Source organism: Colletotrichum siamense (genome assembly GCF_013390195.1).
Source record: "Colletotrichum siamense strain Cg363 chromosome Unknown KSG_Cg363_contig03, whole genome shotgun sequence".
NCBI lineage: Eukaryota > Fungi > Ascomycota > Sordariomycetes > Glomerellales > Glomerellaceae > Colletotrichum > Colletotrichum siamense.
Window position 1 is genome coordinate 1,847,659 of NW_023501016.1, and position 124,885 is coordinate 1,972,543.

The 124,885-nt window shown below is 48.0% G+C and overlaps 30 protein-coding genes across 30 annotated transcripts; 17 read left to right on the top strand and 13 right to left on the bottom strand.

The window, feature by feature from the left end:
• Nucleotides 1-11,700: 11,700 nt before the first annotated feature.
• Nucleotides 11,701-12,374, bottom strand: CGCS363_v004502 (uncharacterized protein; the record flags this gene model as incomplete). Its single annotated transcript, XM_036636351.1, has 2 exons — nt 11,701-11,713; nt 11,794-12,374. 2 exons carry the CDS (start codon nt 12,372-12,374, stop codon nt 11,701-11,703), a joined length of 594 nt encoding a protein of 197 aa, XP_036497485.1.
• A 2,477-nt stretch (nt 12,375-14,851) lies between these two features.
• On the bottom strand, nt 14,852-15,670 carry TRI6-1 (Trichothecene biosynthesis transcription regulator TRI6; the record flags this gene model as incomplete). The annotated part of the gene is made up of 2 exons (XM_036636352.1): nt 14,852-14,992; nt 15,047-15,670. The coding sequence occupies 2 exons, from the start codon at nt 15,668-15,670 to the stop codon at nt 14,852-14,854; spliced, it is 765 nt and encodes a 254-aa protein (XP_036497484.1).
• Nucleotides 15,671-20,607: 4,937 nt separating this feature from the next.
• Nucleotides 20,608-21,531, top strand: RKI1 (Ribose-5-phosphate isomerase; the record flags this gene model as incomplete). Its single annotated transcript, XM_036636353.1, has 2 exons — nt 20,608-21,013; nt 21,095-21,531. 2 exons carry the CDS (start codon nt 20,608-20,610, stop codon nt 21,529-21,531), a joined length of 843 nt encoding a protein of 280 aa, XP_036497483.1.
• Nucleotides 21,532-21,843: 312 nt separating this feature from the next.
• Nucleotides 21,844-23,447, bottom strand: sol5-8 (Bifunctional solanapyrone synthase; the record flags this gene model as incomplete). Its single annotated transcript, XM_036636354.1, has 2 exons — nt 21,844-22,330; nt 22,432-23,447. 2 exons carry the CDS (start codon nt 23,445-23,447, stop codon nt 21,844-21,846), a joined length of 1,503 nt encoding a protein of 500 aa, XP_036497482.1.
• Nucleotides 23,448-24,196: 749 nt separating this feature from the next.
• CGCS363_v004506 (uncharacterized protein) lies at nt 24,197-25,646 on the top strand (the record flags this gene model as incomplete). The annotated part of the gene is made up of 5 exons (XM_036636355.1): nt 24,197-24,232; nt 24,368-24,683; nt 24,745-24,906; nt 24,968-25,054; nt 25,114-25,646. 5 exons carry the CDS (start codon nt 24,197-24,199, stop codon nt 25,644-25,646), a joined length of 1,134 nt encoding a protein of 377 aa, XP_036497899.1.
• A 456-nt stretch (nt 25,647-26,102) lies between these two features.
• CGCS363_v004507 (uncharacterized protein) lies at nt 26,103-26,659 on the bottom strand (the record flags this gene model as incomplete). Its single annotated transcript, XM_036636356.1, has 2 exons — nt 26,103-26,244; nt 26,307-26,659. The coding sequence occupies 2 exons, from the start codon at nt 26,657-26,659 to the stop codon at nt 26,103-26,105; spliced, it is 495 nt and encodes a 164-aa protein (XP_036497898.1).
• Nucleotides 26,660-27,679: 1,020 nt separating this feature from the next.
• gsfJ (putative efflux pump gsfJ) lies at nt 27,680-29,525 on the bottom strand (the record flags this gene model as incomplete). Its single annotated transcript, XM_036636357.1, has 3 exons — nt 27,680-27,984; nt 28,044-29,075; nt 29,141-29,525. 3 exons carry the CDS (start codon nt 29,523-29,525, stop codon nt 27,680-27,682), a joined length of 1,722 nt encoding a protein of 573 aa, XP_036498913.1.
• Nucleotides 29,526-33,484: 3,959 nt separating this feature from the next.
• On the top strand, nt 33,485-34,864 carry asa1 (ASTRA-associated protein 1; the record flags this gene model as incomplete). Its single annotated transcript, XM_036636358.1, has 3 exons — nt 33,485-33,705; nt 33,760-34,000; nt 34,112-34,864. The coding sequence occupies 3 exons, from the start codon at nt 33,485-33,487 to the stop codon at nt 34,862-34,864; spliced, it is 1,215 nt and encodes a 404-aa protein (XP_036497917.1).
• An 863-nt stretch (nt 34,865-35,727) lies between these two features.
• On the top strand, nt 35,728-36,841 carry hpcH-3 (4-hydroxy-2-oxo-heptane-1,7-dioate aldolase; the record flags this gene model as incomplete). Its single annotated transcript, XM_036636359.1, has 3 exons — nt 35,728-35,982; nt 36,039-36,091; nt 36,175-36,841. The coding sequence occupies 3 exons, from the start codon at nt 35,728-35,730 to the stop codon at nt 36,839-36,841; spliced, it is 975 nt and encodes a 324-aa protein (XP_036498064.1).
• A 2,173-nt stretch (nt 36,842-39,014) lies between these two features.
• NMD3 (60S ribosomal export protein NMD3) lies at nt 39,015-40,514 on the top strand (the record flags this gene model as incomplete). The annotated part of the gene is made up of 1 exon (XM_036636360.1): nt 39,015-40,514. The coding sequence occupies one exon, from the start codon at nt 39,015-39,017 to the stop codon at nt 40,512-40,514; it is 1,500 nt and encodes a 499-aa protein (XP_036497858.1).
• A 2,384-nt stretch (nt 40,515-42,898) lies between these two features.
• Nucleotides 42,899-43,900, bottom strand: ESF2 (Pre-rRNA-processing protein ESF2; the record flags this gene model as incomplete). The annotated part of the gene is made up of 1 exon (XM_036636361.1): nt 42,899-43,900. The coding sequence occupies one exon, from the start codon at nt 43,898-43,900 to the stop codon at nt 42,899-42,901; it is 1,002 nt and encodes a 333-aa protein (XP_036498066.1).
• Nucleotides 43,901-44,369: 469 nt separating this feature from the next.
• On the top strand, nt 44,370-46,298 carry CGCS363_v004513 (Succinate-semialdehyde dehydrogenase; the record flags this gene model as incomplete). Its single annotated transcript, XM_036636362.1, has 3 exons — nt 44,370-44,774; nt 44,894-45,778; nt 46,185-46,298. The coding sequence occupies 3 exons, from the start codon at nt 44,370-44,372 to the stop codon at nt 46,296-46,298; spliced, it is 1,404 nt and encodes a 467-aa protein (XP_036497861.1).
• An 8,450-nt stretch (nt 46,299-54,748) lies between these two features.
• CGCS363_v004514 (uncharacterized protein) lies at nt 54,749-55,122 on the top strand (the record flags this gene model as incomplete). Its single annotated transcript, XM_036636363.1, has 2 exons — nt 54,749-54,915; nt 54,975-55,122. 2 exons carry the CDS (start codon nt 54,749-54,751, stop codon nt 55,120-55,122), a joined length of 315 nt encoding a protein of 104 aa, XP_036497842.1.
• A 4,706-nt stretch (nt 55,123-59,828) lies between these two features.
• On the top strand, nt 59,829-63,308 carry CGCS363_v004515 (Pentatricopeptide repeat-containing protein 5; the record flags this gene model as incomplete). The annotated part of the gene is made up of 1 exon (XM_036636364.1): nt 59,829-63,308. One exon carries the CDS (start codon nt 59,829-59,831, stop codon nt 63,306-63,308), a length of 3,480 nt encoding a protein of 1,159 aa, XP_036497843.1.
• A 1,853-nt stretch (nt 63,309-65,161) lies between these two features.
• On the top strand, nt 65,162-66,747 carry ERG8 (Phosphomevalonate kinase; the record flags this gene model as incomplete). Its single annotated transcript, XM_036636365.1, has 2 exons — nt 65,162-65,436; nt 65,673-66,747. 2 exons carry the CDS (start codon nt 65,162-65,164, stop codon nt 66,745-66,747), a joined length of 1,350 nt encoding a protein of 449 aa, XP_036497844.1.
• Nucleotides 66,748-67,883: 1,136 nt separating this feature from the next.
• CGCS363_v004517 (uncharacterized protein) lies at nt 67,884-68,675 on the top strand (the record flags this gene model as incomplete). The annotated part of the gene is made up of 1 exon (XM_036636366.1): nt 67,884-68,675. The coding sequence occupies one exon, from the start codon at nt 67,884-67,886 to the stop codon at nt 68,673-68,675; it is 792 nt and encodes a 263-aa protein (XP_036497852.1).
• A 1,693-nt stretch (nt 68,676-70,368) lies between these two features.
• Nucleotides 70,369-71,389, bottom strand: CGCS363_v004518 (uncharacterized protein; the record flags this gene model as incomplete). Its single annotated transcript, XM_036636367.1, has 2 exons — nt 70,369-70,551; nt 70,868-71,389. The coding sequence occupies 2 exons, from the start codon at nt 71,387-71,389 to the stop codon at nt 70,369-70,371; spliced, it is 705 nt and encodes a 234-aa protein (XP_036497862.1).
• Nucleotides 71,390-74,420: 3,031 nt separating this feature from the next.
• DBP7 (ATP-dependent RNA helicase DBP7) lies at nt 74,421-76,697 on the top strand (the record flags this gene model as incomplete). Its single annotated transcript, XM_036636368.1, has 1 exon — nt 74,421-76,697. The coding sequence occupies one exon, from the start codon at nt 74,421-74,423 to the stop codon at nt 76,695-76,697; it is 2,277 nt and encodes a 758-aa protein (XP_036497863.1).
• A 427-nt stretch (nt 76,698-77,124) lies between these two features.
• Nucleotides 77,125-78,494, top strand: CGCS363_v004520 (uncharacterized protein; the record flags this gene model as incomplete). The annotated part of the gene is made up of 3 exons (XM_036636369.1): nt 77,125-77,311; nt 77,362-77,407; nt 77,459-78,494. 3 exons carry the CDS (start codon nt 77,125-77,127, stop codon nt 78,492-78,494), a joined length of 1,269 nt encoding a protein of 422 aa, XP_036498800.1.
• Nucleotides 78,495-78,602: 108 nt separating this feature from the next.
• On the bottom strand, nt 78,603-80,296 carry LAP2-0 (putative leucine aminopeptidase 2; the record flags this gene model as incomplete). The annotated part of the gene is made up of 5 exons (XM_036636370.1): nt 78,603-78,752; nt 78,804-79,282; nt 79,341-79,392; nt 79,443-80,115; nt 80,172-80,296. The coding sequence occupies 5 exons, from the start codon at nt 80,294-80,296 to the stop codon at nt 78,603-78,605; spliced, it is 1,479 nt and encodes a 492-aa protein (XP_036498795.1).
• A 1,633-nt stretch (nt 80,297-81,929) lies between these two features.
• On the top strand, nt 81,930-82,676 carry CGCS363_v004522 (uncharacterized protein; the record flags this gene model as incomplete). Its single annotated transcript, XM_036636371.1, has 2 exons — nt 81,930-82,007; nt 82,065-82,676. The coding sequence occupies 2 exons, from the start codon at nt 81,930-81,932 to the stop codon at nt 82,674-82,676; spliced, it is 690 nt and encodes a 229-aa protein (XP_036498255.1).
• A 3,182-nt stretch (nt 82,677-85,858) lies between these two features.
• On the bottom strand, nt 85,859-86,419 carry pcaC-1 (4-carboxymuconolactone decarboxylase; the record flags this gene model as incomplete). Its single annotated transcript, XM_036636372.1, has 3 exons — nt 85,859-86,100; nt 86,148-86,209; nt 86,268-86,419. The coding sequence occupies 3 exons, from the start codon at nt 86,417-86,419 to the stop codon at nt 85,859-85,861; spliced, it is 456 nt and encodes a 151-aa protein (XP_036498254.1).
• Nucleotides 86,420-88,224: 1,805 nt separating this feature from the next.
• axe-2-3 (Acetylxylan esterase 2) lies at nt 88,225-89,272 on the top strand (the record flags this gene model as incomplete). Its single annotated transcript, XM_036636373.1, has 2 exons — nt 88,225-88,684; nt 88,740-89,272. 2 exons carry the CDS (start codon nt 88,225-88,227, stop codon nt 89,270-89,272), a joined length of 993 nt encoding a protein of 330 aa, XP_036498802.1.
• Nucleotides 89,273-90,875: 1,603 nt separating this feature from the next.
• Nucleotides 90,876-92,122, bottom strand: CGCS363_v004525 (putative 1-alkyl-2-acetylglycerophosphocholine esterase; the record flags this gene model as incomplete). The annotated part of the gene is made up of 2 exons (XM_036636374.1): nt 90,876-91,487; nt 91,541-92,122. The coding sequence occupies 2 exons, from the start codon at nt 92,120-92,122 to the stop codon at nt 90,876-90,878; spliced, it is 1,194 nt and encodes a 397-aa protein (XP_036498801.1).
• Nucleotides 92,123-93,782: 1,660 nt separating this feature from the next.
• CGCS363_v004526 (uncharacterized protein) lies at nt 93,783-96,055 on the top strand (the record flags this gene model as incomplete). Its single annotated transcript, XM_036636375.1, has 2 exons — nt 93,783-94,190; nt 94,250-96,055. The coding sequence occupies 2 exons, from the start codon at nt 93,783-93,785 to the stop codon at nt 96,053-96,055; spliced, it is 2,214 nt and encodes a 737-aa protein (XP_036498807.1).
• Nucleotides 96,056-98,203: 2,148 nt separating this feature from the next.
• On the top strand, nt 98,204-98,659 carry CGCS363_v004527 (uncharacterized protein; the record flags this gene model as incomplete). Its single annotated transcript, XM_036636376.1, has 1 exon — nt 98,204-98,659. The coding sequence occupies one exon, from the start codon at nt 98,204-98,206 to the stop codon at nt 98,657-98,659; it is 456 nt and encodes a 151-aa protein (XP_036498260.1).
• A 930-nt stretch (nt 98,660-99,589) lies between these two features.
• Nucleotides 99,590-101,274, bottom strand: SEO1-3 (putative transporter SEO1; the record flags this gene model as incomplete). The annotated part of the gene is made up of 4 exons (XM_036636377.1): nt 99,590-100,527; nt 100,589-100,714; nt 100,763-100,935; nt 100,991-101,274. 4 exons carry the CDS (start codon nt 101,272-101,274, stop codon nt 99,590-99,592), a joined length of 1,521 nt encoding a protein of 506 aa, XP_036498270.1.
• Nucleotides 101,275-102,635: 1,361 nt separating this feature from the next.
• On the bottom strand, nt 102,636-103,736 carry CGCS363_v004529 (uncharacterized protein; the record flags this gene model as incomplete). Its single annotated transcript, XM_036636378.1, has 1 exon — nt 102,636-103,736. One exon carries the CDS (start codon nt 103,734-103,736, stop codon nt 102,636-102,638), a length of 1,101 nt encoding a protein of 366 aa, XP_036498269.1.
• Nucleotides 103,737-104,987: 1,251 nt separating this feature from the next.
• On the top strand, nt 104,988-105,566 carry CGCS363_v004530 (uncharacterized protein; the record flags this gene model as incomplete). Its single annotated transcript, XM_036636379.1, has 2 exons — nt 104,988-105,220; nt 105,278-105,566. 2 exons carry the CDS (start codon nt 104,988-104,990, stop codon nt 105,564-105,566), a joined length of 522 nt encoding a protein of 173 aa, XP_036498520.1.
• Nucleotides 105,567-106,549: 983 nt separating this feature from the next.
• katG (Catalase-peroxidase) lies at nt 106,550-108,894 on the bottom strand (the record flags this gene model as incomplete). Its single annotated transcript, XM_036636380.1, has 2 exons — nt 106,550-108,493; nt 108,595-108,894. 2 exons carry the CDS (start codon nt 108,892-108,894, stop codon nt 106,550-106,552), a joined length of 2,244 nt encoding a protein of 747 aa, XP_036498521.1.
• Between the last annotated feature and the right edge of the window lie 15,991 nt (nt 108,895-124,885).

Here is a 124,885-nt window from a genome sequence, read left to right on the forward strand (position 1 = left end):
TAAACTTCTTTAAAGTTAAAAGCTATAAACTAATTAGTTTTATAGAGGAGTTTCTTTATTTTATTAATAAGTAATAATAAGTAATAATTTTTAACTATTATTTTATTAAATATATAATAATTAATATATAGTTATAATTTTTTATTTTTTTTTAATATAAATAAAATTAAGTTTCTTATTAGTAATATTAAAGGTTTAATATATTTTTTCTTAAGATTTTCTTTAAAATATTTATCTAAAACTTCTATTTTTATTAGATTAAAGCTATAGATTTTATTAAATTATAGTTCTTTTCTTTCTTTAAAAAGGATTTTATAGTTAAAGTTTATATATTTAAATAGTTTAGTTTCTAATTTAGCTATAAAAAGTTTCTTATAAACTCTATATTTTTTTAAAATAGATAGAAATAAATTATTCTTAAGATCTTTTATTATTAATTATTATAATATAGTTTTTTTTATTTTAAAATAGTAGATATACTATTTTACTATTTTTTATTATATTAGTTTATTTAAGGTTTATTTTTTATAAAGTTATTTAGTAACTAAATTATTATAATTTTATTAAAGTTAGTTTTTATTTTAATCTATTTATAAGTTATTTATTTATAGCTAAAGTAATCTTAATATTATATTATATATCTTTATATTAGTAATATTAAATTAGATTTTTTCTTTTTAATCTAAATAACTTATCTTAAGAAGTATAATCTTATTATAGATAGTACTTCTTTTATACTTAAATTCTTCTCTTTTTATTATATATAAGAAGTATAGTTATTTTTTTCTTCTCTATTATACTTCTAGTTTATTAATAGTTTAAAAAGTAATAAATTTTACTTTAGTTTTATTATTAATTAATATAAGTATTATTTATTTATTAATAATAACTTTAAGTTTTAAGTTCTTTTTATATTTTTATAATATTTAATAGATAGATCTTTTCTTTATTATTTATTATAATCTATTATTAATAAGTAAGTTTAGTTTTTTAATTACTCTAATTATTTTAAATAAATAAATTTTTTTTTTTTATACTATTTTAGTAAAGTTATTCTTATAAATTCTAATTTATAGAAGTTTTAATCTATTTTTTATAATTCTCTATATATAAACTTTATCTTAGTAGTAAACTTAGTATTTATTATATTAATATTTATTTTATTTTATATTATTATTATATTAATATTTTATAAAGAATTATAAATTTAGTTAAAAAGTAGTAATTTTTCTATTAAAAATTATTATAATCTATCTAATTATAATATATATAGTATAAATATTCTTAATAAGTTTATTATTAAATCTTTTAAAATAAAATTAATAGTTATACTTATCTCTTATATATTCTTTATACTTATTATAAAAATATTAAAACTAAAAGAAGGTTTAATATTATTAATAATTACTTTATAGAGTAAGATAATTTTTTATATATAGCTAGGAAGTATAATCTTAGTTTTATTAATCTACTAAGGTACTATAGAAATAGCGTTATTATTTATCTTAGAGTATATTAACTTCTTAGTATTTTAAAAATTACTTAATTTTATCTTCTTAGTTATTAGATTCTTCTCTAAAGCTAAAGTTTATACTAAGAGTAAAACTATAAGTAATCTTTACTTAAGTATATTATTAAGTAGTATTATAAAGTTTATCTAAATTATAAAATAAACTTTTATTTTCTCTAAAAATCTAATTACTAATTATACTAAGAAGTTATTATTCTATTAGTAAATTATATTAATATTTTAATTTATCTTTAGATTCCTTTTTAACTTATTTTTTTATTTCTTAGTTAATTTATTTAATTTTAATAAGGTTTCTATATATATATTTATATTATTTTATATATAAGAGTATAGCTTTTAGTTATTTTTTTTATATAGGATTATAAAATTCTTCTTAGATATATTCTAAGTATATAAGTTTTATTAGCTAGAAGTATATTAGTTTTTACTTATTATTATTTTCTAATTCTTAGTTTTAAGCTTATATTACTAAAGTATTAATAGGTTTAAACTATTATATTTTTAGTATTTTATTAAGTTATTTAGCTAATTTCCTAATAATTCTATTATTATTAGAATATATTATAGCTAAAGTTTTAAAGTAAATATTAAAAATAGTTATATTATATCTAAATTATCTAAAGTTATTATTTTTTAAATAGTATCTTAATATTTCTTTATTTTTAAAATAGATTTAATATTTATTATTATAATATTTAGTTTATAATTAAGATATATATAAAGCTTTTATAATTATATTAACTTATTAAAGTTATTTTATTATTAGTTTCTAAGAGAGCTTTTTAAATTATTTATAATTTTTAGTAATATATCTTTATTTATTATAGTTATAATACTTAAGGTTTTAAGGTTTTTTATTATTAAGTTTAGTTATTATATTAAGGTTTATAGGTTTACTATATTATCTATAAATAGTAGGCCTCTGGCCGTTCACTGTGATTTTTACCTGCTTAGAGCGACAGACCTCCTAACTCCGTGCCTCCTGACAATACACACAGCCTTCGGTCACGTGATCCCTGACGACCTCCCAAGTCTCCGACCATCTCTCCCAACCTCAGCCGCACTTACATGTGCACGTCAACAACTTCACCATCTTCAACTTCACTTCGGCAACGATGTAGTTTGTGATTACTCAATTACTCAATTACTGACTACTGAACTGTCGACCTATCCTCTCTCTCGCGCATCACCCGCGCCGCCAACACCGTCCCCATCACTGCTTCGCCGTCCGCCATTCTTCTTGTTCGATCGGGCCGGCTGACGCCTTCGCAGCTGTGCCGTCGTCAGCAACGCTCTCTCTGTGTAACAGTCGGCGCAAGGCGCACTCACCGATCCCTACTGGGTCTGGGCCTAGGCTGCCTCTGCCTTAGCATTGCGGAGGGCTTGCGCGAAGAAGGGCCACTCCTCAGGATGGCTAGAAACGCGCGTAGCCTCTGCGCGGAGGCGTCTAGGGCTGTCGTTTATCGCCTTGATCGCAGTGTAGAGAGGGTCCCCTCTAGGGGTATTCATGAGGGCTCTAGCTATGGCTACCCTGACGATACGCTGCTGATCGGCGAAAGAGTGCTTGCCGAATTCGAGGGCTTCGTTTATCGTATGGATGTTGTTCTGCGTAGCGATGCCCTCAGCCGTTCCCTCGCAGAAGGGCGTGCCTCGCGGGGGATTGGCGTTCTTGTATATCTCTTGTGGTGCGGACATGGTGAAGGATTTGTTGTGGGTTATGATAACAGGTTGTTAACATGGGTTTGAGGATGAGGAAGAGGAAGAGGAAGAGGGATGGGCACAAGGCCCTGCGCCAGAGTTTTTATGCTTCTGGCTGTGAGAACCTCTTCTGACGACCTCTTTGGTTGAGGAGTCATCTCTCGTGTGGTGGCGTTACGACCTCTTTGGTTGAGGAGTCATCTCTCTTGTGGCGGCGTTGCCAGGCCATGAGAGCCTCAGTGACCCCTTCGGCCCCGATATGATCGGCCCCGCTACGTGCGGCGCCGCCGGCCCCGCGCCGCGCGGCCGGCGCCGTTGCTGTTCCGCCGGTCTATTCGGCCAGGGCGCGCGTTCGACTTTGTGACGTTCAGAGGGTTTGCCTGCCAGCAGGAACGTATGGGGTTTCTGTACTGTTTTCCTTAATTGGTAGAGGGCACAGGTCAAGGTGCCCATATAGTGTTTCCAGAATTGTGCCCGCGTATAGGGTGAATTTTGCCGTAGTCTTTTTGCGGGGGGGCTGCGTCGTAACTACAAACTCAATCTATAAATAGTATTTTAATAAATATTATTCTAATAATTATATAATTTATTATTATTCTACAAGTTATTAAACTTATATTAAAGTTACTATTAATATTTATATTTTATATTAAGGTTTAGTTTTCTTTTTCTTTTTTTTTTATAATATTTAAAAAGTTAGTTATTAATTTTAATAATATATTTAATATAATCTTTAAAACTAAAAAATTTATTAACTTTAGCTATTTTATCTTTAATATTATCCTTAAATCCTTAATAAAAAGTAAAAACTTTATTTTTATTAGTTATATTAAATTAAGAAGTAATTCTTTAGAACTTAGCTATATAGAGAGAAATAAATTTAGTTTATTTAAAATAAATTAAGTTATATTTAGCTTATCTTTTTTTATTTAATTCTAAGAAAAATAATTAAAAAGCTTTAATATATCTTATAAAATTAAAAAAAATATTTTTAACTTCTTAGCTATATTTCTTAATAAAATTATTAAACTATTTTTATTAGAGGAGTTTAAATTAAACTAAAGTTTATTTTCTAAAGAAAGTAGCTATATATATTACTTATTTAGTTTTATTCTAAAAAGTATTTATATAAAAAGCTTAATAAATTTATATTTAAACTAAATATCTCTTAAGTTATCTTAAAATCTTATTAAAAATAATAAAAAAGTTAAACTTAAGTTATTCTTATTTTTTAACTAAAACTAAAATAATATTAATAATAGCTTAAAAAATAATAACTTCTTTTTCTAAATCTTAGTTTTTATAAACTTATTCTTAGAGTTTACTAAAAACTATAATATTTTAGTTAAATATTTTATATATTACTTTAAAGTTATTATTAATTTTATTAAGCTAACGTTTAAGTTCTTTAGTATTATCTTTATTATCTAAATTATTTTTTAATTTCTAGTTTCTTAGTTTCTAAGCTAAGTTCTAAATAGTTTATCCTCTAAAAGTAAATAAAAGTTTAGAAATAAATAACTTAATAAAAATATAAGAAAATATTATTATTTATTACTATTAGTAAGAATTAATAGTTAATTTATTAAATAAGAGTAATTAAAATATTATAATTAGCTATTTAATAATAAAGTTTACTAATAAAAGTTAAAGATTAATATATTTTAATAGTATATTAAGTTATAGTTTAGGTTAAAAGTTATAAACTATAATAGATTAAGTTTTTAGAGATTAAAGTAATTAATCTTAAGTTTAATAAGTAATTTATAGTAAAAGTAAGCTAAAAATATCCTAAAAATAAATACTAAATTAATTACTAAAAAGCTATAAGAGTTTAACTTTAAACTAAACTTAAGTTATACTATATATAAATCCTAAATAATATTTTTTATTTATTTAGAAGTAATTATTTAGGTATATAAAGTAATTATAATTAGTTAGTAATACTAACTAATTACTAAACGTTCTATTTTATATTTTACTAATTATTTCTTTATTTTATTATTATATAATTTATACTATAGTTCTTCTATACTAAGTAAGTTCCTATTATTTTTATAATCCTATAGTATAAATATCCTATCCTAGCTACTTAATACTTAAGTAGGTTATTTAGCTATTATCCTTATTTATAGGTTGTAATATGCTGCTATAAGTGTAATTAAGTTAATTTTGCCCTCTATACTTATTAACTTAGTGATCTTTTTCTTAGGCTTTAATTATTAGCTAACTTATAAGTATAGTAAGTTAAATACTATAGTAAATAATATTATTATTACTTCTTAATTAAGTAATAAGTAAATAAAGTTATAATACCCCTAATAGCTTAAAGTAATTTTAAAGTATTATTACTCCCCTTTTTAACTAGTTCTTATTTAGTTAGAAGGTTTTTATAATATTTAGTATTATTAAGAACTTTTATAATAAGAAATTTAACTTAATAATACTAAAAGCTCTCTTATAATTAGCTATTATTATTAATATAATAAAAATATTAATAATAAATTAAATAAGTTTTAAGAAAGTTTCTATATAATCTATTTATTATTATAATAAGTTAAAAATAATCTCTAAAAGCTAATAAAAATAAAGATTAAACTTATCTATTTAAAGTAATATTTAATAATATTAATTATTAACTTATTACTAATAGTAAATATCCTCTATATCTTTAATATTAAGATTAATAAGAAGTATATAAGCTTATTAGCTTAATAATAAGATCTTATTAAACTAATAATATTACTAATTAAAATACTTTATAAAAGTACTTAAAACTTTTTTAATCTATCTTTTTTAATAATTTTTACTTTATATATCTCTTAAGTATAAAATATTATATAATAAGTATAGAATAATTATACTAAAAAATAATAATAACTCTCTAAGAAACTTATAGTAATTAAAAAGCTTCTATTATACTTATTTAATATTACTATAAAAGAAGGTTTATTATTTCTTATTAAAAGTTTTAAATTATAAAATAAATTATAAAATTAATAATATTTAATCTTTTTATATATAAATAAATAGAGCTTAAATATTATATTAATAATATTAAGCTTAACTAATATATTTTTAAAATAGTTATAATACCTAAAAAATATTTTTATTATTATTATTAACCTTAAGATTAATATTAATATTATAATATATCTTTTAGTTAATAAAATATAAGAGAAGGTATAGCTACTAGCCTTATATTATGAAATTTAACTAGTATTAACTGTAAAAGCTAGACTAGTCCCCTTACCTTCTACTAATAACCTTTAGGTTATATAACTTTCAGACTTAGATATTATCTTTACCTCTATGCTCCTCTATTAGACTTTAACTATTATAATAAGCTAAGTTAACTATCTTCTTCTAACTACCTCTATCTCTATTAGTTTCCTCTATCTCTTACGCTATATTTAATTTATACTTATCTTCCTCTTTTCTACTATTTAGACGTCTATGCTATGAATAATATCTTCTGCCCTACTATATAGTCTTAACGTAAAGCCTTACTGCTATTAGCTATACTTTTGCTATTAGATTTACTTTTCCTAACTTACTAAGCTCTTAAGCTATTTTAGCTATCTTAAGGAAGTTTATAAGGTAGTTATAAGTATTAGAATTATTATTAGTAACCTTAACTATCTCTATATTAACCTTAAAGCTATATAACTTTAATATCTTATACTTATTAGCTATCTTAAGTAAGTACTTCTAAGTAAATTTAAATAGAGTTTTCTTATTAGTATAGATAAAGTTACTATACTTAAAGCCTTTAATTTTATTAATTCTAGTTTTATAGATTAAGTTATCTAGTATAGCTTTACTTAGTTTATATGTAGTTATAATAAGGGGGAAAGATATTATATAGGGTTATTATACGTATAGGAGGATATAAGGAATAAGCTTAAGGCCTTATTTAAAGTAGCAGTTAAGTTCTTATACTATAGCTATAAGAACCTTTTTAGCTACGCAAAGAGTTATATTATTAAGTTTACGCCCTTAAGTATAGGTTTAAGCTATCGCTAGGCTCTAGCTACGTTATAAAACGACGCCTTTGCGACGTTATAAATAATGCGTTTATAACGTCGCGAATAACGCTCTCGCTAGTATATTTTGCTACTTTGCTGCTTACTTACTTACGCTCTTCTACTAAGGATATATTAAGCTAAGTATTAACGACTAGTTATATTAAGATTTATTTATTTACTTTATTAAGATTAGGTATAAGTTAAAGTGCTATTATTAGGTTTTAATATTATGAAAAAAAGTATAGAGTGAACTATGATACCTACTTATATAGGTTAACTAGACTGCTAATATAAGAGAAGGTATTTAATATTTATTATAACTTCTTAAAGTTAGTTATATTTATTATTAATATTTTAGTTTTTATATTACTTTTTTTAGTAATAAAAAAGCTTAAAAATTATTAAGATTTTAATAAAAACTTTTTAATTATTAATAGAGAGTAAGTTTAATTTTAGTATATAGTACTTAATATTATTATTATTATTATTAATTAATAAGAAAGTTTAAATCTCTATTTCTTTCTTTATAACTTTTTTAATTATTAGATATATACTATTTTAATAAATATTATTATTTAATATAAGCTAAGCTTTTTAGTATAACTTAGAGAAGATCTAAAAATTAGAACTATTATTAATCTTTATTACTACTTTTTAATATTATTTTATTTATTATAGAGAAACTTATATAAACTTAATAATATTTTAGAGCTAGCTAATAAATTTAAGATATTATTATATTTTTAGATCTTTATCATATTACTCTATAAACTAATAGTAATTTAATTTAGTTTTAAGAGTTTTTTAATCTTTACTAAATAAAAAAGCTTAAACTATAAGATTAAAGATATAGCTATAATATTATATATATTAAACCTAAATATCTATCTTTATTATCTCTAAGTTAATTTATTAATAAAAAGCTTAAAAATAAGTATTATTATTTATAATATTATTAGTAACTATTACTCTAATATAGTTCTAAATCTAATATTAATTAATAATATTAATAAAAGTCTCTATAAAGCTTTTATTATTATAATTTCTATAATATTAAGAGAAAACTAAAAAATATAACTATAAAATACCTTTATTATTAATAAAATAATTAGTAACTATTATAAAAGTATAAATATTAAATAAGGATTATAAATTAAATAATAAATATATTTTTAATATTACTAAATAAAGTTTAGCTATTATAAAAGCTTTATTATATTAAAAAAAGTCTTAAAGTTAGTTTTAAATAGAACTTTAGCTTTATAAAACCTTATTAATAACTTCTATATTATAATATTAAAAGATCTACTAAAAGAAGATATTCTTAAAATAAGTAAATAGTAAATTAATAGAGATAATAGAAGTAATATAGAAGTTTTTAAAAATTATAATCTTAGTTTTTAAGATATTAATATTAATAAAATAAAATCTTTTATATAGAGATAATATTAATATAAGAGATAAAAAAATAAAAATAATATTATTAGAGTTTTTATTTAATAAAAGAGAGATTTTATAGATATTATAATTATTTTAATATTATTAAAATATAATTTATATAGTTTAAAAGTTTAAAATAATATATTAAAATAAGTATTCTTATTTAATAATAATAATAAGAGCGCTAAATAGCTATAAAGCTCTTTTTATATTATATTACTAATAACTTTAGAAAGAGGTATTAGTTTAGCTTTATATAACTTTAATAAAGAAGTAGCTATAATATTAAATCTAGTTTAATTAACTTCTATTTTACTTCTATAATAACTATTTTTTAACTATATACTTCTAATTACTTATAATAATATAAAATAAGTTATTAATTATAAAGTTTAGAGAAATATTAATAATAAGAGTAGTTATAACTTAAGTTAAAATTTAAATATAACAAATATTTAAAACTATATATATATTAGTAATAGATAAAGAGTTAGTAGTAATAATTAATATTATTAGAAATATAAATATATAGGTATAAATAATAAAAAAAATATAAAATAATAAATATTTTTTATAAAAAATAGCTAATTATAATACTTTTTATATTATTTAAACTACTATAATAATTTCTAATTCCTTAAAAAGTTTTAAAAAAATTACTTAGAGTTTAGTATTTTAAGAGTAATTTATAAAGTATTAATTAGATATAGAGATATTATAATATTAATAATAATATTATATTTTAGTAACTATATATATTAGAATAAATAAAGTACTAACTAATCTATAATTTCTTATTAGTTAGATCTATTTATAAATAAGATATTAAGTCTAATAATTTAATTAAAGAGTAATAAATTACTTACTTAGGTAGTAGTAATAGCGTTAACTTAGCTAATTAGCTTATATTACTTGCTAAGTGACTTGTACTTATAGCAGCGCTGCCGGCAACTGCATCTTCAGCAACGCGACACGATCTCGTCTCCAGAAGGCGAAACCAAACCAGCGCCACTGATCCATATTTTGCACTGTCCATCCTCTTTGGCGGGCTGTAAGCTCCTCCTGGCCTGTTGGCAGAACCTCACGGCGTAAATGCACGCCCCATCCCTGGCAGTTGATGCTAGCATGCGCGTCAACCCATCGGAAAGGTGGCCTTGAATCATCGTTCTCGTCATGCACCAAGAGGGGCATAGCATCCTCGCGCCGATATAACTCGTCACGTATGTCCCTGTCTCTTTCTGCCACTTTATTGGAACCGATGCTCACAGGCAACGGTCCTGCTATGAGGAAGTTAAACCGGGCCATAGTCCTCATATCGGCCCCTTTCGGCTGTTTATGTATGCCTGCCAAGGGTCTGTTGCAATTTCCGGATTAGCGACCAGGCGAGCTCGCTCCGAGACGATCTTTCTGTGTAGCACGCCGAGATTGCAACAAGTTGCGGCTCTCGCCTTCTGCAACTCTGTTCGCGGGCTGTCTACTGTAATCCTATCCGGCCTCGCCGTTCCTCTGAAGTAAGAGAATGCATGGTCTATCATGTAGCAGATGAAGCAGTGAGCATCGGACAGCAGGTGTGTCTCCCAAGGTCTCAAGAGACTTAAGAAGTCATGCAGGACATTGGATCCTTCCGGTTGGGGCTCGCCGCCTTTAGTGATGCGGGTCAGGACCTGATGCCGTAGCAGGGCTTGTGCGAAACGCAAACGTTCTGTTTGGGTACATGGATGGGCGGCGTCCGGACGGATCTTCTCGAGCTCCGGGAGCCTTGATGCGGCGAATTCGTCAGTGAGGAACTGCACGCTGTGATTCACGTGGAGCAGTGCTATAGCTACATCGATGGTTGCTGACGCCAAAGCCTCGTCGTCTCTGGTTATTGACTTGCATCGCTGAATAATACTCGTTCTTTCTCCCTCATCTCCTTGGTGTTCGATTTTGGCGGGGGCTAGAGTGGCCACAGCCAGGGCATCCCACAGAGCCGGGCCGAGATCCCGGACCAGAATGCTGAGGAAGACCGTTCGCTTGGCTGAAAGAAAAGCTCTGTAAATCGTGGGTGAGGCACTGACGAGAGTATGGAGATCTATCTGCGACTGAGAGACAAATAAAATCGCCTCGAGCAGCTCCGTCGGTAGTGACTCAAGCCTAGAGGGGAGATACTCGGGCACCGACTGACCTATCGCGTGAATAGTTCTATGCAAGCCGAGGACGTTTTTCGGTGCTATTACGAGGTTGCATGAAAGGATTGGAGCTTTGAAAGAGCAGAGACGTTCGATTAGTGTATTACGGACAGCCGTATTACTCAACGGGAAGGGGGCAGACATGTAAGATGGATAAAAGGGGCAGAGCCCCGCAAATCAGGACAACATCGCGTCCACCATCATTCGCTGGGCCATGTTGCCGGGCTTAGCACTCAGTCGTCCAACCAAAGGATTGAAGAACACAGATGGAATCACTGACGCCTCTATGTTCTGGCCTTCGAAAGGCGCAGCGTGTAAACTGATGTGAACAGAGTGAAGCCTTTATTGTATTGTAGTTGATGAAGAAGGCCTGGGAGAGAATGTATAGAAGACTTTATCTGTCATATTATTAGCTTGAACTATTAGATACATAACCGCAAAGTGATGTGATATGGTATTTCTACACCTATCCATCCCCCGCGGTATTTAAAGGAAGGCAGCGTAAGAAAGTGATTATTATCTGAAATCAGTTGATTTTTAAGCAAAGATGTAAATCCATAGCAAAGCTTGAATCCCATCTCCCGCTCCCTGGTAGCCTCCTGATATTTGTAGACATGAACCCACAGATTTCTTTTGATCCTTAGGCACATCTTAAGGTGCCTCAGCCTGGGCCACTTTTCTGCGTTCAGCTCTATTCAAGTGGTTGTAACGATGGTCTCTCATGTAGTGATATTCTCTCAAATGACGCCGTGTATTTTCGTTATAGCTGGAAACCATATGGCAGTGAACACATACTCTAGTCCACAGCATCTGTCTCCTTCGAGCATTTTGAAGCCTAGAATGCGCCACTTCAGACGCAGTGCGGAGATTCGCGTCAGTAGGCGAGGCTGCTGCCGCTGCAGCTGCAGCCTGTGCTCGCGCAACGTACGTAGCCACAATTCTGGCACACTCTTGAACACCTCGATTCTGGAGATTGGCTGGAATTGTCGCGACCAAGGCTGGAGCATTGGCGCAGAGTTGGTTGGCAGTGAGACGTGGAGGGTTGTTAGCTGGGGCAACAGGGATGGGGGCAGCAGGAGGGGCAGCAGGGGGGGCTGCAGGAGGGGCAGCAGGAGGGGCAGCAGGAGGGGCAGCAGGAGGGGGACCAGCAACGGGAACAGCAGCGGGAACATAATTCGAGTCCGGAGACGCTGATCTGTCTGTCGATTGGGAAGGGCTGTCAGACGGGGAGGAGTCGACAACCATCTCTTCAAGGTTGTTGTGCCCCTCCTCAATATCTTGATGGATGTCGTAGGCAAGCTGCTCGTTTTCGCTGAGCTCTACCGCAATGTCATTCTCGTTGCGCGTAACCCCGCGGTTCAACTCCAATCCTCTCTGTTGCAACAAGAGGGCTCGGCCCGCGGCTGTCCTTACAATGCCAAGCTGTTCCCGCGAACCTGAGATACACTCTCGGAGGTCCGTGATGTTATTCACCCTAGTTTCGAACTCGTTGTCGTTAGGAGAAGACATCGTGACGTCTATGCTACGGTGTTATTTGTGTAATGGATGAAAGTAACGTGAAAAGAGTTTGTTGTTTATTGGTGGAATTCGAGTTACGAGGAGATGGCGTGGATGATGAGATTGCAGTGTGAAATTGAATGAGATAGGCAACGGCTTGTGTGAAGAAATGTTATATTGGAATGACCTGAGAACTGATATGATTTCGGGAATTATTCAGATGGAATATAAGGTCGAGATGCGTGCAGAACCGTCGCCAAACTGTTATTTAGGCCATTCTTTAGCACACAGCAGACTGTGTTTTTGGACAGCTTTCAACTACCTAGCTTCAAAGACTCTCACAGGCCGCTAGTTCCTAATCTTGAGTATCACGTTTATCGTCAGGAAGCAAGGGAGCAACAATTCTTTCTGCTCGGCGAACAAGCCTATTGACCGTCAATAATGAGTAATGCACAAGGGCAGTGGAACCTTTGTTGCCACTGCAAGGGAAAAGTTTCTTACAGTGACAAGTGTATTGTCTTCTCCCTTGATTTCATGTCAAGGTCTTGAACTCGTTCTACTTGCCCAATCCAACGGATTGATTACACATCCTGTTTCCGATTTGTTTGCCTAAGCCCCGGCTGTAACAAGCATCACTAGACCACTACTGTAGATTTCTTGAATCTCGATCTTTCTATTCATTCCAGCAGGTAGGTTCCCATGATAGCTAATCCTGCATTCTCGCCTTTGTCTTGCACCACTCGCTGCATCATTCGGTAAAACAACTCGAGCCCGTCCGCGTTGACCTTCTCCTCTCCTAAGGTTGTCAAGATGGTCTGCAGCCCCTTCAACTGCATCGAGACCGGATTTCCAAAGTTCTCGCCCCAGTCCTCCTTATCCAAAGCTCTTGATAGATTGACTAGATGAGGCAAAAGTGTCGAGAGGAGAGGGAGCACAATCTTCTTCATTGGTACTTCAGTTGATGGTGATTCTGTGGCCGGGTCATCGGGCCGCTGCCGCTTGAGCACATTCAGCGCGACAATCGCCCCGGAATACATGCCATACATGGCTGCGAGGGCCGCAATATCCCAGAGGCTTGCTGCGCCGGAGTCCTGGGCGACGTAGTGAGAACTTCCTAGCGGCCTGAGAATCCCCGCGATACTTTCGAATTCGGCTTCGTTTTCTCCGCTAAAGAACATGGACGAGTGCATCGTGCCAATAAGCTCGGGAGTGACCATGATTGCGCCGTCGAAATATTTAGCAATACCGTTGGATTTAAGACGCGTCTCCATATCCCGGGCCTGCTTAGACGTGCCGGTGGTAATGTTGATGACCGTAATGCTTCTCTCGGTTCCTTTGAGGGGTAAAATGGGCGTTAGGACTTCGTCAATGTCATCGTAAGTTGAGACGCATAAGACAATTTTGTCGCTGCAATGCATTGCTTCGTTGATGTTTGGCTCGAACATTGCACCCCTTTCCACAAGTTTGGCGATTTTTGGTCGATCAATGTTGCGGTTCCACATTGCGACCTTCAACCCCGAGTCAAGCCATGCGCTGACCATGGCGGCTCCGATATTGCCGACTCCAACGATAGTGACATCAGCGTTGTTCATCTTGATTGTCCAGATCGGCTTGTAAGTGAGGTTTTGTTTTGGATGTTTCCCGTATGAATGAGGTTACTTGGAATCTTGATTGGGGGGCATCGGATCATATATATACCACCATCGAAGACTTCCCTTTCTGCTGGCGCCTATGAGAATGATACCTCTACAGCGCTTTTTGCCAGGTTCATCGTCTACTACTTTTCCGAGTTGTGGATAACAGGTCTCGGTCTTCGGTTGTTACGGCCTCCGAGTGCACATGTTGAGCTCGACATTTTCGACATCTTGTTCATCCCACCGTCTAGAAAATTGCCCAAAACCGTCAATTTCCAAGTTCAAACTTTCGGAGTTCTGTTATGGCGCAATTTCGTCTCGTAAATCAACCAATGGCGTCCTTTCCCGTGCGTTTTCGGATTCCGACTTCCGATGAGACCCAGAAGACATCCTCATAGTTCGCCAACTAATTCTTGCGCACATGAGTTTAAAAGTCATTGCTGCGCTGTATCATAGGCGTAGAAAGAAAGTTTAGAAGTTGTTTTACAATATCCTAAGTCTAACGGCTCAATTTTGCATCAGTTGGAAAACTACGTGGCCATCTTCTAAGCTTACATGTAAGGTAATGACGAAGGCGTGGAGTCATGCATGGATGGAGTCAAGGATGGGCTCTCTCGGTTATCCTTCCGTTCATCTAAACAATCACGCCAAGATTTCTAGGACGTCTTTGCAATATATATATATGGAATTAAAAGAGTGGTTCGCCTCTTAGAAGGGGATCCTAGTATCTATGGTCGCTCAAAAAAGACAGGCTTGACGTGAAAATCATCAACATCGCCGCATAACACATTATTTGCAAAAATCGTGCTGCTGCAAAAGTCCACTATCGCCGCTTAAATTCACAGAACAGAAGTTTCAGTTCAAGAATCCATCGTGCAGCTTGAGCAGGTCGATGCCGGAGAAACGGCCTGCTGAGGCTCGCTCTGCGTGGTCTTGCGGCATCGCCGAGGAAACAAGTTGTTTCTTAACCGTTGGTGAATCTTTTTGTAATGTTCCCTCTGTTTCCAAGTTAGTATTTGCTGCAGATAACAGTGCGAGACTAACGCATACCATATTGTCCTTGCGACTGAAGATTCTGTCGCAATCGGGGTGGAGACACCGGACTGCGGGCTTATGAGACCCCATATGTCGCTGGAAGTCCTTGCGAGTCGCGAAGCCGACGCCTGCTTGCTGGCAACGCTTCTCGGTGCAGAAGAAGTACTTTGCGTGGCCCCGGAAATGCTTTCGCAGATCACAGGCTCTAAGAAAGACGCGCGACGAGCAGCACCCGGCGTACCGGCAACGCCAGTTTCCGGCGACATCGAGGTAGCCCATCTGATGGAGATCCGAAGGACCCCAGCTGTCGACCTCTGACTCTTTGGGAGGTGAGCTTGGTGATGTGGTCACGCTGCTGGGTGATGGGGCGAACTCGAATTGCTCGCTGGGGACAGGCGAGAAATCCGGGGGAGGAGAGGGCGTGGCGTAGGCGGTGTTGAACGTGAAGTCCGAAAGCGTTGGGCTGGTGGCCATCATTGGCATTGGTTGCTGGCATGTTTGGAATGAGAAAGGATACAGGAAGCTGTCGAGGCTATCCCCAGAAGGGTAAGGAATGAACTGGGAGTCAAAGGTGTATCCCATGCTGCCGTCGACGCTGGGGAAGAAAGTGTAGGAGGTTTCCTCGAGATAAGACTCCATGGCGCCTGATACCTGCAGACAGAGAATTGAATGATAAGAAATGGTTTGAAGAAAATCAGAAAGCCGCCGAGAAGATTGTGAACCGTGATCTGGAGAGAAGCAGAAGAAGCGATCTTGGCGAGAACCGGATCGACGCTGGCGTTTATGTATCTCACGATCTGGGCTTTCCCACCATCCATCACCCGTCACCCGTCACCGTATGCAAGTCATATAAACAAGGTGGTATAGCTCGTGTCGGAATGCAACGTCGGCGCCTACCCTCCAAAACGCCGGGGGGTTGGTGATGGATGCATGGCATCCGGCGAGAGTGTGAACCGGGCCATAAACGGCCTGACGACGGCGGAATAATGGCAGGGCCCACATGAAAGAGGCGTCGCCCTCTTCCTCTCTCGGCAAATGCGTTAGACTTTTGAGATCTCAGCAGATCTATTCCCTATCTAGGGACAACCGGCCGACCGTTTCAATTGTCAGCCATTTGACATCGGCGTTAGGTGCGTCGATGCCAAGGATCTCGTGGCACGAACAGTTGGGGAAATGGGGGGAGACGGCGGAACAAGTGTGCATCCGCTGAAATGCGATTCGCTAACCAGAACGTCCAGGAGGCCATGTTGCAGCGTCAGATCGCCTGGAGATCACGAAAATTGCACAGCCCGTCGCCCAGGGTCAGATATAGCTGATATAGCCCCCTCCTCAGCTTAATCACGACAGTCATCAATGTCAATGGGGAGAGGAGGTTCGTGCGCAACGCGGGACGGGATGCCACCGTCTTTTCTAAGCGCTGACTGAACTTAACACAGCGTCTTAATGGACATCTTGTGCCCTAAAAATGTAAACATCTAGCTGGGACATGCTGTCTTCTGGCGGCTGTTTGCGGGGAGGTCATGGTGATGGGTATGGATCCCCTTGTTCCCGATGTTGATTGCGATTGGCTCTTGGAAAGCTGTCAAGCCAAACCATAAAGTTAAGGAAGCGCAGAGTTCCGAGATGGCCTTCTCATGAGCCAATCGGTAGCCAAGAACTTTTGACATGTCGAGGCTGTCTGGGATTGATCCATGATGCTGTTCCCGCTTCAGACTTGACAGTCTCTTGGAAAGTAGTTATTCATCCACGGAATAAACACGGCCTCCCAATCACAGCCAAGTCGTGCCCCCTTGGCCTTTCTCTGACACCTGGAAGCCAATTCCGTAAGGCTGGACGACAGGCCCGTCAAGTGTCCCAGACGGATAAAAGTGGTTCTCTTCAGGGGAATGGCGAGATGCGATTCGCTCATGAGAATCGACCTCAGCCACGCTCAGCTGCATGACTCGAGACGTTCGGTGGGGGTTTCTTCCTCCGTGTTCACTGGATCGTCACCCTTCCTTGCCATGATCGGCCGGGCTCGCCAACGTCACTTTGTCAATCTAGGCCTCCTCGAAACTGCCCACCTTGACGGTTGAAGCAATGCCATGATCACGGCGACGACGGCGAGAGCGGCTATGGCGCGTGTCATGTACCCCGCCGATAAACACGTTCCGGTCGATCATCAGCGGAGGAGGCCTCTTCTTCTCCGCCGAACTGAGTTTAATATGTGGTTGATAGAGACACCGGCCGAGAGCAGAGAGTATTCTTCCACAGGCCTAGTCTATCCTATAATTGTTTTGTTTGCAGTGATAGCCAAGCTGATAGCCCTGCCCGGCTGGGTTCTTCCCGTTGGTTCCCCTTGTCGCTTCTGTCTGGCTAGACCGGCGCCGGAGCGCCACACTGCATCAGGTTCATGTTGAAGACCAGAAATGTTCTTGAGTTTATCAAAGTCAAGTGGTCACATCAATTATAGCTGCGGATAAGGACGGCCTACTGTCGTCCCGGTGTCATCATGATGAATATCCCCCACATCGATGATCCGCGCTGGTGCTGTTGATCGATGCTGCATATCTACGCAGACGTAACAGCATCTGGCTTAATCTAGCTGCTGTGGAAACTAGTTTCAGGGAAACAAACATGCAAGATCACCGCTGGGGTGCTGGTACCACGCGCAGGACTAGCAACGCTGTCGCGCCGTTGGCTCTAGACAAGGGTGAAGGAGAGCAGAGTGTCATCCTCAGCAACACCTCCATGGACAAACGTAGAACAGGGTCGCATTTGACCGTGCCTGCCTCATGTGAGATAAGATTCCTGGCATATTGACTGGACAGGGGTGGTGCGACATGGCTGCGCGATGCAGAGTCGCATCTTGAGTTCTGAAGACTGGTTCTTGGGGGATGTGCGACTCGCAGTTCGTCCCTGTGCTCCTGGCCGAAGTCCTGAAGGGTTCATCAGTTTGGGCAGACGATGTCACTGTTGCTCGTCTGCTCTCGAATCCGATTCGAGAAGCGCAGCAGTCGAGTCCGTCAGGCCACCGGTTTAGAAATGGAACGAAAGGATCATGAGATGTATAGATAACCGAAACGACCGTGCATGATGGGAGCGGAGACGTGCCGAATGTTCGGGTGGTCTGTCATCCAGCGTGTTGGAATTTTGACAGATGAAGATGAATCAGTATGGAGTTACGAATCCTGACATTCTACCGATGGTTTAGGCGAGTCGGCGACTGCTACCACGTGCGAGAAGGAATTGTAGCTCAAACTTCCGGGTCTATTGACGTTGAGACCTCATGGCCCCCGAGAACCCGGAAAAAGCAAGCAAAATATGGGGAATCTCGGCAATGTTTAAAGCAGAAACATAGGCAGGAACCCTGAGAAGATCTTTCTGCACGTATGTCCGGTAAAGCCACAGGAGGATATGCTTGTTGACATACCCTGGTGGCTGCTGAAGAACATGTGGCTTGTGTGTGTTCGTAAGACGACAAGGGTGACTAGTCTGCTACTGCTGGGTTTCCTAGTATGTGTCTGCCAGCATGTTCTGCATCATCTCTTGCAACTGAGCCGAGAACCGAATAACGTTGATGGTGTCTCCGTTAAGCTTCGATGGGTACATGGTTACCAGCGCCGCCTTATAGCCATCCACAAACCGAAGCTCATCAAACGTTACCGTTTTGGTGACCGTGCAGACTAGATCAGTTATTATTTTCTGGCGTTAGGGTGATTTCGGACCTAGTACAATCGTGAATAGGAGTCATATGTGAAGCGTGACTCATAACGTCGGGGCTGACTTGCCGTTGTGCCTCATAAAATCCACACATAAAAGTTATTTCCTAAGAACCACTCTTGAGTCGGTGTTACAGTTATCAACCATATTCAGCCATTCGAATCCAGCGTCGAATTTCACAATGGCCCTTCCGTCAAAACCTCGACCAATAGTCCATATCAACGGCTTCCCAGGAACAGGCAAGCTGACTATTGCCAAATTTCTAGACGATACCAGCGACAAAATCAAGCTGGTGCATAACCACCTCCTCATAAACCCTGCCGAAGCCGTGCTGAGTCGGGATCAGCCGGGCTATCAAGACCTGCGTCGTCGTATCCGCTCGGCGATTTTTGAGTCGCTCATTCATGAGCCATCCACCTACTCAACACTTTACATTTTCAAAGACGCCCAAACAGCCAACGAGGCAGGAACGGCTGTCTGTCAAGAATACAAGGACTGTGCTGACAGGCGAGGTTGCGATTTTATCCCCATTACGCTAGATTGCGATGAACAGACCAATTTGGGCAGACTAAGTGAAGGTGGCCGACAAGCGGAAAGGAATTTAATTGACACTGAGGTTTTGAAAATGTTCCGGGCTGGCGAAGACCTGTACGATTTTAGTGGACACTCTCATCGATTACGGATTGACGTGTCTCATTTGACGCCTCAAGTTGCGGCAAGCAAGATTCTAGCCCATGTTGTAAATGTTTGTCCCGATGACACTCGCGGCCTTGTAATTACGGTATAGCAGTCTTATTCGGTGTTGGTCTACTAGAAAGTTATGGGGGAGACGAGAGATATCAGAAACGCACTCTCTATCAAGATAGCATTGATCGGATTGTCGTCTTATTGATAGCCGCCATGCAAGTCGATGCGCGACGAATGTAGTCAAATTGAGCTGCGTCTGAACCTCGCCAAGTCGATGTTTACCTACCCTGTTGATAATTATCGGTCCGTCCATTGGCCAGCTGCATGTACTGAGTAGACTCAACGAGTGACGTCGGTAAATAACCAAGTTTCTTACTTGCCGCGATGCGCGCGAGGGATTTCCCTGATAACATCTCACGTACAGACTTTTTCCTTGATCCACCGGAGGTCCACCGGAAGCACGCCGGTGGCTCCCGGGACGCTCACTGGCCCGCCGAGCTCTCGGTCTGATTCGGCGCTTCCGTCCTGAGACGATCTCGGAAGGTGACGGGCATTACAACGGTGGGTTTTTCGTCCCTGGAAAAGTCGCCAGATACGTCATAGGTGGGGTGAAGAAGTGGTCCTGGCATTTGAGAAGATGCCCCGCGGTCGGTGTAGGCGGGGTGCTCGGTGAAGGAGGGACTGACCGAGGCTTACCGAGGACGCGCTCAATTGGAGGTAGAAACGGCTTCAGCCTTTTCCACAACGCCAAACAGCTGATTTAATGGGTTAATTAACGGTCAATAAACCCAATTGGCTCCCAAATTTCAAAGCATCCAGCCCAGCCATGGCGCAACATCTCACCGTCCTCGTCTCGAGGTACCGGGAGCAGATGCAGCAGCCATCTGTGGCCAGCCGCTGGCACCCGTGTCGGAATCCACTGTCCGTCGCGATTCATGAGTAAGCCCGGCAACCGGAGAAAGCTTTATGGCTCATCCCACTCTAACACCACCACCCCATACCGTCAAAGCCTCTTCTTTCTGGCCGACCCCATGTTCACCTCCTGCAGCAGAGCATCTTTATTAATAAGATCAACCATCTCGTCCCTCCGCCAATCCTCTTCTCGTACAACTTCACCACTCCTCTCACCCTTCTCACCACCCCGCACAAGCACAACCGTCACACCAAAACTCTACTACGCCCGCGCCATGTCCTCCGCAGTATCCCTCGTTGAGTCGGCCAAGAAGGCCGCCGCCTACCGCGCCGTCGATGAGCACCTTGACGCGTCGGCCCGCTTCGTCGGCATCGGCTCCGGCAGCACCGTCGTGTACGTCGTCGACGCCATCGCCGCAAAGGGCCCCTCATTCTGGTCCAACATGACCTTCTTCCCCACTGGCAGCCAGTCCAAGGGCCTCATCCGCGCCGCCGGCCTTCGCCTGTGCAACCTCGACGAGAGGCCACTGGGCCCCGACGGCAAGCTCGTCGCTCTGGATGTTGCGTTCGACGGTGCGGACGAGGTCGACGCGGACCTGAACTGCATCAAGGGCGGCGGTGCCTGCTTGTTGCAGGAGAAGCTTGTCGCCATTGCCGCCAAGAAGTTTGTCGTTGTTGCTGGTGAGTCTTTTACGGGAAACGCCTCTGGTGGAGGTCCGAGCGAAAAAGTGTGAACGCAGACGAGCTGACGAGAACCCGCAGACTACCGCAAGCTCTCTCAGAGGCTACTCACCAACTGGAAGGCCATCCCCATCGAGGTCCTCCCCATGTCCGCCCCGGATGTCCTGGACCGTCTCACGGACCTCGGCTCCATCAAGCCTATCGTCCGTCCGGGTCTGCCCGCCAAGGCCGGCGAGGCCGTCACCGACAACGGCATGTGGATCATCGACGCGCCGTTCCCCCAGCTCCTCCTGCCCTCGGACGTCGAGGCCGGCGCCAGCCGCAACGCCGCCGGCGCGTGGGAGGTCTCGGCGCTGGCCAAGGAGCTGCTGCTGATCCCCGGCATTGTCGAGATCGGCATCTTCCACGGCCTCAACGGGCTGCAGGCGGCCCAGGCCGGCAAGTTTGGTCTTGCCCAGAAGCCGGTCGCGGCGTACTTTGGTATGGAGGATGGCAGTGTTAAGGTTACTGGCGCATAGATGGCATGGCATATTACTGATATTTAGAGCGACTTTGAATAGAATGGAGTTCAAAAGGTCAATTAACAGCGACACAAAATCTCTCTGCAAAGATGTATTGATGCGACGACATGAAGGTGGCTGGGATGTTTTGTGTTTTCGAGCGGATGAGAGGGGCCGCGAACAACTTCCACGAGGTAGATCTCTTCATTACTGATTACGACGACATGTTACGTTAAGCTAGAGATGTACAGGCAACACCGTGAAATATGTACAGGTTAATAACAACTAACGGACGTGTACCTCATTCCACATACACCATGCGCTGGTTCCTCAAGCATCCAGGACCTTCCAGCCGCCAACAAGGAGATTGGTGTAAATCCTTAGTGGGTCATACTTTGTTCGAACGGCTTTGAGTCTCGCGAGGTTCGCAGCTGGATAAGTCTGGAAGATGCGCTGGCCCTTGCCCGCGTCGTTCAGGTACAAATATCCGCCAGCCACGCCCTTGGCCTCGAGAGCAGCTTCAATATCAGCAGTGACAGTCTCCGCGAAACCGCGCGCTGCCGCGTCGTCCTTGGCATCTTGCCAGGACAGGTTCTCGACGACCCAGAAGTACGGCGCCTTGGCAGGGTCCACGCCCTGCGGATTGGGCCCGCCGCGGCTGATGCCCTGCTCGATGAACTCCTTGGTGATGGGCTGGAACGTGATTGATGCTGACAGGCCAACTATGGACGAGAGCTTGGATGTGGCGGCGGCGATGAAAGCGTCGTGGACGAGGTCGACGGCCTCGCGGTTGACGACCAGCGACAAGACGCGGAATCTGCGTAGACGTGTTAGCCTGGTTTGCTTGTCGTTTTCTGAGGGGCAACTTGCTCTTGGCGAAGTCCAGTGGGCTGAAGAGCATCAACCGCGCTGACGTACTCCGCGAGGGGCTGCAAAGCATACGAATCGGCCACGGGCGCAAGGATAGGCGAGGTGAAGTTCTCAAACGCCGTGACAGGCGCAGTCTCAGAGTCGTAGAACCTCGCTGCGGCGTACGCGGTGATGTTATACGACGGATAGGTCAGAATCGTCGGGATGATGGCCGCCTTGCCGTCGGCGGACCCATGCTTGCCAAAGTTGTACACGGCATCGAGGTACTTTGCGCTGTCGTTCTGGGCGTATTGTGAGATGCCGACCCAGACCTTGGGCGACTTGACGGTCTTGAGATCGAAGCGAGTGACGATGGCAAAGGAGTTGCCGCCGCCCTTGAGAGCCCAGTACAGGTCCGAGTACGCATTGGTGGCCGTGGCTTCAATGACGAGACCGCTGGCCAAGACAGCCTGGTAGCGCACGACGTTGTCGGCCGCGAAGCCGTACTGGTTTGAGTAGAACGAGATTCCGCCGCCGAGAAGCAGGCCCGAGACGCCGACACCACCGATGCGGCCCCCGACCACCGCCAGGCCGTAGGGCTGGAGGTATGAGTATACGTCTCTCCACCTGTGTCCGGCGCCCACGGAAACGGTCGCCTTGTCATCAGACACGGCGAGCGTAGTGAGGTTCGAGGTCGACAGCAGAACGCCCGAGGAGCCAATGCTATTGTAGCCCACGACCGGCATGTGTCCGCCGCTGCGGACCGCGAACTTGGTCAAGCTCAACGTCAGAGTCGTGACGGCGAAGGAGACCTGCTGTGCATTCTGAGGGACAAACACGCATGCCGGGCTATTGTAGGCCGTGGCCGACCAATACTGCGTCTGCGTCTCGTAGGTATATCCAGCAGACCCGTTGAAGAATGTCTGGGCGGGGTACTTCTTGCTCAGCACCGAGCAGGCAGCCTTCTCGGAGCCGGGCAGACTAGCGACGATGGCTGAACTTGTGGCAGCCGTCTCAACGGCCGTGGCGCCGTGAAACGAAGCGCAAGCCGCAAAAGCGGCTGCGAAAAATGACACGCGAACCATGGCTGCAGAATCGGCAGGACAGACTTGGCAGGGAGGATTCACGTCGCGAAAGCCTCAGAGATGCAATGGTTGCAGGAGCAGATTTATCTCTCATTCAGGATTTCCCACGTCCTGCCCGTCGTGGCGAACGAAATATATTAAACCTCACCGGGACGATCCAGGGTCCCTCCCCATGAACCTGCAGCAAAATGTCGTTAGCGAAGGAATGTCCATGGTCGGCTGCAACCTGCAGTAGTGGCTTCATCTGGCGACGCTCCCATTGGCACGTTATCTGCATCCCTCGCAGACCCGAGATGAGGTTTCCTGGTGTTGGTGGCGGACGACCCCGGTCAACACCAAGACATCCTTGCATGCCCCCCGTCCCCCACGGCTCGACTTGGGCTAGCATCTTCAACATGGGAAAGTGACAGCTGCCTCGGTTGCGATCCCTTCGATTGCAGCCGGTCTATCCGCCGTTGAAGGATTTTTCTTTTTTCTTTTCTGCTCTCTGGTCCCTGCGAGTCTGCAGGAGACGAAACCAGTGGCGCTCCGGCGCAGATGACTTGATCTAGCAGGTCGGAGCGGGGAGGATTCGAAATGGGAGGACAAAGGGTAGAAACTAGAGAGGCTTTCCTCTGTGTCTATATGTCCGGTTCATCGCACTCTCCCGAGCGTTTTTTCTGCGCCACGTCCCGACATCATTGTGGAACAAGCAACATTTGTCACAAGCTGTGCCGCCGGAGACGGACGGCGCTTGACTGGTTGGCATCATGGCGACACAAGTGCTTGGCTTCACCGAGATGATGGTATGACAACCCGATTGCGACCCCCGCTTCTCCGGAGACCCGCCCGGGTACCACGGTAGCTGATCTCCGGGACCCGTCTTACCCTCCGTTGCGTCGGTCGCTTGGATAGCACGATGCTAACGCGACTCTCTCTAGGTCCTCATCTGGGTCTCGTGGTTCGTCGCCTTTGGCATGACAATCTTCCGCGGCACCTCTCAGTGGATGCTGCAGCGACGGCTTCACGCGGATGACTACTTCATCTTCGCTGGGCTGGCCACCTTGACGGCTTTGAGCGCCGTCATTACCAGCATGCTGCCACATTTCTATCTCTCTGGAGAGTACACCAAGGCCGCGGCCACGGACCCCTTGACTCCTCTGCCGTTGCCGGTGGACGAGTTTATGGCAAGGACCGTTGCGTCGCTCAAGATGATGTTTTCCCAGATGCTGCTCTTCTGGACGACACTGTGGGCAGGTAGGACCTTTCGAGTTCTCTATATCTTCCGCGACATCAAGCTGATCCCGAAATGCTACAGCCAAGTTCTCGATCCTCTTTTTCGTCCGGAGGCTCATCACCGGGTTGCCCAACTACATCCGGGCGTGGTGGGTGTGTTTTACTGTAGTTCTACTACTGTATCTCGCGTGCATGCTGTCCAACTTCTTGACTTGCACGCCCTTGGACAAGTACTGGAGCACAAGTAAGCCACTCATGATTCCTCGATATCACCAGCGAAGCATGCTAAGATTCTGGAAACCCAGCTGGATGCAGTGCCCCAGAAGACCTCGTACGGGCCGATGCCTCCATCAAATTCGCAACCAGCGCCGACATCGCCGCAGATATCTTCAGTCAGTCCACCTCTCACCATCCCTCTCCTCATCAACTAACCCAAGCCCGTGCCAACCAGTTATGGTCCTCCCCCTCAATCTCCTCCGCAAACTCACCACATCCCGAACCCACAAACTCGGTCTCGTCGTGCTCTTCTCCCTCGGCGCAATCATCATCGCCTTCGCCCTCGTCCGCCTCGCGCAAGTCACCAAAGCCACAAGCGACACCGCAAAAGACCCCACGACTGTCGCCAACGGGCCGGTGCTCCTGAGCATGTGGAGCCACGTCGAGTCCACCGTAAGCATCATCGTCGCCACGCTGCCCGCGTTTCGGTTCCTGCTGAGCAAGAACCACAACGCGACGCGTCAGGCGCCGTCTAAGTACGCTGTCCAGACCATCGGCGGGTCGGGCATGTCGTTGAGGTCCAGGAGGTGGCAGAGAGGCGGGGAGCGCTTGAACGGCGGGGATAGCGATGGCTCGGTGCTGGATAGCGAGACGGAGTTGCGGCCGGTGAGAGGTATCCACAAGGAGGTTGAGTATGTAGTCGAGCCGGTGCCGGGGGCGTCTGCTTCCGGGGAGAATAGGCGGACGACGCAGGAGCTTTTCGCATGATCTTTATGGTAAATGTGGTACTGCCGGGCTGTTATCTACAATCTTTGATACGACCGTCGTTCGTCTCGTCTCAAATGTCTCGACTAACAAGCGCAGCCACTACTATTCGTGTGCCCTTACTCCGCGTTGCGAGACCGAGAATCCCCCCATGATTCCTTCGGCAACTCTCTGGAACGTGAAGCGGACTAGTTTTTGTAACACTTCAAGCTACCAGCCGTGTTGTCTATTTTCTGCAGCGAGTACGTCCCCGAGACGTGGATGTCTGCAGTGCTTCCACCGCCGCATGAGCTTCTACTACGGAGCCAATATATTTCCCCGTCAGAGTCATATAGCAGTCAAAAAGGTGCTCATCCAGGCGTTAAATTGCGAAAGAAAAGGTTAGAGAATCACGTTACTATAATTATACGCTGGATCCCTTGAAAGAAAATGCAAGCTAAGTAATTCATCAATTCAGCTCTATGGTGAGCGGAAGGCTACTGTCGGTGCGACCAGGCTGTCGCTGTCTTCTTTGCTGTCATCATCTTCTTGGCTGGTGTCATCTTGACTGCCATCGGGATCTACCTGTTTGTCCTGGAGACTGTCCATTCTGAGTCTCTTTCTGCAGAAAGTGTCAGTATAAGGATATTGTCGAGTAGAAGAGATGATTATTCGATGACTTACAGTGTCATGAGAGTCTGGAGGTCTTCTTCCGCGTGCCTAAGACTCCTTTTATTGAAGAACTTGCTGTGATCCGAGGATGTGAAAGCCCCTTTGCTGTCCTGTATGATCCACCTGTAGCGGTTGACTGCCTTTTGAGCATGCTCGACAGCCTTAGTGATTTCTTGAGACTTGGAGAGGAGCACGTGCAAGACAGCCTTGTGAGTTGCAGGCAGTCCCGGCTCCTCCTGGAGTATGTTTTCGGCCATGTCAAGCGCTTCGTCAAGCTTGTCTTGAGCATAAAGATCCCAGGCTTGGTCACATCTGATGGCAAGTTCTCTGAGTATTTTGTCATATTCGGTCTCGAAATGCGACATGATGGGGAAGTTGTGCTGTAACACTCGAATGGCGAGGACAACGGAGGACAAAGGCAAGGTCGAACGATGATTGAGATGGATGATGGATAGAGGGATTCGATCAATGGTAGACTCCAAAAAGCGCGGTCTGGTTTCAAAAGTAATCGTGAAGTTGACCTTGTAGTCAAAGAGCTGGAAAGCTTTGGTAGTTGAACACGGGCTGAATGTTGCGGAAGAAAAGAAGTTGGTGGGTTAAAGCGGGCGGGGGTGAGTAGAGGCAGCCCGGTGTCATTCGAGATTGGCTGCCTTCAGTGTCGTGCTTTCATGAGGCAAGAGGCATTCGAGCGCGATTGCCTCGTGGTCGTGATGAACACGTCACAGCCGACTGTGTGTCCTGGATTCGGAAGCGACAAAGACTCAGTTTGGATGATGGATTAATGGTCTACGCCTTCTTCGTACGTCGAAATCGAGCAAGATGTGGCAACAAGGAACGGCCCCCCCTCCATTTCCACGCGCGGCTTCCAGCATTGCCCTTTCCTCTTATTTGCTTGTACACGCTCATTCTCACTTTCCTCTACTCACTTGACCTTGCTTCACTGCATCCTGCCTCAGTCGCATGTCCCTGTCGACAACCTTCGTCTCAGGTACCCTTTCTCTCTTTCTCTGACCTTTTCTCTCACGATTGGGCCTCATTGCCAAGTCATCAGTGTTTCCATGCGCGAGGCAGCCTTCAAATTGATGTACTTCATCCTTTCGTATTCTCTACATCTAGATACTATTCTCATAAGCCATCAAGAGTCGAGCTGGTTCCTTCCAAGCGACTTTCATGGGGCATGCCGCTCAGGGCCCCCCTGATTCCAGGAAAATGCAACCAAGTAACGCCGTCGCCTCTTGCAAGAAGCGCCCCCATCATTAGAGTCTATGATTAAGAGAGATATAAAAGTCCTCCGACAATTTGGCACATGGTATCTGTAAACGACAGGAAACACATGCAAGCTATCAAAACACACAAATCGTTTTCTCCCTACTCGTGTCGCTTCTCTAAGCGGCACCAGAGAGGTTCGCGGTGTTGAGCTTGCCCCATCTTGAGCCGAGGGAGATGAGGAATGAGACACCTGCGCCGGCGATGGCAATGGCGAAGGTCACCTTCAGACCGTCCATGTAGGCTTGGATGATGCCGGGGACTGCATCGGCTGGGAAGGCGTTGCGGATCTCGGTGGCACCGGTCAGGGCAACGAGGTTGGGGTCAACGCTGGGGGCGTAGACCGCGACCTTCTTGAGGACGGTGACGAGGAAGCCTGACTGCGCGCCGGCTACGAAGAAGGCTCCGCCGACGGTTTGGAAGACTAGGATGGCTGTTAGATGAAGTCCCATGAACGACTGGGGGATGAAAAGGATCACTTACAAAGCAGAATGGCAGTAGAGGACGCCATGTCGGTCTCGGAGACTGTACCCTGGACCGCGATGATGGGAACCTGGAACGCTGCGCCCCATGCGAGACCAGCGAGAACCTGGTAGCCGATCCACTTGTCACTGCCCGTGCCGATGTCCAAGGTGTACAGGAGGCCGGCACCGACCGTCGCGACGGCGCCGCCAACAACCATGATTGGTGCGTAGATACCCGTGGCAGAGATGGAGATACCAGATGCGATCGTGGCGATGGTAACGGCGATGATGATGGGCAGGTTGCGCACACCGGACTCCGTGGGAGTGGCGTTGTCGACGGACTGGAAGTAGATAGGGAGGTAGTAGACCAGCACGAAGTATGAGCCGGCGAAGAAGAAGGCGTATGCCGAAGAGATGTAGATGGTACGGTCCTTGATGAGGCGAGGAGCAATCATGGAACGCTCACCCTGGTACCATTCCAGGACGATGAACGCGACAATGATCAGCCCGAATCCAACAAAGAGGCCGATGATGGTGGACGAGTTCCACGGGTGAGTGCTTCCACCCCACTGGAGGGCGAGAAGGAAGGCGATGGTGCCGCCCATGATCAGGGAGGTGCCGATCAGGTCCATCTGGAGGAACTTCTCGAGCGCGCTAGCCTTCTGGGGTACGGCCTGGGGTGGCGTGTGGAAGAAGAAGAGGATGATGGCCGCGCCGAGACCTCCGACGGGCAAGTTGATGTAGAAGCACCATCTCCAGCTCACGTGGTCGGTGAATGCGCCGCCGATAAGGGGGCCGATGACTGAAGCCAATCCGTAGGAGGCACCGATGATGCCGGTGAACGTCGGGCGTTTGTCGGGCGGGGCCGAGAAGCCGATGATCGTGTAAGCTCCGGACCCGATACCTGCCGCGCCTACACCTGCGATGGCACGGCCGACGATGAGAGCAACGGAGTTGGGGGCGACGGCGCAGATGAGACTGCCAAGTTCAAAGATGAAGATGGAAAGGAGGAACGACCACTTGAGTGGGAAGTACTTGTAAGCCTTGCCCCCTGTTATATGGTTAGTATCGTGAAACTCAGGAAGAAGGGATGGTGTTGGAGGCAATGGAACTTACATGTTGACTGGAAGGCGGCAACACACATGAAGAAGGCAGCGCCGTACCATGATACTTGGTCGAGACCCTTGAATTCGTCGGTGATCTTCGGGATGGCGGTTGCAACAATGGTCATATCAAGGGCGATGAGGAAAATGCTGAGAACGAGGGCGAAGACGATGAGGCCGAGGGCGAATCCGGAAGGATACTCGGCGTTGGCCGGCTCCTGAGGCTGCACCTCGCCGGCCTCCTCATCGGTGCCGGTGCCGGCTTCCTCCTTCTTCTCAACGGTGCCCTCCCCGGCGAGGACTGATGGTGATGGGCTGGTGGTTTCTCCCTCCTTGTCACTTCCCACCCGCTGTGAGCGGTCCCGAGGGGTTACCAGGGTGCTGGTTGTGGACGTCATTGCGACGGTAGTCTCGATGGATACTCGGCGTGTAATGAAGTTCGATATGAATGGCGATCCGTATTTGTTGGATTCTCGGCCGAGAGAGACGTCGAGCTTGTCGAGGTTAAGGTTGAATGTCTCTGGAGTGCGTGCCACAAGAGGGACCGAGACGGGAATCCGGGGGGGAGACCGGGAGGCTTTATGTATGTGAAAGAAACGCCATGAACAGATAGAGCACCGATTTTAGACCGGACTTTGGGGGGACGTTGAACCCGGCGCCCGGACGAGGGACAGTAGTGGGAAGAGACGGAAGTACCTTGGGATGCTCACTCTCTGGATGCAGACAAAAACGAGCTGACGGCGGGCCAATCCTCCGCTGCGCACATCCCATCTCACACGGCGGAGACATTTTTGACGCGATGGCTCATCGTGTATGGTGCAAGAGACTAAGCCTTGGGTACCGTGTTACAATAGCATAACGGTAATGGGCATGTTAGACCCGGCGCGGTGGATGGTGGGAAACCGATTTACGAAGGATGCGTTAGGCCGGGATGGTACGACAGTACAACACGAATATGGTGTGGGTGCGTGTGTGCGTGTGAGTCTTGGCCGGGTGTGTTGGGACGGCGTCATTGGTAAGCCCTATCGACGGGTATACACCGAAGACCGATGTAGAGAGGTAGAATGAGAGAGAGCCTGATGAGCACCTATCAGCAAGACTTGGGCGTTGCTGCTTGGTAACCACGACATCCAATCTCCGCCCGCGTGCCGCGTGTTGTGAATGTGTGGTTGTGAGTATGAGTCCCCCCCTTGCCTTGCCGCGCAGCACCTCATCTCAGTCTTACACGGCTCACTGGACGTAGATCTGGAATGTTCCGAAAAGTCCGCGTAGCATCCCTTGCCCTTCTTCTGAGGCTCTCCTACCTACCCAAGTACCCAGTCTCGTGCAGCAAGGAATCTTACGGTACCTGCTGGCAGAAACCCCCTGTCTGATAATCCTGATGGGCTCCTGCGTGCAGGGTAGCTGCTGCAGTACCGGTTCCGCCGACTCGGTGGAAGAAAGAAGGGGGAACATAAGGTAATCCATCCTAAATTCCCCCGAGACGCCCAAAGAAAGAACGGTGCTCGGCGGAGTTTGCGTGAAAGGGAGTTAAGCGGCGGAGGGAGTCAGACCCGACGGCACTTTTTGGGGTCGATCCGTGGACTAATTGGAGCGCGCTTGCGAGCGGATTGCGCCTTGGGTTCGTTGACTTTGCGTCCACTTTGGAATAGCTCGATGTTTCACTGGCACTCTCTTTTAGGGGGCGTAAGACTGCAGACGGATAAGGCTGCGCTTGTTGCCCGTCTGATGCGCGCCACATCATCAGAACAAGATACGGCACTGGGCGCCTCGTCGCACTTCGGACGAATAGCTCTCTCGCATGCTGAGGCCTGATTTGATTTGTAAAGGACGGCCGTGTGTCCGCTTCGCCTGCCGGTGACCACTGTCTACCGGCACTGCGGACTTTTGCGGGCCAATATCCGACGACTTGCGGAGGATAAAACTTGTAGTGGAACAACTCAACAACAATGATTTAGGCTGTTTAAGCTTAGGGCTAGAGGAGTAAAAAGATGGTGTCGTTCGCTCATCAACAGGAAATGGAGTCGACCCTGGATCTGACATGAGGGTGGATGAACGTCTCCATCGAGTAAGGTTGTTGGCCATGGAACATCGTTGTTTGTTTGTTCTTGTCTCCGCATGCAAGAAATCTGAGTCTGCCCGCTAGTCATCTCGACTGGCAGGCAGCGGTGATGGCAGTGCTCGGCCGGGATCGTCGCGATGCACGAGAAATAAGGAAAAAGGAGGATTTCGTACAATGGGCGAATAGCAGACGGCGCTGGCACGGGATGCTTGAGTAAGCTGAGGACGCCAGAAGCTGATGGCATGAATCACTCGGCCATCAGGGCACGGGACAAGGGGGGAGGGCTATCACGAGTGGCTTGACGCTGCGGTCTAAGGTCAGAGCGAAGTCAAATTTGAGCCACTGATTCACCATAATGCCTGCTCGACCCGGAAATAGGAGATAGTCGGGGGCCAACGCCATTGGGGGCCTTAACGGCACGGCAGACACAGACGAGGGACCAGGAAAACAAATGGTGCCAGTCCACGGATGTATGCCCGTCTCAAGAGTCCGAGAACCCGCCTGGTCGGGTAAGAGTTAAGGGTTATGTTGATGTGGAGATAGACAGAGAGAGAGAGATAGGATGGGAATGAGGATGTTGCCAAGGGGGCTCTGTCTTTCGGCGACTTTTCTCGTGCCAATGTTGCCGTCGCACGTGTCAGTCAGATTGCCGCGACCAGATTTACGAGAGATGCAGGTGAGAGAGAGATTATGTAAGGAGGATGGCCTTTGGAGGAAGACTAAAGAAGATTAGGACTCACGCTAGAGACCGGGATGGTAAGGATGCTTAGTGAAGCAAGACAAGTTGAGAGAGAAAGTGGAAAGTGCAGGTACCGTAAATCTCGAGTCTTGGGGTTGCACGGGTCGTAAATCTGCCTGGCCTGCCCTACACACCAGGGACACGCCCAATAAGGTTGGCTTCCCGTGGATGGTTGGATGGGAATTGTAAAAGATGCACCCTTGGCGGAAGCCCGCCAACACATACGGATACACCATGCCCGATTCCCATGTGCCTGATTACCAATCCCCGGCCTCCGGCCCCCGTCCCGGACCAGCCAATTCGTGTCCCTGGTTTCTGTGTTTATCAATCTGACATTCCCGTCTCAGCACAAGATTTGCCCGTTCGCATCCAGCGACATGCAACTGGTAGACTGCTGTAACAGGTCTCACTTGGGGGCGTTCTTGTGTACACAACTGCAGATGTCGAGTCACCTCTTTCCGAAGAATCCCATCTGTGCTACCCATTCGAGCTTACGTGGGACCGAGCACGCTCCGTCGCCCCCATGATGGATCCGACCCGGACCGGCTCCTTCGGTGCTTCGTTCGCTCGGCCGCTTCACCCGCTTTTCCCGTCTATTTCTGGGACGAACGGTGCAACTCCAGGTTGCCTTGCAGAAACCGTGTACCTGACTCCATGGAATCAGGCTACCGTCTGATGTTCCGGTAAGTCGTTAGAATAAGATATAAAGCCTCGATTCCTCATCCCCATCCGTGGACGAATCCGGGGCTGCGTGTTTCTTCTTTTTAGTGAGCTCCTTCGTCTTCGTCTGAACCGTGAGTACAGAGTCAAAAAGAGCCGGCATCCCAGTGGATGCCACGATGCCTGCTGTCCAACCCTAAAATGACTTCACTGTCTGGCTTGGCCATTGCTCATCTCGGACCGTTTAGTCCACCCAGGTTACCTCTTTCTTGCCGTCGGAGTCATTCGCAAGAAGCCAAGCTCTGTTGTCCTCCCCCTTCGCTCCTCCCTCGCGGCACGGTATCTCGACAGGCCCCTTATCTGGTACTCGTCAGTTTCACTTATTTTGCAGTCTATTGGTTCCGCGATATCCGGCTGACGCCCGGCGGCTCATTGGACGCTCAAAGTGCCTCCCTCAGTATCTAGCCGCCTCACATCATCCTGTCCAACGTGGCGGATGGAACCAGAGAACCAGACGTCTGACGTGAGACGGAGACATCAGCAAAACGGTGAGGATTTTCCCGGTGCCTGGGATGCGTTTCATTGGGTTAGAATCTCACCTCAGAGCGGGAGTGAGTTGGGCTAGAGACTTGTTTGGGACGAAGGATTGCCTCAATAGACCAGTACCACTGTACGCACTGTGAAAGACATTGAAATTAACGGTGTGATGCTGTAATTGACACCACTGTAAATGCAGCACACTGTGCACCTTTCCGGCTGCACGGTGTTTGATAGGCAGCTGCTGTTTTTTCCACCTTCCGCTATCAAACAAACCCTTTCAGGCTGCAACTGCAACACCACATCAACCGTCGCGACCTCCCCTCCCATCCGACGAGGGTGATCGCACTTCGGAAGCGATGGGAGACGCTGCGCCACACCCAAAGTCCATCCTGCGAGGACACAAGGCCCAGGTACATGCACTTGCCTTTGTCCGCGGCAATGAGCGTATGGCCAGCGGTGATGCTGAGGGCTTCGTGGTCCTTTGGGACCTCACCACCAGGCGGCCGACTGTCGTTTGGAGACCGCACGAGAACGCCATTCTGGGCATCCAGGCGTGGGGACACGATCGTATAATTACGTGAGCGTCTCTTTGAAGAACAACGGAGCGTGCAATTCTCTGACACTCTCCCAGCCACGGTCGCGATCACAGGCTGGTCGTCTGGCAGCTCGGCCGCGACGATGAGGTTCATCTCAGCCAGAAGCTACCTCTCGACGAGGCGCCAGAGTCTAGACCACAGCCACAAATTCTTCACACCATTGACGTCAACACGATGAATTTCTGCTCATTTGCATCCTGTGTGCCACGAACCGGCGACGGGTCCGAGACCACGGGCATGCTGCTAGCGGTGCCCAACACCCTAGCCTCGGAATCGGTGAGTCCCCTCGCCCTCTATCTCCGGCTCTAAAGCCCGGCTCTGCCCTGCCCATCTCGTTGCCCTGCATGAGAATCGTCCCGGACCCTAACCCGACGGCCGCGGGCGCAGGTCGACGTCTACGAGTTACCATCGCATAAGCGACTGCACACGGTGAAAGCCAGTGATAAGAACGGTATGGTCATGGCCCTGGCCCTGCTGTACGTCGACGGAGCCGAGTCTGCAGGCTCATCATCTGCCAATCGTGGTGTCCTTACCCTCGTTGCCGCCCACGAGAACGGCTTGGCAACGGTCCTGCAGCTCGCCGCCGGCGGAACGTGGAACACCGTTTACTTGTCGAGGGTCCACCAGCAACCTGTCCTCTCCCTCGACGTCGCCGCGGATCGATCCTACTTTCTTACCTCCGGTGCGGACGCCGTCGTAGCGAAGCACCCCATCCCGCGCCCTAACTCCGGCGTTGACGACCAGTCCGTCGTACAGCAACCGGTAAAGATCTCAAACACCAAGCATTCAGGCCAACAAGGTTTGCGCGTCCGCGACGACGGTCGCATCTTTGCGACCGCGGGCTGGGATTCCACGGTACGCGTCTATTCATCAAAGACACTGAAGGAGGTGGCGACCCTCAAGTGGCACCAAGTGGGATGCTATGCTGTCGCCCTCGCCAACGTCGGCGCCAGCACTACACACGGTCGGGATGCTCCAAGCGAGCAGCAGCAGCAGCACGAAGAGGAGCCGCCCCGCGACCTCGTGTCCCGTTCAGGGCAGTTAAGCGTCAAGGAAAGGCGCATTCTTCAGGCTCAATCCGCCCACTGGCTGGCTGCCGGGAGTAAGGACGGCAAGATTTCCTTGTGGGATATTTTCTGAGATGGTCGCATACAAACAAAAGAAGAAATTAACTGGCTTTCGCTGTGCCTTGAAGCGTGTCGTCATGGTAAGACCTACCGCTTAGCGCGAAGACTAGGCCATGTCACCTCTGTCATCGCTTCTTGATATTGGTCTCTAGGCCTTACATCCGCGCAAGCAATCCTTTGGCGCCCGTTCAGTCGGCCCGCATTCAATTCCAAGAAGCAATTGCCTTCAAGCTCGGTGCATCGCTGCTGCGCCGCCGACGCGCTACATCCAGGCAGCGGGGGAGAGGACCGCATCGGCAGCTCTCCTTAATGATCCTTTTTTAGTACCTCGCCCTATCAAGCCCATTGGCTTGCCTTACAGCCCGCCGCTTTCGGTATACAATCGAATCAAACAAGAATTACATGGCTCAGAAACACTGCTTGTAAAGCCCGTGCGGCTCTCACCAAGGTCCCTTGTTAGCTGACGTGAGAGTATCGTGAGTGGGACGCTGCATCGTTGCATCCATCGTGCGCTGGACCGACGTCCCCTGTCCACGCAGACCTGTCGATGACTTAGGCCTCATTCAGCAACGACACGCTCCACGGTGAATGAGGACCGGCATGGGCAATCCGTCCGCGTCCGAACCCCGCGGTATTATCGCCATTTGTGGAGGGACCCTGGGCAAATGCGGGAGACCCTGGGACTTTTGGTTTGACGGTCCACAGATGCAATGTGACATCTCAGGCACCAACAGCATATAAAAGATCATCTTCCAGCTGCCCTTTCCTGCTGTTGATGGCCCCCATCTTCCCTCGTCTTCAGTCCGTCTCTCACAAGTTCTGATAAACGCCTATCTAATCATCCAATCTCCAACTTCACCTCAAAATCCAGCCAAAATGTCAGTCATGGGCGAGGAATACAAGAACGTTGCCGCGCAGGGCATGAACGCCTATGCCGCGCCCTCGCTCTTCCAACCTCACAAGGCTCGCCAAGCCATCCGCGATGCCCACGAGAAGAAGATCCCCCCATTGATGTGCTACTACGCTGGCCTCAGCTCTCTTCCCATTACACGTTTCCTCGCCCCCATGGGTTACGATGCCGTATGGATCGACTGGGAGCACACTTCCTGCAACGTTGAGACAATGACATCTGTAAGTTCACACTCATCCCCAAGGGCATATTAATCAACAACACTAACACAACTCAGATGGTCCACGAAGCCATCTTCATGAGCCAGGGCCGTACCATCCCCTTTGTCCGGTAAGTCCACCACTGCCCCTCCCCCGCGCTCGCGGCCCGCCGCGATCTCAAGCATCCCTAGCGCTGACGATCCTTCCTCCCAGCGTCCCCGGCCACGACCACGCCGCCATCGGCTACGCCCTCGACTGCGGCGCCTCCATCGTCGTCCCGCAGGTCGAGACGGTCGAGGAGGCCAAGCACGTCCTCTCCGCCGCCAAGTACGGCACCAAGCAGAACGGCACGCGCTCGGCGCCGCCCTTCCGGCTGATCCCCTTCCTGACCGACACGCCGTACGACCCCAAGTCGGACATCCACAAGTGCGTCAACAACCAGGCCGCCGTCATGATCCAGATCGAGACGGCGCAGGGCGTGCGCAACCTCGACGACATCCTGACGCAGTGTCCGGACATCGACGTCGTCTGGCTCGGCTCGCTCGACGCGCGCGTGAGCATGAACCTGCCGGCCAACATGGGCGGCCCGCAGGACGAGCCCGAGTGGCTCGAGATCCAGAAGCTCTTCTTCGAGACGATGGACAAGCACGACAAGCCGTACGCGGGCTTCGCGTTCGCGACGCCGCCGTACGGCAGCCCCGAGAAGCTGCAGGAGGCGGCAAAGCGCATGAGCCTGATCTCGATGTCGGCGGACGTGCTGCACCTCGGCATGATGGCGATGGACCTGCAGCAGGCGAAGCAGATTGTCGGGCCTGTGGGGCAGAAGAATGGGGAGAACGGCGCGAAGAAGAACGGGGAGAATGGAGAGAATGGCAAGTGAACACAGTTGCTGCCTGAGCCGATGAAGAGTTCTGTTCTAAGATTTGAGCAGCTATACCCCTGAGACTAAACTAAGACGAATGATTTACGAAGATGCCTGGATACGAAGTGTAGACGACTTGGGCTGTGAAGGTTACCACTACATTCTCAAGAGCACAATAGACATGGTCAAGTGAAACGTTCTAGGCCCTCGAAAGTGATATTTTGCAATGTGGATTATTGGGCCATCTGCCAATAACCTGCGAATCCAAGTATCGTACATCTGGGTCTAGTTGGCAACGCGACCTCACCACGAAGCGACGGTGAAAACGATCAACACCTTGCCTTTCAATCTCATGCGAGTCCAACACTCATTTTCTCTGTCGTTTCTACTGATGAGCTTTTACACTAGCCCCGAACGACAATGGCATTTTCTGTCAGCGACGGAAGTCTCGGCCTTTTCACGCAGACAGCAAAGTCGCCGACGGTTCTTCCCTTACCGCTGCCCAAAGTTCCCGTTCCCGGTCAGCACCTGCCACACAGTGTTTCTTCCGGGGCGCATCGGAGACAATCTGGAAGGGGCGGTAGACGGATGCTACTTTCTGTATCCTCGAGTGGAAATAGACAGTCGCGCTGACATGCAGCTCGCCGGGTAAAACCTTGGCTTACACGACTGGCAGGAACCTCCTTCCGATCGGGTCATAACCCATGGGGTAGTCACCCCATTTCCTTCCTGCAAAATGCATTTACCTTAGTACCTACCTTCCGTAAGGTAATCGACGGAAGGCACGTTGTTGGGTTCGGGCAAGTGCAAGGCCTGGCACCTCCTTCACCCGGCCTGCGTCCTTTCCCGACATGCCGGCTGCTTCCTTCACGCCAGGAAAGAAGGTGCTCGATTCCGGCAACACCAGGCCCAGTGACTGCCTTCATGAGAAGACGTCCCTTCCCATAGGACTTCCCAGGGACATGAGGGCTACTGATTGGTGTCCCCCTCCCATGTCTATATAATCCCCCAAACCATCTGCCCCGACCTCCATTTCTTATTCTTTTCCACATCATGGACCGGATTCCCGAACCACGTCCCAAGCCGCGTCGGGCCCCCTCGCTCAATAATGTTGGGGCCCTCGACCAAGTCCCGGCCATTGCACATTGGCTCGAGTGCCTGCAGACACTCGTTCTGTCTCAGGGCGGCACAATCTTTGGCTCCTCGAACTGACCCTTCTCGCAGGACTTTTGTTGGTGTTGGTGTTGGTGTTGTTGGTGCTGCTGTTGTTGTTGTTGCTGTCGTTGGTTGCTGCTGCTTCCTTCTACTTCTTCTACTTCTCAATTTTTGGAACTTGACTCTTTCGAGTCGACATTTGGCGGGCGGAGCTGGCGCGTGGTGGCGCGGCTTTGTTGCTGCGTTGGGGACCTGGCGGCTCTCCAACGCACACTCAATTTTTGGAACCTGACACCTTCGAGTCCTTCATTTTCTCTTCTTTTCTTTACAAGCATTGCTGTGCCGCTGGCGACAGCTTAGGTTTGCGCGAGAAAGGGATCAAGCGTCTGACTTGGAGTGGTATTGGGGGCGGTGACCCGAATCGCTGGGTTTGAGTGGAGGGGTAGTCCTGTTTGCCTGTTTTTGGTGGTTGTGCTGACGCTCACTCGTCGTGGGACCGATCATGGCTTTTTCCCCTGGGTATCACAGCATTCGGTGGCGTCCGATGGGCTTGGGGATAGCATGCTTGGCTGTAGTTAACTTGAGTCACTGTGAGCCCAGCGGTCAGTCACTGAAATCGCAATAAACCGCTTTCTCGATCCAAAAAGACCAAACGATATACGACAATTTGTCATGGTTTCCGCTGTGCATTCTTCGATGACAAACAGCTGCTAAAATGCTGTCAAGTCAGTACTCCAACCCCGGTCCTTCAGGCGCTTCTGCACGCTGTGTGACAGCAATGACGCTACCGGTGGGAGGCCCGATTATTAATGCCGCCACCGTGGATGCAGCAGGGGACGAAGAAAAAAGTCTGCGCACGTGACTGAGACTCCATGATAAGCAACCCCTCCATTGCTTATCGCTGGAAATTTTTGGATTTTGCGATCAACCCCGCCATACGACAGCCCAAAATCCCATCAACCCCGGCTGCCGCCCTCCCATTTTTGCAATATCTTGACAAAACACACAGGGGCATCGAGGGAGAAGCGCAAACAAAATGACGGCCGCCACGATTCTCTGCTGCAACTGCGGCGCCCCCATCGACGGAACCACCGCCGCCAACGCCCTGTGCTTCGACTGCATCAAGTTGACCGTCGACATCTCCAACGGCGTCCAGCGCGAGGCCACCCTCAACTTCTGCCGAGACTGCGACCGCTGGCTTCTGCCGCCCACCAGCTGGATCGTCGCCGCCCCCGAATCCCGCGAGCTGCTCGCGCTCTGCCTGAAGAAGCTCAAGGGCCTGCACAAGGTCCGCATCATCGACGCCTCCTTTGTGTGGACTGAGCCGCACTCGAGACGAGTAAAGGTCAAGATCACCATCCAGGACGAGGTGCAGAGCGGCGTTCTCCTCCAGCAGTCCTTCGAGGCCGTCTTCATCGTCGCATACCAACAATGTCCCGACTGCGCAAAGTCGTACACGGCCAACGTCTGGCGCGCCTGCGTCCAGGTCAGACAAAAGGTTCTGCACAAGAGGACGTTCCTCTACCTCGAGCAGTTGATTATGAAGCACGGAGCGCACAGAGATACCCTGAACATCAAGGAGGCCAAGGACGGCATCGACTTCTTCTTCTCCGCAAGGAATCAGGCCGAGAAGTTTGTTGATTTCCTCAACTCTGTGGCCCCCTGCCGCGTCAAGAAGGCGCAGGAGCTTATTTCTCAGGATATCCACACGTCCACAAAGTCATACAAGTTCACCTTCTCGGCCGAGCTTATCCCCATATGCCGTGACGACCTTGTCGCCATGCCCATCAAGCTGGCCAAGTCCCTGGGCAACATTTCTCCCCTCGTCATCTGCCACAAGATCGGCACCGCAGTATACCTCCTCGACACAAACACCCTCCAGACAGCAAGCATCCCCTCAGACATTTACTGGCGCGCACCATTCAACTCGCTCGCCGACGCGAAGTCCCTCGTCGAGTTCATTGTCATGGACATCGAGCCGACAGGTGCCTCAAGGGGCAAGTGGCAGCTCGGCGAGGTACAAGTCATGCGCGCGGCGGACCTGGGCGTCAACGACAAGACGTACTTCGCGAGGACGCACCTCGGCGGGCTGCTGCATGCGGGCGACTCGGTGATGGGCTACATGCTCACGGGCACCAACTTCAACAACCCAGAGTTCGACGCCATCGAGGAGTCGCACGCGTACGGCTCGACGATACCCGACGTCGTGCTCGTCAAGAAGCACTACGCGCGCAAGAGGAAGACGCGCACCCGCAACTGGAAGCTCAAGCGCATGGCCAAGGACGAGGGCGAGCTGCTCCCCAAAAAGGCCGACCAGGAGCGCATGGACGAGGAGTACGAGCAGTTCCTCCGCGACGTCGAGGAGGACGACGAGTTCCGCTCCACCATGGCCATCTACCGCGCCCAGAAGGCCAACAACCAGCCCGCCGACCCCGATGCGATGTCCATCGCCGAGACGGAGGACGATGACGAGGCGCCGAGGGTCGACATGGATGAGCTCCTCGACGACATGGACGAACTCCAGATTCAGGATTAAGCTTAGTCGGGACGGGAAGGGGGCGAGGGGGGCGTGTGCGTGTCGTACGCGGGATGCGACGGAAATTTGGTTGTGCGGGAGATGCCCCGACTACCTACTTTCACTCACGCGGTCCCGGTGGGGTGTTAAGGTTAAGTGGCCGTCTGCGGGGACGAAGTTCGTTGCTTCCTCTCTCAGCGTTTGTTTCTTAGGGCACAGAGCAACAATACAACGTCCAGGGTTAAAATGTCTTCAAAAACGAGGGATGGGACGGTTAGGGATGGGCAAGGCGTGTATGCATCAGAATCAGATACCTCGCACGCCGGCGCAGCAGCAGCAGGGGTGGGCGTTGCGTCGTCGTTGGGATAGGAAGAATAGACAAGGCCACAATGTGGCTCATGCGCTTCAAAGCCTCGTCCTCTCTGTCTCTTCTCTGTGTCACTGTCGGGCTGTCTCTCGTTGTCGTTATCGCCGTCGAGGGGAGGGTGAAGCACTGGCCACCTCAGTCGGCGATGTGCCTTCTGAGAAACTCTATCACCGCCGCTTGCGAATCCTCATAAGGAGGGGGAGGGGTGTATGTGTGTGTGGCTGATCCCAATTCCCCGTTCAACGGCCGTCGTCGACGAGCGAGGCGGACGTGCGTCCGGCACTCCCGCACGAGCCTCAACGCCAGCCCGTCCGCTGCCGACGTGTGTCCATCGCCATTCCCCGACCTTCCTCGTCTGCCCTCGTCGTCCGTGCTGCACACCTCTTGACGATTGTACGTGCCCTCTGCCTCTGCCTCGCCTTGCCTTAGGGTGCCGACTGCCTGGGCCCTCCACTGGCCCCCATCCTCTTCCCGTCGCCGAACCGTTTCTAATCGCCGATTTTCGTGGTCGGTGCGGTCGGCACCCCGCGGAGGCAGAGGAGGCTCTTCGTTCGTTTCGCGGCAGGGCTCCCCTACCTTGGGACGCAGTACGCCTGACCCCATGCCCTTCGGCGATGTCGTTTCAGAAATCACGAGTCCGATGGCGAGCACGACGGCGGTGGCCCCTGTGTCGTTGCTGTCTTCCCTCCCCGCGGACGACGGACTGCGGCGTCTATGCTTGCCGCCGCCGCCGCCGCCCGCCTCCGCGGGACCCATTGCTCTGTGTTTTGTTTCCTTTGGGCGTGGGATTATGCATAGACGCCGGCGCCGAAACGCCTTTTTACCCCAGGGCATCGACCACCCCTCGGCGCGTGGGCTTGGGGCATGTCTGCTTCCCGCCCTTTCCCGGTGCCGTCCTCCATGCCCTCGTTTGTGTTCTCTTACGCCCTAAGTCCTATTTCCCCAGACTGCTGCGGCAGTTTGCCCAGACGCGCGCGCCCGTACCAAGACCTCCACCTCCCCGCCGCGGCCGTGCCGTCTGCCGGCTGGGGCGGGAAGGAGGATGAGACGGTTTTGGGGGGCGTGAGGAAAGAGAGTCAGGGAGGGGCCTTGGAGAAGCAGAGGGCAGGTTCGGCGGCGTAGGTTTTACCTGGCCGAGACGGACTCTGGTGTCCGACGGCACCCACCCACCCACGCAGGCTGCTGAACGGGCTTTCATGCGGCGGGATGGGGGTGGAGTGCGTCTTGTCCGCGCCGCGCCGGCGGCTGCCATCTGATGGTGATGTGGTAACTGCGGCGGACGAGAGAGCGATGTTGGTGACCGGTTGGTGGTGGTGTTGGACGGGTGGTTGTTGTGATGGTTTACGATGACGAGGGGCATTAGGTTGATGATGTATGTCTTCGGTGTCTTGGCGCTGTGAGTGGTGGTTGCACTGTCGGTAGTGGTGGTGGTGGTGGTGGTGGGAAGGCGGGTGTTGAGGGGACGCGTGTAAGTGAGGCTTCCGGTGAGATGATGAGGTTTTTCGGCAATTGAACAGGAGACAACACCAAATTGCCGAGTACAGAGACAGACCGGTAGTCGTGAATAACTTCACATGTGCACACTTGTTAAAATACATTGATGATTTTATATGTTGTTGATACGAGTGTAGTCTCGTATTGCAAAACGCTGAACAATATTGAGCAAGACCCACTACAATCCGTCAAGACGACAAGAATAGATTTCCATCACAACATTCTCGTTCATCGCCTCATTGCCAAGACGCCAGACGTTTATCATCACCGGGCCCTTGGCAACTTGGTGATCCAACAGCCGTCTCTTGGCGTCCGTACGCCGCAGCAGCAGGCAGTTCACACCCCTCTAGCTGCCTCATCAAGGAGGAGCAACTACCGATCCCAAGGAACCTTTTCGTCCTATAATGGAGATCGATTATGCTTCAATACCAACGGTAGTCTAAACAAGAAAGAGTGGGAGGGTCCCTCCCGCTGCCGCTGCCGCTCCCACTGCCGAGAGGGCATACATACACACACACCATACACCCACGCCCAGCCCAGCCCATCAAAAGATCTTGCCGAGCACCCTCGCAACATCCCCCGCCGGCTTCCCAGCCGCAGCAGCCTCGCCGCTCTTCCTCTCCGCCAGGGGTATCTGCTTGAACACCGTCCGCCTCTTCTTCTCCCCCTCCCCGCCGCCGCCGCCAGCAGACGCCTCTGGCGCTTCCGCCGCGCCAGCCCCCTGCTTCTCCTGCTGCTTCCCGCGCTTCGCCCTCGTAGCCGCAATCCCGTCCAGCACCCTCGCGCGCTCCACATTGCGCACAAACTCCTTGTTCTCTCTGCTCGCCTTGCCAATCTCCGCGCGCATCCTGCTCGTCCGCTCCGCGTTCTCGGCCGCGATCTGCTCCGTGAGGTGTCTCCACTTGAACCCCTTGAGGTACTTGAGCGTCCAGATGTCGTCGTGGTAGTACGACCCCTTCTTGCCGCCGATCGTGCGCGCGTTGAGCAGCTCGCACACGGCCTTGGCGTCGCGCTTGCGCACAAACTCGATCCAGCCCTCCGTGTACGACTTCTTCTTGTTGCCGCCGGCCTTGACGCGCCGCGCGTGCGCCGCCGGGTCCTCGGGCGCGAGGAAGATGCGGTTGATCTTGCCGTACGGCTCGAGCAGCGAGCGCAGCTTCTGCGGCTTCATGAAGGGCGGGATGCGCGAGATGTAGACGACGCCCGACTTCTTGACGGCCTCTTCGGACTGCACGAGGTTCTTGTTCGTGAGGGGCCGGGTGACGTCGGGGAGGAGGTCTGCGGGGGATTTTGTGGTGGGCTTTTTTGAGGTTGATGCGTCTGCGGCTTCATCGTCGTCGTCTGCCTCATCGTCGTCTTCGGCGGCAACGGTGGGAACTTCACGCTCCTCGTCGCTGAAATCGTCTTCTTCGTCCGAGTCGACCTTGCGTCTCTTTGCGCTGCGACCTCCTTTGCGCAGGTCCTCGGCCTCGGAGTCGTAGCCCTGGTCGAGATCGTCTTCACTCTCGTCGGCGTCGAGGAACTTGTTTCGCTTCTCGGGAGCCATGGTGAGCAACCGGAATTAGTGATATTGGCAGTGGTATGCGATTGAGATCCTCGGGGTCGATTGTAAGTCCGCAGCACAACCAATGGCTTCGTCGAATATGGAGTCGTCGTTGATCACACACACATGCAATCGCAGCAGCCGTGGTGTTCTGCAAAAAAGTTTTAGTGGAGCCAACGGTCAACCGCGACTAGCCTGATTACCTCATCATTCTTATCACAGCTATCGGTATCTTATCTGCAACCGCGCTCACAGCGCGCTCCGCGGTCGGCGGGGCAGCTCAGCTCCATCGCCCCTCACCGACGTTCAGTGTTGCCCCTCCATTTGCCCCTCCAAGTGACGATTCATGTGGCCCAGCCAAAGGGGATATCTAAGCCGAGTTGCCAACTGATCAACCATCGTCAACCTCACTCTTCACTTTTCTTCTCTATTCTCATAATTATACCCAAATACCCAGCACAAACCGCCCATCATGTCCGTCGAAGTCCTCACCACAATCTCCCCCACCACCAACGAGCCCATCCTCACCCGCAACGGCATCTCCCAGGCCGACTTAGATGAGCTTCCCAACACCGCCACCAAGGCGTTCGAGTCGTGGAGCAAGACATCTCTCGCAGACCGCCAGAAGATCGTCAAGACCGCACTCAAGCTTCTCCTCAACCTGAAGGATGACCTCGCCCAGGAGCTCACCGTGCAGATGGGACGCCCCATCGCCTACACCGGCGTCGAGGTCGCCACCGCCGTGAAGCGCGCCGAGTACCTCCTCAAGATCAGCGACGAGGTCCTCAAGGACACCGACGGCGAGGCTGAGAAGGGTTTCAAGCGCTTCATTCGCAAGGTTCCCGTTGGCCCGGTTCTCGTCATCTTTGCCTGGAATGTACGTTTTTTATATGTCTTGCCATCTTCGTGGCCGTTGAGTGGCGACTCCACCACTTAGAGACATCACGAGCAACTGCCACCACCCCTGCTCACCTCATCTGACTAACACCACTCCAGTATCCTTACCTCATCCTCGTCAACTCTCTCATTCCCGCCCTGTTGGCAGGCAACACCGTCATCCTCAAGCCTTCCCCGCAGACGCCCACAATCGTCGAGCGCGTCGCCAAGGTCTTTGAGGAGGCCGGCCTCCCGTCCGGCGTCCTCCAGCACTTCCACTGCGGCTCGCCGACGCTCATCGAGTCCATCGTGCGCAACCCCAAGATCAAGCTCGTCGCCTTCACCGGCTCCGTGGCCGGCGGCCTGGCCGTGCAGCAGGCCGCCGCCGACCGCGTCGTCAACGTCGGCCTCGAGCTCGGCGGCAAGGACCCGGCGTACATCCGCGGCGACGTCGACATCGACTGGGCCGCCGCCGAGATCGTCGACGGCGCCGTCTTCAATTCGGGCCAGAGCTGTTGCTCCGTCGAGCGGGTCTACGTCGCCGACGAGATCCACGACGCCTTCGTCGAGGCCGTGCAGAAGGTCCTCAAGGGATACGTCCTCGGCGACCCCTTTGACAAGGGCACCCACGTCGGCCCCGTCATCTCGAAGCGCTCCAAGGAGACCATCGAGGCGCACGTCCAGGACGCCGTCGCCAAGGGCGCAAAGGACGCGACGCCCGAGAACGAGTCGTTCGCCAACCCGCCGCCCAAGGGCAACTTTGTCAAGCCGACGCTGCTCACTGGCGTCGACCACTCGATGACGGTGATGACGGAGGAGACGTTTGGCCCCGTCATCCCCGTCATGCGCGTCAAGAATGACGACGAGGCGGTCAAGCTCATGAACGACAGCGAATTCGGCCTGACGGCCAGCATCTGGACCAAGGACACGGACCGCGGCTACGAGATCGCGGACCAGGTGGAAGCGGGAACTGTCTTCGTCAACCGATGCGATTTCCCTAGCCCGGTAAGTTCTACAATGCTGTCCTTTCTAGAAACTGCATTCTTTCCGATTGATTCCCATCACTGCCTCACTGGTTCTCTTTCAATGCCCTCCCGTTCGCTCCGGATGACACCCCTCCCGGTGCTGCCCCACTCCTTCCATATGTTCGTCCGGCATCCTCCGTGACACCAGCTGCTCGGCCCTTTACCAGGGTTCTTGGTTCCAGCAGCTAGAAAGCAGCTAGAAACCTCAACCGACTGGAGTGGGCTTTGAACGGCTTTTACTTCGCCCTCTTCTTGACGTTGTGTTTGAACTGCCGCCATTACAACCGCTTTCTTTTGTCCTTCCTTATGACGTCGTTTCTTTCTTTGATCCCCTCTCGCAAGCCACCTTCGTCAGGGCTCTTTCACTTTACTAACAACCACCCCAGGACCTAGCGTGGACGGGATGGAAGAACTCGGGCAAGGGACAGACGCTCAGCCGCTTCGGCTACGATCAGTTTGTCAAGCTCAAGAGCTACCACTTGAAGGACTACCCCAAATAAGTGATGGTGAGAGGGGGGGAAAGGGAAGCTTGGGTAGCACACTGAGTGGTTTGAAAGGTTTAGGAAGCGCACGAGCCTCATGATGGTCCCTATTTGTGCTTGTTTGACAGGAGCACCGGTCGAGGGCGGCGGCGGCGCTGGGCAAAATGGCAGTTATGGTTGTTGGGTTTTTGTTTTAGGGTGCTTTGCAAGGCAAGGGAATGGCTTCACAGTAACGCGATCGCGGGCTTGCGATGGAGCCGCGGCACTTGTCAGTCGGGTCTTGGCAAGATGAGGGGAGAGTCAGAGCACAAGAAGGGCCGTGTAGAGTTTTCCTCTTCCCTAGCTCTCTGTCTATCTTAGTCTAAGAGAATGCACGGACAGCAGCGCCGCGCCGCTGGGTTCAGTGGCTTGGCGATGGGCTCTTTTCACGAACGATCACGCACCATGACTTGTGACCCTTCCTTGGTGTTTCGAAGAGAATCTGCCCACCGTGATGTATATGGATGTGGGCCGGGGGGGCATCAAGATCGGTGGATTTCAAGGAGCGATGGGGCCGTGGGAGCACGGGGCACGAACCGGAGGATCGGGGAGAGTGGGGGCCGCGGACTCAAGACCCAAGACCCAAGACCCAGGGGATGCACGATGATGGAAGTGGTGGTTGATTTGGTGGAGGCGCGGAAGGGGGTGGAGGGAGGGAAGGGTAAGGGGAGTGCACGATCACTGTGATTCTCACGACGTACTGCATAGTATGGCCAGTCTGTCTCCTGGGCTGCCGGTATGACACGATTAAACCACGGATGGCATGATTCCTAAACGCCGACAGCGATATGCTGAAGCGGTCGGCACTCTTCTCACAGGCCGCCTCACCTCCAGCTCCTGGGTGAGGTGACAGCCAGACAGCCCACGACACAAGACAAAACAACATGCTTTTTTTTTTTGTTTTTGCGGGATCAGCCCAACGGACAATGATCAGACCGCGTGCGTCGCCGTCCTCGTTGTCAGTTGTGCGCGTGCGTGTCCAGGAACCCGGGACAGGAGACCCCCCTGCTTGCGTCCCCGACGGGAAGGCCAAGCTCGTGGGTTGTGTTTTTTTGCGCGCGTGCGTGGTGTCTCTCCTGCTTGCGTTGTGTCTTGGGGTGGTGGACTGCCCTGTCCTTTCGGCGATCTCTAAAACGGGTAATCAAGTAATGCTGGGCAGGAATGTGTGTGTGTATGCGTCCCTGACACTGCCGAAACCGAGGCTGTCACTGGCTGGCGGCGTTGCTGAAGCGGCACAACAACGCATCTTCAGAAGAGAGTTTGGGGCAAATCTTCAGATTGTCCGAGAGCCGTCAGGTGGTGGTGTGAAGGGCGTGTGTGTTATGTTTGCTGCCGCTGCCGTACGCTGCTACCAACTGCTGCCGGCGCCGTGTGTACGCAGTAGGGTGCTGCGGTATCCTCAAAATAAACTCGTCTCGTTTTCGCGACAGCCATCCTGCTTGCTGCTGGGGATGTCCCCGTCGACGTCATGAGATGAACGCCGCAGCAAGTTTGCAAGGGCGCATGGGCGGCAAAGGAGGGCAAACAACGTTAGAGAAAGCGCAGCTGCGGTGTTAGTCATTTGCCGCACTACCAAAACACGACGAATCCTTGAAACTTGGACACGCAGCGAGAGCGAAAGCGGCGCCGACGATGCGGCCGATATGCGGGAATGGCTTCAAGGGGGGTTTGTGTGATTCATGATACTGTAAGCATGGCATGGCAAAGGTCGAAGGGCGACGACTATGACTGCATCACGGAGGGATTTTGCTGTTAGTTCAGGTTTGGGATCGGATTGACATCGCGGGCCCTCTTCCGAAGGACACGGAAGGATGCTCCCGCGTGCTAGCTTCGTACGAGAGACGATATGCTTCCCACGTCCTCTGCTCCTCCGATACGGGCTAAAGTGGATCTCTCCATCACGGACTATGGGTGATCGACTCGGACAATTGCGGCGGCCTTGAGAGTTAGTTCGGACTTCAAACCTGGAAAAAGGAAGGGGGTCCGAAGTTTCTTTTTTTCCTTAGTCAGAAGCGCGGCAGGTGCACGGCACGGGAAGGGGACGGGTAGAGAATCAGACTTTCAGACTGGCGCAGGAAGAGAATCACGGCTCAACGACCACCGCGGCGACGACACTGCATAGGTTTGAGGCGTTACGGGCGTACATGATGTGTGGCGAACGGGAGACGTGGATGGCATATTCAGGGTCCAGCGTCCCCTTTGATGTGGCTTCCTTTCTCATACACGCATAGACTCTGTGGGCAGACTGGCGAAGAAGCAGAAGACTAGATGAGAAGTGTGAGTGTGTGTGTGTGTCAGAGACGACTGCGCCGCAAACCGTCGAAGGAAAGCGTTGGAGTCGGCCGCTCAGTGTGTTGTAAGAGAATTCTCGGAAAGCCACTTCTCGGCCGCAAGTGCTGGGGCAGACAGGTCGGAGTCAAAGGGTCCGCAACAGTTCTATTGTGAGTTTCGACTCGGGAACGGTTGAGCGTGCAGAGGAGAAACAAAATGCACACAAGGGCAGGTGAGACTGTTGGATGTGATGTCCGCAAACGGAAAACATACCAAGGGTCTATTGTGTGTTTCCGAAGAAGGGGCGGATACTGACGGGATGTGGTGGTGGTGGTGTAGCGTACGATAACATCTACCGATGGGCAGAGCAGGCAGACTGGACCGCGACAACTGCCGCATTCAGCCACAGTCGGGGCGGTGGTGATCGGGGCCTAGTGAGGGTATCGTGATGTTCTCGATCGTGGTGTGCTGCTTCGGTGTGGTGGTTTGGATGCATTTGGACAAGGTTGATGAGTGTGTCGGACGGGGGTGGGGTCCCCTGCTCAAGCACTGCTGGAGACTCTGTCAGGCACTGCTGGGCCACTGGGAAGGTCCAATGCCGTGGGACGCTAAGGCCGTGTGACAGCCGAAGCCGGCGATTTGGGACCGCCCTAGAGACGCCCAAGTCGCTAAGTCGCTAGCGGCCTGCGCTGGAGGAGCGGGAAGGGTGGGGGGGAGGCGTCGAGGCGGCGCCGTGGGTGGGTGCACGCGGCAGCACAGGCTTGTGAGATGCGCTGTAGTGCGCGGCAGCCAGTGGGAGTAGTGGTGCGGCGGGTCAGTCGTCGACCGAGGTTCTCTGTCAGAGATCTCACCTTCACTCTCAGTGCAAGGCAAGCTTCTGGCCGTCTCATCGTGAGGCGTCGACAAACCATCCAACCAGATCACAGGCCTCGTTCAGTCATGGGCGGCTGCGGCAGTCTTGCCTTAGGTAAGGCAGGGCAGCCCTTCCTGACCATGCCCAACGAGGTTCAATCCCGAGGATGGATGGATCTGCTTTCCTCTGCTGCTGCTGGACAGGGCTAATTATCCCCAGCAAAGAGTCCGACCTTTCCCATCTCTGGTAGCGAGACAGGCAGAACGCCTTAGATACACCCCCAAACTCCACTTCCTCGGCCGTAACAGCAATCGCTAGTCCCTGGAGAACTTCACATCCGTGAGCCACGTCGCGTACGACCCAATCCTACGGACGAGATCTCTTGACTCTTTTCTTCTGGGCAGCAGCCTCATTGGGGGATGGGTCGGGTTGGGGGATCGGACGCGGCGTTTAGGTCCATCGTGTCCTACCTCATCTCACCTTGCACGTACGAATATGCACTCTCTCTATCTGTTTCTCCACAGTCTGCAGTGCCGCCTTACCATAGATGGCTATTGCTGAATCCTCGCTCTCCATCTCGTAATCTTGCAGGGTATCATCGGGGCTAGTGGTTTGCTTTTCCCTCTCAGTCAAGTAAGATTGAAGAAAACCTCAAACGGGGTATTCGTATATGTGAGGCGAGCTGAAGGGCATGGGTTTGTTCGTTATTGCTGTGTGAAGATGTGTAATCATGCCTTCACCGACTGCCTGGTTCCCACCGCCCTGCGAGGAAACACAGCAGGCATCACGATCCTTTCCCGCGAGATCGCTCCAGATATGGCAGCCTAGCGCAACACCATCTCGCGATGCGGCTGCCTGGGTTACGGCTGACTACTTTTTTTTTTTTTTTTTTTTTCCCTTGCACAGCATGCAATCTCGCATCTCCCAGCATCCTGGGCCGTGCGCATGCAAGTCCGAGAAAGATACGTGGTTGTGGAGAAGCGAAATACGTGATTGGGGAAGAAGCACGCAAACCTCAGGATGCCCCTGTCGACAGCTCGCCTTCGCCTTCGCTTCGTCAGCCCAACAAGCATGCTGCAGAGTACTGCACGATTAAACCCCCTTCCCATCCCTCCACTTCAGCGCTGGCGTATGCCCACCTTCAACCCCATTAGCCAGGGCAAGCAACTTCGAGGCTGAACGCCCTGGGCTGGCAAGCCTCGTCCAAGCTTCTCAAGCATGTCCAAAAGCGACCATGAAACCTGCAACTTGTCAGCTTGGCAGGGTGGCTGGCGTGGCTGATTATTTTCGTACTGCTTTTCTGCAGGGGGGTGGTGGTGGGGAGGATTTGCAGATGCAAGTCGTTACTCTATTCACGGGAACGAAGAGATCTACGTTGGATGCGTCCAACCCAAATGCATACATGCATACACACAATCTGAAGCTTAGCTCCAATTTGCATTTTCCGACAACGACGACCGTTGTACGGTTTTGCTGTTTGCGCAAAGAGGGAAACGATGCAACGAACGTTCTAGTCCATTACCGGAGAACTCGGATGGTGATGCGTTTCCTGAACGCGGTGATCACGAAATTTCGGGGGGAAAGGATTTGGGCTCGTAGGGATTATGACAGCAATGGCCCGATCTCTCCTTCTCCCCATCGGTGGTCCTTCCCAGGGGTCCATACTGGGCACGTCTGCATTGAGAATAAGCCTTATGGCTCACAAGGGGGTGGGCAGCAGAAGAGATTGTCATCATCGATATCGTCACCAGGGTTAAGGTGGGTGTAGGGCTTCAACTGGATCCTCGGTCTCGGCCATCCCTTTATTTTCTTCCTCCGTGGCATTGTGATTAGTAGATTGCAGGTTGATTACTGACCGACCAACCGCAAGTCCCGAGGAATGCTTGCCCAGACAGAAGTTTACCCCTGCCGCGGCCTGCTGTAATCTGCCAGATCAACGCCAGCGTAACTCTGCTGAAGAAGCAAAAGGAAAACGGCGCTAGTCCACAGTTGGGTTTCCGAGTCACTGGCTAATGGGTATCTATCAGAGTCACAAGAGTGTCTATCAGAGTCATATTGAGACGGCGCAGGGCTGGCTGAGTCGAGTCGGTCCAGTAATCATCGTGAATGCGAGGAATGTTGTAGCTGCCCCCTTCCAATTCACACATTTCGAAAACGTCGCACCCTTCAAAATTCACATTAGTTACACGTCGCGATACAACCTCCGCGCGCCGAAAGCGAAAGTGTGAACCACGCGTAGAGACAGAAAAGTCCGGTGAAGCCCGACAAGATAGTCTCCGGTCAAGATTCCTCGGCTTCGGGTTTGTCCCCCCCTCTGAAGCTTCTCAAAACACACAAAATCGTGATCACCGTCCTTTCTTCCGTTCATGCCGATGACCGCCGCCGCCGCAGCCGGACGGCGGCATCGCACGGCGTCCATCAACACCGCACGCAACCCAAAAGAAAATGTTGCAGCCCAATGCGACCTTTCACAAATCACCCCCAGCCTGGCAACAAATCTTGGGTCCGGCATTGTGACCCCATCGTCATTCCCATGTCCCGCCCCCGCGGCCCCCACCGGCGAGCCCCGGCACTCCGGGCCCAGCTGGGGTTCCACCAGGGGCAGCAAGCAGCACGCCCTTCAGCAGCTGTGCGGCCGGCGTGCGTGCGCGCAGTCGGCCAACTCTCAGGTTCTGCTTGCGCACAGATTATCTGGGGCATTGCGACCAGGCACAGGATGATGAATGACTGAAGAAGCACAGATTTTGGGCAATGCGTGGGCAGCACACCCACCCCCTGCAGCACATCCGACCAGGTCCCCGAAAGGAGTAGGAGCACGGCGGCCACGGCATCGGCGACGGCGACGTGCCATTTTTGCTTGCTCGCAATTCCTTTTGAGTTGGTAGGGCACCCACGTCCACCAGAGTCGGGAAGATGCAGGGGTCGCCCCCTGCTGTTCCTTGGGGCTTATATCTGCAGAGAGTTATTTGTAGACGCCGTACAGCAATTAGTTTACGGCGCAGGCTGCAGCAGGAGGTCGCATTTGGGGACATTGTGACACTATCGAAGAAAGGAGACGGAGAGAGAACACATGTAACCTCAGATCGTCGTCGCCGCGTCCGCTGGGCACATGGCCTCAGAATCGCGTGACCCGTTATCCGACCATGTGTCGTTTCTGTTGTTTAATTCTCCCTTTCTTTGGCACGTCAGCGCGGCAGCGCGTTGTATGTCGCTGAAGAAACAAGACAAGTGATCCCGTAGGCCGCGCCGTGGTTGGTCGGCCGTGATGCACTTCCCCTTGCATCCGGATGTTGATCTCTCCATCTGTACGGTTTAAGTGCGTGCGTCGCGTACCTGTCTGTGTTTCTGTTCCTGCATTTTTCCTTGACCGAGCACAGCGATCACGAAAAAAGAAAAAGCCGTTAAAATGCGTGCAGCGCACGACAATCTCGCGTGTTGCTGTGCTGTACCTTTTGCATTGATGGGCCATTACGGGAAGGCCGTGTGTACTGTTGCCCGCTTGCGCGTGTGCGTGCGTGTAAGTCGCTGGAAACGTTGAAACATCGCCAGGAGACAGTGACAGAGACAGATAGAGACAGCCAAAATTCCAAACAGCGCACACCCCTGCCGAACCGTCATCGCCGAAGTTTCAGAATCTCGCAGTTAAGGAGAGAGAAAAAAGAGTTTTACAGTTTTACATACACACGCACGCATTCCGTCCGCAGTCCGCCCAGTCCGAACTCTGTGTCTGCACGCGTACCTGTCTCTCGTGGAAACAAGGCTCTGCCCAGCACACCGCATTCCTCCCAGAGGCTGCCTGAAGCAGAACCAGCCGCTGCCGTCCGCAGCTCTGCGTGCGTCGTCGCCGTCGCCGTTGGAGGAGTAGGCGGCGGCGGCGGCAGGATCGCGCTCTGATTGGGAGGTTGACGAGCGTGTGTATGTATTCCCCGATCAAACTTTTCTCTGCATTGCTCGTTTTCGTCGTTGGAGGTTGAAGCAGTGTAAGCACCCATCACCATCGCCGACCCCCGGTTCGCGATCAGCCTTGCCCTGCCACGGCCAAGCAAAGTCAAGTCTTCTTTTGGGCAACGACACGGCGAAAGGGTACCTCCATACAGAATTTTGCACGGCTTGCTGCATTACATGCCCAAATACCGTAATCTCATAGCAAATTCCCAATTAAACCCTCTCTGAAAGGGCCTCGTGAAATTGAGAGACAGAGGGCCCATAGGGAAAAGAAAGGCCGACTAGTAGCTACGGATAGGCTCGTCCGTCCCTCTCTACGTCCGTTAACCCAAAAAACCTTGCACCCCACCCAGGAATTCAAAGATCGTACCCCCCTTCAGAGAATGAAGCCTTCACGCCCTGCCACACACCCTCCACCTAACCTTCTTTGCCCAAGAGCGTGGCGCCCGTCGGCCGACGGACGGACACATTTCTTCAATTTTCCCCCCTTCACGCGAATGTTCGAATGGCATGCCGGGGAGCACCAGAGCACGGCACTCCACCCTCTCCTTCCACACGCCCCCCCTCCCCGTCCTTCGGGGAGAAAGAAGCGCTAGGTAGATGATTCTGGCATTGATGAGATGGGACGCAGAAAAAAGGGCACACACTCAGCGCAACTCTCCAAAGGGAAGCAGAAGGATGGGGGTGTGTGTCGTACGTATGCAGCATACGTCCCCGGCACCTCCACACACATACACACCCCCTCCGCACCCCCCGTCTGCCGTAGGGCAGGGCGTGTGGTGTGGTATTGCGCGTGCAGTGCGGCTGTTCCCCCCCCTCCGCCCATCCTGCTGCCAACACCACACCACACACCCGCCGATCTGGGAAATGGAGATATATGATTCTGGCTTCTCCCACCCTCACCTCTGCTTTCTTTTTCGGAATCAGCTCGCAATCTAACTCCACCAACTCAAATCCCAATCTTTACCCAATATCTTCAATCCAAGGGCTGAGCCGCAGGAAGCTACAACACGACACTCAATCACATTGAGACAAGGAGCAAAAGAAAGCATACTCGCACACTATCACTACCCATCAAGAGCGAAGGACTCGAGAAGCTGGAAAGGGAACATCAGAAAAAGAAAGGAACACAAGGAACAATTGGATATAAACCCAACACAGCTACACAACCCGATCGATCTTTCATGTCGGAGATCGTCACCCGGCATCCCTCGGAATCGAGAAACAAAACATTCACTTCTTCATCCCTGTGTACGACCGCGACACCGCACTTACATATACCACCTCGATCCTCGCACCACACTACAAACTTCTCACAACCACCACCACAACCACTACAACCACACACACATCAGCCATAATGCAGACCGACGCAGCCATGGACTCCCACAACGACGGCTTCAAGGTCTTCCTCAACAAGGTCATCCGCCGCAGCAGGAAGGAGGCCAAGCCCAGGGGCGTGGACATCTCCGCCCCCTTCGACTTTAAGAAGTGCAACCTGGAACTCGCGGGCATCAGCGCAGATGAGTAAGTCTACACACCTAAATCACTACTATTAAACGCAATGATACTAACAACCTCTCCAGAATTGCCATGCTCAAGGAACAAGCTGTCGCGAGCCGCATCGGCATCGCCGACTTCGACTCCGACTACCCCGCCAGGCCGATGTTCTCCATCCAGTCCGGCATGTCCAGCGCCTCCATCTCCACCCTCGGCAGCTCCTACAGCAGATGATTGATCTGATCAACCTGCAAAACAACAAAAACATACACAACTTTACATACACTAGCGATGGACGGTAATGGCAACTTGCCACGGGTTGTTACACCCAGGACGGTGATCAGCAACGTCTATTTTATGAGCGTCAACTATTAGCGAGAGCGAGCGTCCGGCACTATGATGCCTTTTGGGAACAATTACTTCAGCGACGGCGTTATTGGAGCGGGGAAAAACTACTGCAGCGACGACGACAGTTGATTCGCTCTTGATTTGCTTTGTCACTATTTTGAGATTCTTAGTACGATACCACTTGGTACGCAGTGTTGACTGCAGAGAAGCTTGCGAGCTGAGGATGATTGTTGTTCAGAGGGAGAGAGAGACTGGCGCCCAAAAAGGCCCAAAGACAAATACAGTAAAATTATCTTTACCCTCACTTCTTCCACTGCCATGCCTGTGACCCTGCAATGCTTCTGACAACTGTGCCTCTGGAGTCTGTGTGACGCATGCACCCTGACTTGGAAGTAGTCACATGCCGCTGAGCTGCCTCAGCAACCATCGTCATTGTCAGCCTCGTGATTTGTGAAACTGCACAGCCATGGGCCATGGCTGCTGCCTTGCAGCCTGCACCCGAAGGTCCCCGATCCCCACCTCGGAGCCGTAGGGCGAAGCCGCCGAGTAAGCAAACATGAGGCGAGGGTAATGCTGCGCAATGATGCGCAGGATCGAGAGGGTCGTCAAAGGGACTTACGCGCTTGCGGGTGTCACGTAAGCTGAGCCCCATGCGAGGTCGCAGGCCAGGGGATGTTGTCGATCCTCCACAGGTTCCAACCAACCCACTCTCACCGAGACCCGAGCCGATGTATCTCGGTGACAGGCGGACCGCTCGCCAGTGTGCCAGTCTTGGCTCTGGGGCGGATGGGCGCAGGTTACAGCGCATTAGTGGCTGAATAATCCGGGAACGAGCCCAGGGCTGGGAATTGTAAAGACGGATACGCAGCAGCAGCATCCAGATCTGGTCGGAGCAGTCAGAGGGCCGGGTAGCGGCATTGGGCCGTCGGCGTCGGGATATTGAGGGCCACTTGGCAAGGCCACGGGGATAAGTTCTCATGTCCGGCGGCCGGATGTAAGACGGCGCAACCAGATGCCCGTCCTCCGAGGCAACGAGAACGTGGCTCTCGCAGTTTGAGCATCCGCATCACCACTCATGGTCATCCATGCCTGCGGCAAAGCGGTGCCTGGACTAGATCCTGTTTTTGGGGAACCGGTGGGCTCCTAGGCTGTGTGTGCCGTGCCGCAACACATGGCGGCTCTTTTTCGTGAATGGATGGCCGCGTGACCTGAAAGTCGTGAACGAGCCCCCACGAATTGCGGGAAATGTTGGCGCGATCTGTCAGAGCTAGGGGAATGCTGGCCGGTGCTCAATTGCGAAATTGTGGAGGAAGCATGTTGGCCAATGTCTCAGCACGTCACGTCTGTTAGGGCACGACGTGCAACCCCTCGAGGATCATTTGTCGTGGGCAGAACTCCCAGGCTCCATCAGCAAGGTGCCAGACTCGCGTGCCAGACGGCTGTAAGCCCTGATTCAATTTGGCTCCCGCTGCCACTTTAACAAGTACCAATCGGTACCAATAGTTGGTCAATGGAGATCGCATCGCCATCTCCGTGCCATGTGTGAGATTCCAGATGGTAATGATTACGGACAGGTCAGGGTCTGTTGGGGCAGATTACACTGGCAATTTTGGGCGCGCTGCCATTCGTCGGCGGACGCAAGGGACAGGGCAGGCGGGTGAGCGTGGGATTGAGTGTTTGCTGTTTTGGCCCGTTTTGGATAGGTGAGCGATGGTATAGATGGGGCCGGCAGGGACGCCGACGAGGGTTGAACTGGCGGTGTTGATGTGTTGTTTCTTTTCTGCGCGTGCTGCTCGCGGGGCGGTGACGGTGACTACCCGGCCTCGATCCTGAAGACGTGCATGCCGATGTGCGGCTGGGCGCGAGGAGGGCACGGCCATGGACGTGTTTGTTTGGTCAACGAGATTGTCTCTCCATCGAGGCGAGATCTCGCAGGTCTCAGAGCCGTGATGCTTGATATCAGCCAGTCATTGACGACATGCGTCCATTCAATATCAGGACTAGATACTGCTAGCAAGGTACTCTGAACCTCACCGTTCTGTCAAGACGGCATCGCTGCTGTGCATGTATCCGTACTGCATACGTAGTATGTGTGGTTGCAGCGGGAGCTGAGCTTGAGGTCCGCTCCCCGTAGGTTCGTTCATGCGCATGAGGTTGAGGGGTTGCTAGAGGTGAAAATTTGCGTCTTGAGTGATTGGTTTCTTGTAGTGAATCACCAATGAGCAGGCGCGACTTGGTCGTTAGCGGAGGCTACCAGCGGGGAAGTAACGGGCCAAGATGCAGTTGCAGCCACTGGTGGAAACGGAGATGGAAGGTGGGGCTGGAGGCTGCTTCCCGACAGGACGGGCTCCCTTTGAGTCCTCAGAGTCCTGCACCTGCCCCTGGTGCACTGTGGCTCCCCAGTCTCCGACCCTCCCGTTCCTTCCGGCTTCTCCCAGTATTGAGGCGCCCGTGATTGGTCATGGACACCGACATCTATTCGTGTCCACGGCCTTCGCCCTTGGTCAGCCAGCCCTCTGAGTCCCTGACTGGCTTCCCCCGCCATTCCAGCACATTGGTGCCGGTTTCTTCTCGCTGGCAGGGGCCACAGGGCAACCGTCAAAGAGTCATCAGGCCCGTTTTGGCAGTCGGCTGGGTTCGTAACTTGTAAGAGTGCTGGGACTTCGCTGGGAGGCAGCCCCCCTTCACACGTTGAACCCCCAAATTTTCCCCGTGTTTTTGAGAGGGTGTTGACGTTCCAGCGGGCTTGGCTTAGCCTGCAGCGATGATCAATCTCGCGTCCTTAGGCGTCACCAGGGAGTCGTCATCTCGCAAAGAGACTTGGAGGAGACCTGTAGGAGTTGTGGGCGAGGTATCTTGTCGCATGTCGAGTACCGCGGAGTACCTCTCTTCCGCCGTTACGGTCTGCGCGCGTGAGTACCGCTAGCCGTGAGCCATTTCGCGTTGGCGGGCGAAAGGCAGCAGTGGATGATGACACGCAGACCAAGGCAGTACCTTCGAGGAGTCGGTGCCGGACGTTGCTGAAGCATCCGTCCGGTCTCTGGGAGGTATTCGTCCGTTCTCTCCACGTCGTCACCTGTCAGCTTGATGCCCTGCGGCCTGCGACAAAGGGTGTCGAGCAAGGCAAATATCGGAACCGCGAGGCGTCAAGGCCACCTGTTGCTTCCTCGAGTTTTGCCTCAGTATTCCGGTGTTTGAGCATCGTTGCCCCCCCATCTCAGGCTTGGAGTCAAGATCCATTCCAATTAATCGTTGCTTTTGGGACACCAAGAACGACAGGGAGCTCGCGGGTGAGAGCCACTGAGGCTAGAGGGACTGAGCCACTCACAAGCCGCGGATCAAGGCCCCAACGGCGTCGGGGTTTGGTGCCTGAGTCATTAAACCCGCTCGCCTTGGTCTGGCAGGCAAGTACCACGCACCAAGTATCGGCGCCAGAGAGGGAATCGGAAAACAGGGACCAAAACGCGCTTCTATTTAGTAATTTTAAAGTTCCCGAATCCACCCTGTTGCCGTCACTGAGCGAGAGAGCTCCGAATCCACGCGAACGGAGCCATACGCAGTAAATCCGTCACGGTATTGAATCTTTCAGTGGAGGTGTTGCTTGAAGTCACTTGCTGTATCTGTATTCGACATAGAACACACAATATTCAAAGTCTACTGCTCAAATACTGATGAAATGATAATGTGAAAATGAGTGTGAACGTCACTTGCAGCAACACCCATGCCCTGCCTCCAAAACCCTCATGCCCCGGTCTAGCGCGCCCGTAGCTGTGCCCTTCTGTCGCATTCCCCATTCCTTCCAGCGGAGAGACTGCAAGAAAAAAAGACGGTCCTGGAAAGGCGCAGATCTCCACTGGAAGAAGACTGCTGAATCAAAGTGAAGAGGCGGGACACTGAGGCGGGCCATATGCATTGCGGTCCATGGATGGCAATGGCAATGGCAGGAGCCGTGGGTCCCCCGTGGCCCGTAGCCCGTAGGTACTCGGCTGTACGTCTCATTGACTCCGTCCGATCTCACAAAGCTCCCGCTCCAGTGTGCCAAATTCCCACCTTTCTAGTCCCTAGCTTAGCTCCGCTGCTCGCCTTTTCCTCCCACTGCCACTGCCACTCACACTCACACTCGGTCACTCTGAAAATCTACCGGCATCTCTAATACTTCTAGTTCGCCCCCCTCGCTCTCACTTCCAGCTTCTGTTCCTCTCTCCTCCCTCCAATCCCAATTATACCCCCTTCTTTAATCAGATTCGCGCGTTTGTTTGACGGCTACAGTGCTGTCAAATGAACCTGCAACGGACTCTTCACATTTTCCCCCGTGTAAGTTGAATTATTCCCACCTGCTGCCCTCTCACGAGATCACCTTCCCGTCGCTGCAAAATTGTGGTGACTCGCCGCCCCTCGTCCGGGATTTTGCCGTGGCGAAACAAACACGGCAGACGAACCTCGGAAATTTCGTCTGAACACTGCAATGCACCGCGCAAATCTTTTTTTTCTCGTTGGCTGCTGCTTCTCAAATTTTTTGTCGATCCTGCATCTCCAGACAATTGCGACTGACAATCCAACCACAGAATCCCCCCCTTCCCCGCGAGTTCTAAATGCCCACCATCTACTCTTCCCTCTACCAGAGTTTCATCCGTCAAGGATTCGCGAAATCTTTCACAAACGGCTACGCCCAGTCCGTCGTAGCTGCCACACATCCCATCCTTAACACCCAGAACCGGCCCTCATTCGCCCGCCGGAACACCAACCGCTTCGGTCGTCTTCAGTCGTTCCAGCTCCAGTCCGCATTCCACCACGAGCGGACAACCACCGGTCTTCCCGAGCATCGCCACGAGAAGCTCACCAGCCAGCATGGAAGCTTAGACGCGTACTTTGAGGCCCTGCAGAAGCAGCAGGAGCAGGCCTCCGAGGAGGATCTCGAGAAGGAATGGAGCCAGTTCCAGTTCCAGAGGCAGATTGAGTGGAAGCCGGAGCCAGAGGCCGTCCTTGCCGCCGAGCCCAAGGCCCTCGATCTCGAGGACGCTGCCGAGGATGCAGAGGCATTATCCGACATCCCACCAGAGGCCCAGGCCGCCCTGGCCGAGATTGACGCAGCATTAGAGAGGGAGATTGAACACAGGAACCGCTTGGAGGCTTTGGAAGAGGCTTCCGAGCACTCCGTCCGATCAGCCTCCCCCGCCGTCCGCTCATACCACTCCCCGGCCATCGACCCCTCGAGGACACCGTTCAGCATCCGCACCGCTACCCCTCCCGTGCACCCGCAATCCCAGGTCTACGCCGACCACTTGCACCACCTGTCTGAGGATGGCCGCTACTCTGAGATCCCGGCCGTCTTCGAGGCCATGCTGGTCGCCGGCGTGCCCCCCATCGCCAGTGCCTACAACGCCCTGTTGATGGCCGCCATTCACCTGCCCAACGCCAAGAATGAGATGGTTTCCAAGGCTCTGGACGTGTACGCTGATATGCTCCGCCGCAAGGTGGTCCCCGACAGCGACACTTACAACATCTTGGTTGGCCTTCTCGCGGCCCGCTCTCTCGAGGTCGCTGCTCTGAAGAAGTCCCTCGACGAGAAGCGCGTTCGCTTTGGTGGCATGGACGAGCCTGGCAAGTTCATGTTCGCATCCCATGAGCTTGAGCATGCCATCCTCTCTGAGGACGACAGACTGGGTCTTGCTATGGAGATGTTTGAGAAGTCCGTCCTCACCCAGAGGGCATCCTACTCGGCTGAGTCTTACCATCAGTTGATCTCTGCCTGTGCTCAGGCCGGACGTGTCGATGACATGCTCCGCCTGTACGAGCACATGGAGCTGAACCGCGTCACTCCTTTTGCTGCCATGTTCCCCGCCATGATCACCGCATTCGCCAATGCCGGTGACCTGGTCAGCGCTGTCGAGTGCTACAATGAGTACAAGGACCTCGCCATTGCTAATGACAAGGGCGAGCCCTCTCTTAACGACAGACTCGACGCCGAGGTTTACGCCGCAGTAATTCACGCCTACATCATTTCCGACAAGGTCGAGGGCGCCATGAAGTTCTACGAGAAGATCATCACGGAGTACGAGGTTCGCGCTGGCGACATCAAGGATGCCATTGTCAGCTCTGGTTTCGTCAAGGCCTTCACTGAGCGTGGCATCTTCAACGAGGCTCTTCGCTGGGCTCAGGTGGTCGAGGCCGAGGTGAGAGCTGAGCCGATGAGCAGTCTGGCAACCCGCGCTGCCGACGTCGGTGACAAGCTCACTGCCATTGCGGCATTTGCCAACCTGCCCATTAACTTCCAGCCTGTCGCCACCCCCGCCATGGCACTTTTGGCTCTCAGCGTTCGTGAGGGCGATGTCGCTTCCGCGGCCCGCTACTGGGGAATACTCTGCAACCCTGAGACCCCTGTCACCGCCGCCCTTATCGAGCCCACCGCCATGTTTGCCATCGCCCTTATTGGCTCCGGCCAGGTCGCTGAGGGTCTGTCTCAATCGGAGATGATGTTCCAGAGAATTCGCGCAGTTAGCCCGGAGCACGCTGACGAGGTCGAGGAGGGTGTTGATTTTATCCACCGATTCATGACCAGCCGCGGTATCGCAGACCCTCGTGAGATCGCTTCCCAGGTCAACTCCGCTTCTCCCTTCGCATCCACCGCCACTGTCTCCAGCTTCGAGGATTCGTTCGACCCGTATGCGCACAACACCGACTTCAAGGGCTCTTCGCTTATCTCTGATGAACTGGAGGGCGCGCACGGTCGCAAGGGTCCCAGGCTCCATGATGCTCTCACCCGGTTCCGCAACATGCGCCGTGCTGGCCGTCACCCCCGCTACATCACCTACGCCAAGCTGATCTCTGCTGCCGCACGTGACAGCAAGATGGAGCTGTGCAACGACATTCTCGCCATGGCCCGCACCGACGTTCCTCTCCTGCCCCAGTACGCCGTCGTTCGCTACGGCTGGTCTTCCATCCTGGACGCCATGGTTGGTGCTTGCTTGACGATGGGCAACCGCCAGATGGCCGAGCAGTACCACCAGGAGCTGCTCGCCATGGGAGCTGCCCCCTCTGCCAACACTTTCGGTCTTTACATCACCACCCTCAAGGAGTCCGCCAAGACTTTCGACGAGGCTTCCGAGGCTGTCAAGATCTTCCACCGTGCCAAGGCTGAGGGCGTCGAGCCCAGCTCCTTCCTGTACAACGCTCTGATTGGCAAGCTGGGCAAGGCTCGTCGCATTGACGACTGTCTGTTCTACTTTGCTGAGATGCGCGCTCTAGGAATCAAGCCCACCTCTGTCACCTACGGAACTATCGTCAACGCCCTCTGCCGTGTCAGCGATGAGAAGTTTGCTGAAGAGCTGTTCGACGAGATGGAGGCCATGCCCAACTACAAGGCTCGCCCCGCTCCCTACAACAGCATGATGCAGTTCTTCCTGACCACCAAGCGCGACAAGTCTAAGGTCCTTGCCTACTACGAGCGCATGAAGACCAAGGGTATTGCGCCCACCGCGCACACCTTCAAGCTTCTCGTTGACACCCACGCTACCCTGGAGCCTATTGATATGGCCGCGGCTGAGGCTGTTCTCGACGCCATCCGCGCCTCCGGTCAGAAGCCGGAGCCCGTCCACTTCGCTGCCTTGATCCACGCCCGCGGCTGCAACCTCCACGACATGGAGGGAGCCCGCAAGGTGTTCGACTCCGTCATGGCCGACCGCTCCGTCTCTGTCAACGCCAGCCTCTTCCAGGCTCTGTTCGAGGCCATGGTTGCCAACCACAAGGTTGCCGACACCGAGGCAATTCTCGGACAGATGCGCCGCCGCGGTGTGGAGATGACCCCGTACATCGCCAACACCCTGATCCACGGCTGGGCTGCTGAGAAGAACATCGACAAGGCTCAGTCCATTTACGACTCCGTCGTCCACGACAAGCGCGAACCCAGCACGTACGAGGCCATGACCCGCGCCTTCCTCGCTGTCGAGGAGCGCGAGAAGGCCAAGGGCGTTGTTGGCGAGATGCTTTGCCGCGGCTACCCCAGCGCCGTTGTCAACAAGGTGCTCGAGCTTCTCGGTGGTGGCGGCGGTGAGGAAGCTGTTACCCAAAACTAAGCTTCGACCGCAACCATCTTTTGTCAATTCATCGAAGCACGCATTGAGCAGCAGCTCTGCGTGTCCTTTCAGATTACCATATTTCCTTTGTAATTGCCCTCAACTACCGTTTTGTTTGATACCCCGTTGTGTGTTTTTACGCCGGTGGACCGAGGGTTCGGGGTGTCTGGGTAGGATGGGCGGCTAGGTTGTGATAATCGGCAGTGCGCCGGAGGCATCTTTTCCATTTTCGTTTCCTATGTCACATTGTGCTTGGTTTTTAGGAGTCTCAATTTGGGTGTGGGAGTCGAATTCATCCCCGACGTGTTTCGGGGCGGGTTACCACGGCGTTGCGGAAGCAAAAGGGTCAAAGGGGCAGAGCCACCCGTTCACAGGGGCTTTTTCGGAAAGCGAGCGATGACGGCCATTGGCCCGCAACAAACGATAGACACTACTCCACTCAGCATATAAAAAAGAGAAGGGCGCGCGCGGGTAGAATGCGCGACGACTGCAGCATAGAGGGATCAGGGACGGGTCGGACGGACGGGAGGACACGGATAACGGTATCTACGAAGGTCAGATTACGACATGCCCATGACAGAAAGGGGCGTGTGATCCTGCTGTATGTATATTATCGGCAGACATTGGCATTCCAAGAAGATTATGTCAAACTGTTCAAAGCTTGATCCTTACTCGAAGTGAAGACGAATGCGTGATTTGACGTTTCGAAGAGGCCGGGCCCCTGTCAAGTAAGAGGCCGCCGCTTCCGTCCGTGCCTACAAAGGCAGCTCTGACGTCCGGCAAGCCGTGCATGTTTCAAGAACACGCGGAAGAGACAGGAAACGGGCCCAAGCTCCTGGACGGAAGCAGGTCTGACAGCTATGGGCATCGGGGAGGCACGTCTGGCAGAAAGGCATAGTGTGTGTTGGTTTGCTGCCATGCTGGAATTCTTCAGTTGATCCAGCAGAAGCTCGACAACGAATCCATCGGGGTTTCGCCCGCTCCAATTGGACGGACGGATGGGGTCACTCCCGTCCTCGGCGTTGGGGGCCGGAGCTTATGGGGCGGGCAAACACAGTCGCGGCAAACACAGGCATGGTAAGGTACCAATCATGCAGCAGCAGCGCAGGCGGCAGAATTGGCGGACTCGGATGCTACTGTATTTTAGCACTGTCTCTTCCCCCCACGATGCGTACCTAAGGTCGTCCGCCTCTTTATTTTCCCTCAACGCTGGCCCAAACTTTCTGCCTTACGGTTCCATCACGACTGCGTCATCAACTCACCCTCCTCTTTGACCTCCTCTGGTTGCAACTTCAGACCGGAGTTTCAAAAAGGTACACACTGCGGTTTTCCCGCTGAGATTGTTCCAATTGGCGATCTTGCCCTCTCTTCTCTCTTATCTACTTTTGAGAAAAGCAACTCGGCAAAGCGGCAGGTTGCAGCACAGCTTAAGCGAGCACGGGAAAGACAATAGACGCTCCTGCCTTATCGTCGCTATCGTCGTTATCATCGTTATCCTCGTCTCTGTTGTCCCTGTCGTTATTCGTCTCCGTCGTCCGTCTCCGTCCTCCGTCGTCTCTGTGGTAGAGTACGGATACCTTAGGTAAGCTAGTTGAGCGCGTCTTAGGTAATCACAAATAAGTAGAGAACAGAGGGGTTCTCTAAGTGATACCTAGCTTATATAAGACGAAGTTCCTCAGTTTGCCCGAGACATTTTGTTCACGTTAAAGTAGGTAACACGAGAAGGCCCGCCCTTCAACATAAGGCTACAGTTCACAGACTACAACCGGTCATCGAGCGACTACCTTGAGTAAGCAGTTGGGGAACAAGAGACGGAAGGTCGCAAGAAAAGGAAAGAAAAAAAAGAAAAAAAAATGACGGCCGGAGCAGACACGACCGCGACCGCCGTCTCGGCGCCCGGGAAGGTGCTCCTCGCGGGCGGGTATCTCGTCCTCGACCGGGCGTACACGGGCCTCGTTTTCGGGCTCAGCGCGAGGGTGAATGTCGTCGCGGCTGAGATCCACACGTCGCCCGGCGTGCACCTGACGGAGATTATCGTCGAGAGCCCGCAGTTCCTCGACGCGACGTGGCGGTACGGGTTCCATCTCGCGCCTGAGGATGGGGGGATCACCGTCACGCAGCTGCAGGTGTAAGTTGCTTCTCATTACGTGCTTCCCTTTCGGCTTGGATCAGGCTTCGTCACGTTTGATATGTTGAAGTGAAGTGGTGATGGTTGTCGGTGAGGTGGGGTCGGTGGTTGCGGTGAGGGGCTGATATCGCTCACTTCGAGATGTGAGATCTCATGTGAGATAATAGCCTCGATGAACCAACCTCACCAGCATCCCACACGTCCAGAGTTGAAAAGTCACTGACACCATCCCCCAGCGGCTCCAAAATCAACCCCAACCCCTTCGTCGAGACCACCCTCTCCTACGCCCTCACCTACATCGCCAGCATCCGCAAGCGCCGCCCAAACCACGCCCTGACATCCACCCGCCTCATCATCCTCGCCGACAACGACTACTACTCCCTCCCGGACACCACCCCCGGCGCCGCCGCCCAGCAGCAGGGCCGCTTCGCGCGGTACCCCCACACCCTCAGCGAGGCGCACAAGACCGGCCTGGGCTCCTCCGCTGCGCTCGTCACCTCCCTCACCGCCGCGCTCCTCACGCACCACCTGCCCTCCAACCTCTTCAACCTGTCCTCCGAGGCCGGCAAGCACACGCTGCACAACCTTGCGCAGGCCGCGCACTGCGCCGCGCAGGGCAAAGTCGGCAGCGGCTTCGACGTCGCGGCCGCGGTCTTCGGCAGCTGCCGGTACCGCCGCTTCTCGCCGTCTCTGCTCGACGGGCTCGGCGCGCCGGGGCAGCCCGGGTTCGCGGAGGCGCTGGTGCGCAAGGTGGACGAGTTCCAGGGGTGGGACGTCGAGGTCGACAAGAGCGTCAGCCTGGCGCCGGGCCTGTGCCTGCGCATGTGCGACGTGGACTGCGGCAGCCAGACGGTGGGCATGGTGAAGAAGGTGCTCGCGTGGCGCAAGGAGGACGCGGCGGGGAGCAAGGCGCTGTGGGACGAGCTGCAGGGCCGGAATGAGGCGCTGGCGGCGGTACTGAAGGATGGACGGACCGAGGAGGTTGGCGAGGCGGTCGGCAAGGTGAGGGGGCTGATTAGGAAGATGGGCGAGGGCAGCGGGGTGCCGATTGAGCCGCCGAGCCAGACGGAGCTGCTGGACGCGGTGAGCGGGGTGGAGGGCGTGCTGGGGGGCGTGGTGCCAGGCGCGGGCGGGTTTGACGCTCTGGCGCTGGTGATGAGGGATGATGAGGAGACGAGGAAGAGGGTTGAGAAGTTTCTGGAGGGGTGGAGCCGGGAGAAGGGGGCGAGGGTGAAGTTGTTGGGCGTTTTGGGGGAGATGGAGGGTGCGAGGAGGGAGGAGCTGGGGGTTTATGCTGGGTGGCTTTCGTGAAGCGATTTTCTTGAAAGAAGGGGAGGCGATGAGCAATCGAAGGGAGTTCAAAAAGAAAACGGCAAGTTTAGAACATAGCAACGACAATTGAGCGTGAAATTTCGAAGATGCAAAACTAGCTTGGGTGATTGAACGGGTGAGGGATGTGGTCGTGAGCTGTCGTCTCTGTGGGTGCTCCACACAAATGCGCTACATAGGCTAGCCTCGACCCTTACTTGTCACCAATCAAATGCGGCGGACATAGCTCAGTTGGGAGAGCGTCAGACTGAAGTCAACTTCAATCACTTAATCTGAAGGTCGTGTGTTCAATCCACACTGGCCGCATTACATTTTGCATTTTTGCTGTTTTCATGATATGTCTCTTGACATAGCGCTGTGTAACAACTTGTGGATTGCTCCTTGTTCAGAAACTATTTGAAGCTGAGACTTTGTTTTTTGCTACCTATTTAGGCTTTCTAGATAAGACTGCGTATTTTTATTGTGCTAGAGCAATTACTTTTCCTATCAGTTTATATGCACTCTATGTTCAAGCACTATCGTCATCGTCTGCTGTCGTTCATTGTTGTCCTTCGTTGGTATTGTCTGTCGTCGTCGTCGTCGTAGCCGTCCCCATCGTAATCTCTGCTACTGTCGTACTCATTCAAGTCTACGCGCTCCTTCCTGGGTGTCAAGTAGATGCTCCTTCCACACGCTTCTGAAGCTCTGTAGAATTTTCTCTTGCAGGCCAGATCACTTCACTTCAACTGTACGCCCAATCATCACCCCCTCTCTCCCTCCTTCCATCTTTTCTCTCTACATCGTCGCGGCCGCCTTTGCAACCCACCTTCCCTTCGCTTTTCGACGATCACTATCGCACCAGCTTTTCCTCCTCTTCAACCTCGATCAATCTTTTTCTATGAAAGGTGAGTTTCAATCTCCGGGGGGTTTATCTGCTCCTCTGCTTCTCTCCATCTCTCTCCCCCTTCTCTCTTCATCCTGGCGCCTTCCTATCTTTCAGGTTTAAAGGGCTTGTTGGAAATGATTTCACCTTCAAGTGCCTTGGCGCAAAACTGACCGTCGTGCAGAAAGCAGCGACGCAACCTTCCAAGATTTCAAGCTCTTCTTCTGGCATACCTTTCTCATCACCAAAAGCCATCATGTCTGCCTTTCTCGATGACATGGACGAAGCGACGCTGCAGCTGATTGTCCAGATGCAACAGGAAGACATCAGAGAACTGCAGGACCAAAGCAAGGGCAAAGCTAAAGAAACCGATCGGTCTGACGCAGACGTGGCTTTCGACACGTACCAAGCCGAGCTTGCGTCCTTCCGGACCTTCGCCGCGGACCGCGCCTTGAGTAGACGTATCGCTCACCGGGAAGGCACCTACCCAAGAGTTACAACCATCACAGCTCCGACAGAGCAGCAGGCAGTACCGGACGCAAGCAACCCAATTACTTCGCAGCCAGCTGAGAGCTCCAGTGCCGAGGAGATCGTCGCGGATGAGATCGTCACCGAGGAGATCCTCGCCGCAGATGCTGTCCATACAGTCTGCAACACCGACATTTCCGACAATGATTCTATCGTTGACATGCCCGAGTCTTCCTCCTGGGGTGCGTCCAGAGAAACTTCGAAGCGCACAAGATCAAGAAGTCCAGACCAGCCAGAGACCCGATCCTGCATTTCTTGCACCAAGGACTATGATGCAAGCACCTTTTACCTCGCTTCATGTAACCACCTTTACTGCGCCACTTGTTTGCAAAAACTGTTCCGTCTGTCTCTGGTAGACGAGAGTCTTTTTCCGCCCCGATGCTGCCGAAAACCCATCCCCACGGATCAGGTACAGCACATCATACCCAAGCACCTCACGCAGGAATTCGTCGCCAAGGAGATTGAATTTTCGACGGTCAACAGAACCTACTGTCATCAGCCTCAGTGCTCAGCATTTTGACCTCCTACCAGCATCGAAGAAGGCATCGCAACCTGCCCTGTATGTGAAGCAAAGACGTGCGTGTTGTGCAAGAGCATGGAGCACAAACACGACGAAGTGTGCAAGGAAGATACAGCGACACAAGCAGTTCTCAAGCTGGCTGCCGAGAAGAAGTGGTCAAGATGCAACAAGTGCCGGGCAATCGTTGAACTGAACGTGGGCTGCTACCACATGAGTGAGTTTATTCCGAAGATACATGCACATCCCAGGTCCCCGCTGATCATACGATCCTCAGCTTGCCGCTGCGGAGGACAGTTTTGTTATCTCTGCGAAGCATCCTGGAAGACCTGCACTTGTCGCCAATGGGACGAGCCGAGGCTTTTTGCTGGCGCCGAACAACGAGTCAACAGAGCGCCGAACGCCCGGAACATGACCCCCCAGCAGCGCGCTGCTGCTTTGACTCGAGCCCGGCGAAATGCCATACGGAACCATGCATGCGAGCATGATGGTCGTTGGACCAAAATTTATGGTGAGCATACTTGTGAGGGGTGCAATGACAGGCTGAGCGAGTTCATCTTTCGATGCGACGACTGTCTTCTGCCGTCCTGTGCGAGATGCAGGTTCAACCGATTTACCTGAATAGAAGGAAGGGAGAGTACTACTGGCATCGTATGAGATTACGGGGATTCAAATATGACTGGCATGGGGTAGGCCGTTGGAGAGCAGTCGTCCATCTTGGACTCTTGAGCAATTCGCAAATACCTCATCTTGGAAGCTTAAGTAGCTAGCAAATGACAAAGTCTCATCTTGAGAGCACTCTCTGAAAGAGAGATCGCGTCATTTACATGAGACCGCCCAACTTCCCTGTGTCTATACGGAAATGTTTCCTGTGTAGTTAATTACTCCTACTAAAGCTGGTGGTAGAAGCAATGATAGTAGTAGTTCGGCGACGATGGTAGCGACGACGACGGCATACGATCTCGCCTATAGTACGGGACGTTCCGTAAATCCCAACGACAAACCGCCTTCTGGCTTGTCCTCCAATCGTTGTGATCGCATTCAAGGTTTTTCTCTCAGTCTACGTGCATGACGGTCCCTTTTGTCCCCAGCTTGGCCAAGTCAGTTTGCTTCCTATCCTTCACCTCGTCACCCTCTGCAGCAGTCTTAGTGTACCCCATTGTGATTCTCCTTCTGGTCTTCCAATTCCAGCAGTGCTGATACCCTTTGCTCCAGAGCAATAATCAATATTAAACCCCACAAGTTTGGCTCTATCGTCGAACTGTTTTACTAGATGATGAACGCTGGGAGGAAGGTGTTCTTGTTAAAAGCGATTGAAACGGCACCTCCGACAAGCACGGATTCGACACCGCTCGCATTCGTAAATGAATCGAGGCAGAGTGTCGTGGCATTCCTCGCAATTGAAGACACCGCTGCGATATCTCCAGGCCTGATGGGTGCATTCATGGTTCTGGACCAGATTCTGTGCCTCCCTTTCAACCAGCCGTGCCCTCCTCTCAGCGTCGAAATGCCGAGCGTCAGCATTTCTGTTGATGATGGCATTAGCGCGAGCGTAAAGTCGCTCCTCGTTCCACTGCTCGCATACACATGTCTTCCACTTCAGGCCGCATGTATAGCAGAACTGGGCACCGCAGTGACAGGCTCAAGAACGGTTCAGCCGAACGCTCGGTAGAGGCAGGTATGATGGGAAGCTCACTCATATGATTGCAACCATGCTCGAGCTCCACAACGCGTCGGCAAGAGAAGCATCGCTGCCATCCGTTCTCGGCGGCGAGTTGTAGCAGAAACTGCGTAGCGGTGTCTTGGCTACAGTCTTCACCCTGGTGGTCTGCGCCTTTGCATATGGCGCATGTTTTATAAACACATCGCGGACACGTCGCTATATCGTTTTTAATAAACTCCACAGGCACGAAAGTTGAACAGGTGGGTTGGTGGCAGTACGTGCGGTTCGGGGTTGAGAACTCGACCTCCTTAGCGCGGAACTGGCCCACGAGTTTGGAGCCGAGGACGGGGCGATGGTCGTCAACGGGAATTTGCTGACCGCAACAACGTGCCGGGAAAAGAGATTCGTCTGCGAGGCATGCTTCAAAGAGACTTCGGAGGCAGTCATGGCAGTAGAGGTGGCTACAAGGACAGCGGGACAATTTCGTGACGGAGAACCTGTCCTGACAGCTGATGCAGGGTTCCTTCGCTACCTTGACGGGCCTCGCGGTGCCATCCATGTCGCTTCGCGAAGCTGCCCAGGAGGAGGACTCTGGCTGGTCTAGAGTCTCGTCGTCGTCGGCGTCTCCAGAAACGTAGAGCTTCTGAAGCTTGCAAAGCATGTCGGCGTCTAAGTCGGACACATCTTCGTCTGGGGAAGTGGTCTTTGAATTAGCAGAAGTCTGAAAGGAGTTCTGGTTGACTGTCTCGCCGCGGCTAAGGCGGAGTGCCATCTCTCTGTCGCGCTCAGCTTGCCTCTCCTGTGCAGCGAATACTGTCACAAGTTTACCATCTGTACGGGTGGCCTTTTGAATGCTCCGGCTCATGGCCCTGTCCGATACTCGTTGCTCACATGTCTTGAGTTCAGACTGGTAGGTTTCGAAGGCGAATTCCGAGTCAGGAAGACTACCTTCTTTCTGCTTGCCCTTTCTGCAATTCTTCATATGTTCTAGATCTTCGAGCTGCATCTGGATGACCAGGTGCAGGGTCTCCTCGTCGATGTCGTGACAAAGCATCTTGGCCCAATTAGATGAGATGAGTAGAGATGATTAGTGAGGGTTCGAGGTGGATAGGAGTAGGATTCATCAAAAGCCGTTCGAGTCCCGAGAGGAGACGGATGAGATGTCGTTTCAGATCGAAATTGTGAAATAGGACTCTACTGCCGGGGAAAGCTCATGGGTCTCAAGAAGAAATGCTGACAAATTACACTTAAGCAAGGAAGTATTGGAGTTGGAAGTTAAGTGCAAGATGGAGATGACTTGTTGCAGCTGGGGAGCCTGCGCCTGTTCAGAAGAATGCAGCCGGGCACAATGGTGCAGATCAGTTGGAAGCGAAGGCAGGGGCAGCTGAAATAAAATAATACGTCCTCCGGGACCGAAATCTGAAGCTCGATGCTTTTCTGTTGGGTTGCCGACGGCTTGGTATTTGACTTCCAGATGTAGACGGCCTCCTGCGTCGGAGTGGACGAATTACATGTGGGAATAGCAGCCAGCCGATGCGCAAGCTTCCAGGCGCACCCCTGGCGAGGGCACGATTGCATCATTCACTCCAACCCAAACCACAGGAACCTTCGGTCTTTGGTTGCTTTCAGATGATGCGACCAAATCGGAACTTTCCTGAGTACGCCGAGGCATACCTGAACAAGGTACATGGCCGGTAAACCCAGACACGCCTTAGGAGAAGAAGTTGTCTTGACGACTGACTGAGCCAGTGAGAATCGCCTGATAAACCTCGTCTGAACTTCACCGGGGCCCAGGGATGAGGGTAACGATAACATTTTGGCTGAACAAACTAATGTTGAATAGGTTGCAATATTATTTTGGCGGAAATGCTACCGTCGTTCTGCGACAGCTACTTGAGCATGTGAGAGTTTGTAGAGACCTTTCGACGAAGGAATCAGGGGTCTCAAATGGCCTGAGTGGAATGGTGCAAGACGGCCGGTTTTGAGGGCAACACACAACTTGCCGACAGCACTGAAGTTCGTCAAGGACAGCCCGAAAATATGACGAAGAGTTTTGGTAGCCGGGCAGTGTCTCTCCCGCTTAAATATATCGTAGTGTACCTATACTCTAATAAGGACTATAGTAGAGGTAGATAGGAATAACGATGGACGACGACGATAGCTATAACAAGAGTGATAACAAAAACGATAACAACCGCAAGGATAGTCGTCTTAGCATAGATATAGGACAGATAGATTTTATACTGCTTATGTAGTGGACAATGCCCGGATGGCCAGCTAACACTGCCCGGCTAGCAGAATTCATGAAGAATACTTCCAATCATAATGATGTTTCTTGATGCGTAAGCTCCGCCGGTGAAGTGAACTGGCCTTTTGAAGAAGACTTTGGTGATTTCTCTGAGATATAGCCTTACTTTTCTAGACCCGTGATACAAATGATTGAATGAAGACAATGCACGAATCCTACACCAGTGTTTTAGGACTTCATTGTATGCCACCATGTGCGGCGTTGTAGTTCTCTTCATAGGCATCGAGCAGGTCCTCTTCATCCCACTGGTCGCAATCGCATGTCTTCCACTCTGCGAGGCATAGATAGCAGAACTCGTTGTGGCAGCGGCAGGCTAGTGAGGTTTTGTTAGCGAATCTTGAGTTGGATATGATCGGATGGTTGCCTTACTGATGTGGTAGCATCCTTGATTCAGCTCGATAATAGCTTGACAGCGGGGACATCTCTGCCAGTTGTTCTCGGCAGCGATACGAAGGACTTCTTGGGTTGACTGGTCTTGCTCGCAGGCGTAGTTGGGGTGCGCTGGGCCTTTGCAGAGAGTACAAGTGCTATGCCAGTATACTGGACAATGACCGACGTCCCCATTGATATTGCTCGAAGGAATGAATGCAGAGCAGGCAGGGACATGGCAGTATGTTCGGTTGGGTGTCGTGTACTCAGCCTCCTTCACGCGCCATCTTTCCACGAGCTCATTGCCGAGGACATGCTCTGTGACAGGAAACGCATTTCCACAGCATTTAGGAGGGAATAGGCTCTCGTCGGTAATGGAAGCTTCGAAGATATTGATGTGACAGCCTGAGCAATACTTGTGGTTTCAGGTGGTCTGGTAAAGGTTGGTCTGCGGGTGCTCATCCATACACATGTCGCATTTCTGTGTTCGGATGGTCCCCCGCCATCTGGCAAATCCCGCGTGCATAAGAGTCTCCCACCACCTACGAGGGGTCGGACATTCCGCGCTTACATCATCATGCCGGTTCTCAGTCTCTCCAATTTGATCCTCTGCTTGGCCAACGTCCTCTTCTTCGTCGTCGTCCTCTTCGTCGTCGTCCTCTTTGAGGTCGGCCTGCTGCAATTGGAGAACCAGCTGCAGCGTAGCATCATCCATATCGTCGGCAGAGAAGTCCACGATGTCGTTGAAGGATTGGCAAGTATTTGACTAGGGAAAGAAATCAGCAGGAAGGGGCAAAAGGTAGAGAAGCTTTGCAACCAGGGCGAGACCTTGAAGGCGCACCTTGCGTATGTCTTTTGAGGGCGGGGCGCGATAAGGAGGCTCAGTGATTCACTTAGATACTCCTCAAAAGCAAGGAAAAAAAACAAGGCGTAAACAACTTTGTGATTTTAAAGAAGACATGGAGAATGACTTTTTCTCAACTATTGTGTGGAAACAAGTGAGCCTGTAAGTCTAACGACGAGAGAGGCCGGCCTTACGGACCACCGGATGAACGTCATTGCAATAGATTGAGTTTGGATGGATTGGAAAATCTCAGCATTCAAGGGGAATTGAAATGATGCTGTTGCGATGTTATTGATGAGCAAACCCAAGGGCCGGCCTCTTATCATGGGATTGAGCGTATCTACCTAGGTAGTAGTTCAGTGTTGTCGATGCACAGCACCGGGCACACGCCACTGTGACAGGAAACCGGGTGTGGATCCAAGCGTCATGCGGGGCGACGCACAAGAGTGGAGCCATTATCTAAACGCCGATCGCGATAAGGCTCTGCTTCTGAAATTTTATTTTTCGGCTTCGCCTCAGTGACCTTTCATCATCGCTGCGACCGACGGCATCTCATCAGCAAAAATGGCGGACGATGGCATGATTATGAACTTTGACCTGGGGACGGGTCCCATCAAGTCCCACGTCAAGATCCAGGGAGGACGATGGCGCGACAGAGTGAAGGCGCAGAGAATTGCGAACAAGGGCGGCGACAAACGTCCTTCATCACCATCTTCAGACGCCCCGCCGACCCAAAGATGGACGCCCGGAAACAGGAAGTCTCACAGAGCCGACAATGACGACGGCTCTCACGAGCGTCCGGCGAAGCGACCAAGAGCCGACCCTCCGATGCCAAGCTCCTACCAGACCGGCAAGCTGCCGCCAGGCAGCATCTCCAGCGGCAGGCCGAGGGACGGCCAGGTTACTTCAAGACTTTTCTCATTCAACCCGACACCGAAGACTGTGTTTGACGACCCGAACGAAGAGAAGGTTGAGGAAGTTGTGAGAGAACCGTCAAACGCGGCGTTGTCCGCCGAAGCTGCCAGTTTCCATGCCCTCGGCATCTCACGACGTCTCGCCCTGACTCTGTCGGACAAGATTCAGCTCAAGGCCCCGACTGCAATCCAGGCCAAGGTCATCCCGCAACTCATCACAGAAGACAGCGATGCGTTTGTGCAGGCGCAAACAGGTTCCGGAAAGACTCTGGCTTACCTGCTTCCCATCCTCCAACGGATCTTATCAGTCGAAGGTCAGATCAAGAGAGACTCCGGCCTCTTTGCCATCGTTTTGGCGCCGACACGCGAACTTTGCCGGCAGATTGATGTTGTCCTCGCCAAGATTCTTCCACCTTATCTAGTCAGCACGACCGTCATCGGTGGTGAAAGCAAGCACTCTGAGAAGAGCCGTCTGAGGAAAGGCGTCAACATTCTCATTGCCACACCCGGTCGTCTGAGCGACCATCTCAACAACACCAAGAGTCTCGATGTCGGTACTGTCAGATGGTTGGTCCTCGATGAAGGCGATCGTCTGATGGAGATGGGTTTCGAGGCGGAGCTGCGTACCATTGTTGGCAAGATTCGTGAGGGCGGTCTCTCAGACACGACGGCAAATGGTGTCTCTCTCGCTGGTCTGCCGAAGCGCCGTATCACCGTTCTGTGTTCCGCTACCATGAAGATGAACGTCCAGAAGCTTGGCGAGATCAGTTTGGAGGATGCCGTACACGTCACGACATCTGAAGAGGACCAGGATGGCGCTGAAGAGGTCAAGTTTGAGGCGCCGGCGCAGCTGAAGCAGAACTACGTTATCGTCCCTGCCAAATTGCGACTCGTTACTCTCATCTCGCTCCTCAAGTCAACATTCTCACGCAAGGGTTCGGTAATGAAGGCCATCGTCTTTTTATCTTGTGCCGACTCCGTCGACTACCACTTCGATCTCCTCCGCAAACCACAATCCGAGGATGAGAAATCCTCGGCCAATCCCTCTGGAACAGCAAACACCGTCGCCCCAGCCGGGTACATCACGTCACCAGCCAACACCAACATCGTCCTTCACAGGCTACACGGCTCCCTTCCCCAACCCGTCCGAACGGCCACGCTCGCGTCCTACAGCAGCTGCAAAGACCCAACAGTCCTTATCACCACCGATATCGCTTCCCGTGGTCTCGATGTGCCCTCCGTCGAACTTGTCGTCGAATACGACCCTGCTTTCGCCGCCGCCGACCACGTTCATCGCATCGGTCGTACCGCTCGTGCCGGTCGCCCCGGAAAGGCCGTCCTGTTCTTGATGCCTGGCTGCGAAGAAGGCTACATTGAGCACCTCAAGGCCAAGAACGCCACCCCTCCTAAGCCCGAGCTTTACGACACTGTTCTGCAGCGCGGCCTTACAACACCGATGGAGTTCCCCGTCGAGACCGATGCTAAGCCCCTGCCCGCAACCGACAAGAGCTTCAATGCTCGTGCCGAGAACCTCCAACTCCACCTCGAGCAGCGCCTTCTCCTGCCGTCGAGCAAGACTCTTCTCGACGAGGCTCGTAAGGCGTTCCGCTCTCACATCAGGGCATACGCTACCCACGTCAAGGAGGAGCGCGTTTTCTTCGACATCACGGAGCTGCATCTGGGTCACATGGCGAAGGCCTACGGTCTGCGTGAGGCGCCGTCTGGTGTCGGTCGCGGCGACCACAGCGGCAAGAAGACTGTTATGAAACAGAAGGCTGCCGGCAGGCGTGGCGAGAGGAAGTCGTCAGGCAACGCCATGGAAGACATCAACACTGGTGGAGGCGAGGAGCCAAGCGAGATGGAGAGAAAGATGAAGGCGAAGATGAGGATGGTCATGAACGCGGCCAGCGAGTTCAACCTCGGTTGAGTTGTCTTTGTGCATGGGTGTATGTTTGGCAGTAAAAGGTTTATAGACAAAAGGTCATGTTTATAGCGATTAAAAGGTCATATACCAGACTGGGTAATTTTATTTGTCGACACAAATGCTCTTGCCTCTGCACCTTCTGTGATGGAAGCTGCTATCGAAAATATGCAGCAATCGAGGCTGGTCATCCCCCGCAAAATTGTTAGTGCTACTTTAGCTCACACAGCACTGGACCACCCGGACGGCTACCTAATCTCACCGAAACCGTTCACGAAGCATCGACCTTGAGACGCTGAATCCATTTCCGCGAAGTCTTCGAGAACCCGCGCGTCGCAAATCGAAAGCTCACCCTCAAAACTCATAACATGTCATTAATAGGGATCAGCGTTGGTCAATCTTTACATCGCACGCGACCGCAACCCCTCCAAACATGACACGACGACTGCCCTGGGCGCGCGACGACGTCGACCCAGTACGAACACCCGCGAAAGCCGCCACCAAGCCGTCGACGTCTCGTTCAGCAGCGACGCCGCAACGCGCCACGCCAAAGCAGAAGGCGACACCAACGTCGCGCAACTCAAAGCAACAATCGTCACGGTTGAATGGCCTCCTCAGAGGTAGGTGCTCATCACTCACGGCAGCGCGGACGCTCACTCAGATGTCGCAGACCGAAGTGCTTCAACCTCACCACCACCACAGCCCATACCGGAAATGTGAGCTCTCTGCCTAACCAACACGTTCGTGCAGCACTGAACCTCTCGCAGCTTCATGATTGAAGGCCTAGAAAATGACGACAAGTATCGCATGGTCGAGGACGAACTCTTCACCGTCGCCGGCCAGTTCACAGCGCATCTCCACGCAGCGGAGTACCAACGCCTCAAAACGCAGACGAAATCTCAGAACGCGGAGACGATCAAGAACATCTCCCGCCCCGTTGTCGGATCCCTGACCGAGATTGCGAGGAGACGTCAAGAGGAGCTGCTCCGTCGTAAGAAGCAGCGCGAGGCGCTCCGCAAAGCGAAGAAGGAGGCCGGCGTCGACGATGAGAGTGGCGACGAGACGAGCATGCCGTGGCACGGCACCTCGCTGCAGGGGTTGATGGACAGCCCGCAGAAGAAGGAGGTGCCGCTCACGACGCTGACGAGGGCAGACTCGGGGACGAAGACGAGCTTGTTTGGAGGAGTGATCAAGTCTCAGAGGAGATCTGCACCTGTGAGCAGAAGAGAGGATTTGGAAGAGGAAACGGAGTCTGAGAGCGATGACCTTGGCGGCTCGGTGAAGGCCCCAACGAGCCGAGAACCGGTGAGGTCAGCGCAGGTATCGAGGCCTTTGCCAAAGGATCTGGCGCGGTCCACAGCGCCGGCTTCCAAGGGAGCGGGAGCCGCTACTTCGCTTGGAGCCGCGAGGCATGCTTCCCGTGTATCCAAAGAAAGACAGACGACAAGACCAACAAGCAGCTCCTCATCGAATAGCACAACAAGAACTGCAACGCCAGCTGCCGATGATGGTGACGACGAAGACGACATCTTCACGCGCCACAAGAATCGCACTGCAAGGGCAAGAACGCCACGGCTTGGAGCTGAGAAGCATACATCATCAACGGCAAGACCGATGAGCAGCTCCTCATCAAACAGCACGACTGCAACGACGACGCCTGCTTTCGATGACGGCGATGACGAAGATGACGACATATTCACGCGCTTCAAGAATCGCACTGCAAGGGCAAGGCCACCACGGCGAGCGCCCGTGAAGAAGGCGGAAACTCAGGACTCGAGAGATATCATTCCATCATTCTTATGAGCTCGACTCCTCACACAATTAATGTAATCTAATAATTCAATACCAAGAAGGCTTGTCATTCACCCATATCAGACGGCATTTTCTTCAAGCTATCGCTACTTTAAGGTCTTAGCAATGGTGGTGCTCATCGTCAGACTCCTCAACGGTTGCTATCTCCCGCTTCTGACTTTCTGAACGCTCGAAAAGGTTACGACCTGTTAGCTTCTTGATGAGATTGGTGCCGTCCAGAGCAAGAGTCGAGAGCACATGAGCGGTGGTCTGTGGACCAAGTTAGCTATGCAACACAGGTGAGAGGAACGAAAGCCTTACCTTTGCGTTCACCGTCAGCTGGTCCAGGTCCGGGTTGTTGATGTTGTCGCATGCTTGATGATAGCAGGGATCCTGGGCAGAACCTGTCCCCGTGTGAAGACCTCCGATTGGCTTGTTCAACACCTGCCAGAACGACGCATAGTCACTGCCGTTGGTGAAGCGCGCCGCTGTCACGTCGATACCCTTAGAGACGAAGTCGGCGGTGAACAGCTCCTGGATCACGTCCGAGCCGGCCGGTGCGGGGACGCCGTAGGCGGCACCGTCGCCGTCGAAGACTCCGTAGTAACCCTTGGACACCATATCGAAGTTGAGATACGCCAGGATATTGCCCGCCTCGGCGGCGGTGAGGTTGTTGACGTAGTAGCGCGAGCCGATGAGGCCCTTCTCCTCCGCACCCCACCACGCGAATCTGATCTTGTTGTTCACGGAGTACTTGGCGAGGGCTAGGAAGAGCTCCAGAAGGAGTGATACGCCAGATCCTGCTGAAGTTAGTCTAGTGGTTCTCATGGCTACACACGTGAATAAGATGACACTCACCATTGTCGTTAATACCTGGACCCCAAGCAACGCTGTCGAGATGAGCACCAAGCTAGGCATCATTTAGCAACGCGTCAACTTCTAAGAAGCAAACAAACTCACAACAATCACATTCTCGGAATCTCCGCCTTCTGTCTCGGCAAAGACGTTCTGCGTCACCCGACGATCAACGTACTCATCCTCCCAGAACGTCGCCGTCAAAACCTCTCCAGCGAGCAGACGCGTCTCCAGCGGGTCTCCAATATACTTATTGACAAACCCGCTAGGAATGAACGTCCCGTCATCAGCCACCCCAAGCGAACCCGCCGTCAAATTAAACTGGAAGTCCGGAATCGCAATCACAGCGCTCGCACCAGCCGCGGCAGCCGGCTTCATGATACTGGCGTACTGCGAGCTGCGGCTGTACCCGTCGCACAGCGTCTCGCGGACCAGGACGATCTTGCCGGCCACATCGCGGCCGTCGTACGAGGACGCGTTGCAGGCGTCTGAACCCTCTGGTCCGAGGACGAGCTGGCCCGTGATGCCCTCGGCGGGCGTCGCGGGCGACAGCGTGAGCCCGTACGCGACGAGGGCTTCGCCGTTGACGGTAAGGTTGGCCCTGATCTCGCTGCTGAAGACGGCGGAGAAGTCTTGCTTCCAGACTTTGGCGCCGGAGACGCTGGAGATGCGGTCGTAGACGTAGTCGACGGAGGCGGCGTAGCCTGGGAGGCCGAAGGCGCGGTTTCCGCCGTTGGCTGTGGCGATGTCGCTTAGGGAGACGAGGTTGGCTTCCAAGCTGCGGAATGTGTCAGTTGCGACATGAGCAAAATCTTCGACTGTGACAGCGCGTACTTGTCTCTGGTGATGGCTTCTTGGAAGCTGGCCGAGTCGACGAGGGGCTTGTCGTCTTGGCGCTTTTGCAGCGAGCATGCGCCCAACGCGACCCAGAGGGCGCCGGTGATGGCCAAGGACCTCATCTCGAACGGTTCTTTACGGGCGGGAATGAAGGTGAACTTGTGACACCTTAAAGGAACATTGAGATCTCACAGGAGCGGGTTCCCGTTTTTTTTAAGATAATGGCGGCCTTCTTTCTTTCTTTCTAACTTTTCTTCGCAGTTTGCCGCGCACCTTTTTGACTGCCACAGCCGAAGAGCGGCATGGTATCATGTCGTGTTCGGTGGGACCCCTGGACGGGTGATCGAAGAATGAGGAAGGTCGCAGCGAGAAACCCGGGCTCTAATCCCGATTTCATTATCAGAACCGACCGAGTCCGCCACAATGTTGACAATGCCAAGATGCCAACCACCACAGAAATCATGCCTTGGAAATCGCGACATTCCGAACATGGTGTTTTGAGAACAATTTGGGTGTTCGGATGCTACAGCGCCTCGCTCTCGCTTGGCTGACCCAGAACCCGCGAATGATCGACCGGGAAGTCAGATCTTTCCGCCAAGCCTTTCTTGCAGGGGTCACTGACCAGGGACTCGACGGCGAGGGACGTTTAAGTATCACGATCGTGAGTCTCGGGAATAATTTCATCTAACATGCTATGTTACAATGCTTGCCTAACATCAACCGAAAGGTATCTTTCTTGCTGTCATCTCAGAAGCTTGCATTCCCGCTGAGGGAACCAAGACCAAGACTCGTCTGCTAGAAGTGGAGGTGTCTCTATCCCCAGATCTTGGTTCTTGGCTCTTTTGAACTTTCAATGATTACTTCAGAGCTTCCACGACATCATCCATGGATACTCCTTCGAGTCTCTTCATTGCCTATTATGATCAAATCGCTTACCACCCGTTCGCTAAGCGTCCCTAGAGGTGTCCTGGCAGCCCAATAACATCATGCAAGGCCCATAAAACAGAATTAAAGTACAAGAAGACCGGGGTCTCAACATTTGTTGCAAGCCGGGAGCCGAGCTTTGGCGGTGTAGGAAGGTATGCCAACATGCCTTGATATTGAACGGCGCAGAGCGTGCGGGGAAAACTCGACCCTACAGAGAGTGTTTTTGAAATGGTCTGATTTCATGCTAGAAACCTGAGACATGCTCCTTCTATTTCTCGCGTGGGAGAGCCAAGAGATTTCGGTCGGGAGCACCGATTCGGCAACGAAGACAGTTTCAAAACCCTCAGCTAGACCCGAGGTCTGTGGAGGTCCTGAAAACGTAAATCACAGAGAAATGAACGAATAGGAGGATAATACGACCGCCGCAATCACATCCCTACCGGGGCGCTAGACGTTGCGGCAGAGGAGCGGGCCGCTAAAGAAGCATGTCTCAGGGTATTTGGAGACAATTTGCGTGCCGCACTCCAATGCAAACTACTTGTTGTAAGACAGGATATCAGAATATGACTGCGCACATATGCGCGTTACCGTGGTACCCGCTGGAAGCGGTGAACTGCTTCCGGTGTGGGGAAGCGGCTGGCTGAAGTTGACAGGACGACTGTTTCGGGAAATAATATGAATGTTTGTGCGAACTGTCAACAGATTTTTGTCTTGGCCTCGGCGCATACACGAAAGACAGGTCAGCTAACACTCATTATAAAAGGGACACCAGCTATCCATCTCCTCGACAACCTGCTACCAATGCAGTCAAGACCACAGCAATCCAAGATGCATCTCTCCGCTTTCTCCTCACTTTGTCTCGGCACACTCGTTGTCCTGGGCTCACCAATTGTCCAAAGACGCGATGTAGGTCCCAATAATACTTTTGTAATCATTCTCATATACTGACCATCCGCTGAGTAGACCGATCTTAACTCCACTCGTTGTCCTGACTTTTGCGCCAACACAGAGACGACAACCGATTCGGATCCGGCGCTGTATGTATGCGGCGACAAGCGTCTCGGGCCTGTCACGCTGCCTTCCGGAATCCCGCTTGAAGGCATCGCTGGCATGGGCAGTACATATCGACGCTTCGGCGGGCTCTGCCCTGGCGAGTTTCTCGCCAAATACTGGAACACGACATCTAAATGGTTTGACTACCCGAAGCATGAAGGCTACAGTCTCGACACCGCGGGCGAAGTTGCAAAGTTCAATCTTACGCTCAAGCGGGGAGATTTCATCGACCGGTTCGGCAGCGAGAACGGCACATACGTAGCCCCGGCAGGCACACCATATGCCCTACGTAGCTTGCCGCCAGTAAATCTCAATGCCAAGCCGGAAGCAAAATACCCGTACAACTATTATGTGTACATGGTCATGAGGAACATGGTGGTAGAGGGTGGTCCCATTGCGCCGTGGTTCGGCCAACAGGGATTGGGAATACAGTTTCTAATGCCGGATCATAAACAGCTTTGGCAGCTGGTCGAAGAGGGGTATTTAGCGAGAATTGATTTGAAGACGGATCCGTATTGGTAAAACGTTCTTGAGATTCGATCTTGTATCTACCACAGAGAAAACTATTAGTCTGGAGCAAATCCCAGCGACCTGAATAACATGACAATGCACAATAACCCCAGAATCTCTTAAAACGATGTTTTTAGCATGCAAAAATCCAGAGTAGACTAAAAGATGATTCAAACAGCTGGGCTTGGCAAATAGACCTAAGTTACTATTGGAGCATCCCCTGTCGCTTGAGCTAAGAGCATGAAGTCGCCTGGCAAACTCGCGGCCGAAGAAAGCAAAGTAGAAAAAAACCGTAAGATATGTATGTGTGACGAAAACATTTACATAGAAGCTTCAAGTGTTACTTATGCGCTCGAATCACCTTCTGTCGCAAGCAAGATCAACATGAAATAAGGCAGACGAATAGGACAAACAAAACACACAGGTGGAAGGACTGTGCTGCAAATCGCGCTTTCAAGGAAAATCGTTGAAGTTTGTTTCATACACGTTGGTAATTGCCCTGTTTTGATGCCTAGGAAACTTCCGGAACTTCATGTGCTTGCTTTGCATCCTCATCTAGTGAGTCATTCGAATTTCATTCACCTTGAAGCAACTGTACTGGAGCTAGCGATATTCAAGGCTGTTGATAGAAAGGCAGGCAATGAAATTATGGGTTGTGGGGAATTGAGTGACACAAAGTTTTGCTCGTCAGTCCATTTATTTGAGGCACTATCAAGAGCACCCCGTCACCAAATCTCAAATATGCGCTCTTTCCATAATAGCCCTAATCCCACGATGGAAAAAAACTACACTGCTTCAGGGCTGGCATCACACCCGTGGCTTCATTTTGATCCTCTTCATTTACTCTTTGGGCTGCGTAGACCACGGGTCCATGCCTGTATCAGACGTGTGTCTAGCGTGTCTAATCATATGTGAACTGCCATGCTCGCCTGGAAACGGGAATATTGTTACTTCTACAGCCTGAAAGTGTCAAAGGATTGGATTTGTTCACATTTCTGACAGTATCTTCGGTCATGACTCTAGTTGTACTGATGAGAAAATCTTCAATGGCATCATTTCGAAGCCTTTGAGTTCGATTCTTATTCCTTTTCATTACATTCTGATTTTGATGTTTGCCTCAGATCGCCAATGAAAGTAGAGTTGGAGACCTTATCTTTGTTTCTGGGACTTGTCGAGACGCCTTCCATGTCCACGTTCCTGACTAGGACTTGTATACCGAAGCGGTGTGTTCGACATTGCTCAATCGGACGAAGCCAGGCCCTGTATCAGAGCTACCCGATGCTCCAGATTATTCTGGAGCAGGGACTTCAAGGACTTAGAGAGACCCAGGCAAACTTTAGCATCAATCGTAAGGGACGAGGGAAAGAGCCGAACGAGAGATTGGCGCCAAGACCTTCGGTCTGTTCAAGAAGAAATAATCGAGCAGTTTGAGATCTCGCTGGAATACTGGAATCAACCCTTGACGGACTGTGGTCGCTAGAAGCTTTTGCAAGGCCCCTTAGAGTTAAACTTTAGAGACAGAATGCCGACAGAGATCTTCCGGCTGCCCAGGATCGTATTGACTTGGGTATCTGACGTTGTTTGGATGTTGAAGCAGAAGCAGGGCATGCACAAGGCTACCTTGATAGAAGGTCATCATTATCGAGACCGAGACAGATCGGAACGCTGATAGTTTTATTGATCTCTGTTTCATCAGGGCGAGAATGCTCCAAACACTTATGCTTCGAATCTTTAGACAGGTTTCCCACTAACAGCTAGTGATCCATATTCTTGAGAGCCTCTACCTCCTGCCCAAATCTTCCTCCAGTCTCGCGCCTGCCGATCAAATCCCAGCTTCTCTTCACCTTCTCTCCAGGGTTATAAAAAATCCAATCTCCACACTTCTATTTCCTCTCTTACCATTTCCCTCTCCCAATTCCAAGCCTCATACTTTTCACAATCCCACAGCTCTCAACAACACCCCGGGACCTGACAAAGGTATGCACTGCCTGTTGCGCCCTCAAATCCCTACTTTCAATCTAACAAACATTTGTACCAGACAAATACAATGGATTCACACTCACGCGCTGCCTTTACGGACCGCGTCATGAATGCAAGTCTTCAGGAATGCATTGTGGGATCGCGCGAGGAAGCCTCTGCTACAACAGGAGCTGCAGACCGCGCTGCTATGTGGCAGCAAAGAGGAATCGAGTTGAACAACGAGATAACCAGACGAAAACGCGCCATCGCCAACGAGATGAGCCACAACACTCAGCGTGCAGTTGCAGACGAACGCCGGGCCCAAGAGGGCAATTCCAACCTTGCTTCCTCCGCTGTCTTGGCCCCTGCCCAAGCTCCTGCCACTGCTTCGAAAGCCATCAACAATCCAATTCTGGCCCAAATCTCTGCCAGTGCCCCGGCTCTACTCGCTTCCGTCCCTGCCCATCTTCAAGCTGAGGCTGCTGCCTCCTGCGCTGCTCATCTTGCCGACCTCGATACCAAGGCGGCTGCGGCTTCAGCTGAAGCTGCAGAGTCTCCCACAGATGCAGACCTTGCTTCTAAGGCAAAGGTGGCTAATGAAAGAGCCAAGAGAGCCCATCAGCGCGCAAAGCTTTCTACTAAGGTCTGTGTGCACTATCACGACAAATATTCGTTCAACGATACCCTGCGCCGCCACCTCAAAGACATTCATTACAAAACTCTGGAGCCATACTGCAACCTTTCTCAGGCTGATCAGAATGCCGTCGCTACCGCCAAGGCCCCCTGAGTATATAGGTGGAGAGTGGTACACGGATGGTTGGACAAAGCACTATGCTCTTTGCGGTCGCTGAGCATAATAAAAAACATTCTTAGGCACTTTCGCTGTGAGTCACGACAATACAGCGTCTCTTTTACAGATAGCGACACCGAATAAAATCAATTTGCGACAGTGATTCTGAGTTCTTTGGTTTAATTAGTATTTTCGCATTTGAGTCTGCTTCTATTTTTGTGTTATTTAGCCAAAAGAAAACCACCAAAACCTTTCACAGGGAGCAGGCAATAATCATGAGATCCATGAAGCTTCTGGAGTCACAGGACTTAGCAATTCTACGCCTAATAATTCTAAACAGCTCACCTACAGAATCATGTCATGAGAAGCTTCTTGCCAATGTTAGAAGACACTGTTAGTGCTAATGCTTTCTATCACGCAAGCAATAATCTTTATCCTCACACCCTTATTTCTTATACTTAGGAGAGACCTCTGCCATCTGCCTCTTGTGCTCTCCCTTCTCGACCATGTCCTTGATAGCCTCGTCGGCAACCTTCATGGCCTGAACTCCGGCCGGCGCTCCGCAGTACACAGTAGCCTGAAGAATTGCCTCCTGAATCTCGACTTCGGTGAGTCCATTTCTAATGGCTCCTCGAATATGAATGCCGAACTCAGCCCAGCTCTTCAATGCAATGAGCATTCCGATATCTACAGATTGTTAGCGATAGCTTATACCCGGGTCTCAAGTCACTCACTTAGCAGGCTTCGCTGCTTGCGCTCGAGGCCCGGGCGAGACCAGATGTTTCCCCAAGCCCATCTTTTAAACACGCATCAGCTCAATAAACCTAAGATGACAATTTGGGGCGGCCTCTTACTCGGTGATGAGCTCCTGCTGGGCAAAAGCAAACTCGCTGGAGCCATTTCGCATGGCATTATCGACGTAGCTCTCCCCGACTACCTCACGGCGGTTCTTCAAGCCCTGCTCCCATAACTCGGCACGTAGCTTATCAGTGTTCTCGGACGACATGTTGCTGATTGGTATCTAGTCTGTTTCTGCAATGAGGATGGGCTCACGGTCTGTCGAGAGATGGATTTGTGAGTTGTAGAATAGTTTAATTGAAAATGGGCATGAAATAGGAGAGACGTCTTGTTATTCCGGATTCGGCACAGCCACGTGCTAATTGAGGGGTCATTTGGGACCTTAGCTGGAGAGAGTTTTGGCGTTCCGATCCGCAACCGGGGGAAAAATGTACACCCCGCGTTACCCCGATGTTCCGCACGGAATTGTGGGACTATCCCGATGGTATTCCGAAAAGAATGCAATTAGTTTAAAGTAAACGATTTTATCATGAAATGAAATCTCAATTTGAACTATGTGATATAGTGATATACATTTCAACTTCTGTTGCAGTTGATTGCCCGGTTGTAGTCTGAAATTTATTTCTCTAAAGGCCTCTACTAACCCACTACTTGACGTTGCCCAGAATATCTGATCTCTGTTCTTGAACAAGACTTGAAAGCTAACAACCAACCTTCAATTATAGCTTTCCGTTTCGCTTCTAAATTCCCTACATAATACACTCTGCGGAATTTCAAATGCCTATGTTTTCTCTATTGCTGACACTCGCAGATGCATCATGCAGGATCTTGAGACCATGAGCTAATTGATTGACCGTCCTTCCTTGGATGCTCAGTCAAATGCTGTTCCACAATCCAGTCTTTGATGTGAACTGATATGAGTTCCATACATGCTTGATATCCGAGGTCTCCGAATATCGTACGGTATACAAGCACAACATCAGGGGCAATTTATGAATCGGGCGGTTTATGAGAAGGACATCTAGAGACAGGACTGCAGGGATCTACAGCCTCTAGCATATTATCAACAGACGAAGAATCTTCATCGATCCATTGAGCTTTTCAAACTATCTTTTGTCACGTCCTTGGGTATCGAGAAACGTCGTATGGTCGAGTTGAGCCACCCTGACAGTTGGTACTCGACTGTGGGCTAGCATTGCAGCATCACTCCAGTGGCAGCGCAACTGCAATTTTACTTGTCGTGGCTGAAAATCTTACCATGATGTTTTTAGGTCTGGCTTGAGTGTAAACGCGTATTGTATTTAACGCATGCGGCTGACGACTGCTTCATTCATCTGAATCGCAGCGGCCCACGAGCTTAAGTTGTCTGTTGCCCATTGCTGGCTGCCCTACATGCGGGTTCTCCGGCAAATGATCCGCCGAACCACTCAACCTGATACACCGTCTCTCTATTTTGGTCGTTACGAACCAGCCCGTTGAGCGCATAGGCCAATTCCATCCTGATCCGCGCCTCAGCCTTGGCTATTCCCTGTAAAAGCCCCGTAGATGGAGCCCTCCCTGACTCAGTAAACGAACGTCGGCTCCCACGCGCATCCAGCCAACACGAAACTCCCGATGAGTAAATGTTTTCGTCAGATATCCAACAAGCTGTTCGGCACCCACTTTGCTGGGGATCAACAGGAACTGGACCACTGATTTTGCCTGACAGATAGCGCTAGGCCGGAGACATGACGTTGATTTGGCAGGTAAACCAGGGCATCAATTTCCGGGATCCCTGGTCTCGGTGGACCCGTCTTATCGTCGCTTCGTATTTGACAGCCTCCGCGCATCCCTCGCTGGTTCCGGGGAATTCATTAATCTCCAGTTTAAGCAACAAGGAAGCCCCAAACGATTGAGCTTCAAAAGATCCGGATGTCCGCCCTTGTCGCGTGCGGCTGAAGTCTCTTCTCTTGTAATTTTTTCACCTCTCACCTCATCCGCCGAACACCGCTGCCGCCGTCCGACGTATCCAAGATGGTCTCAAGTCTCTCAGCGGCGCTCGCCCTAGTCTCCACATTGCCATGGGCCTCGGCTGCCTCGGTGGCCACGCGTCAATCTACGGGTGACGGCGAGTGTCGCGACGTCCACGTCTTTCTCGCCCGCGGGAATAACGAGCCATATCCGGGCCGTCAGGGAAAGCTCGTCACAGCCATTTGCGACGGGCTCGATAGCTGCGATTACGAGGACATTCAGTTTTGGAACCCACTGGAGGCGCCATACTGCCAGTCTGTGGAAGAGGGTGCTGCGAACGGCACTGCACAGGTCACCGCGTACAACAAGCGGTGTCCGGACTCGAAGTTGGTGTTGAGTGGGTACTCACAGGGAGGTCATGTCATCGGCGATATCCTGGGTGGTGGAGGTGGCACGTTCTTCCAGGGTTGCCAACAGACCCCGAACGCTGGTCTTGACGCAACGAAGGCTCCTGGAAACAAGAGTGAGTAATGAGTGATAGCACTTTTGGATTTGAGAAACTGACATTTCAACCCCAGTCTCTGCGGTGTTGATCTTTGGTGATGTTCGACACACCGCCAGCCAGCCGTACAACTACGAGTCGGGATCCGGAGCTAACGGCCTCTTCCCCCGTCCGGATGACCAGCTCGCTGGCATGAAGGCCTACGCTGCTTTCTTCCGCTCGTACTGCGTGGAGTCCGACCCGATCTGTGCCGGTGGCGACACGGCCGCCAACCATCTCAACTACTTCGACATCTACTCTGGCAGTGCTGGAAAATGGGTTCAAGAAGTCGTTGGGGCCCAGACGACCAGCTCTTCTACGAAATCATCAGCAACCTCGACCAAAGCCGCATCAACCTCGGCTAGCGCTTCCGCGAGCGCCACGACAGAGATCACCTCCGCTGCACCGACCACGGAAGCTGCATCAACCGGAGGATCTACCCCAGCCCCAACATCCGATAATGCCGCGGCTTCTTCAACCCCTACGGGCGCCAGCGCAGCCGGCGCTTTGGATTACAACAAGATGCTTCTCAGCCTGGCCGTTGTCGCTGGATTGATGATGGCCTGCTAGACGACAACGCAATTATTTATGACCACGATAGATCAACGTCACAACATGGAAGCATTGACCGCTTGTTTTTGAATACCCCGAAGAGACATATCACGAAGGACAAATAATCACACGACATTGAACATAATGAGCACATACTGGCGCAGAAGGATCTTTTGAAAGAAGCATAAATGCCATAATTCTGCTCTGGGGTCATCAAGCCTCACGGCAGCATCCTAGTGCCCAGTTCCTATCCAATCTCGGCATCAGAAAACACGATGGAGGCGTAGGTGGCTTTGTAGAAGAAAAGAAAAACAATCCAAACTTTATCTCAGTCAAACATTCGTTTTCTGACTTTGATGTCGTCGACCTAAAAGCGGTCCGTTCAAGCGACCTACCTCATGAAACTACCTACCTCCGAGCAATATTTACCTGCTAGTCTAGCCCGCGCCCGGACAGAAGAGGCCGATTTATATACCAGCATCTAACATTCCCTGTTTGAACTTCAGAATACGTCGGGCGTCCATCCTTCTCAAAACAATCGACGGAAGCCGACAGAATGACCATCATTGAAAAGGAGACCAATCTGCGAGAGTCGCGGGTACTGCAGAGTATTAGGATTCCGGACGCCAACGCCGAAGAAGACTTACGCGTACTTTATCAGATCTTTGACCCCCGGGAAGAGTCATGCGAAAGCTGCAAGTATTCTGTCTTCGTCGCAGTTGACATCGGCATCTTCGGTGGTGTTCGTATGGACGGTCTTGCAATCTTTAGACACGGCGAAGCTCGGCTCTGCATCCAGCATGGGGCTATTACCTCGCAGCGAGGTTCTTTCGGTTTTGGAATCCTACTAAAACGAGGGATCCTGCATCACACATGAAGAAACTCGTACGTGGCGGATGAGAGTCATTCTCGTCCACAACGGCCTGGGATTGCCAGGCTGGCGGAAGTCCTTGGACCATGGCAAATTCAGTTGTTGTCTCAACACAAGCCAGCTTACTCGCGAGATATTCGGCTCTCTTGGCTCCCTTAGCGAACTTAGACCGCAACTGCCAACTACCACAGGGAACGCTGGGAACAATGCTAACGTCACGCTGAGGCACCTTTTGCATCTGGGAATGGAGATCACTCAAAACAACACTCAGACAAAGAGAATGGAGATGCTTGAGCAGGCAGCGCTGTTTCCCGGAAAACCCCCAGAAAAGTCGCCGACCGAGGCGGCAATGCTCAAGAGAGAACTCGACCAAGGCTTGTTGGCCGAAGAAAGGGAGAGAAAAGCCAAGAAAAGAGCCGAACGCTCAAAGTGCACCCAGAAAATCTTTGAGGAGATGAGAAGGGAGTTGGTCACTCTGCGCAGCGGGGTCGACTAGGTTGGAACCGGCCTGGCTTTACTCCTGGAACAGCATAACATCGGACAGGAACCTCACGACCTCATGTGCAAATGAATAATGAGAACGTTCGAATCGTATTTCAGCCTCCACCTGCCCACAGCTATGTATGCTTAGGACCAACATTGATCCGTCCTCAGCCTTCTGAAGTAATGCTTCTTGCCAGTCAAGCTCTTCAGAAATCTGCATCAAGGTAATTGCTTGTTCTGAGTCGTGACTTACTACTGCAACCCACATCATTCCTGCGGACAGCCGAGGCCCTTGATTTTCAGGAGGTCAAGCTCCGGGCCGAGCTTCTCAATATTGCAGAGTTCATCCTTCTTCCCGTCAAACACAGAATGCAAGGCGGTCCTCACGATGTCAATGGTGAGCTGCCCAGCGCGGTCGCCATCAATAGTACCGAGGAAACCCTGGAGAGCAGCGGTGTAGTCCGGATTCTTCAAAAGTTCTTTGATCGGGGGAAGTTGAGGCGCATCGAGAAACGTCGGGTGCATTGTACCGTTGATCGTGACGATAAGTGCAGGGCCCTGGTGTTTGTCGTACGTTTCATTCCAAGAGGGAACCCCAGGGAAAACTGTCTGGGGCAATACCGGCTGCCCGGCTAGAACAAGGAGCTTGTCGCTACCTTCGGTGGGTACTGGACCGTACATGGCGCCGTCAAAGTTGAGCCCCCCGAGAACACGGTCGTCAGTGAGGATCGTAGCGGCAGAAGTCGCTCCTCCGAGTGAGTGGCCGTAAACAAAGACCTCGTCAGAGTCGATTGACGCCCCCGTGCCAGCCACAAGTTGAGCAGCTACATCGGGGGTTTGCAATTGATCGATGACGAAGGAAAAGTCGGCTCGTCGTGTCTGTGAAATTGAAGTTAGCGTTTGATGGATGCAATAGACGATGAGTTTCCCACCTCGACAAGCGACTCTAAGTAGGCCGGGGCAAGACCTCCTGTCGCGTTGACCACGCCGTAGACTACGCTTCCATCCGGAAATTCGACAACGCCGGTCTCATACGTATGATCCAATGTGAGAACAACATAGCCATAACTAGCAAGAGACCGAGCCAGAACGCCGTACATATGTCTTGAGCCCCCAAGTCCCGGAGAGAACAGCACTACTGGGTACTTCTTCCGTGACGCGTCGCGTCGGGACTTGCAAGCTTCGCCAACCTTGCAGAATGCCATCTCGAGATTGTCGAAGAAGTCGTCGGGAAGAGCGAACCCGAGCGAGGCGGAAAACCCTGCCATTGCCTTGGCGGTGATGGGTGTCATGTAAGGGACCACATCGTCCGAGCAGTTACCCTTCTTCACGGGGATGAATGCTGATGTGGCAACGCGTCGTTTCTCCGGCTTATCCGCCGGTGCCAATGGATCCCATCTTGCTGAATCCTCGAAAGCTTGCACCTTGCGGGCGACCGAATAAGGACCGGGAGGTCCTTGGATGAGGACGGCCGAGGCCACAGAGATGAGTGCTGTAAAGACTGAAAGATGCATGTTTGGTCGACTTGGGATGCAGCGAATAATCAGAAGATTTGGAGACGCGAACGGTATTTCATATTTAAAAAGGAAGACATTTTTCGTATTGGGGCGTAGATGCTGACGGACATTCCTTCGGCTGGGGTTATACGAGCTGTCAGATTCAGTAATTACTGTGAAAGGAAATTGCAAGTATGCTAACGCGGACCGGATCTCGGCGTGGCTGTGAGCAACTAAGCGCGCAATGAAGTTCACAAGGACCGATGAACACCACTCGGGAGCGACGGATCGAATAATCCTAGAAATTCAGACCGTCTATCACTGATTCCAGGCATACAAAATCGCTTCTGGGTGAAGGGATTAGAGCTATGCTGACCACTAGTCCTAGCTCAATTGAGTCCTAGGAGCAACACGAATACAACCATCGTGCCATCGTACCATTTCTTTCCCGAGCTTTCTTCGGCTAATAGTAAGACATCGGTTCAGCAGTAAATTTGACGTCAGCCAAGCAACCTCAGGGCTCAGCTCCCTAGGCAGCACAGCAGCCGAATGGGACTTTTGTACCATCCATTCCTCCCTCCAATGAAGCCAATGAAGGAAGCAACATGGCTTCGCCCTGAGGAGGCTTGCAGATGCGGACCGCCCCGCTTGTAAAACCGAAGACGGAGTCCGGTATTCCCGTCAATTCAGACCGTTGATCTCTGAGAAGATTCAACGAACAGTGGAACTCCGCCCAGGCCGCGGCGTGGCCAGCTACAGACGATGGAGTAGTCTGAGCCAAGAAAGTTTTCGCAGACCTTAAATGGACGTCTTCCCGTACTTTAATATGACGGAAAATCCGAATGGAATCATTGCTGTGAGCGCCAGTCTGAAGTAATTCTACGGAATGGTCAATGCAAGGTATCTGTCACGACTACCAGGTACACTCCCTACACAAACTAAGATGTTTTTCGATTTTTGAAGGTGACGGGCAGTATTATAGATGAAGCAGCCAGAAGAAACGTACGCCGGATTGACCTCCAACGAAGCCGTCTACAGTGATCCTGGACTTCCACTGGCCAACAATGCGACAAAGACTTCCCCCAATGAAGCTGAGCATCTTTAATCACTCAAATCCGTTTGAGCAATCATGTTGCGACCTCCAAAAGAGTGGCGGCAGGGTCTTTTGACTCTATTTCTGAACCGCCAGCATGCAGGACGTGACAGTGGCTGCCTAGGCCAACCGACGCCTGAACCTGGCTGCTACCCTGGCATCAGCCAACAATCTTTCCCCAAGACAGCAGGGTGAGCCCACAACACCATGGAGAAATGCAACCCAGCCTGTTCCTGAGGGGCAGAAATGAACCACAGTCGGTTAGTGCGTTGCATGTCACAGCACTTTAGTTCTGAGCTCACAGGCTTTAGCTTCGATAAGCTCATTTGTGCAAGGGTTTCCAGTGCTTGGCAGTCATTTTTGAAGCGATTGATGTTGACGATTGGCTGGAATCACGTAGGCGCGAGAAGAATTGGCGAGAGCCTGGCCACCCCGGGAGGCAAGAATTTCAGCTATTTCATCTGCCCAATGTCGAATAAGTAGACGATAGCAGTCTCCACAGAGTCAATGCCAGCCTACTCATTCTCCTATTTTCTCGCCGTCAGCCGAACCTTCAGGCGAGGCTTTTAGCCACTAGGACACAAGATGAGGAAACCCGATGCATCATGGTCATTTCCTTTGTCCCTGCGACGCAGCACTTCACCAGACTCCCTCAACCTTACCCGCCACAGCTTAAACCAGCGTGCACCAGAGGATACATCTTACCGGCCAAGAGAAAGCTTCCTCGGCAGCTCGGGGGCTAGCGACTCAACACGAAACTTCAGAGACAGAGAAAGCGGCTCCAAGGACTACAAGCGCGTGTCTACGAACGAGAAAGGATCGGCCGGCGCCAGATTCCCGAAGCACAATGTTTCCACGTGGACCGCTTTGGCAGACGCCGCTGCAGTCATGCTTCCTCTCGGTGTTCTGATCTTCGTCATCTTGGTCTGGAGATTACACGGTACTCGGACCACCGAGGAGACTGACAGAAAGTGGCGGAACGCCATTACTGTGGTAAGTCGATGTTCACGCGCTGAACTTCAACCGCAGTGATCTAACAGATGGATTTCTAGCTTGCTACTATCTTCCCGATTCTCTTTGCAGCTGTTGTTGGAAGATTGATGGCTGAAGCTGCACGATGGAGACTCGAGAAAGGATCCAGTGTCGGCAGCCTGGAACAACTAATGGGAAGCCGTACTGTTGGCGCCACACTGCATACTATGATTGAATTTCGCACAGTCAACCTCCTCGGATTCGGCTTAATCTTTATCTGGGCTTTCTCACCTCTTGGGGGCCAGTCAATCCTGCGAATGCTGTCCTCAAGATTCATACCCGAGTTTTCGACTACGGATCTCACGTATTTTGATACGGGCGCCAACAATCAACTCAATACCTTGCCTGTGGCCAGTACCGCGTCCATAGTAGCGATAGCCAATGCTGGTGTTCTTGGATACTTGGCAACAGTGTATGCCTCATTCGTTGCCCAGCCCGACTCCATTCAGGTCGATACGATGGACCATTGGGGAAACGTCAAGATTCCCTTCCTGGACCAAAATGCGCCCAACAACTGGACAGAAGTGCCCCGCAATTCTCAAGAAGTTCAATACTCATCTTTGGCTGGAATTCCTCTTAAATACTCGACCGTTGGCAACGTAACATTCGCGGTCGAGAGTAGCTACGTCCATCTCGATTGCAACAACATCACGAAGTTTCCGATCAGCTTTCCGCAGGATAACATGACGAACATTACGAGCGGATTTTGGGCCAACAGTCATACATATAGTGACAACATTTTGAAGGCCCCCAATGGGACGTGGCGCGGGGTCAAGAATCACGTCAACAACACACAAAACCTAACGACTTGGGCCATTGCACTTGACCGATTTGTCGACCCATTTTGGGCAGATCAGGAAGTTCAAAATGCTCGTTTGGTTGAAAAGCTCAACACCACCGACGTCCAAGCAGACGTCAGGGACGGGTTGAGACTGTTTGTGAATGAGACGGGCATCGAGGCTGGCGAGGCGAACTTGCTGCTGCAGATCATCATCCCTAGCATCAAGCCTACCCGGACGCCTGAAACCAAACTCGAAGCTGTCTGTGGTGTTACACAGAGGTACGTGGAGTCTCGTGTGAATTGCACGTACGTGCCCGCTTCTGGCCGTCACACCTGCGCGGTAGTTGCACAGCGGCCATCCCAGAAGCTGCACGCTCCTGAGGCCATCTCGATTCTCTCTCTTCCACACCTCTTCTATTACATTTCGAAAGAATTCCCTCTAGCGGCAACAGGCCGGCCCCTTGGGGGGTTTCCCGACTTTTCGATCCAGTACCTGAAGGATCCGACATTTAAAGAGCTTAGCTCGTCGCCGGACGTCAGCCTTGATGATCTCCCTGACGATAAGATCGGGATCCGCCTAAACCAACTTCTCAACACGTATCTGATGCTCAGTCAACAAGAGCTTCAGATTACTAGCAGTACTCTGGGTCAGACGGCAAGTTTTGAACCGAACATCACGATCTCGTCAGAAGTCAGTAACCTAGTCGAAGTGTTCCAAGTGTCGGCCTTGTGGATTGGGTTTTGCCTTGTTTCGTGTCTTATTCTTCTCGCGTGTGGCATTTTAAGCGTCGTATTCACACACTTGGCGCATGGCCCTGAAGTTCTGGGATACGTCTCCACCTTGGTACGTGACTCGAAGTTTATGGACTTGCTCATGAATACCAGCTGGATGGATGGCACGGAGCTCACAAAGGAGCTGAGATCACAGCGTATCAGATACGGATACACGCATCATACTATGGGCGGAGAACCATTGATGGGTGTCGGTTACCAAGCAGATACGGAGCAGATTAAGGATTTCATCGCTCGTCATCAGGATAAGTAGATGACCAAACCTTTCGAATGATTCTTGTCAGGGATCCCTGTTCAATTAACAGAAATTTATCTCTGTAATGTTGTTATGTCGCTCAGGTGTAGCCAGATCACCCGCCGCCTTAACGAGGTATAGGAAACACTTCATTGAGGCTGTCGGTGTTGCATTTGCTCCTGATCTTTGATGGGTTTTCGGCAGGTCACAAGTGAAAACAGCTCGTGAACATTAGTTTCTGAGTTTCTCCCTGCGTTAGTACCGCGTCATTTCATACACACTGAAGAGCCAGCTTTCTTCAGGACATGTGTGTGTGAATATAAGCAGGTTCAGGCAGAGTGTGGCATCAGCTCGTACATCGAAGTCAGATGAGACCCACATGCCTAGCCTGAGATAACACAGCATTCGGATGCGAACCATGTGAAAACGCATGATAGCTGCCGTTCTGTTGGTGGCCTTTCCCCTCTACTCAAAAAGCAGCGAGAGCTTAAGCCTGCTTGGTGGGCCCAATCATGCGACTGATCCCTGATGTCGCCGTCGGCGCTGTATGGCATTTGCGCTCCGACCAGCAGTTCGGGTGGAGGTGCACATCAAATTTGTGCAACTATGATGTGTCGTGTGACCACTGGCAGCTGACCAGTACCCAATTGGTCAAATGGCGGGCTGTAATCAGTCTTTCAGTCTTTATGTGGGCTGATACTAGCTGCAATTGAGGAGATTTCTTTTCATCACAAGTGTGCACGGATCCGCGACTCTATCCTATTCGTTCCTGCGGAGATGCCGGGTCTCGTTCTTGCCGCACCGGGTAGACCATTTCGGCGCTGGCCGTCTGCGCGTCAGGAACTCACGTCTGACTATCAATCACTCATAAGACAAGTTTAAATGAGGCCCAGAACCCTGTATATATAGTTGAAACTAGGTTATGCATGTTGGAACTCGATCTCGCTCTCGGTTCAGAGCTCTGAACAACATGACTAGCCGCTTATCTCGACTTTGTGAAGGGAAGAAATGCCATGCATTACTTTCTTCCGGAAAAAACAATGAAGCCTCAAATTCGTAAACTACCCGAATGCAACGCGGTTGTGGACACTTGATTGATGTAGGGCTGGAACTACGACGGTCCATCGCAGGCGATAGGCAGTCAATCTTTGCGAGCGAAGCGAGCGGGGGAATCCCCTGGGTGGACATTTGGGGTTGTATATGCGTTGCCGCTTAGGCGAGTGTTACGTGTTAGAGACAGGGAGACCGAGTCGGGAGATGATCGCACGAACCCTCAGCCAGGTGGCTATGGTTGTGGGGAAGGGGTTCACAGAGAAGGATCAGCCCTGGACTGCGCAAGTCCATCATCGCCCAATGTGCAGTGGCTGCTACTGCAGTAAGAATGGGAATATCATCTCGTTCAGCTCGTTGCTTTGTGCGCATGACTTAGCAGCTCCCAGATGGGAATGTATTCGGCGGGTGCGTCCCGAATCTGAGCTATATCGACATGACTTGAGACTTCATCACATTCGCGCCTTGTCCCCTAAGTAGTTACCATTCTCCCTTGGAGCACTCTACTAGGTTTACTTACAGTTGCTGTAGATATGGCAACATTTGTTGGGTATGCTTAAGCCTTATCTTCGGTTTCACTCCCTTCCCTCTAAGCTCCCCTTGAAGGATGATCCCTGTAGAAACTTCGGGGTTGCCGGTGGGAGCTTCTCGTTGGTTGGTCGTTAGCCATGTTCAACAATAACAGCATGGTATATAGCGAATGATGATAGTGTTCATCTCATGTGGTGGTATTATCCGCATAGTGAATGTTGCGTGTGAGTCAGGGCGCAGGTCAGCGTCTCTGTCTTTATGTCCGCCTAGAATGAGGTGCGTTGCGCGTGAGTCAGGGCACCTGTCAGCCTCTATCTTATGTCCGACTAAGGTAGAATGAGGACTAACTCCTGACTGCTGGTTCTACTTTATCATGGCTCTTGAACTCTTAGCCGCCTCCTGCGGTGCATATTATTTAACGTAACAGCTTTTGCTGACGTCCGTCTGTCCGACGATCCTTTCTCAGTCACTTTCTAATCCAATTGACATATGACTTACTACAATCGATCAATCATAACGAATTCAAAAAAAAAAAAAAACCGGCAATTTGACTCTCGCAACCGTTATTTCCAGCGCCTTCTTACGATGCCGACATCACCACTTCCCCGACTCCTCCTAATGGGCCTCTTCGTCGTCCATGCGATGGCTGGTAACTGCTGCTGGAGAGACAGCTGGGGAAACAGCTTGCAAGACACCGGATACGGCAATAGGAACTACAACTATGATACGCTATGGCTCACATGGGACGAGCCTGCACAGATCGTTCGATGTGGTCTCTCTGGCAACTTTCAGCCCGGAACGAAGTGCTCCTCTGCAACCTTCAAGGACGAAAACGGCAACCTTCAAGCATTAACGAACATCACCTTTGGCAGCGACCCTCAGCCCTTCCAGTTCCGCATAGGTATTAATCCAGGGAGCTGCGACCCTTTGCCAAACGAGAAGGTCGTCACCGGCTGGGAAGGCTGGGGAGTGTTCATGTGGGAGGGCCATGAATTTGCCACAGAGCCGCTGGGACTCTGCAATACGGACCATTCGGCGTGAGCCCGGCATGGCTTCTTTTCTACATACGTTGGACTGCAGTACACGGCATGCGGGGTTATATCCGAACAACACGAATATCGATCGACGTTTGTTTCCTAGCTAATAGCGAATTTTGTACTCGGAAAATACCAAAATCTTTTGCTGATCTTGAGTACTGGAATACACTCGCATGGTTTGAACTCAAAGCGCCGCTCGAACTGATCAGTCGCGCTCTCGACGCACGCGTGTTGGCGATCGGCGAAGAGACCGCTACGCTTCCGTACCCGATTGTGGTACTGGGTCGTCGCAGTGTCAAAGATCTATCACCATGGCTCCGTCACTCTTTCAGGGGTTCCATATAAAGAAGCCCCGCAAGTACCACGCCAATCTTCAAGATCGTGGGATAGATGTTGATGCTCACGCGAGCTTATCCGAACCTAAGGTACGCAACCACAAACAGTAGACTCTCTCATTTCCGCACAGGTCCGCAGAACTCCGCTCATCGACCCAATAAATCTTCAGATCCATGATCGGTGGATCTTCAAGTAAAAGCCCAATATCCATGCATAACAAAGCGTTCAATTCCACGAATTCGGCGTGATGTGAGGTACTAGTAGGGCCATTCAGATCACATGCAGAAGCAAATTTATCAGTGAGCAGAATGATTGCGGAGCTGAGGGATTCAGTCTTTTAGTGTTTAGACCTCCGACGAGTAGAACTTCAGAGTTTATTACCCCGCCACGGGCTACCAGGAACACTATATTTCAAACGTATTTTAAAGTATTAGCAATTTAGTGAGTGATAAAGTGAGCAAATTCTGTTCAGGCAATATGATGCCCCGCCCCCAGTGGTCCGTTTCGCTATGAGAAATCATTTCTCATGGCGTTCTTGACCGTAGCTCCTGCAAGCACCATTAAAAAGGCCAAATACGTCTGTCTCATTATCTACCCCCTATCTTAGAGGTTTCGTGGCTGATAGACGTGCGTCCAGGACCTTGTTCTCAGGTATAGGTATACCAGACTGCTGGGTCCCTTCCTTGGCCGAAGAGACCAAGTCACTTTCTTGTTGCCCATCTGTCTCCTCGTCAGATGGACTGGTGTCTTGTCTCTTATCTCTCTTCAGATAATAGTGCATAATCCACGTGAATAGGATCAACGCGATAGCGCACCCAAGGCAGAAAGAGAATCCCTTTCTGTATCTTGGAGACTCGACCGTCGGAAATGTTAACAAGGGCGTCCATGCCGTTGAACTCTGAGACAACAGATTGATGAGCACCAAGGTGAAGCTTCGCTCCTCGGGACTGTCTCGCAGTAGATTGTTGACCCACCCGTGGAAGACGGACGACAGGGCGTTAGACCAATACATAGTTGCGAACCCAAACCACAAGCCTGCTTCAGGAACTGTCCATATAGTCAACAAGACTAGTCCCACAGCGTTCAAAAAGGAGCAGATAGTGATGGCCCATGCTGGTCCGAGGAAGAGGTCCGAGGCGAAACAGGCGATAAGCGTGTAGGCAATACCCAACGCTGGCGAAATAGTGCCGAGCTCGTTAACCTTTGCTGCACTGTATCGACCGAGACTTTTGATCCAGAGGAGATAAGATCCAGTGTTCTTGTGGATACCGGCGTTCCAGAAAAGAACGTCTGTCGTGATAACCAGCCAGAAACGGAACCCCAAAAGGGTGCGCTTGATATGACCAAATTTCATCTTGCCGTGTAGCACATGCCCGTGTTTCTCGAGGCGCTCTCGAGCAACTCGAAGATCATTGTCGTTGACGCACCATTTATTGGGCTGATCGACCGTTCCTGGGATGACGAAGTAGCCCAAGATGCCTACAGGAATTGTGATTAAGGCACAGATGATGTACATCCAGCGCCATCCTTCCATGCCTGTATACCGAAGTCAATAACCTGATTCAAGTGGTTCTAAGTTTCTTCAACGTTGTCTCACCGCGAACTCCCTCCAAAGAAGTCGATGCGCCCGCTTGGATCAAGCCTGCAGTCAGAGTGCCGGCAGCTAAGCCTGTGTAGAAAATGCCACCACGGCGAGCAATCTCGTGGCCTCTATACCAAGAGCCTGACTTCAAATTAGCAGCCATATGGCCGAGTAATGGTCAAGACATACCGAAAACGTAGTGCATAGCGGGGAAGAAGGCGGCTTCAAACCAGCCTACCATGAAACGATACGCCGCCAACTCTGCGTAGGAGTTGACGCGATACTGAAGAAGAGTGAACACTCCCCACAGGACGTCGCAGATCGGCACCAGATACTGTATAGGAACATATGTCATGATGAATCTGCAGACCCTATCAGCGCTGATAACAGAATATTCACCTCCTCAAAAGGGCTTACAAAAAGGGGATTTGTCCAAGCACTGAGCCAAGGGTAAAAAGGGTTTGAAGTTGTACGAGCTCGTTTCCGTAGAACCCAAGGTCTTCTTTCATACCAGCCACATAGGCATTGTTCAAGTTAGACTGGTCGATGTACTTGACCCAATACCCTAGGACAGAGTACGGGACCAGGAACATGTCGATTTTGGTGATGAGACGGCGCTCCTCCGGGGTGTCGTCGTCAGAAAACCATTTGATTTTCCACCATTTGTCCCGCGGGACGGACTCTTTCAAAGCCGATGCCATGATGGTCTGACAGCTTTGGGTGAAGTACTCGAAATCACTTGGTTGACCAAGCCAAAAGTAAGCGGACGCTCGTGCTTGTGATATATCTTTCATTTTGGACCCGTCTGGGCCAATCTTATCTTCTTCAAAATTTCACATGAGCCATTGCGCAATAGAATCCAAGAGAATTGCAATCTTTCTGATGCACCACAAGCTTCTGAAGTTTGAGGAACGAACTGGTGAAAAGTGGAGGCACAAGACGCGAAGGAAGAAATGGCCAGGGTGGAAGTGAAGAAACGGCGATAACAGCATGCGATATCGGTAACTAGATCCAACGTGATTACATCCAATGCTACGATGGGTCGTTTACATTGAGTAGCGAAGACGGTCACAGGGCGATCGCGGGATGATGTGCTGCAACCCCACTATGATGATAGACGCAACCTTGCTTCGACAGTCTTGGCTCGCTTTATTGCACTGGAACTTTGCACAAAAGGCTGGCTGGCTCATCAAGAACCTTCAATGGCGGGTTGATTTACTCTCTTTGTTTCACGTGAGATTTTCCCCAAAGACATGTTTCTCTATTATGTTTGCCCTAATTTAAGCTGGATCCAGCTAACATTTCGTTGAAAAGCAAACCACACAGTATGTACTTATCATCTGAAATCAGAATCACTCATATGACGATAGAATTCTTTATGCATGAGAAAATATAGGCCATCGCATTTTGTTGATTCAACACGCTCAGGGAAATATATCTAAGTACTGCCCAAACCGATTCTCGAGAATTCCCGACCGGATGAGTTGCCTTTCTGACACAAAGGGACGTTCAAACATAGGCTCAAACTCGTCCATCTGCATTCCAAAACCATTTTGCACAATGGGCTTCGCCGGACCCTCGCCCGGCCGGCCTCCTGTTATTATCGCTCGCCATCGAACATACGGGTTCCCGCCTTCGTTGTAAAGAAACTCCTGCAATTCATTCTCTAGCCAGATTGCGCGCCCGACCAGAACACGATCTATCCAATCTCGAATGAGCAACTGAGGTCTTATAGCACGCCCCTGCCAGCCCAGATCATCACGGATATGAAAGAGCAGCTCTCTATAGTCACCATTATTCCTCATGAACATCAGAAAGCTCAATTCTACCGAGCGCAGAGTCTGCGGTAGTACAGCGAGAAAGTCGAGTAGGTCCTGCTGCTTAACGAGGAAGCGCGATAGCCCAAAGTGCACTAGGTTCTTCCATACCTCTACAGGGAAGATAGATCGTAGGGGAATGAAGTGATCCCTCGTACCATTCAGGGGCTGTGGCTCCTGTCCGAGGCTTCCGTCCTCGTCGGTCTCTAGTATGAAGTGTTTTAAGTCGGCCTCTAACATCTGCTTTAGGCGTCCGTTACGGAAGGCGAGGTATCCGCCCCGTAGATCATGAGGTTAAGCCTGAGCGTGGTGAAGCCCGGCTTCTTGATCACGGCGGCGAGGTGGTTGTACTCGACGCATGGCTCTGGTGTGTGAAGGATGCCGCACGTGAGCCCCGAATGGATTTGATTACCGTCGAAAATCAGCTCGGTGATCTTTGAGGTCGCGCTCCGCTGCTGGGCGACGATGCGGATGACATGGCGGGATCCGCGCCATTTATCCTTCTCCTTCTCGCGCTCCCACATCTCGTAGCCGGCTCCTTCCTCGTCCTTAGAAGCTGGCCAGCTGCGAGGGAGCGGGTAATTGAAGCCGTACGGAAAAGCGCGGATAGCTGGGGTCGGGTATAGCGGCTTGGATAGAAAACCGTGCGCGGCGGGAGTTAGAGTGATCCTATTTAGATAGGGGAATCTATCCTTCTCTAGCGCCCATTCGAAAGCAGCTATATCAGCTGATGTAGAAAGTCCTTGTTCTTGCTGCTTAAGTAGCTCTTGGTAGTAGGCGTAGGCGACGTTAAGAGGTAGCAGGGCGTTAAGCTGCCGAAAGGTCTTAACGTGCTGCGGTAAGGTTTTAACGTCGTTATCTCGTCTTTCCTCTAAGTACTCGATGTTCTCCTTGCAGCGTATAAAGTACCATATCGGAACACTACGTGGGATCTTTTTTGGTCCATCATCATCATCTTCTTCTTCAAGGTCGTCTGGATATTCATCCGCGTACACGCATTCATCGTTGTACTCGCCCTCGAACGTTACGAAGTCGGGCGGTGGCTTCTCATAACGAGCATCGTCCCAGACGATCTCGCGGACGTTGCGGCGGAAGATATCGTGTTCTGCGATAGCGCGAAAGACTTGCACATCCAGGGGACTAGCGGATATGAAGACGCGCTTGAAACGGAGATGGGGACTGATGAGGTGGGCGAGCCTCTTGCAAGTTAACCGCAGAGCTTTGAGATGGCAGTTGTCGAGGGGGGCGAAGACGAGGGCGCATATTTCGAAGGGCGCGGTAGCGATGAAGTCGATGACAGAAGCTTGCCCCGTAGACGAATCGGAGCGGGATCGAGGTGTCGCCATAGCAGGCGTTTAGAAAGACGAAGAGAAGAGGTAAGCAGACGAGATGCCGTATTGAACGAGGGTGGAATGAGTGGCGTTGTCTGCCTGCTCGTTGGTCGGCTGGCCTCAAGAGATTTGGCAATTAGGGGCCTGAGGTTTAAAGTACGGAATCCGGTCACAGTTCGTTGCTCGCGTATCCGTAAGCAGTGTGTTTGTTGGAGCTTTTCTACATGGATTCCAAGCCAAGTCGCACTAGAGTACTCCGGCACTCCACCGCGACCGTATTGGGGTGTTTGCTTCGGCCCCTGGCAGGTGCAGTGGAGTCCGCTGCTTAACTGCTGATCGACCGTTCTTGGGATGACGAAGTAACCCAGGATGCTAAAACCAGTCCAGATAATCTTTAGGAAACCAGACAGTATGTGCTCATCGCTTAAAGTCGGACTCACCTTCACCAGCTTGTCGGCTTTTATGGACCTAATAATTGAAAGGATTCGTTTGTATGTAACCTGCAAGCCTGCTCATATGATAATCAACAGTCTAATCTAATGCGACGTCCGCCTTGGATGCCGAAAAGATGCACATATTGCAGCCGCAGCCGCGACGCTTCGTCAAAATTCTGTCGCACGACTGACCAGGTTGAATCGTACTTGCTCATCGGAAGAAGAACACTCGGAAAAGTTGCTCTTCTGCGATGATTTGGGTCGCAGCTGAAACTATCGTCTCATTATCGAGTAACAAGGAGTTGACCAGGGCAGGCTTTGAAACTGACGTCGCTTACCCCAACCTAGCCCGCAACTTGCAGGATACGGATGACTTAAGTCTCTCAAGGCTTGACTTCATCTGCATCACTGTCTTGTCCTTCGAATTAGAAATTGACGATGACTGTCTCTCACGAATCTGTCAGGTCGATCCAGTCTCGGCGTGTAGGTAGCAGCAAGTCTTGTCGCAGTTCGGAGAATTCGCGAAACGCATCGTCCTCGCATTTCGAGATTCGCGGCAGAAGCGCCCCTGTAGAGTCGATCCTGAACTGAGTCTCGTACCCGCTGATTGGGTGGACTCTCGGGTTTCGCATCATTCCCTTCGTCTTGACTCGGCTTGAATTGCCCTTTTCTCAATTGCTATTAAAGACGGATGATATAAACCGTCTCATGTTGCCGTTCGTCTGATGTCGGCTTTTCCTCGCTCCTATAATTCCAGCACGCCTTCTTCTAATACAACTTCGTTCTCTTCGTTAAAGTTGAGCTGTTTGATACAGTTATTCAGTCCATCGACATGCGCCTCACCGTCTTCGCCATTGCGCTTGCGAGCCTCGCCAGAGTGGCGACTGCTGGAGTTGCCGTGGCACCTCGATCGGACATCTCTCTTTTCACCCGAGTTCCCCAGGCGCCCGCGCCTGCCAAAGGCACTTCTACCAAGGTCGCGACGACACCCGAGACCTCAGACCCGCATGACAACTTCGACCCCAAAGTGATCATTGGAGGAACAGTTCAGTGCTTAGCTGCAACGTATGTTTACACCGTGCATATGGTAAAACTCTTCATCTCTAATGCATCTCATTACAGTGCTCCGTCGAAGAACGATCAGCTCATCGCAGAGCTCTCTATTTGCGGAGGTATCAAGGCACCCATCAACAACTGCCCAGGCACGGAACAGAAATCGACCGGAACGTCAGGCAAGGCTCTGTGGACTCTGGAGGCTGCTGCTGGGGAGAAGATCAACATCTTCAAGGGCAGATGGGAAGAGTGCTGCAATGCTGGTCGAGCCACATGTAAGGGAAAAGCATTCTCATTGCAGTGCGAGAACGGCACGGATGCTGGCAACCCGGTCACCATCACGCTTTCAAGTGTATAGTACAGGCTTCGAGAGAAGAAGAGATATGGGAACAGCCCTTGCAATCCGTATCATAGTTGAACCAAAATTAGAGGAAGCCTTGTTGTAGAAGAATCCTTGAAATCCAAACTAAGTCATATGTGAATCAAAGCTCCTGGGCAGGTTGACCTAGTGTGGTGGGCAGAAGCTCGAACATGGAGCTTTTGAGACGGTCCACAAAGATACTTCATTTGTCCTATCCTGGAATGTATTTCGTTAAATATTGGATCGAAATAAAGCTTGAACAGACTTCCGAGCTAATTAGGTACCGTAAAAGGTGACAACATCCACAGACGAAGGCCGAAAGCCGCTTGGCAGGTTCGTCTGATGATATCGCGTCACAGAATCGCAACATGCAGGGTCCGCACACTCAATTCGCCTGGACACCAACTGACTGCAGCCTCAAACACACAAAACGAGAACGAAGTGTTTGAAACAGGAGCTTTGAGTGTATCGCTTCACCTATCAGAGCCTGAGCGTGCGAGAAGACCTTGAGAAGGTCTTTCCAGTAATAACGTCCGTGGCCCTATCATGCCACTTGGCATAGGTACGAAACATACCATTGATCGGGAACGTGTCCATGACCGTGTAGGTAGCGCTCTATGAAACAAAGCTTTGTCGATTCAGGATGACACTTGTGAAGGGGTAGCTACGGCAGGTCACTGAGGCTACTGCTCTTAGCCACTGGTTAAGAGATCTGCGAGCTCCAGTGATGGCTCCGACGTCCAGTGCGTTGTGCGAGCATGTAGCATTATGACACAGTTGGAAGCAAAATAGCGGCTTATTATGATCGAAAAGAGCACGACGTTGAGTGGGAAAGATTATTACAATCCAAGACATAAGTACATTGCCCTATTTGCAAACTTGATAGGCTACATCGGGAATCTCATAACAGAGAGCAAGACACCTATCATCATCATGCCCCGCACTTAAGCAACTTTTTTAATTTATCGTGACACGTCAATCTAGAGACGGCTTGGGAGGTTCGAGCCCTTCTTGACGTCGAAGCGGTCCAAGTTCATGACCTTGTCCCAGACCTTGACGAAGTCCTGCACGAACTTCTGGCCACCGTCGGCCTGGCCGTAGATCTCGGCGACGGCGCGGAGCTCAGCCTGAGAGCCGAAGACCAAGTCAACACGGCTGGCAGTCCACTTCTTGGAGCCGCTCTTGCGGTCACTGCCCTCGAAGACGTCGGGGTCGCTGGTGGCCTTCCAGACGGTGCCCATGTCCAGGAGGTTGACGAAGAAGTCGTTCGTCAGAGCACCGGGACGGCTAGTGAAGACACCGTGCTTGGAGCCGTCATAGTTGGTGTTCAAAACACGGAGACCTCCGACCAGAGCGGTGAGCTCAGGAGCAGTCAGAGTGAGGAGGTTGGCGCGGTCAACCAAGAAGTTCTCGGTCTTGACGCGGCGTGTTGACTTGCCGTAGTTGCGGAAACCATCGGCAATAGGCTCGAGGTGGCCAACAGACTCAACGTCGGTCTGTTCCTGTGACGCGTCGGCACGGCCAGGGGTGAATGGAACGGTGATGTTGTGTCCCGCGTTCTGGGCGGCTTGTTCAACACCGGCAACACCACCAAGGACGATCAAATCGGCCAGAGACACCTTCTTGCCACCAGAGGCGGAGCTGTTGAACTTTTGCTGGACCTTCTCGAGGGCGGAGAGAACCTCCTTAAGCTGGCCAGGGTTGTTGACCTTCCAGTCCTTCTGGGGAGCCAAGCGAATGCGAGCTCCGTTGGCACCACCACGCTTATCACTCCCACGGAAGGTGGATGCGGAAGCGAAGGCGGTAGAGATGAGCTTAGAGCCGTCGATACCAGTGGCAAGGATCTCCTTCTTGAGGGCTCCGACATCCTGGTCGTTGATGACGGCGTGGTTGACCTCAGGGATGGGGTCTTGCCAGATGAACTCCTCGGTGGGAACCTCAGGGCCGACGTAGCGGGAACGGGGACCCATGTCACGGTGGGTGAGCTTGAACCAGGCCTTGGCGAAGGCATCGGCGAACTGGTCGGGGTTGTCGAGGAAGCGACGAGAAATCTTCTCATACTCGGGGTCGAAGCGCATGGACAAATCAGTAGTCAACATGGTGGGGAGGTGCTTCTTGTTGGGGTCGTAGGCATCGGGAATGATGGGCTCGGCGTTCTTTGCCACCCACTGGTTCGCGCCCGCGGGACTCTTGGTGAGCTCCCAGTCGAACTTGAACAGGTACTCGAGGTACTTGTTGCTCCACTTGGTGGGAGTGGCAGTCCAGGTGACCTCAAGACCAGAGGTGATGGTGTCAGGGCCCTTGCCGGAGCCGTGCTTGTTCACCCAGCCGAGGCCTTGCTGCTCAATGGGAGCGCCTTCGGGCTCAGCGGCGACGTTGCTGTCTGGGGCTGCGCCGTGGGTCTTGCCGAATGAGTGACCACCAGCAATGAGAGCAACGGTCTCCTCGTCGTTCATGGCCATACGACCGAACGTGACACGGATATCTCTTGCGGCAGCAACGGGATCGGGGTTGCCATCGGGACCCTCAGGGTTCACGTAGATAAGACCCATGTGGGCAGCACCCAAGGGCGCCTCAAGCTCGCGAGTGTGGATGTCCGACTTGGTGTCCTGAGATCCGTCGACGACACCAGGGCCGTCCTTGCCCTCATGGCCGTGGGCATAGCGGATATCGTTACCCAGCCATGTGTTCTCACCACCCCAGTAGACAGACTCATCGGCCTCCCAGGTGTCAGGGCGACCACCGGAGAATCCAGCAGTCTTGAAGCCCATCGACTCGAGGGCAACGTTACCGGCCAAGATCATGAGATCGGCCCATGAGATCTTGTTGCCATACTTTTGCTTAATAGGCCACAGTAGGCGGCGAGCCTTGTCGAGACTGACGTTGTCTGGCCAGCTGTTAAGAGGAGCAAATCGCTGCTGGCCCTGTACGACGAAGTTCGGTTAGCAACTTGATCTGACGCGGGGATTCGGAGCGGACTCCGGGTGTGACTTGCCTCGCCACCACCTCCACGACCGTCCTGGACACGGTATGTTCCTGCGCTGTGCCACGCCATACGAATGAACAGACCTCCGTAGTGACCGAAGTCAGCTGGCCACCAGTCCTGAGAGTCGGTCATCAGAGCTGTGAGGTCCTTCTTGACGCCCTCGTAATCGAGGGTCTTGAACGCAGCAACATAGTCGAACTCCTGGCCCAACGGGTTGGTGACGGGAGTGTGCTGGCGGAGAATGTTGAGCTTTAAGGCGTCGGGCCACCAGTCGCGGTTCTTGGTGCCACCTCCGCCGGTGTTCATCAGGCGGGTGGCTGGACACTTGCTCTCGGCCATGATTGCTGATTATTCTCTTGTAAGATCTTCTGTGGTATCAATGGTGTTTTCTGTTTTGCGTCTTCAATTGATGGAAGAAAGACAAAAGCAGGGAGGAAAAAAGAAAGTCGATCACCCTTCAGAAGCGCGGAAAAGGGACGAGAACCCCGCGTTTTATGGCTAAGGGTCATGGCGACGCCCCCCGACCCCTCATCCAGTTGCATGACCAATAGCCAGAATCTTGTTGGCGGTTGGGCGGGATGGACCAGAGCCGAGTACATAGTGAATACCACTGTGCGCTCACATCTATTTCCCAATTATCTTGCACTAACGCGTGACAGCAGCCATCCATTCCAGACTCGATTCTAGTGCGGGTGGGGGCGAGGGACGTGGGAGGGCAGCTTGGGAGGCAGCTCGGGCCTGGTATGACAAATGGTGGGAGCTAGGAAAGCCACGGGATGGCGATATTCTCAGGGTCCTTGTGTTCGAGATGATCTAGATCAATCGCGGCAAGCCCGTTGCGGTCAATCCGCAAGGCCTTCCATTTGTTCTCTCCTTCCATGGACGTTCACCTCGAGGCGAGAGGCAACAAAACGATTGTCCCTTTGTTATCCATCTGTTAAGAGCCAGCTAGGGCGTGCTCTGGTTGCTATGACGCGCACATTGGGATGATTTAGAGCTCGCTCTAGCAGATTTCGGAGGCATTGCCACACTGGGCCGTTAGCCTCACAGTCCCAATAAGATGCAACAGTACCGTGAACTTGCGTGACCAGCTTGGAACAGTAGCTTGGGCCGAGTCAAAATGCCGTGCGGGGAGGACCCATCGAGAGAGCCTGTGAGCCTGGGGAAAGGGAATGTGCAGCAGATCGACACACCATCTTTTGTCCAATCGAAACGAACATGATAAGCAGAAACCATGTGGAATAGTTAAACAGTGACATTGAGTTGCAGCAGGGTGGAGGTACCTCTGGGTCCCTCTGCCCCGTCTGTCCACATTCCGTTCGCTCCGAGCCGGCTGCCCCAGCCTGTCCACTTCTGCTATTACTCCATGTTGTGTTCTGTTGAAATACGCTGTGTGTGAATGGCTGTTGTCTTTAAACTAACCCCGCAGTATGCTCACTTTTCACTAACCTCAGGTGGTTTCTCTGCAGTGAAGAAAAATGAAGCATGCAGCAAACTGTTCATATTCGCCGAACCGAACCGCCCGCGCGACCCCTCTCTACTTGCTATATATACCGGGCTGCATGAGAAAGCGACCGGGGGTAAGCTTCTCGAGAACCTCGGCGACGTCACTCAACCCCACTTTGTTTCCTCGGTGCCGCGTCGACGCCAGACACTGGTTCTCTGATTACCAACGCTAGCTCCCAAACCAGGGTAGTCTGCGACAGAGATGGTACTCGATAGAAGGCCTCTGAAGCTAAGACCGCCGATGACCGGCGGACTTTTGATGGTGTACGGGGATTATCACAGGCGAATGGGATGTCGATATCCCAAGATATCAAATCTTCATCACACACATCGACAGCAACCTCTACGGCCCCCTTCGAGGAAAGCGAAAAGAAAACGGCCAGCTCGCATTGGACATTGGGCTTATGCGATGTCGAACCTTCTTCGATTTTGATGGCTGCTGACCACTGCTGCGCCCAAGCTTCTTCCTCTCCCCCGCAACGCTTGGCAACTCCGGGATTCGTGCGAAACATCCCCGACTCGCGTTTTTGTTTTTTGCCATCCGCTCAATTCGCCGATTGACCGGCATCGCACAGTCGCTGGACCCCACCGGTCAGTCGTTCGCAATCGTTGATATCATAGACTCTGAAAGGCGGAGCATTGAGAGCCCAGAACACCGTTGGATGGATCCGTAGACCGTAGTCACATGCTAGCAAAGCCCCTGTATCCTGGCAGCGATGGGCCGCAACCAATGGACTTTTTCTTCAACGTCAACCGTACGCTTGGAACTTGAAGTCTGGGCGACGACGCTTTGGAGGCTAATGGGGCTAACTGAATCCACACAGTCTTCATGGTTTCGGAGAATAATTGGCTGGAGTAAGCTTTGAGTTCCACGTGGGTTGAACACGGGAAGACGGTGTGCAAAGCCGACTGGGAATTCAGTCCCTACGTGTGCAACCCAATTGTGGCAACTCCAGGTGGATGAACCAATTACTCACAGGATAGTATGTTGAAATGTTCTTGTTACTATTGGAGTAAGTTTAATACCGTTTCGTTTCGACTGCCTTCTACCCTATCTAAGAGTACTGCTCCAGCCGCTGCTCAATATTTTGTCTCGTCTTAAGCTGTGGCGACCAATTAAATGTCGCGCATGATATCTTGCGCTTCGCAGCCTTCCCGACGGGATCATGTAGCTGAAGTCTTATCATAGTTCAGCAGGCGGCTGTTTTAAGTAGGCTGTTGTCGATGCATGTATCGTCAAGTCACCCGTAGTAGTTCGTGCTACTCCTCCTTCTAACATTGACACCTTCTGGGTGAAACATGACGTGCAAGGAAGAGCTGTTCACTGGTTGCGCTAAGTCCAGTTGTGTGGCTGGTAGGAATTCAGCCGTAGATCTAATGCTCCGAAGGAAATCTCCAGCCGCGGCCCGCGGGTGTGACTGCCCCATCAAACGAGATATTTCCCGATTCCTCCTAGACCAGGACAAAGATAGTGTTGCAGGAATCGTCAAAGTTACGGGTCGGTATCCTTTATTCGAGCCTATGAAGCAGGATTCGCATATCACGAACATTATCAAGCAAGTTACTTGCTTCGTATATGTTGTGCTTCGTATATGTTGTGGAGCAACTTCAATCTCACGTCAATCCTCTTACGGGGCCATAGATCTGCGAATGCTTCAACTACTCCATATTTTCGCTAGCCTAATAAATAATGCTGATTACGTCTGAATTGCGAGGAACACGTCCCAGGGGGTTACGATAGCACCGCTGCCACATCGTTTTATGATCTGCCTTCAGTGAACCCACGATGTAGCCTTCAGAAAAGTGACGTATATTTCCCGTAGCCACTGGAAGCCACAAGAACAACTTTTGGATGGACTCAAATGGAATGTCGAAGAGTCGAGAAGCAAAATGATGTCTCGGAATTTGCAAAGCGGATGACAAAACCAACCATCACATGGATTTTCCTATCAGTCCACCACTTTCCTAAGATACAGTTAGTGATACCTCAATTCAACAGGAACCATCATCGTGTTACCCCTTCCCGCCTGCGGCGTTTGTGCTTTCGCCATAATATTGTACCGGCCATACCTAACAGTGATGCCGAAGCTGTCAAGATTAGCACACTCTCCGAGAATCCCATGTTGGACGGGTCGCACCTATGCCTCCCAGCACTCCGATTACCACTACTCCTGCCCCCGTGGTGAAGGAAACACCATTGTTGGCCGGTAAAGCGGATGGCTGCGGTGTTGTGTCGGCAGCCTCACTGGGAAGTGGGATTGTAGAGGATGTATGTGATGTAGAGGAGAACGTAGGCACCACCGCAGGCGCAGTGACGGTGACTGTTTGAGGAGGCTGAGTGACGAAGACTGTGTTTGTTGGGCTAAGGCTAGCCTGACTGAGACTGCTGCTAAAGTTTGGTCCTAATAGAGTTAGGCTTTAAGCTATCTATAGATATCTATATAGGTATATACCTATATAGTCTATAAGTATAGAAGGGTACCTAAGTAGGTATTAGGTAGGTATAAGTAATAAGTAAAACTTTCTTATTTAGGTATTAAGTATATAAATAAAGTAGAAATTATAATTTAGGTTCTAAGTAATAGTTTATTTTATAAATATAATATACTAAGAGAGGTTTAGAAAAGAGTTAAAGTCTAAATTAAAATATTAAAACTATATAAGAAATAAATTATATTATTATAGTATATTACTAATTTCTAATAATAAGAAATTACTATAATTTATTTTTTCTATAGTTTTTTAGTTACTTAATTACTTTTTTATTCTCTAACTATTTCTCTAATTTAATAATAGTAGAAAGCTTTTAAGAGCTTATAAACCTTATTATAATATTTATAAGCTAAATAATAATATCTAAGAAGTTTAGTTTAGTTTATCTATAAAGTTTAAGATTTAGTTAGATAGTTTAATAAGTTTTATATTTAAAGATTTTAATTCTACTAAGTTTTAAGTATTATTATTATTACTTAAAATATTAATAATATCTTAAGTATACTTAATAATAAGTTTATAGATAATAAAGTAGGAATCCTTAATATTAAGAACTTTATATTAGAATATTTAATAGATTAATATATTTTAGTTTTTATTTAGTTTATAGAATATAAAGTTTTTTAAAATAAAAAGCTTTAGATAAGAGAATAAAAGCTAATCCTAATATTTATTATAAATTATAAAAAAGAGTTAATAGAAAATTATTTTAGGTTTTATATTAAAGTATATATAGTAATAGATATATTAGCTAAAGTTAAATACTTATTTAAGGGGGATAGAACTTAAGATAATATAAAGATAGTTATAAGCTATATTATAGAGATTATAGTATTTTATTTTTTAGTCTAATGTTTTCTAGAAGTTTTAGATTAATTACTTAGTAGAATAGCTTTATATAGATTTAGTTATATTTTTAGAAAGAAGGATAGTATAATATTTATATTTTTTTAAGAAATTATAAATAATATTATTTACCTTTTAGGATAAAATATCTATTTACTTCTAAAGAACTATATTAATATAGTAATTATAAAGGGATTATTATATTAATTATTATAATAGATTATTATAAATATAATTATTATAATAATATTAGAAGTATAATAATATATCTATTTCTTAGGGCTTTAAAGTATTAAAGCTATTAAACTATAGATAGATCTATAAGCTTTATCTAAATTAGTTTTAAAATTCTATAAAACCTCTTTATAGTATTTCTTAGTATAAATTTAAGTGAACTTTATTTTAGCTATATCTTTTAATAGGTTAGAATAAGTTTTATAAATACTATAAAATCTTAGATTATTATTTACTAAATCTAGTATTAATATAAGAGAGAGGAATAAGGAGGATATATAAAGAAATTACTATTACTCTTATAGTAACTAATATTTCTTTAGTTTTATTATTACTATCTATACTACTTCTAAAAGAGCTAATACTTAAAATGAATTTTTATTATTATTAAGCTTTTTAATAGCTTCTAAGTATTTTATTAAATAATTATTATAGATCTTTATAAGAGTGATTATATAAGTAATATTAATAGATTAGTCTTAACTTAAAATATATATAATAATAAGGAAATATATAGAGATATTAAGAATAACTTAAATTTAGCGCTATTTAGGATTATTTAGCCTAAATAGGTAATTATTAATATGATTTATAAACTAAGCTTAGATTAAAGCTTAAAGTTTAAAGGTATAGACTAATATTAATATAGTTAAGTTCTAATATATTTTTATATTAATAATTAGATATTTAGGGCGCTTTTTAAGGTCCTTATTTTTATTATTCTTCTAAAGGTCTAAGAATTATATAGATTATATTAGATTAGCTTTAATCTTAAGTATAAAGTAGTAAATCTAAAAGAAGATAAATAATAATAAGAGTAGAAAGTAAGAAATAAAGTAGCTTATTTTAGTAATTACTATTATAAGTATTAAAATACTTTTTATTTTAATTTAGCTTTCTAAATCTAATATCTTATCTAGATATTAATTAGTAGAAGTTTTATTATCTAATTAATCTTTAAGATTATTATTCTATAAAATAGAAGTAGCTTACTATCTTATTAAGGTTTATTATAGTAGTATAGTATCCTTAGTAATTTATTTATTATTAGTATATAATATATATTATATAAGATTACCTATTATAAATATATAGGTAACTTTAAGGTAGTTATATAGTTCCTAAACTATAAAGTTAATAATATAAATAAGGTATTAAATATAAGTAACTATTAGTAGTACTTTATTAAATATAAACTTATAGAACTTAGATAAGATCTTAGGTTTAAAATTAGAAGTATTATCTATAGAAATATAGTTAAATTTAAGTATATTCTTTATTAAGAGCTTCTAGAGAGTATTAATAATTATATTAGCTATATTCTCTATAATATAGTTTTTTATAATACTAAGTATACTAAGAAGAATATAATAGCATTTCTAGTCCTTATTTATAAAATAAGCTATAATATTAAGTAATATATACTTCTAACTTAATATTATCTATATATTAATTATTAGAAATACTTTTAAACTAAGAATAATCTTATTAAGAACTTTTATCTAAATAGCTAAAGCCTTAGCTTTAAGATTCTTAGCTATTATTATAGAGGATAATAATATCTATTCTTAGTTTATAAAGCTAATAAAGAACTTAAAGGTTAACTTTAAAATAGAGTTAAAAGATATATTACTATTAATAAGATAATAGAGAAGTACTTTATTTAATTAGGTAGATTTATCTCCTTTTCTAATAAGCTAGATAGTAAGGTATAATTATTATAATAATTATTATAATAATTATTATAATAATTATTATAATAGTTAATATAAATAACTTAAATAATTTTTATAGTTTATAAATAAATTATCTCTCTATTATATTATAATCTAAAAGATACTAAAACACTATACTACACCTTAATATATACTAGCTTACTATAATAGTTATTTATTAAGTTAGTCTTAAAGCTAGCTATACTAAGATAAATAAAGAGAGTATTATATATATTATAAATAAAATAGGGAATACTATATTAAATTTTTACCCCCTTATAAAAATTAACCTAAATATTTACTTATTTATAACTTTTACTAAAGATCTTATCTACTTTCTTTAAGTATATATTAAAGCTAAATAAAGACTAAAAGCTCTTAATATTATCTTCTACTTTCTATTTATAATACTAAGTTTAATACTACTATTTAATAAAAGTAATATCTATAGTAAATAGAATAACTAAGCTATTATAAATAAGCTTATATTTAAGAGGGAGGTTTATAGAGAAAAAAGAGGATATATCCTTAAGAGGGTTATCTATAATATATAAGTTTATAGTATATTTTATTTATATAGATAAAATAGTAAAAAGAAGGAGAAGCTAAATTATAAAGAATTATTATAATAAATTATTATAAATATAAGGTATTATAATATTTAGTAATAAGTCTAAGTAATTATTAGTTTACTTATATATATAACTAAGCTATAAGTATTTATTATAGTAATAGTAGAATATATATTTTCTTAATTCTCTAATAAGTCTTAAAAATAATAATACTACCTTAACTACTAAAGAGTATCCTATTAATACTAGCTCTATTAAGTTAGTATTTAAGAAATAGTAAGATTTCTAAAACCCCTATATATCTATAAATAAAGTTATAGTAGTAATCCCTTAGCCTAAATATAATAGAAGAGGTTATTAATAAACCTAAATTACTACTTCTCTTAGTAATAAAAACTACTATAAAAAATAGGAATAATATATTATTATAGCTAATAAAGAGAGATATAAAGAAAAAGCTTATAAGTAATACTTTAATTCTACTAAGAAAATAGAAAGTATAAAAAGTATTATAAAAGGATATTATTATTAATAAAAAGTAGTTATACTAATATTATCTAAGTAGTAAGTTTTAAGAAATCTATAAAGAGAGGGTATATTAATAAAAGTAGTATAAGTATTTTAAGAAATTAAAAAGTAGTAGAAGATAATAAATAATATTATATAGAAGTAACTATTTATAAAGCTTATAAGAGAGATATTATAGTCTATATATTTAGATTTATAATTTTAGTTAGAAGTAATAAAGGTATTATAAATAGTTACTAAATTATATCTTATTACTATATTTAAAAATATATATTAGTTTCTAGATATAAAAGTTTCTACTAATATAGATAGATATAAATCTCTATACTATTTATATAAAACGTATTACGCTTTAAAAAAAAGATATAGATTTAGTTAAGTAGCTTACTAAATATATAAGTTCCTAAAAAACTTAGATATAAACTTAAAAGTTAAAGGTTTATACTTATTATCTTAATATATATAATTATAGTATATAATTATAGTAGATAATTTTTATAAATTTCTATATTAGGGATTATAATAGATTATTATAATAGATTATTATAATAGATTATTATAATAGATTATTATAATAGATTATTATACTAGCTATTTATAATAAACTCTAATAGTATATTATTATAAATAAAAGAATCTTAAGTATACTTAAACTTTATTATTTAATTCTAAGAAGCTTAATTCCTTAATACTATAAGCTAAATCTATTTTATTATATAATAAAGTTTATTTAGATATCTCTATATCTTCTTATTATAAATCCCTCTCTTCTTTATCTCTATTATTAACCTTACTTATAAACTTAATATCTTTTTTACTTAGAGGGAGGAAATTAAAAGTTATAAACTTATTAAATATATTAATATTAAACTTTACTTATATATTTAGATATATATCTTAAATAGCTGGCCTCTAGCCAGCTACTATGACTTTTACCTAGAACCTGTACTGCAACGACCTCCAACTTCACCCTTCAGCTAACAGCCTACTAGTCACGTGATCACAGTCCCGCAGATCGCCATCTCCAGCTTCAGCCCCATTTCCCCCACACGCGCTTAGGTGCGCCATCACAATCTCATCACCTTCAACATCACTTCAACAACAACTTCACAACTTTGACTAGGTTCAATTACTACAGCAGACTTTCTCCAGCCTTCCAACCTATCTACCGACCCTCACGCACACCCTCTGTCGTCAAGCTCAGCCGTCTTTTCCGCCGCCTACGCTGCATCTGTCTAAGCCTTCTGTCAACTAGGCTAACGTCTTTGCAGTCTACATTCGTCAGCAACACCCGCGATCAGCAGTTGGCCTGGTCAACTTACTGGCTACGCCGCCCTACCAAGGACGTCGTCAAAGTAGGCGCAAATGCCAGGATCAGCAGCAAACGCGTCCACATCGTCAAGCGAGAGGCTTTGCCAAAGCAGGCAGGCAGCCTCCACGCTATCGCCGCTAAGGTTAACCTCTAAGACCTCAAGGCAGGACCTAGCTATAGCCATCTAGTCCCTAAGGCTCTGCATATTAAAGGGCGTCATCTTGCTAATCGCCGCAAGCCTAGCCCTATAGTTAGTATCGATCTTAATGTCTTAGGGCATGCCTCAGGCAAAGCCTTGCGGCATGAGATCCCATAGATCGGGCAGGATGGAACACATCGTGAAGGTATAGGAATCTAGGTGGTTTGCTTTAGTGGTATTAACTTAAGATTAAGGGTGAGGAATAGGCTCAAGGCTTAGCGCAAGCAGCGTCTTAAGTACGTGGCCAAGACAAGCTTTTCCGTGGCTGAAGACCTTATGAAGCTATCTCTAGTACATGTCTCACTCGCAGCGAGAGTCACGCAGGCGAGGCTGTTAACCTTGCTGGCAACAAAGCCATCGTCAACAAGGCTGACAGCCACAATAGTATATACGTCTGGCCCAGATGCTTTCGCTTAGCGAGTTAGGGTCAGCGCAGGCAGTTATTCCAAACCCTTAGGTACGTATACTGCAAAGCTACTAGACTAGGCACTAACCGAGGTGCTTTTACTGCTTTTTCCCCTACTATGAAAACCCCTACTAGGTAGGCTCAAAACTTCCTCAACATATCTTAAATAGCTAATATCTCTATCTAAATTAAGATTAAGGCTAGCTTCTTTCTATAATATTACTAAATTATATTAAGTATCTCTATATTTTTAGCTAAGATCTAGCTAATACTAAACTAAATTCTAATAAAACTAAAGAGGTTTATTTAATTTATTTTTTTATTATATTAAGTTATACTAATAATATCTTAAATCTACTTCTATATTAAGATACTATATAAGTATTAATAAGTATAAGTGTTATTAGTTATAATAATTCCTAAAAATAACTTAATAATATTATAGATAATATTATAAATACTTTTATATATTAGCTAGAAATTAATATAAAGTAAAAAATATCTTATTAAATAGTATAATAAACTGAGGATAAACTCTTAAAGTTCTAAAGCTTAGCTCTTCTAATATCCTTATTTTAGAACTCCTAAAAGATATAAATAAAGAAGATTTCTTTAGTAATAAGGAAATCTTAAGCTTATAGAAACTTTACTCTAAGCTTTATAATACCTATTTTAGTGAAAACTTTAAAAGTATTCTTTAAGAACTTATAAAATACTAATAGCTTCTAATATAATACTTTAAAGATATTAATTTAATTTAAGTAGAAAACTAAAAAACTTCTAATTATAATATCTTATAAATAGTAAGTATATATATTTTAGATAAAGGGATAAAGAAATATATATAGAGTATTTATATATTAAAGTTTAATATCTCTATTAATTTAGCTATTATTTTTATAGTATATTTATTAAATAATATTATATCTATTATTATATCTTCTATAGAGTAACTATTTAGATTTATATTAATATTATATATATAAATATTTAATTAGTAATATTAGATATCTAAAGGAGTTAAGATTTAAGGTTAAAAGTATTAAAAAGTAAGACCTAAAGCTAATAGGTTTATATTAATAGGTATTATAGAAAATAAAAAGAGTTTAAATAAAAGAGAAGATAATATTAAATTAAAGCTATTAAAGGCTAATTATATTATAAATATATTTAGTATAGTAATTAAGCTAAGGGTTCTTTAAGACTAACTTATAAATCTAAGAGAGGGAGATAATAAAGCTAATAAGTATAATTTATATATCTCTATATTAAACTAAAATAGATATTTTCTCTTATTTATTTTAATTTTAGATTAAAATAAATTAAAATAATATAAAAAAAATAACTTATTATTTCTTATAAACTATAGCTTTAAATAGTTTAAAAATAGCTTTCTACTATTTTTTAGTTATAAACTTCTATTTATTAATCTTCTTTAGTATCTTTATATGCTTTTAAGTTAATATAGTTTATAGCGCTTTATTTTAGTAAATAAGTTTTTTTTAGGTATCTAATATATTAATAAGATACTTTTACACCTTAATAGTATAAAGATTAATAGAATAATCTATAGCTATTTTTCTTTTCTTACTAGCTTTAAACTTAACTAAATAACCTATAAAAAAGATTATTATAATAACTTTATAGATTATTATAATAATATTATAGGTATTAACTTAATATTTACTTACTAAAAGATATCTTTAATTAGGTTCTTAAAAAGAAAAGGTTTATTATTAATATTTAGTTATATATAGATAAGTTATACTAATATTAATAATATTATTATTAATAAGAAGTTTAGATTAAATATAGAGGAAAGATTATATTTAAATAATATAAAGAGGTTTACTAACTAGGAAAGTATAATATAAAGAGATAAGAATACTAAATAAAGGGAAAAAGTAAAAATAAATATAGAGTAAGTATAACCTAAAGAATAAAGAGGTTATTATAAAGAGAGAATAAACCTAAATAATAAATACTAAATATATTTTACTTTAGCTTTTAATTTAAAATACTTTTAATATATAACTTTTATTTACTATTTTTAATTTTAGATATCTAATATTCTATATTCTTATAAAGTATATAAATATAAATAAATATTTTATAATATTATCTAATTACTTAAACTAAACTTATTATACTATTAAGTTTTTAGAATAATAGTAATAAGATTACTTATAAGACTATTTATAAAACTACTTATAAGACTATTAAGAAGAGATTAACTTATAGAACTAAAAATTAAAAATAAGCTTAATAATATAAACTAAATAATAAGTAAGATAATTATAATTTATTTTAGCTATTATAATACTAATATCTTTTAGCTTAAGCTTTAAAAGAAATTAGAACTTATTAAAAATCCTATAAATTATTAATTTTAAAGGCTTTATTTTAGAGACTTATCTATAAGATTATATAAAATATAAAATACTAATTTAGTATTAAACCTATTTATTTCTAGTTAAATATAATTAAAGCTTTTTAAGAATCTACTAAAGATCTTTTAGTAATATTATTTTATAGTATATTTTCTTCCTACTTAAAGATTTACTTTTAATTTCTTTCTAATAATATAACTTATAGCTATTTATATAGGATAAATTATAATTAAAGATATTAATATTTAGTTCTTAAAGGAGATTATAAAGATATCCTTATTTATAGGAATATTATAGCTTAGCTAGGATTTTAATAGACTTAAATTCTATTTAGATTCTATTATTTTACTCCTTTATTTAGAATAATATATATTAGCCCTTAAAATTTTCTTTAATAGAATAAATATTAAAATATATTTAGTTCTTTAAGTATTAAGTAAAAATAAAAGATATTAACTATATTAAAGATAAAGATAGTAAATATAAAAAAATATAAGAAACTAAATAGAAGAAATAAAGAATAAATAAAAAATAAAAAATAAAAAAAAAAAAACTAAATAAAAATAAAGAATATATTTAATTTATATTATTAAAGAGAATAGTTTTAAATAGAAAATCTTTTATCTAAATATTAAGAGGGGGGGGAAATATTAAAAAAGAAAATATTAAAGTATAAATTATTAAAGAGATAAATATTAAAGAGGATAATCTTAAAGAGGGAAATATTAAAGAGAGAAATACTATAGAGGGAAATATTAAAAAGGGAAATATTAAGTAAAGAAATATTAAAGAGGGAAATATTAAGGAAGAAAATATTAAAGAGGGAAATATTAAAAAAGGAAATATTAAGAAAGGAAATATTAGAAAAGGAAATACTAAAAAGGGAAATATTAGAGAAGGAAATATTAAAAAGGGAAATATTAAAGAGAGAAATATATATAAAGAAAATATCTAAGATATAAATTTAAAATAAAGAAATATTTATAAAAGATATAAATTTATATTATATTAGTAATAGAAATATTTAATAATAAAATATAAAAAATTAAAATATTAGCTATAATAGATTTTATATAAAAAATAACTATAGTATAAGAAGTTATATAATAAGGAGATTTTATAATTTTAATATCTTAAGTTATAAAGAAATAAGAATATTAGTATAAGAATTTTTAAAAAGAAATATAAGATAAATAAGATAATTTAAAGAATATTAAGTATATAAGTGTTTATTCTTAATAAAACTTTTATTTAAATTTATATTATAAGAATTTTAATAATAGAGAAATAACCTTTATTAAAGATATATCTACTTAAATAGAGATAAGTTATAATTTAGTTATTATATTTTATAGTAATTAGGATATAATAATTAGATTATAATAGTTATACTATAATAATTAGATTATAATAATTAGATTATAATAATTAGATTATAATAATCTAATTAATATATATACTAAGTCTAATATATATTTATTTTTACTATATATAGGCTTTCTTATTAGGGCTAGTAATTTATTCTTAGCTATAAAATAGGTCTTAATAGGGATTATAATAAGTAGTTAAACTCCTATTTATTTAAGCTTCTCTTTTAAAACTTTTAAGCTATTTTACCTTTTTTATTACTTATTACTAATCTTTTAGATAATAAGATTAAATATAAGGGATTATTTTACTTTCTACTACTAAGTAAGTTAATAATTTATCTAACTATCTTATAAAGATATTATTACTTATACTTAAGAAATATATAATATAACACTTAGTTAGTTTAATATCTCTTAATATTTAAGTACTTTATTAATAAAGTTTTATTAAATTAGTAATTTTATATAATAGTATATTATTAAAATAGCCCTTATTATTAAAGTAGTAGAGATTAATATATATATTTATAATCTTTACTAAGTAATCTAAAATTACTCTCTAGCTACTATATATAATATAGATAAGACTAATCTTTTCTAAAAGAGGATCTTATCTTCTCTTTTTATTTCCCCTATTATACTTAAAAACTAAAAAGATAACACCTAAATCTTATTAAAGCTTATTATTAACGCTATAAGTAATAACTCCTTTTAAGTTTAAATTATTAGTAAAAGCATAATACTTTATACTTTATATAGCTTTAATTTCTCTATATTTAACTTAATATAGAGGAATAATAAAGAAGCTTAGTTTATAATTATAGTTATAATAAACTAGCTTAAAGCTTTTTATACCTATATTTAAGTTATAAAACTTAATAAGTTAGTCCTTCTCTTTATAGATAACTTCTTTATATATATTACTATAGTTAAACTTATATTATTACTACTTACTTTTTAGATTAAGTTTCTTTTACTTAATATAATATTAATCTTCTAACTTATAGATTAAGGTATTATTAATAGCTTTAAGAGTTATTATAGGTATAATTATTTAGCTTAGATTATTACTATCTTTAAGAAGAATATTTATATTAATCCTATTAAAGAGATAGATCTTTAAATTACTCTTTATTAAGTAATAAATTATTTCTTTTACTTTTTTAAACTAAAGATAATTAGAATATTTTAAATAAAATTAATACTTATAAGTAGAGAACTATTACCTTAAAGTGCTTAATTAAGTAATCTTAGTGATTTAATATAGCTATTTACTTATATAGTATTATTAATAAGATTTAATAAGATATTAAGTAAGTTTCTATATTTAGAAGGTGAAAACTTCCTACTTAAAGAGCTTAAGGCTATAAAAAAAGAACTTAAAATTATAAAGATTAGATATTATAAGTTTATTATACTTAATATACTTAATAAATATTTTAAGGAGTTAAGTATATATATAGATAGTAAATAAGTTACTCTAGCTATTATATATCTTAAAGAGGTAGTTTATAATATTATTAACTTCTTAAACTTTATAGAAGAGAAGGATTATATTTTATAGGAAGATATAGATATTTTTAGAAAGCTTAAATTAAGGTTATTTTAATATTAAAAAGAAGAGGGTAACTTAAATATAATTACTAAATATAAGGGAACTATAATAGATATATAGATATAGAAAAAGGTAAGCTTTTTATAATAATTATATTATAATAATTATATTATAATAATTTCTTATAATCTTAAAACTACTTAGTATTAAGAATATATTAATTATTATATCTTTCTTTCTATAATATATTAAAAATTCTACTTTATGCTTTTCTATAAATATTCCTTTTATTACTATTAAGTTTTATTTATTTACTCTATCTATTTAAGAGAAAAGAGAAACTAAATATTTAAAATATCACCTTATTATTAAATTAATTCTATACTTTAGAGTATTAATTTATAAATACTAATATTTAGAGCTAAAGAGGTATTAAGGTTAACTTATACTTATAAAAGTATTAAACTATATTTAGAACCTCTATATTAGTAGTATAGATCTAATTAATATTATACTAAATTCTAATAAAACTAAGAAGTTTAACTTAATTTTTTTTTTATTATTCTTAACCTTACTAAAGATATCTTAGATCTACTTCTATATTAATATATAGAATAGGAATTACTAGCTATAAGTATAGTTTATAATAAGATAACTTTTTAAAACTTATATATACTTAGTCTTAAGATTTTATTAACTTAAAAATCTTTTATTAAGTTTTATATTCTTATATATCTTCTCTTAAGTATCTTATTATTTCTATTTCTATACTTAGTATACTTTCTATAAAACCTTTTTTTTCTTTTTACTAATTATTATAGTATTAAACTTCTAAAGGATTAAGAGAAGGAATATTTCCTTAAGTATAAGGAAGTCTTATACTTATAAAAAAATCCTATTTAGCTTTATAATACTAACTTTTTTAAAAATCTCTTATATTTTCTCTAAGAATTAATAGAAATATAATAGCTTTAGCTAAAATAGGTTAAATATTATAAGCTATATTACTTAGAATTATTAGTAATTAATAACTAAGGTTTACTATAAAACCTTAATAAGAATACCTAAAAAAAAGAATTATAAAATACTTATATACTAAATAACTTTAAGAATAACCTTTATTTTATTCTAAAGATACTTATTTAATATATCCCTTCTATCTTATTTATTAATTTTAAAGTTAAGATTATTTATAAACTATATT